Below are 144,179 nucleotides of genomic sequence, written 5' to 3'. Positions count from 1 at the left end.
GTGAAACCATTGAACCAAGGTTTATGTTCAGATTGTTATTCATCATCATATCACCTCTGATCATGTTCCATATGATGTCTCGTGAGTATTTCGTTTAGTTCTTGAGGACATGGGTGAAGTCTAAATGTTAGTAGTGAATTATGGTTGAGTAATATTCAATGTTATGATATTTAAGTTGTGGTGTTATTCTTCTAGTGGTGTCATGTGAACGTCGACTACATGATACTTCACCTTTATGGGCCTAGGGGAATACATCTTGTACTCGTTTGCCAATTGCGGGGTTGCCGGAGTGACAGAAACCTAAACCCCCGTTGGTATATCGATGCAGGAGGGCTATCAGGATCTCGAGTTTAATTTGTGGTTAGATTTATCTTAATTACTTTCTTGTATTTGCGGATGCTTGCAAGGGGTATAATCACAAGTATGTATTAGTCCTAGGAAGGGCGGTGCATTAGCATAGGTTCACCCACACAACACTTATCAAAACAATGAAGATTAATCAGCTGTATGAAGCGAAAGCACTAGACTAAATTCCCGTGTGTCCTCAAGAACGTTTGGTCATTATAAGTAAACAAACCGGCTTGTCCTTTGTGCTAAAAAGGATTGGGCCACTCGCTGCAATTATTTCTCTCGCATTTTACTTACTCGTACTTTATTCATCTGCTATATCAAAACCCCCTGAATACTTGTCTGTGAGCATTTACAGTGAATCCTTCATCGAAACTGCTTGTCAACACCTTCTGCTCCTCGTTGGGTTCGACACTCTTATTTATCGAAAGTACTACGATACACCCCCTATACTTGTGGGTCATCAAGACTATTTTCTGGCGCCGTTGCCGGGGAGTGAAGCGCTATTGGTAAGTGGAATTGGTAAGGAAAACCTTTACTGTTTGTGCTGATTTTATTTCTGCCTGCTGCTATAAGTCATTATGGAGAGATCTTCTCTTGAATTTCTATTTGGGAAATCTACTACTACTGCAACGGTAGTGGATGAGGCGCCAGGTGAGGAAGTAATACCATATAAAATACCTATGAAAATTATTGAACGTGTTATGGATAACCGCTATGAAGGGGATGGAACTGTCCATCCTGGTGATCATTTACTGTTTTTACATGAATTATGCGGGTTATTCAAATGTCCAGGTATTGCTATGGATGAAGTTAGAAATAAACTATTCTCTATATCGCTGTCGGGTAAAGCGGCGCATTGGTATAAATTGCTGAAGAATGGTGATTCTCTTGATTGGGAGGACATTGTGCCCTTATTTTATTCTAAATTCTATCCTCCAAGTGAAATTCACAGAGATCGGAACCGCATATATAATTTCTGGCCTCATGATGGAGAGAGTATTGCCCAAGCATGGGGGAGATTGAAGTCTTTAATGCTCAAATGCCCCATTCATGAGCTTCCTGGTAATATTATTATTGATAATTTCTATGCAAGACTTTCTTTTCAAGACAAGACCTTCTTTGGATACTTCTTGTTCTGGATCATTTACACGCAACAAAGAAGAGTTTAAAAGGGACCTTCTTAATCGGATTCAGGAGAATACTGAAGGATGGGAGAACGACAAAGATAGAGAGTCAGGTATAAATTATGATTATAAATGCATTGAAGCTTTTATGGATACTGATAAATTTCGTAATCTGAGTGCTACTTATGGTCTTGATTCTCAAGTTGTTGCAAATCTTTATAGAGCTTTTGCCTCTCATTATGAATTGCCTAAGAAGAATTTTGATAAGTATCATGAACCGTATAAAGATAAAATTGATTCATCTATAAACAAATGTGTTGTAATTGAAACTGTTGATCATGTTATTCCTGAAGCTTACATTGAAAAAACTCCTTTCCCTGCTAAAATGAAGGAGTACTCTGTTATAAATAGTGCGGTTAATAAAAGTGAAAAGAAACCTATAGAACCTGAAGAGCAAATAAAAGTTGAACCTGCTATTGCAATAGTTTAAGATCTTGTGACTGAAAATGTGGAAGATGGTCATATTATTTTCTGTGAAGATGCTTCTAATATTGTTTCGCATCCTAATAAGTCTAGAAAAACTAGTGTTCCTATGCTATCTATTAGAATCGGTGATCATTGTTATTATGGTTTATGTGATATTGGTGCAAGTATTAGTGCTATTCCTTATGAGCTTTACAAGGAGATTATGCACGAAATTGGTTCTTGTGAACTTGAAGATATTGATGTGGTTATTCGGCTGGCTAATAGAGAAAATATCTCTCCAATTGGTATTGTTCGAGATGTGGAAGTTTTATGTGGTAAGATTAAATATCCTGCTGACTTTTTGGTACTTGGTTATGCTGCTAGTAAGTATTGTCCTATCATTTTTGGTAGACCTTTTTTAAATACTTGTGGAGCTGTTATAGATTGCAAGAAGGAGAAAATTTTGACTAAATTTGCTGGTGAGTCTTATGAGTTTAATTTCTCTAAATTTGCCAAAACCCCTTATAAAGCTGATTCGCCTAATAATGATTTTAGAGTTGAACAGTGTGCGTCTATTGCTCTTGCTCCTAATAATCCTTTACAGGAACATTTGGAGAATAGTGAGAGCGAAGTCTTTAGGGAAGAAAGAAATGAGCTTGATGAAATTTTCCTTCGTCAACCTATTCTTAAACATGACTTGCCAGTTGAAGATTTAGGTACAACACCACCACCAAAGGAAGATCCTGTTTTCGATTTAAAACCATTGCCTGATAATCTTAAATATGCTCATATTGATGATAAGAAAATATATCCTGTTATTATTAGTTCTAAGCTTTCAGAGATTGAGGAAGAAAGGTTATTGGAAATATTGAAGAAACACCGAGGAGCTATTGGCTACACTCTTGATGATTTGAAGGGGATTTCTCCCTCTATTTGCCAACATGCTATTAATATGGAAGATGATGCAAAGCCTGTTGTTGAACATCAGCGTCGTCTAATTCCGAAGATGAAGGATGTGGTAAGGAATGAGGTATTAAAACTTCTTGAAGCAGGTATTATATATCCTATTGCTGATAGTAGATGGGTTAGTCCTGTGCATTGTATTCCTAAGAAAGGAGGAATGACTGTTGTACCTAATGATAATGATGAGCTCATCCCTCAAAGAGTAGTTGTAGGGTATAGAATGTGCACTGATTATCGAAAAGTTAATAAGGTTACTAAGAAAGATCATTACCCTTTACCCTTTATCGAAATGTTAGAAAGGTTGTCTAAAAACACTCATTTTTGCTTTCTTGATGGTTATTCTGGGTTTTCACAAATTGCTGTTAAAACTAAATATCAAGAGAAAACCACTTTCACTTGTCCTTATGGAACTTATGCTTATAGACGTATGCATTTTGGTTTATGTAATGCTCCTGCTACTTTTCAAAGATGCATGTCTGCTATTTTTCATGGCTTTTGCGAGAGTATTGTAGAGGTATTCATGGATGATTTTTTTGTCTATGGGAATTTTTTTGATAATTGCTTGCGAAACCTCGATAAAGTTTTGCAGAGATGTGAAGAAACTAACCTTGTTCTCAATTGGGAGAAATGTCACTTTATGGTTAATGAAGGAATTGTATTGGGACATAAAATTTCCGAGAGAGGTATTGAAGTTGATAGAGCTAAAGTTGAAGCAATTGAGAAGATGCCCTATCTGAGGGATGTTAAAGGTATTCGTAGTATTCTCGGTCATGCTGGGTTTTATAGGAGATTTATTAAAGATTTCTCCAAGATTTCAAAGCCTCTTACTAATCTTTTTCAAAAAGATGTACCTTTTGTTTCTGAACAAAATTATGATTCCATATTCATGTAAAGCAACTCTGATTGCCTTTTCGTAAAATAAAAGAACCGACCATAGTTCTGCTAAATAGGGTAAGCCGAAAGGATTTCTGTTAAATGGGCAACTACCGTCACAAATGACAAAGTGGGGAGCAAAATGTGGTATTTAGAAAAAGACGGAAGGAAGCCTTGAATTCGACAAAAAAGTGGAATTTTGAATTCGATAAAAAAGGCGGAAACTTTCAACCGAGTAATTTGGCTACGAAGTCTCAAAATCTAAATTAGAAATCTCAAATGAATTAGGATGGAATTTGCTAGTTCTCATCTTCTCATTTAGCTGAGAACTAGGTTTGTGCTCAGTTAAGTTCTACTTCGTTTGATTGGCATCATGATTCGTGCATATAAGTTGTAATTGATTTTTTTCCAGTTGCAAGTGAAGTTGCAACTGAGAATTTTTCAGTTGCAAGTGGAAATGCAAACCATTAAATTTATTTATAATTCATGCTAATTTAACAATTTTATCTAATTTAAAAGAAAGTTAGTTTTCAAACTGAAAAATAGTCACACCCAATTAGGATACAGGCGGCCGGGTTCACCATGCATCTAAATAATGGCAGCTGCTCTTGCGGCACGTGTTTTTTTTTTGAGAGATGCGGCACGTGTTGTGCTCACCTATGCTAGCCAATGTACCATCTCTCCGCGTCACGTATTTATTTTGTGATGATGCATTGTTTGCATCATTGACACGTTGCTCAGCTCGGAAATGAAACACAAATTCATGAAATCATGGTCAGTCTCTCTCGGGCATACGGTGACGTGACGTGCGTGATTAGCTGCTTTCCTGGTCAGCCGGGCCAGCAGCCACCGGCGCCGGCGCAACGCGGACATTCACCCAGTACAAGTTGATGATGGTCCATATACGTCGTGCAAGCGTCATGCTGAAGTTTGATGTACTCCACGTCTCCACCATACTAGTAGTAGTAGTTAATTATCGTTAGTGCTCTGCTAATCTATCATAATCTCTAGGACGAGAGAATTGGAGGAACCACAAACTATTGTTGTCGTACTTGCATAATCAATTTAGGGAATCTCCGCATTTTGAAACCAAAAATATTCGTTTTGCTTCGTTTGCATCAAATCGCGGATATAAAATTGGTTGTATTCTCTCTTAGACTACCCACAATGGGAGTATCATGCATCTTATGCATGCAAAAATCTGATGTGGCAGTGCAATTAAAGATGAGAGAGAGAATTATAGTAGTATCATAGGTAGATACTATATCATAGCACGTAGTACTAGAAAACTTAATGGCAAATACATCTTGTACATAGATTTACATTGAGATTCTATAAATCAATTAATAGAAGAAGACTACGATACTAGTACATGATATTATGCATTGTGGATATAGTAACATGTAGTAGTATCATACACATGATATTTCTATATGATACTATGCATTGTGACTAGTCTTAGGCTGCTCATAGTGGAGAAATAACTTAGTCTGCTAACATATGTCATGTTACTAGTCTAAGTTACCATCTCCATAGTGAGTAGTAATTTAGATGCGGTTTCATGCAATATGTTATTAATTATGTTGTACGTAGTCTCATATTGCTTTGGGATGTGTGATGTTATGGTAACATAGCTAGTTACCACCTCACTCTCTTTCTTCTTTTATTGTCATGTCATGTCACCAAAATGCCTTGACATGTGTGATGTTACCACCTATGTTATCCCCACTATGAGAGCAAGAACAACAGAAGAGTAAGCACTTGACTATATGTTTTTGACATGTCATCTATAGTCTACTTGTAGTCAGCCCATACAATAGTTAGATACAAGTATGAACTACTTTATATGCATATAGCCCACCTTGCAATCTCACAAAGTGCATAGGAGCACGCGCTGCAGCTGGCTATTATCTTGTAGCCCGCTCCTCTTCTCTCTCCACTTCTCACTCATCCAACTCAGCAAAACTATATTATTTAAGTCTTATAGCCTGCTGACTGTACATTATTGTACTTGCTCTGAGCATTCTTAACTATTTGGGTCGGGGACAGATCTATCGAGCAGATGCATTTATTTTATCCCCGCCGTCCTAGATGCCGCAGTGATTAATATCAGTGCCCACGCCCTACCACTTCTTGCGCACTGACTTTGGTTTTCACACACGCATGCCCGGCTATTTTCCGCCATGGCCATTGCTATAAGAGTTCGCTGTTGTCGGAGTGGAAAGGCAAACCCTAACTGATCAAGGCATCCATGGCAGACCGCAACGCTAACTGGGCCATGATCAGATAGATGTGTGATAGAGCTTTCGGGACGACGCCGACGTGGCGGCGATCACCATCAAGGAGGCATTCGAGGCGTAGAAATCACCGAGGCCCGTGAGGAGCGGTTCGAGCCATACGTCGAGAGGATGGGGGAGAGGCAGAGGATGCGATGCTAGGGGCCCTAGCCGAGGAACAAGCGGAGCAAAGGCGGGCGGAGAGGGGGCGGTCCAGGCGGACTTTGTGGCAACGACTCAGATGATCGCCGAGGCATCTGCGTTCTGCGCAGTGGCCGAGGCCAACCTGGCTTAGGCCCAAAAAAATGTTGGCTGGGGCGTGTTTGGCGCTATCGGAAGTGCATGCGGAACAGGCGAGGATTGCAGTGCATGAGCAGCCCACGGATGACGCTTGGGAGGACGACGACGGTGACACATCCGATGTTGTCGGTGTACTGGATTTGGGGGTACGATGGCCCACCTGCTACTGCTCACTTGATACTGGACCCAAGCGACGGTCGATCTACAACGGCAAACAGAAATCCCGCACAAGGTGTTTGCGCCTCACGAGGAGAAGACCCTCGCGAGGAGAACAACACTTAGCAGTTTCGACAGCAGAAGAAACCCCTCGCGAGGCCTCCCTTGCGAGGAATTGGCCAGGAGCGTTCCTGAAGCTCGGTGGGGTGCCAAGGTGAAAGGCACAGAAGAAGATGAGGATGCTGACAGAAGCAATGATGAGCGCCTCGGCTAGCGCAACAGCCACACCTCCACCCCGAAGAAGAAGGAGCCTTCTGGCACGCCCCTGCATAAAGTGGCCCGTCAGTTGCGGCTTTACACAGAAGCCGCATTGGACGGTGTAGCGCGGCAGGGGAGGACGTCAATGGAACCCAACCACTCTCATGGACCGGCGCTTTATCACCATGGACCAAGTCCATTGGTACTAGTAGGTGGAAAGCTGTCCCACTCCTTGGGCACAGCTATGGCAACCCCTCTCCCACTCTTTCTTGGAGAGGAGGACCGACACCTCTATAAAAGGGAGGACAGCTGCACTGTATAAGGGGATGGGCTTTTCTTTCTCTCTAGCGAAGGTTTAGGAGATCGCATCTGGATCAAAGGTTTAAACCCTCCTGGACCTCGCGAGCCTTCGCAAGAAATGTATACAAGGCAGGAGTAGGGATGTTACCTCCTCATGAGGGCGCCAAACCTGGGTAGATCGTTGTGTCTCTCTCTATCGTTTTTGCTCGCTTGTGCGCTCGTCGTGCCGTCGTCACCAACGTCTTCGTGAGCTTGGGAACCGTGTGTTTAGCCCCTAGAGTTCAACACCTTCGTTGGGTTCCTCGTGAGTACCCGTGTTCCTTGGGACACGAATCTTCGACATATGTGAACGACGAGCAGCGGGCTATGATCAAGTTGTTCAACACCGCCCAACGTGAAGAGGTTGCTCGGCAGCTTATGGTTGCCGATCGACAAGCCGTCACCGACATGAGGGCTGCCAGGCGCAATGCCGCCCAAGGGTCCCTTGATGCGTCCTACTGCACAGTGTGCGAGGCAGCAGTGGAGGTGAGGCACAACCACCAGCCGTGAGGACCGGGAGATCCGGGAGATGGAACAGGCCGTCGCAGCGATGGTGCATGCGGCAGAGGTAGTGGCGAGGATCAGGCTTGCTACGATGCCAACATGGAGGCAACACTACTGCCAGAGAGAGCCCGTTGGGACGCTAACATAGCAGATGACCAGGCGCACGTGATGTGGGAGGACGGTCGTCGTTACCACGACAAGCAGGGGATCATGTCCGCGAACATTACGAGCACCACCATGACGAGATGGAGCACCGTCGCGCGCAACATAAGCACGAGGCTTGGGGCTCGCGTCGAGCACATGATGATGTTGGCCCCTCCAGCGATGCACGAGGCTTAAATACTATGAAAAATATGAAGTGTGTTTGATTGTAGCAAAAGAATTTTTTCTTAAGATATGACCTAATGTTTTTTTCATAAGATTTACACTATAAAATTCCTACATGATTATTCTTATACGATATGTTGCAATAAATTGAACAAACTATGTAGGACTTTTTTATAGGATTTAAATTCTACATGATTTCTATACAAATAGTAAATCAAAAGAAACTGTAAGTGAGCCTGGATCGCTTTGCAAGCAGCTCCCGTCATCATCACATCACCTAATCCCCTTGCTGGATTCCTGTTGCTTTCCCCTCGTAAATATTTCCAGGACAGGGATGTATATATGCTTTTCCTTTTTGTGGCAGCATAAGACGTAGTAGCGACGCAATGTGCACGCAGGCAACTCAACCAGCTGACCTGATATTTGCGCAGTGTCCAGGTTATTTCTTCACCAAGCCACACTCATTTTTAATTAGCAGACATGTTGAAGGTAGTGGACAGGATCATTAGGCAGCTTTGAATCAGTTTGAGGTACTACTACTACTTACGACTTGGCAGCCTCGACTTTTGATCTATAAATACAGGGGCCTCACTGTCTTGTCCCATCACCAGCCATACCAACACAAGAAGTAGAACAATTTAGAAACACAAATCAAGGCCGGCAAAGAGAGCTCTGCAGCAATGGCGACCAAGATCTACATCGTGTAATGCTCCGCCTCTGCTCAATCTTCCTCCTCTCCTCTCAGCTAGCACAGTACGTGATCTGATTCCTTCTGTTCATTCTTCCCTCCGCAGGTACTACTCCACCTATGGGCACGTCGCGACGCTGGCGGAGGAGATCAAGAAGGGCGCCGACACCGTCGACGACGTCGAGGTCACCATCTGGCGGGTGCCGGAGACGCTGTCGGAGGAGGTGCTGGGGAAGATGTACGCTGCGCCCAAGCGTGAGGACCACCCCGTCATCACGGCAAGCCAGCTAGCCGAGGCCGACGGCATCCTGTTCGGCTTCCCCACGCGGTTCGGCATGATGGCGGCGCAGATGAAGGCCTTCTTCGACAGCACCGGCGGCCTCTGGCAGTCCGGTGCCCTTGCCGGCAAGCCCGCGGGCGTCTTCTTCGCCACGGGCACCCAGGGCGGCGGCCAGGAGACCACGGCTCTCACGGCCGTCACGCAGCTCACGCACCACGGCATGCTGTTCGTGCCGGTCGGCTACACGCACGGCGCCGGCATGTTCGCCATGGACGAGGTCAAGGGCGGCAGCCCGTACGGTGCCGGCACCTTCGCCGGCGCAGACGGCAGCAGGCTGCCCAGCGAAGCTGAGCTCGCCTTGGCGGCGCATCAGGGGAAGTACTTCGCCGGCATTGCCAAGAAGCTCAAGGCCTAATCACCAGCTGTCCCATGATTCATAGCACCAATTTACACAGCAATTGGTACGATCCAGATCCGGTTCTGTTACTCAGTACTCACACATCATATCCACTGGAGCAAGATTTAGACAGTTGTATAACAATAAAACTGTACTGCATTTACTTTCTCGATTGGAAAAATAATACTGCATTTATTAGCATTGACTTTGACCTATCGAGAGAGGCTTGATCCTCAATTTTTTAACAGCCCGAAGAAAGCGTTTGCTAGTTCGGGCTCGTGGAGGCACGCTCCACCGCGTTGTTGGCCCAGTAGAGTTGTTTAACCGGTTTAAACGATGCAAAAAAAAATGACAGTGTGTCAGTACGTTTGGTTACTTGGGTGGTATTTGGTGGGTTTTGAAATGATTCTAGGTTTACTGCTATCAGTTAATCAATAAAGTTCTCTGAATTCGTAAAAAAAAGTTCTAGGTTAAGTGTTTGGTTGGGGTTCATGCAATTTCCCAAACTTTTTAGACCCGCTATTCGGTTATACACGAAAGAAGACATCTTTTTTCACTTTATACTCTCTACGTACCACCGTGCGAGCTGCCAAATGAGTCCAAAAGAAAACAATAACTCTGAATATGGAATTATACTACTAGTGAAAATTTTCCAATAGGCACGAAATTGGTTGTGTCCTCCCCTCGTCTGTTTGGGTCGGGGGGGGGGGGGGGGTGTGATACGCGTAAAGCACACGTCCGTTGGGAACCCCAAGTGGAAGGTATGATGCGTATAGAAGAAGTTTTTCTCAGTAAGAAACCAAGGTTTATCGAACCAGTAGGAGCCAAGAAGCACGTTGAAGGTTCATGGTGACGGAGTGTAGTGCGGCGCAACACCAGGGATTCCGGCGCCAACGTGGAACCTGCACAACACAATCAAAGTACTTTGCCCCAACGTAACAGTGATGTTGTCAATCTCACCGGCTTGCTGTAAACAAAGGATTAGATGTATAGTGTGGAAGATGATGTTTGTTTGCGAAGAACAGTAAAGAACAAATGCAGTAGATTGTATTTCAGATGTAAAGAATGGACCGGTGTCCACAGTTCACTAGTGGTGTCTCTCCCATAAGATAAATAGCATGTTGGGTGAACAAATTACAGTTGGGCAATTGACAAATAAAGAAGGCATAACAATGAACATACATATATCATGATGAGTACTATGAGATTTAATCAGAGCATTACGACAAAGTACATAGACCGCTATCCAGCATGCATCTATGCCTAAAAAGTCCACTTTCAGGTTATCATCCGAACCCCTTCCGGTATTAAGTTGCAAGCAACAGACAATTGCATTAAGTATGGTGCGTAATGTAATCAACACAAATATCCTTAGACAAAGCATCGATGTTTTATCCCTAGTGGCAACAGCACATCCACAACCTTAGAACTTGCTGTCACTGTCCCAGATTCAATGGAGGCATGAACCCACTATCGAGCATAAATACTCCCTCTTGGAGTTACAAGTATCAACTTGGCCAGAGCCTCTACTAGCAACGGAGAGCATGCAAGAACATAAACAACATATATGATAGATTCATAATCAACTTGACATAGTATTCAATATTCATCGGATCCCAACAAACACAACATGTAGCATTACAAATAGATGATCTTGATCATGATAGGCAGCTCACAAGATCTAACATGACAGCACAAGGAGGAGAAGATGACAATCTAGCTACTGCTATGGACCCATAGTTCAGGGGTGAACTACTCACACATCGATCCGGAGGCGATCATGGCGATGAAGAGCCCTCCGGGAGATGATTCCCCTCTCCGGCAGGGTACCGGAGGCGATCTCCTGAATCCCCCGAGATGGGATTGACGGCGGCTGCGTCTCTGGAAGGTTTTCCGTATCGTGGCTCTCGGTACAGAGGGTTTCGCGACGAAGGCTTTAAGTAGGCGGAAGGGCGGGTCAGGGGCGTCACGAGGGACCCACACGCTAGGGCCGCGCGGGCCCAAGCCTGGCCGTGCCGCCCTAGTGTGGCGTCGCCTCGTGGCCCCACTTCGTATCTCCCTCGGTCTTCTGGAAGCTTCGTGGAAAAATAAGCCCCTGGGCGTTGATTTCGTCCAATTCCGAGAATATTTCCTTTGTAGGATTTCTGAAACCAAAAACAGCAGTAAAACAAAGAATCGGCTCTTCGGCATCTCGTCAATAGGTTAGTGCCGGAAAATGCATAATAATGACATATAATGTGTATAAAACATGTGAGTATCATCATAAAAGTAGCATGGAACATAAGAAATTATAGATACGTTTGAGACGTATCAAGCATCCCCAAGCTTAGTTCCTACTCGCCCTCGAGTAGGTAAACGATAACAAAGATAATTTCTGAAGTGACATGCTATCATAATCTTGATCAATACTATTGTAAAGCACATGAGATGAATGCAGCGATTCGAAGCAATGATGAAGACAATGAGTAAACAAATGAATCATATAGCAAAGACTTTTCATGAATAGTACTTTCAAGACAAGCATCAATAAGACTTGCATAACAGTTAACTCATAAGCAATAAGTTCTTAGTAGAAAGCTTTGAAACAACACAAAGGAAGATATAAGTTTCAGCGGTTGCTTTCAACTTCAACATGTATATCTCATGGATAATTGTCAACACAAAGTAATATAACAAGTGCAATAGGTAAACATGTAAGAATCAATGCACACAGTTGACAAGTGTTTGCTTCTAAGATAGAAGGAAGTAGGTAAACTGACTCAACATAAAGTAAAAGAATGGCCCTTCGCAGAGGGAAGCATGGATTACTATTTTTGTGCTAGAGCTTTTCATTTTGAAAACATAGAAACAATTTTGTCAACGGTAGTAATAAATCATATGTGTTATGTATAAGATATCCTATAAGTTGCAAGCCTCATGCATAGAATACTAATAGTGCCCGCACCTTGTCCTAATTAGCTTGGATTAACACGGATTATCATTGCATAACGTATGTTTCAACCAAGTGTCACAAAGGGGTACCTCTATGCCGCCTGTACAAGGGTCTAAGGAGAAGGTTCGCATTGGATTTCTCGCTTTTGATCATTCTCAACTTAGACACCCATACCGGGACAACATAGACAACAGATAATGGACTCCTCTTTTAATGCTTAAGCATTCAACAACAGGTAATATTCTCATAAGAGATTGAGGTTTTCTGTCCAAACTGAAACTTCCACCATGATTCATGGCTTTAGTTAGCGGCCCAATGTTCTTCTCTAACAATATGCATACTCAAACCATTTGATCATGAAAATCGCCCTTACTTCAGACAAGACGAACATGCCTAGCAACTCACATGATATTCAACAAAGGTAAAAGTTGATGGCGTCCCCAGAAACATGGTTACCGCTCAACAAGCAACTTATTAAGAAATAAGATACATAAGTACATATTCTTCACCACAATAGTTTTTAAGGCTATTTTCCCATGAGCTATATATTGCAAAGGCAAAGAATAGAAGTTTAAGGTAGCACTCAAGTAATGTACTTTGGAATGGCAGAGAAATACCATGTGGTAGGTAGGTATGGTGGACACAAATGGCATGGATTTTGGCTCAAGGATTTGGATGCACGAGAAGAATCCCTCTCAATACAAGGCTAGGCTAGCAAGGTTGTTTGAAGCAAACTCAAGTATGAAATGGTGCAGCAAGACTCACATATGAACATATTGTAAGCATTATAAGACTTTACATCGTCTCCTTGTTGTTCAAACACCTTAACCAGAAAATATCTAGACTTAGAGAGACCAATCATGCAAACCAAATTTTAACAAGCTCTATGTAGTTCTTCATTAATAGGTGCAAAGTACATGATGCAAGAGCTTAAACATGATCTATATGAGCACAACAATTGCCAAGTATCAAATTATTCAAGACATTATACCATTTACCACATGTGGCATTTTCCGTTTCCAACCATATATCAATGAACGAGGTAGTTCAACCTTCGCAATGAACATTAAGAATAAAGCTAAGAACACATGTGTTCATATGCAACAGCGGAGCGTGTCTCTCTCCCACATAAAGAATGCTAGGATCCGATTTTATTCAAACAAAAACAAAAACAAATGCAAACAGACGCTCCAAGTAAAGCACATAAGATGTGACTGAATAAAAATATAGTTTCACTAGAGGTGACCTGATAAGTTGTCGATGAAGAAGGGGATGCCTTGGGCATCCCCAAGCTTAGATGCTTGAGTCTTCTTAAAATATGTAGGGATGAACCACGGGGGCATCCCCAAGCTTAGACTTTTCACTCTTCTTGATCATATTGTATCATCCTCCTCTCTTGACCCTTGAAAACTTCCTCCACACCAAACTCGAAACAAACTCATTAGAGGGTTAGTGCATAATTAAAAATTCATATATTCAGAGGTGACATAATCATTCTTAACACTTCTGAACATTGCACAAAGCTACTGAAAGTTAATGGAACAAAGAAATCCATCAAACATAGCAAAACAGGCAATGCGAAATAAAAGGCAGAATCTATCAAAACAGAACAGTCCGTAAAGACGAATTTTCCAGGAGCACTTAACTTGCTCAGATGAAAATGCTCAAATTTAATGAAAGTTGCGTACATATCTGAGGATCACGCACGTAAATTGGCAGATTTTTCTGAGTTACCTACAGAGAATCCTGCCCAAATTCGTGACAGCAAGAAATCTGTTTTTGCGCAGTAATCCAAATCTAGTATTGACTTTACTATCAAAGACTTTACTTGGCACAACAATGCAATAAAATAAAGATAAGGAGAGGTTGCTACAGTAGTAACAACTTCCAAGACTCAAATATAAAACAAAAGTATTGTAGTAAAATGATGGGTTGTCTCCCATAAGCGCTTTTCTTTAACGCCTTTCAGCTAGGCGCAGAAAGTGTGAATCAAGTATTATCAAGAGATGAAGCATCGACATCATAATTTGTTCTAATAATAGAATCATAAGGTAACTTCATTCTCTCTCTAGGGAAGTGTTCCATACCTTTCTTGAGAGGAAATTGATATTTAATATTACCTTCCTTCGTATCAATGGTAGCACCAACAGTTCGAAGAAAAGGTCTTCCCAATATAATAGGACAAGATGCATTGCATTCAATATCCAAGACAACAAAATCAATGGGGACAAGGTTATTATTAACCATAATACGAACATTATCAATCCTCCCCAAAGGTTTCTTTATAGCATTATCAGCAAGATTAACATCCAAATAACAATTTTTCAATGGTGGCAAGTCAAGCATATCATAGATTTTCTTAGGCATAACAGAAATACTTGCACCAAGATCACATAAAGCATTACAATCAAAATCATTGACCCTCATCTTAATGATGGGATCCCAACCATCTTCTAACTTCCTAGGAATAGAAGTTTCAAGTTTTAGTTTCTCTTCTCTAGCTTTTATGAGAGCATTTGTAATATGTTTTGCAAAGGCCAAATTTATAGCACTAGCATTAGGACTTCTAGCAAGTTTTTGTAAGAACTTTATAACTTCAGAGATGTGACAATCATCAAAATCTAAACCATTATGATCTACAGCAATGGGATCATTGTCCCCAATGTTGGAAAAAAATTCAGCAGTTTTATCACAAGCAGTTTCAGCAGTTTTAGCAATTTCAGGTAATTTTGCACGCTTTGCACTAGGAGTAGAAACATTGCCAACACCAATTATTTTACCATTGATAGCAGTAGGTGTAGCAACATGTAAAGCATTATCATTACTAGTGGTGGTAATAGTCCAAACTTTAGCTACATTATCTTTAGCAAGTTTTTCATTTTCTTCTCTTTCCCACCTAGCATGCAATTCAGCCATCAATCTTATATTCTCATTAATTCTAACTTGGATGGCATTTGCTGTAGTAACAATCTTATTATCATTATCCTTATTAGGCATAACTTTCAATTTTAAAAGATCAACATCAGAGGCAAGTCTATCAACCTTGGAAGTAAGAATATCAATTTTATCAAGCTTTTCCTCAACAGATTTGTTAAAAGCAGTTTGTGTACTAATAAATTCTTTAAGCATGGCTTCAAGACCAGGGGGTACACTCCTATTATTGTTGTAAGAATTCCCATAAGAATTACCATAACCATTACCATTAGCAGAAGGATATGGCCTATAGTTGTTACCAGAATTATTCCTATAAGCATTGTTGTTGAAATTATTATTTTTAATGAAGTTCACATCAACATTTTCTTCTTGAGCAACCAATGAAGCTAACGGAACATTATTAGGATCAACATTAGATCTACCATTCACAAGCATAGACATAATCACATCAATCTTATCACTCAAGGAGGAGGTTTCTTCGACAGAATTTACCTTCTTACCTTGGGGAGCTCTTTCCGTGTGCCATTCAGAGTAATTTATCATCATATCATCAAGAAGCTTTGTTGCCGCCCCCAAAGTGATGGACATAAAAGTACCTCCAGCAGCTGAATCCAATAGGTTCCGCGAAGAAAAATTCAATCCTGCATAGAAGGTTTGGATGATCATCCAAGTAGTCAGTCCATGGGTTGGGCAATTCTTTACCAAAGATTTCATTCTCTCCCATGCTTGAGCAACATGTTCATTATCCAATTGCTTAAAATTCATTATGCTACTTCTCGAAGATATAATTTTAGCAGGAGGATAATATCTATCAATAAAAGCATCTTTACATTTAGTCCATGAATCAATACTATTCTTAGGCAAAGATAGCAACCAATCTTTAGCTCTTCCTCTTAATGAGAAAGGAAACAATTTTAATTTTATAATGTCACCATCTACATCCTTATACTTTTGCATTTCACATAGTTCAACAAAATTGTTAAGATGGGCAGCAGCATCATCAGAACTAACACCAGAAAATTGCTCTCTCATAACAAGATTCAATAAAGCAGGTTTAATTTCAAAGAATTCTGCTGTAGTAGCAAGTGGAGCAATAGGTGTGCATAGGAAATCATTATTATTAGTGTTTGTGAAGTCACACAACTTAGTGTTTTCAGGAGTATTCATTTTAGCAATGGTAAATAAAGCAAACTAGATAAAGTAAATGCAAGTAACTAATTTTTTTGTGTTTTGTTTTTGTTTTAGTGCAGCAAACAAAGTAGTAAATAAAGTAAAGTAAAGCAAGACAAAAACAAAGTAAAGAGATTGGAAGTGGGAGACTCCCCTTGCAGCGTGTCTTGATCTCCCCGGCAACGGCGCCAGAAATTTAGCTTGATACGCGTAAAGCACACGTCCGTTGGGAACCCCAAGTGGAAGGTATGATGTGTATAGAAGCAAGTTTTCCTCAGTAAGAAACCAAGGTTTATCGAACCAGTAGGAGCCAAGAACCACGTTGAAGGTTGATGGTGACGGAGTGTAGTGCGGCGCAACACCAGGGATTCCGGCGCCAACGTGGAACCTGCACAACACAATCAAAGTACTTTGCCCCAACGTAACAGTGAGGTTGTCAATCTCACCGGCTTGCTGTAAACAAAGGATTAGATGTATAGTGTGGAAGATGATGTTTGTTTGCGAAGAACAGTAAAGAACAATTGCAGTTGATTGTATTTCAGATGTAAAGAATGGACCGGGGTCCACAGTTCACTAGTGGTGTCTCTCCCATAAGATAAATAGCATGTTGGGTGAACAAATTACAGTTGGGCAATTGACAAATAAAGAAGGCATAACAATGCACATACATATATCATGATGAGTACTATGAGATTTAATCAGGGCATTACGACAAAGTACATAGACCGCTATCCAGCATGCATCTATGCCTAAAAAGTCCACTTTCAAGTTATCATCCGAACCCCTTCCGGTATTAAGTTGCAAGCAACAGACAATTGCATTAAGTATGTGTAGGGATTCGTTGCATAGAAAACAAAAAATTTCCTATCGCGAGAACGCAATCCAAGCCAAGATGCAATCTAGAAGACGGGAGCAACGAGGAGATGATTTAGACTCGCCCTTGAAGATTTCCAAAGCCTACAAGATGAGGCTCTTGTTGCTGCGGTAGACGATCACTTGCCGCTTGCAAAAGCGCGTAGAAGATCTTGATCACGGTGCCACGATCGGGCAGCACCTCCGTACTCGGTCACACGTTCGGTGTTGATGAAGACGACGTCCTTCTCCCCATTCCAGCGGGCAGCGGAAGTAGTAGCTCCTCCTTGAATCCGGCAGCACGACGGCGTGGTGGCGGTGGCGATGGAGAACTCCGGCGGAGCTTCGCTAAGCGTTGCGGGAGAGGTGGAGGAGGTGGGGCGGCTAGGGTTTGGGAGAGGGGGTGGCCGGCCTCAAGGGGTGCGGCCAGCTTGTGGCTTTTGTGGTGGCCGGCCCCCTCCCCTATGCCCCTCATTATATAGGTGGATCCCCAAGTGTTGGACTACAAGTCTTCGAATAAGACCCCAACACAAGAACCTTCCATGTCGTAGGGAAACCTACCCAAGGTGGGACTCCCACCTCAAGTGGGATTTCCCCCTTCCATGTGGGGGGGTGGCCGGCCCCCTTGGTGGAGTCCACCTTGGACTCCCCCCTCTAGGGTTGGCCGGCCATGGGGAGGTGGAGTCCCTCCGGGACTCTTCCTTCCTTAGTGATTTCTTCCGGACTTTTCTAGAACCTTCTAGAACCTTCCATAAATGCACCGGATCATTTTCAAACTTATAAAATGACTTCCTATATATGAATCTTATTCTCCGGACCATTCTGGAACTCCTCGTGATGTCTGATACGTCTCCGACGTATCGATAATTTCTTATGTTCCATGCCACATTATTGATGTTATCTACATGTTTTATGCACACTTTATGTCATATTCGTGCATTTTCTGGAACTAACCTATTAACAAGATGCCGAAGTGCCAGATGCTGTTTTCTGCTGTTTTTGGTTTCAGAAATCCTAGTAACGAAATATTCTCGGAATTGGACGAAATCAACGCCCAGGGTCCTATTTTGCCACGAAGCTTCCAGAAGACCGAAGAGGAGACGAAGTGGGGCCACGAGGTGGCCACACCCTAGGGCGGCGCGGCCCCCCCTTGGCCGCGCGGCCCTGTGGTGTGGGCCCCTCGTGCCGCCTCCTGACCTGCCCTTCCGCCTACTTAAAGCCTCCGTCGCGAAACCCCCAGTACCGAGAGCCACGATACGGAAAACCTTCCAGAGACGCCGCCGCCGCCGATCCCATCTCGGGGGATCCAGGAGATCGCCTCCGGCACCCTACCGGAGAGGGGATTCATCTCCCGGAGGACTCTACGCCGCCATGGTCGCCTCCGGAGTGATGAGTGAGTAGTCTACCCCTGGACTATGGGTCCATGGCAGTAGCTAGATGGTTGTCTTCTCCCCATTGTGCTTCATTGTCGGATCTTGTGAGCTGCCTAACATGATCAAGATCATCTATCTGTAATTCTATATGTTGCGTTTGTTGGGATCCGATGAATAGAGAATACTTGTTATGTTGATTATCAAAGTTATGTCTATGTGTTGTTTATGATCTTGCATGCTCTCCGTTACTAGTAGATGCTCTGGCCAAGTAGATGCTTGTAACTCCAAGAGGGAGTATTTATGCTCGATAGTGGGTTCATGCCTCCATTGATATCTGGGACAGTGACAGAAAGTTCTAAGGTTGTGGATGTGCTGTTGACAAGGTATCAACTTGTCAATGCCTATGGATTGTAGGCTAGGGTTTAGTTGGAAGTAGAGGGTAAGTAGATCTCGAAGGTTTCAGCCGAAAAGTACTCGACGATTATGAAAACTAGGGTTTGTAGACAATGATTCGATCCTTTCTTCGTCCCTCGACTCCCCCTTTATATAGGAGGTGGAGCCGAGGGATTCGTGCTATACAAGTTACAGAGTCCGGGACGGTTTCTAACTCATCCCGCCAGATTACAAATAACACTTCCTATTACAACTCTTGACTTTCCTTGATATATCTTGGGCTCCCGAATCTTCTTATTCTTCGGGTAGTGGGCCTTCAGTAAACCCCGGGTACTATCTTCGGCAGGCCCATTTGGGATGCCTATGTCAGTAGCCCCCGAGATTTTGCTTGAATCGTAGAATCAGGGAAAATCTCCACTGTTTATTTTGATTCGAAAGCTTCAACTTTTTTATATTTCTTCACATAAAATTCTATATTGTACAGGGATAATGGTAGTTGGGGCTAGTTCATCTGACGGATCAGGTACTAGTTAACTGCTCTAGTGGCAATCCGCAAAAACCTACTTCAAGATCACGTCCCTGGACATGATCTCGGGATACTGGTGTAAACTTCGACAGGTGCCGCTTAAGGTCTTACCATTCTGTCGAGTCCCAGTCAAATTTATCGGGTACCTAACGCGTCCGTTAGGATTTTTCTTCGTATCTGTTGATACGGATAAAGGTAGCAGAGCGCAGTCTTTGGCGATGCCACGCCCGTGCGAAACGGATCTGGGTCTTACCTTCGCAAATTTGCGGCATTCAGAAATTGATCGCAACTTCGGCGTTCTGAGAATATATTGTCGAGTGCTTTTCCGGCTGTTGGAATGGCACATTTTATCGAGTCAATTTTGACTTATATTGTTCTCCCGATGGGAGTATATGTAGAGTTAATTATAACTCGAAATATACTCTCTTGCTTTTCTATTTTTCCTTTGTTAATTTCATCGGGCACGCGAACAGCGTTCCCGATGGGAGTAGCCCCCGAGGCTACAACCAAGAACTTGTGCTTGGTTGTAGGCTCAACATTTTAGTCCACCTTGTCGCTATATTGTCATTTTTTTCCCAATATGATCTCTTTCTTCTTCTTTTTTTATCTCTCGGGTGCGCGAACAGCGCTCCCGATGGGAGTAGCTCCCGAGGCTACAGCCAAGGACTTGTGCTTGGTTGTAGGCTCCCGCAATTTCTATATTGCCATACTCGAAATTTTACTTTTTGTCGAAGTAGCCCCCGAGCATTTGGGCAAAAACTTGTATTTGATCAAAGGCTCCCGAAGTATTTAATAATTCTCCCTATCGCCAATCTTCTTTTATTTTCCTTGTCGACATGCTTCCCTTAACCAAATTTACTTCATCCCTGTTGAATAGTCATGATTTTTCTGCCCTGTGGGTCCATTGCTTCCACCACGTTGACACGTCGTGCAAGTGGGGGACACACGTCCTCCGCTTTTTCTGGCGCACGTACGGTAACGCCTATCTCAGTAAAAATACCTTTTTACCCTTGTATCTAGGAGATCTTTTTTCACCACACGATTTCTTCATCCAACGGCGCACTGCTTCACCCGATTCTTATATAAACCTTTCTTCAACCTCCGTTCATCCCCTCGCTTGCGCCGCTCATCTCTTCCTCTTCGCAAAAGCTTCCCCTGCGCCCAACTCTCTCTGATCATCCGCACTCACGAGCATTGCTCTGCCCATTGCCGTTGATGCCACCGCGCACGCGACTCACTCGCCACAGTACTCCGGAATCCTAGATGGCCGCCGAGGATCTTGAGTGGGAGAGATCTAAAATCTCCAACCAGGACATCAACATGCTGAAGAGGCTTGGCCTCATGAAGAAGGAAGACGCCATCCGCTTTCCCAGCGAAGAAAGCTACCCCAAGCCTCCAATGGAGTACCGGGTTAGTTTTGTTGATCACCTTATCCGTGGTCTTTCGACCCCAATTCACGATTTCCTCCGCGGCCTTCTTTTCGTTTATGGGATTCAACTGCACTAGTTGACCCCCAATTCCATCCTTCACATTTCTATTTTCATCACACTTTGCGAATGCTTCCTCGGAATCCCTCCCAATTGGGCTCTGTGGAAACGCATTTTCTGCCTCCGCCGCAATGGCTCCCACAACGTCACTTATAACATAGGTGGCGTTGTTATCTGTGTTCGTACTGATGTCGATTATTTCGACGTCAAATTTCCTGATTCTGTCCAAGGATGGCGCAAAAAGTGGCTCTACATTCACGAAGAAAGCACCAACTCCGTTGAACACAACATAGTTCCTTTCGACGGAAGTGCCAGAATTCAGCGCCGCCGCTCCTGGGATGCCGAAGCTTCTGAGGAAGAGAAAAAGGCGACAGAGGCACTCATGTCTCGTATTCATCAGCTTCAAAACACTCGAGGCAAAGAGCTGTCTGGTGTTCAAATCACTGCCTACTTCCTTAGGATTAGAGTGCAGCCTCTTCAGGCTCGCAAAAATCCCCTTTGGACGTACTCTGGCAAAAACGATGCCAACAGAATCTCCAACGATCTTTCTGTAAAGGACTTGGAGAAATTGGTTCGAAGAGTTTCTCGACTAGCCAAGAAGGATCCTATTCCCTCCTCTTGTCGAGTAGAACCATACAGTGCTTCCAATCCTCTTCCCGAGGTATTTTGTCTTCTCGAGTTTTTGTCTTGTTCTAAACTTTTCCTTGCATCTCATTGTATTGGTATCTCGCTAATTTTCTTTTGTCGCTATTTTCTTGCAGAACCATCCTACTATGTCTTCCCTTCCTCCTCTTCCTGAGGATGGAGAAGTCGAAGAACAGGCCATCGTTGCCGAAGATACGCAAGGTTCTTCTATTCCTGAAAGTGAAGTCGCGGGTTCTCACAAATCTGCGGCTTCTCACGAAAAAGAAGTTGAGTCTGAAGCCAGTGAGTCGACGCAATCCCTTCCTCCTGCTGTTTCTCCAAGGAACAAAAGGAAAAGGACTGATGCCGAGGATTCTGGCACCTCTAAGGCTGAAGAAGTTGTTCCTTCTCATCCGAAGGTAGCTTACGATCCTTATGTTGAATCCCTCGTCAGCTCGTAAGTCGTCTTTATTTCTCCCTTTTTTCTTTTTTCCTTTTTTTTTTTTTTTTTTTTTTACTCGAAATATTTATCTTGTCTTGCTTTTTATGCTGCCGATTTTTTGATCAACAGTGATGACGAGGAAGAAGTACCAACTACTGACGTGGCTCCTCGGACAAGTACGTCACGTACTGTACTTGCTTCCGACACGCTAGTTGAAGGAGAAGAAACCTCGCCTCCTCAACAAAACGTCGTCACCACTACTCCACCATCAAGCCCCCTTGCTCCTTCACCAAAAAGGACAAGGGTTGAAAAGATTGTTGAACCTGCCCCTCAGTTGGGCAGTTCGTCGACTCTGCTCTTAGATGATGTAAGCTTGTCGACATCTATATTTTCCTTATTTTGTTTTTTCACACCTTTTCTCTTTTTCATGCCGATGTTTCTCTTGCTGTGTTCACCTTGAACAGCCTATGATCAAAGATCTTCTCCGCATCGGTTCCCAATTTATTGGATACCGTGAATATGCTAATAGAGTCGAAGGTAACGACTTTTATACTTGCTGTTTTTCCTTGATTTTTTACTCCTGTTGCTTTTCGCGATTTTGATCTTTCTTCTCTCTCTTTTCCATATCTCGACAGAGAAACTTGCAGAGGCCAACGAACGCGCCAACGCACTTGCTCGAAAACTTGAGCAAAGTGAGGCGGCTCGCAAGAAAGCCGAACTCGCTGCTAGCAAAGCCAAGGCCGAAGCTGATGAAGCCAAGGCGAAAGCTGCTGGTGTCGAGGAACTGCAGAAAAAACTTGAGGATGCTACAGCTGCCTTGGATGAGCACAAAGCTGCGCAAGCTTCTCGTGAAGAAGGAATCCTCAAGCGCCTGAAAACTCAGAGTCGCCGCACTTTCAGTAATTTTGCTGATCCCTTCTATTTTTATGAGAATCGTTGTTTCTTGTCTTTTCACTAATGCTTTGTTTCCTTGACAGCCCAAACAAACCAGGATTTTGATCTGACGAATCCTGTCAATGACCCTGTCCTTGACGCACTTTCCTATCTGGAGCTTCATGGATCCGAGATTCGTGAAGGTGTGTCGAATGCTAGCGCAGTGTTGTCGGCATTGTTCCCCTACTTCTTCCCGAAGAAAGAGGAGCCTGCGACTTTCCTCAACCTTGCCAAGATGTTCAATACACCGGAAGACCTTGGACTGAAGATGCGCCAAGAAAATATGAAGGTTGCCGTTGAGAACACTGTCGCGTTGGTTGCTGACAGTCGACAGACTATTGACTGGATGAAAGTTGGCAACACCGAGCAGATAGAGCAATCAAGATGGAGGTCGTTGATTAAGGCAGCCAAGCCCAACACGAAGAAGATCTTGGCCTATCTCGGGATCAAGCCAGCGTCGACTCCTAGCTCATCAAGGCCGGAGGTCTAGTTGCATGCCTCTTTATTTTTCGTTCTATGTTTCTTTTGCTCTTGTCGCCAAAGTAGCCATTTGGCGACACGTACTTCCTTAGCTCCACTGTAATGCCTTTGTAATTATTCTGAGAGATCAATGAAAACTCTATCTTTGCTTTTTGTTTGATGTTGTCTTGTTTAAATTTCAGTTGATATTTGATAACTATACTCCATCTTCCGCTCCTTCCGATGTTTCGCCTTCTTCTTCTCGCGCGAGGGGAACTTTTGCTGATACTGCACCTGTCGACGATACCTTGTCGCAAGAACTGGATGAGCTTCGACAGCAGCTTCAGTATGCGAAGAAGCAAACACTTGTGATGATGGAGCAATCTCGTAAGTCATCTGAAGCCGAAAAAGTTACTCTTCAGCAAGCTCGCGAGGCCGTGGCTGCTAAGGAAATTGCTGCTTCCGAGGCTGAAAAGGCAACCACTCGAGAGAATTTCATGCTCAAATTAATGAATGAAGCCAGTGCAGATATGTCGGGTATGCTTGCTTCATCCTCCGATATCTTTCATCCTCATGCTATGTCTCTTAAAGGTTTTCCCCTTCGTTGTTTTGATAGGTTCCTTTACTGATGCTGCTGCCGAGGAAGAGAGGGTAAATGCTAGGACGAACCTCCTTGTTAACCTTTCCCTGGACCATGGTTCTTTGTTTTGGGCTACCCCAGAGAGGACCCGACAAATTGTCAGATTCCAAGATCGCACCTCTCAAACTCGCGATTTCCTTGACTTCTGTACCAAGACCTTGTCCATGGTTTACAACTCCATGTTTCCTCGGAACGTCCAACCAAAAACTCTCCCTGAATTGATGGAAAGATTCAAGGATGCTCGCAGTATCCATGATTTTGTCAAAGCTCAACTGGTAGCTGGTGCCAGATTTGCTCTTATCATGCTCCAGATCTGCCACTCAAATCTTGACCTTACCCAAGTTGTCGCAAAAGTTCATCAAAAGGTACAACGTCGAAGAGTTGGTGTTGATAGGATTAACACGAAGGTTACGCCTATAGCCGAAGAAATGATTGAGGACCTTCTTCGGATGGACGCCGACTTTTTTGCCGATGGCCATTATGCCGATTTTCTTGGTGCTGCTCCTGAAGAAAACAGAGTTACTCTTGATGACATATTGAATCAAGACTAGTTATTTTCCTCTTGTAGATACTTCTTCTTTGTAATCCATGACTATATTGTAAAGCAATCATTATATTTCTCTGTTCGTCTAGCCCCTGAGTGTTTCGGTGACTCTTTACTGTATTTATATATTTGCGAGGTTTTGAACCAAGGCATTTATATATTTATGGCGAATATGAGCCCCCGAGCTTCTTTATTGAGTACTATTTTGTACTGACTCACGAGGTATTTTAATACCAAGGCAAGGTTTTTTCTTTTTTGATGGACTATATTGAAATTCGTCGGAGCGAAGACTTTGAACATGTCGATAAAGAGAAAGGTATATTGACACTATCTTTATTATATTGCAGCACCGTGAGCCCGCCTCATTAAAAACCTTCTCCGGCCCCACTCGGTGCCCCGAAAAAGGAAAAGAGTGCGTCTGAAAACTCGCGGGCGTTTCAGTATATTGAAGTTTTACAAGGACTATATTTCGACTCTAGGCGTAGAACCGCCTGAGTTGCGCCACGTTCCAGGGGTTTGGCTCCTCCACCCCTGTCTTCTTGTCCTTTATCCTGTATGCTCCTCCTCCGATTACTTCCGTGACAATGTAAGGGCCAAGCCATGGTGACTCGAGTTTTTCATGACTTTTTTGCGTGAGCCGAAGAACTAGGTCTCCCACCTGAAAAGATCTTGGCCGCAAACGTCGACTGTGGTAATTCTTCAAGTCCTGTTGGTATTTGGTTACCCGAGACAATACTTCGTCTCGGGCTTCATCAAGTGCGTCCACGTCGTCTTCTAGCGCTTTTCTCGACATTTCTTCGTCATATTCGACGACACGTGGAGAGTTGTGCTCTATCTCGATTGGTAGTACTGCTTCTGCTCCATGAACCAAGAAAAACGGAGTTTCCTGTGTTGCTGTGTTTGGTGTTGTTCGGATGCTCCACAACACACTTGGTAGTTCTTCTGGCCAGGTATGTCGAGCTTTTTCCAGTGGTCCTAACAAGCGTTTCTTGATGCCATTGCAGATTATACCATTGGCTTTCTCGACTTGCCCATTGGTTTGAGGATGTGCAACTGACGCAAAGTGCAACTTGATACCCACCTCTTCGCAATAATCTTTGAATTCGTGGGATGTGAAGTTACTGCCGTTGTCTGTGACGATGCTGTGGGGCACTCCAAATCTGAAAACGAGGCCTTTTATGAATTTTACTGCGGATGCTCCGTCTGGTGAATTTATCGGCTTTGCTTCTATCCACTTTGTAAATTTATCGACAGCTACTAGCATATACTCCTTTCCTCCTGGCCAGGATTTGTGTAACTTGCCTACCATATCAAGTCCCCATTGAGCAAAGGGCCATGACAATGGTATTGGTGCTAGCTCTGCTGCTGGAGAGTGAGGTTTTGCGGCGAACCTTTGACACGCGTCGCAAGTTCTTACTATGTCCTTGGCGTCCTCGATTGCTGTCAACCAGTAGAATCCTGCCCGAAAGACCTTGGCTGCAATAGCTCGACTACTCGCGTGGTGGCCACATATTCCTTCGTGTACGTCCTTCAGAGTTATTCTTCCTTCTTCGGGTGTAACACACCTTTGCAAGACGCCTGAAATACTTCGCTTATACAATTCTCCTTTGACCACCGTGAAAGCTTTGGAGCGTCGAATTACTCGTCTTGCCTCAACTGGATCATCGGGTATTTCTTTCCTGAGGATGTATGATATGTACGGCTGCATCCACGGTATCTGTATCACCATGACCAGGTCCTGATCTTCTTCTTCTTCCTCTTGCTTTTCCTTGGTAGCCCCCGAGGGTTTCTTTTCCTTCTTTTTTGATTTTGTTGATTTGGTGGACCTCTCCGTTATCTCTTCCCAGAATACACCTGGCGGGACTGCAAGGCATTGCGACCCGATGTTTGCAAGAACGTCGGCTTCGTCGTTGCTCAATCTGCTAATATGATTTACTTCGCATCCATCGAACAACTTCTCGAGCTCGTTGTACACCTCCTTGTACGCCATCATGCTATCATTGACTGCGTCACATTGGTTCATAACTTGCTGAGCCACCAACTGTGAGTCGCCAAAGATTTTTAGTCGAGTTGCACCGCAGGCTTTCGCCATCTTCATCCCGTGTATGAGAGCCTCATATTCTGCTTCATTGTTAGATGCGTTAGGGAACGTCATCCGAAGGATGTACTTTAACTTGTCGCCTTCAGGTGATATGAGTACTACTCCTGCGCCAGCTCCTTCTAGTCTTTTGGACCCGTCAAAGTTCATGGTCCAAGTTCTCGACAAATCTGGAGGTCCTGTATTTTGCAACTCCATCCACTCTGCGATGAAGTCCGGCAGTATTTGCGACTTTATTGCTTTTCTTTTTTCATACGTGATGTCCCGAGGAAAGTTCTATTCCCCAAAGGGAGACACGACCCGTAGCTTCTGGGTTGTTCAAGATATTTGACAAGGGAGCTTCGTTGACCACTATGATCGGATGTGCCGAAAAATAGTGGCGCAATTTTCGTCTTTGTCGTGAACACTCCATATGCTATCTTTTGGTGCGAGGATACCTTTGTTTTGAGGGCGATAAAACTTCGCTAACGAAGTCTCGTGGCCTCTGCACGCCGTGGAGTTTTCCTTCTTCTTCCCTTTCAACAACTAGCACCGTGCTCACCACTTGGGGCGTGGCTGCGATATACAGCAGGAGAGGTTCCCTTTCTTTTGGCGCCACCAAAATTGGTGGTGTCGAGATTGTGCGCTTCAAATCCTCGAAAGCTCGTCGGCTTCTTCGTTCCACCGGAATTTATCTCCTTGCTTTATCAAAGCGTAAAATGGTAACGCTTTTCACCCAGCCTAGCGACGAATCTGCTCAAAGCTGCGACTCGCCCGATTAGCTGTTGTATTTCTTTCAACTTTGTTGGCTTCCTCATTGTTACGATAGCTTGTATTTTATCGGGATTTGCTTCGATCCCTCTTGCTGAAACTAGAAACCCCGAAGTTCTCCTGTTTGGGACGCCTTGAAAGAACACTTCGTCGGGTTCGGTTTGAGGCGGAACTTATCAAGGTTGTCGAAGGTTTCCTTGAGATCCTCGATCAGCGTTGCCCCCTTTTTGATGTTATGACGACATCATCAATGTATACTTGCACGTTCTTCCCGATCTGTGTCGCCAAACACTTCGCATCATCCTCGATATGTTGCTCCAGCATATTTTAAACCAAAGGGCATTGTTCTGTAGCAAAACACGCCGTAAGGTGTAATAAACGCGGTCTTTACTTCATCTTCTTCTTTCAATCTGATCTGGTTATAACCAGAATATGCATCCAGGAAGGAAAGACGTTCACATCCAGCCGTGGAGTCGATAATTTGATCGATCCTCGGGAGGGGAAAGTGATCCTTTGGACAATGTTTATTGAGACACGTAAAGTCGACGCACATGCTAAGGACCTTAGTGTTTTTATTCGGCACAAGAACAGGATTTGCTACCCATGTGGCTTCGTGAATATCTCTTTTATAAAACCAGCTTCTTGTAGTCGATTGATTTCTCGACAGCATGGCTTTGCGGTTTGGTTCAAAACGCCGCAAAGGTTGTTTGATTGGTCTCGCTAGTGGATCCAAGTTTAGGTGGTGCTCGGCAAGTTCCCTGGTACTCCTGGCATGTCACCTGGACACCATGCGAAGATTTTCCAGTGCTCACGGAGGAACTCGACAAGCGCTTTCCTATGCGATATCCATGTCGTTTGCGATAGATGTCGTCTTTTTCGGGTCTGTCGGGTGAATCTGCACCTCTTTTGAATTTTTCTCGGTACTGAAAGTTGATTCTTTGTTTGGCCTTCCAACGTCTGGCAGTACGTCGTAATCAGTCATGCTTTTTGACGCCAAGTACTCAGCTTGCATCCCGAAAGTTTCTGACAGCCGGTGAAAATCCTTGTCGCATTTATCGGCTAAGGCAAAGCTTCCTTTGACTGTGATTGGTCCCTTTGGCCCAGGCAACCTCCACAACAGGTATGTATAGTGTGGCACCGCCATAAATCTAGCATATGCTGGTCGTCCCAACAGAGCGTGGTACTGCGACGGAAAATCCACGACTTCAAATTCGAGCCTCTCGATTCTATAATTTTCTCGGGTCCCAAACTGAACGTCGAGATTGATCTTTCCCAATGGATAACTTGGTTTCTCCGGTGTGATGCCGTGGAACCTTGTGTCTGTTGGTTTCAAGTTTGCTAAGGATATGTTCATCTTCCTCAATGTATCTGCATACATAAGGTTCAAGCTGCTGCCGCCGTCTATGAACACTCGAGAGACATCAAATCCCGCGATAATCGCCGGCGAGAATAAGTGCTGACTGCCCTGGTCGAGGAACTTGCTGCGGATGATCTGCTATTGTGAAGCCGATATCTTGTCCTGACCAATTAAGGTACTCAACTGTTGGTGGAGGCATTTTCTCTGCCATAAACACCTGTCGTGAGATTACTTTCTGAGCTCTATTGGACGGCCTTCCCTTCTGAATCATCGACACTGCTCCATTGGAGTTAGGATCAACATAAGGTGGTGGTGCAGGTGCTGCCGCTATTCTGAGCTGATGCCGATTGTCGTCTGTGATCGCGGGAGGAGGCGGCAAGTGAATCTCGCTTCTAGGTTCTCGAGGATTTCTCTGTGCTGCCCGCGCGTTAGCGTTTTCTGCGTACCGCAACATTGCCTGAAAATTTCGACAGTCTTTCTGCAAGTGCCCTGACTGTCTTTTACCGTTGCTGTCGAGGAAAAAGTGCATCTGCCACGGTCCATTCATCATCTCTTCAGGGGACACGAAGGGTCTTGGGAACCTAGGCCCGCTATTTTGCCTGCTGCGTGAATCATCCCTGTTATCGCCTCGCTGTTCATTGCTTCTCTGGTAATCATCTCTGTTGCTTCCTCCTGTATTTGTCCGAAAACCTGCCGAAATTTGTCCTGGAGCGTCATAGTTCTGCACGCCGAGGAAATCTTCGCCTCGGTTGATAGTTTCGACCACGGTCCTCCTCGGGCGACCTGTGCCGTTTGTTGTGGACAGCGTCTTCTCCATCTGCCCATTTATTTGCTATCTCCATTAACGCGGATACTGTCTTTGGATTGGTCCTTCCCAAATCCTCGACAAAATCTCCACGCCTGACTCCTGCGACAAACGCATCTATTGCTCTCTCGTCAGATATATTTTCTGCCGAGTTTTTGATGATATTCCACCTTTGGATGTACTTTCTCATTGGCTCATCTGGCTTTTGTCGATATGCTCTCAACTCCTCTAACGACGCGGGTTTTTTGCACGTGGATCTGAAGTTCTTGACGAACACGTCCTCGAAACTTTCCCAGCTGTCGATAGATCCTGGAGTGAGTTTCTTTATCCACGATCGTGCGGCTCCACTCAAATGCACCTGAATGCTTTGCATGGCTGTTGCCCTGGTTCCTCCCGTGAGCTTCACTGTCTCCAGATAGTCGACTAGCCAATCCTCTGGATCTTGAAGGCCGTCGAACTTTTTGAAATTATCGGGTAGCTTGAATCCTGAGGGGACTCGAGTTTTTCGGACTCTCCTCGTGAAGCATGGCAAGCCGCACATATCTTCGTCGTTAAGCTCCGGAGATTGCCGATGATCCCTTCTGCTTTGTCGTGCTCTGTCGACTCTTGCTTGTGCTGCCGTATCTCTTGCTCCACTTGGTCCTTCAGGGGCTGCCGCCGTTGCTGCTGCAGGTCGTGGACTATTTTGCCTTGCTGTTCCTTCGGGAGGCGTTGTAACGAACGCTGTCCCCATAGCTCCAACTCCTGCTATCGCCATATTGTATAGTGTTTCCCTTGGATCACCTGGAGGTGGTTTAGACGCGAGGATAAAAGCTTGTGTCGCCATATACCCAGCTTCTGGTGTCTTAGGGATAATGTTTCCTCTTGTGTCTATCGACATAAAGGACATGTCGAGGTTTTGAACCAAGTGCTCTCTTTCTGCTTCGGGTATGTGTTGTAACCTTGATCTTCCTCTGTTCCGAGCCTCCCTGTGGCTATCACCCGAAGTTCTAGATTGTCGACTTAGATCTGCCCTTCTCCTGCTGGATGCAGAAGCTGCTTCCTTTCTCCTGTTCAACTCAGCTGTCTGTTTTTCCAATTCCCTCGCAGCTCGTGCGAGCCTATATTGATATGCTTGCAATTCCTCTGGTGTGGCCGTGGTAGCCATTGGTTCTGTACCGTTCATAGCTCTCGCGGCTCTGTCCCACGCTGCTTGTGAAAGTTGAACTCTATCTCGCGGCTCTGGCCCGACGTATTTGTTGCCCAGGCCTTGTCGCAGATTGGAGGGATCGACGTATGGATTTCCCAGACTGTCGAAAGCCTCAGATGTCTCCTCTTGATCTTCAATGGCGCAAATCTGATGATACTTTGTACTCAGATCTACGTTGGGTTTGGTGACATCATCGTTGAGATTGATGAAGACCTTGCCTACTGTGATAGATTTGTCGATGAAGTCATAGCTGTCGACATTGCTTGAGCCATCGCTTATATATGAGTCCGCAGATGACTCAAACGACATGTCGTTGAAGATCTTGGCGAGTTTCTCTCTTGTTCTGGTGCTGATGTAGCGTGTCGCCGAGGTTTCTTCTTCTCCTGACTCGGTTGACGACGCATAGCTTGAAAAATCGGAATCGACCTTCGACGATCCCGACGAAATCGGAACCTCGACACGATACGATCATTCCTTCTCGACGCGAAAGTGAAACCTTCCGAACGTCATCTCCATGGGCTCCGCCAGATACGCATATGCATCCAAACGGGAGGGTGGGTGAGGAACAAAATCGACAAGACCAGCAGCGATCTGTTTACCTCGATCCATTGTGTTGCTTGCAGTTGATGATGTCGAAGATCTTGAACGTGCCATCGAGATCAGATCCTTACGCCTCTAATTCCCACAGACGGCGCCAATTGACAAGGTATCAACTTGTCAATGCCTATGGATTGTAGGCTAGGGTTTAGTTGGAAGTAGAGGGTAAGTAGATCTCGAAGGTTTCAGCCGAAAAGTACTCGACGATTATGAAAACTAGGGTTTGTAGACAATGATTCGATCCTTTCTTCGTCCCTCGACTCCCCCTTTATATAGGAGGTGGAGCCGAGGGATTCGTGCTATACAAGTTACAGAGTCCGGGACGGTTTCTAACTCATCCCGCCAGATTACAAATAACACTTCCTATTACAACTCTTGACTTTCCTTGATATATCTTGGGCTCCCGAATCTTCTTATTCTTCGGGTAGTGGGCCTTCAGTAAACCCCGGGTACTATCTTCGGCAGGCCCATTTGGGATGCCTATGTCAGCTGTTGCCACTAGGGATAAAACATTGGTGCTATGTTCAAGGATGTAGTTACTGATTACATTACGCGCAATACTTAATGCAATTGTCTGTTGTTAGCAACTTAATACTGGAGGGGGCTCGGATGATAACCTGAAGGTGGACTTTTTAGGCATAGATGCATGCTGGATGGCGGTCTATGTACTTTGTCGTAATGCCCAATTAAATCTCACTATACTCATCATAATATGTATGTGCATGGTCATGCCCTCTTTATTTGTCAATTGCCCAACTGTAATTTGTTCACCCAACATGCTGTTTATCTTATGGGAGAGACACCTCTAGTGAACTGTGGACCCCGGTCCAATTCTCTATACTGAAATATAATCTCTTGCCAATCTTTGTTCTCTTGTTTTCTGCAAACAATCATCTTCCACACAATACGGTTAATCCTTTGTTACAGCAAGCCGGTGAGATTGACAACCTCACTGTTTCGTTGGGGCAAAGTACTTTGGTTGTGTTGTGCAGGTTCCACGTTGGCGCCGGAATCCCTGGTGTTGCGCCGCACTACATCCCGCCGCCATCAACCTTCAACGTGCTTCTTGGCTCCTCCTGGTTCGATAAACCTTGGTTTCTTTCTGAGGGAAAACTTGCTGCTGTGCGCATCATACCTTCCTCTTGGGGTTCCCAACGAACGTGTGAGTTACACGCCATCAATGTCCGGGATCCCATCCGAGACTTCGAACAATACTTCAAACTCCATTCCATATTCAAGTTCTACTAATACAACATCAAACCTTAAGTGTGTCACCCTACGGTTCGCGAACTATGTAGACATGGTTGAGAACTCTCTCCGACCAATAACCAATAGCGGTATCTGGAGATCCATAATGGCTCCCACATATTCAATGATGACTTAGTGATCGAATGAACCATTCACAAACGATACCAATTCCCTTTACACGCGATATTTTACTTGTCCGAGGTTTGATCATCGGTATCACTCTATACCTTGTTCAACCTCGTCTCCTGACAAGTACTCTTTACTCGTACCGTGGTATGTGGTCTCTTATGAACTTATTCATATGCTTGCAAGACATTAGACGACATTCCACCGAGAGGGCCCAGAGTATATCTATCCGTCATCGGAATGGACAAATCCCACTGTTGATCCATATGACTCAACTCATACTTTCCGGATACTTAATCCCACCTTTATAACCACCCATTTACGCAGTGGCGTTTGATGTAATCAAAGTACCTTTCCAGTATAAGTGATTTACATGATCTCATGGTCATAAGGACTAGGTAACTATGTATTGAAAGCTTATAGCAAACAACTTAATGACGTGATCTTATGCTACGCTTAATTGGGTGTGTCCATTACATCATTCATATAATGATATAACCTTGTTATTAATAACATCCACTGTTCATGACTATGAAACTAATCATCTATTAATCAACAAGCTAGTTAAGAGGCTTACTAGGGACTCATTGTTTGTTTACATAACACACATGTATCAATGTTTCGGTTAATACAATTATAGCATGGTATATAAACATTTATCATAAACATAAAGATATATAATAACCACTTTTATTATTGCCTCTTGGGCATATCTCCAACAGTATGGTGCGTAATGTAATCAACACAAATATCCTTAGACAAAGCATCGATGTTTTATCCCTAGTGGCAACAGCACATCCACAACCTTAGAACTTTCACCTTTGTCCTGCATTCAATGGAGGCATGAACCCACTATCGAGCATAAATACACCCTCTTGGAGTTACAAGTATCAACTTGGCCAGAGCCTCTACTAGCAACAGAGAGCATGCAAGAACATAAACAACATATATGATAGATTGATAATCAACTTAACATAGTATTCAATATTCATCGGATCCCAACAAACACAGCATGTAGCATTACAAATAGATGATCTTGATCATGATAGGCAGCTCACAAGATCTAACATGATAGCACAAGGAGGAGAAGACGACCATCTAGCTACTGCTATGGACCCATAGTCCAGGGGTGAACTACTCACACATCGATCCGGAGGCGATCATGGCGATGAAGAGCCCTCCGGGAGATGATTCCCCTCTCTGGCAGGATGCCGGAGGCGATCTCCTGAATCCCCGAGATGGGATTGGCGGCGGCTGCGTCTGTGGAAGGTTTTCCGTATCGTGGCTCTCGGTACAGAGGGTTTCGCGACGAAGGCTTTAAGTAGGCGGAAGGGCAGGTCAGGGGGCGTCACGAGGGACCCACACGCTAGGGCCGCGCGGGCCCAAGCCTGGCCACGCCGCCCTAGTGTGGCGTCGCCTCGTGGCCCCACTTCGTATCTCCCTCGGTCTTCTGGAAGCTTCGTGGAAAAATAAGCCCCTGGGCGTTGATTTCGTCCAATTCCGAGAATATTTCCTTTGTAGGATTTCTGAAACCAAAAACAGCAGAAAACAGCAACTGGCTCTTCGGCATCTCGTCAATAGGTTAGTGCCGGAAAATGCATATTAATGACATATAATGTGTATAAAACATGTGAGTATCATCATAAAAGTAGCATGGAACATAAGAAATTATAGATACGTTTGAGACGTATCAGGGGGTTAGGCAACCCAGCGACCCGACGCACTCCACGCAGGTCATTTCTTTACCCCTTGCTTTAACCAAATTGGCCAATATATGAATGAAAGAGGCCACAAGAACTCAATATAGTACTAATAATCACCAGTAATTAGGCTATCACGTAGTTCATACGCAATATTATGAAATAAAGGTACAAACTGTCATAGGGACTACATAAATTAAAGACATATATGTGATCACGCTTCGCAATGGATGATCATTCGCCTCTTCTCAAACCATGCAAGGTTTTCTGGGTCCATGGTGAAGTCGACGAACATGATCAGGTTCACATCGGCGAGCAATTTGGCCTCAGCCTCAATGACTTGGATTTCAAGGGCTCTCTTTGTGAGGTCGATGAAGCTAGCACACGTGGCCTCTTTCTCCCGGCGTCGCTTCCCATACCTCTTGTCAAGTGCATCCTCCATCTCGGCCATTAGCCCCTTAAAGGTCTCGGTCGATGCAAGTGCGGAAGCATCACGCTTGAGATCACCGGTGCCCACCTAGAAATTTTAGATGATCAATCACTGTTGTTCACCCTTAAAAAATATAATCCGGTCAACATAGCTTATCCACATAACTACATGCAACGACACCAAGGGAGTGTTTGGTAGCCTAGGCCGATTTGGGGGCTCTGTGGGTCTTAGCCCACTCGGAACGAGCTTCGGACCACTTTTGTCGATTTGTTGGTACCATGGGTTGCATCACTAAGGCCAAAAAGACCCCAGTGACTGGTTTCCTACAACCTAGTGAAAGGATCGTATGCCGCACCTAGAGGGGGGGTGAATAGGTGCTAACCAATTTTTAGTTCTTTTTCATTTTAGGCTTGACACAAAGGTAAATTCTCTAGATATGCAACTAAGTGAATTTACCTATATGACAAGGTTATCAACTAAGCAAGATATAGCTACGCAATATATAGGAGATAGAATGGGATAGAGGTAACCGAGAGTGCAGCACGCGATGACACGGAGATGATTCCCGTAGTTCCCTTCCTTTGCAAGAAGGTACGTCTACGTTTGGAGGAGTGTGGTTGCTACGCAAGCCAAACCAACAGCCACGAAGGCTTCACTCAGATCTCCTGTGAGCAACGCCACGAAGGCCTAGCCCACTTCCACTAAGGGATTTCCTCGAGGCGGAAACCGGGCCTTTACAAGGTTCTTGGGGCACACATCCACAACCGAATTGGAGGCTCCCAAATCTGTAACAATACAACAATCAACAACAACACATCAACACAAATCAACTAGGGAACCAAATAGGAACACTAGCATGAGATCCCTCAAACAAATGAGGGGGAAATGAAAATCGCTTCGGTGAGGATGTAGATCGGTGGCTTCTCCTTCGAATCTCCAAAGATCAAGAGCTTTGGTTGGGGGAGGAAGGAGATCTTGCAAATCTTGTGTTTCTTGAGGTGGCTCTAATGGAGGTGAAGCTTGGCAGATTTCTTGTGCAATGATTGAGCAAAGGGGAAAGGAAGAAGAAGAGGGGTATAAATACCCCTCCCCAAAATCCAGCCGTTGAGCCTTCCGGGGGGCCGGATAACCCGGCCTAAGTTAGGGCCGGATAATCCCCCCCCCCCCCCCCCCCCCGGATAATCCGGCCTCCTGGTACAAAACCAGGACAATGTCCGGGCAATTGTCCGGCCCCTATACTGAGCTGCTTTCCCTCATGTCCTTAGCCGTTTTCGAGGGGGCCGGATATTCTTGAAATGTCCGGCCCGGATAATCCGGCCCTTGGACAAAACCGGGACAATATCCGGGCAATTGTCCGGCCCCTATACTGAGCTGCTTTCCCTCAAGTCCTTAGCCGAAATTCTGGGGGCCGGATATTTTGGAAATATCCGGCCCGGATTATCCGGCCTGATGAACTTTTTGCTGATTCTTTTTGACAGCACTGACCACATCCAACACACATACAAATGTATCTATATAATCCCTGTACCACTTAAACAACCATTAGTGTATCACATACATTGACATCAAACACTCAAAACATAATATGAGAGATGTTCTTTCAATCTCCCCCTTTTTGGTGTTTGATGACAATATACGGATTTGCAAGAGAATTACTATAGAGGCAAGCATGATGGCAAAAACATAGAGGCACTCCCCCTACATGTGTGCATATAAGTAATTTTTATTTGAATACAAATACACAACACATAGGAGCGAGGTGCCTCAACACAAGAGGTATCCATCATGAGTTCTAACAAGAGACATATACAAATATGAAGTTGAGATAGGATGCAAGAAATCATACCCATGTGTAGATATAAGATACGGAGATATAGCATCACACATAATATAATAGCCTTGATCTCAACATATAGAAATCCGAAAACCATAACAATGTCTCACACCACATAGCACATAGTTTTAAACGAACACAACCAAAGCAAATAGTTCAAATAAGATGGAACACAAGCAATAAAGAAATGATAAACGCATATGCTTGTGCCCAAACCATGCAAATCCCCGAGAGAGTTCCTAATAGAACACTTCTCCCCCTTTGGCATCGAAACGCCAAAAAGGGGACAAGCGCGATGCTACTCGCCCCATGGGGATCACTCGGAGGCATCTTCATCATCGGACTCGTGCGCCTCTTCTTCTTCTTCTTCTTCTTCTTCTTCATCAGTGTCAGGTGCATCCGGAGAGCGGCGAGTGAGGCTGGACCTTTGAATGCAACTATCAAGATCACTCCACGGAACCTGTGCAGAATACCACCCACTGTAACCTGGGTGAACTGGAGGCTGAGGAGGGGGTCCTTGCTCACCACTGAGCTTGTGCAGAATAACCGCCTGAGTATGCTTAATATCAGCACGCTCCCGGCTGGCCGCAAAGTTCTCCTTATGGATCTCAATGTTCATGCAAAGGATGTAACGCTGAAACCAACTGAGCCTGTTCACTTGTTTCTTCATAGCAGGGAGGTCAGGATGGCGAGCAGGAGCAAATCCACTAGAACGAGCATCACCCATGAAGGAGTCAGGTGGAGGTACAGCAGAAGAGACAGGCTTAAGCTTGTAGGCCTTCTTGATAGAGTGCTTCATCAAAGGGTACCCGCTCAAGTCTTCACCACTCACGCCCGCAGTGTTGTTGATGAGGAGCTGGATGTAAGGCGCATAAGGTATAGTGGTGCGAGAGACCATGGCATCATGAATCTCATGGAAGATGAAGTCCATGACATCAATAGTGTAGTTACGTTCCTCATTCTCATCACGAGCACACCGAAAGCTGAGGTACATGAGACCCACAAGAGTTCCCCGGATTGCATCATTGTTACCACCACTAGGAGCGATGGTGGACCGAAAGAACCTGAGTAACTGACCATAGATGGTAAGCAGCCCCTTGGTCTCTCCCACTTTTCCAGCAGATGTATAGAGATCAAATAGTGCATTCTTATCTGCCCTCTGAGGTCCATGGAGACGACGGCCTCCTTCTGCAGGAACTCCAAGAATAGCAGCAAAACGGCGCAAGGTGGCACTACAGTGAGTGGAGCCAGACATCCATTCCATAGTACGGTCCTCATCTTTCTTGATGGCCAACGTAGCAAAGAACTGCTTCACCAACTCTGGACTATAGTCACATTGAATCTTCATCAAATCCTTCAAGCCCATCCTACCAGTCACCCAGATGGCATCCTCAAAGTGATTGTTGACTGCCAGAACGTCCACATCGATAGCTTGCATGGGACATACTTTCTTCATGGGCTCATAGATATCCTTATAGATGAACTCCTGTTCCATGCACCAGTATTTTCTGCCCTCTGTCTCTTCATCCCTTGGGAGGTCTTCATACCAGTTCTTCATGCGGATAGCAGAATAAGAAATAGGGTCCATGGTCTTGTAGTTTTCCCTTGACGCCTTGTTCTTGTGCCTAGATGAGGTTGACTTGCGAGGAGCGTTGGACGCGAACTCATCACTTGACCGGTCAGCCCTTGGGCGTCTCCGAGCACCCCGAGAAGTACGACCTGTGAATAGCAAAGATGGATAGCAAAGAGAAGATAATGCTCATAAGTCATGTATGATACAGTAATGCACTCTAGAAACATACTATAAGCTGGTACAAGTCTAAAACAAGATAGATTGAATCAAAACTGCAGTGGCGATGAAGCTCCAGGCCGGATAATCCGGTGCCCCAAGGGGGCGGATAATCCGGCCAGATCGGATAATCCGGTCCTTGCGGGGGCCGGATAATCCGGCCCTGCAAATCTAGCAGATTTTGCAATCAACAACTTGTCTAAGAACAGATCGGCCTTATAGCATGCAAGAGGAGTACACTACAAACGATTTGGAACAACTAGACACCAAATCCACCAAGAAAATAGCACACATAAATCACAACACCTAGGGTTAGGGATTGTGATTCATACCCGCATCCATTGCGAAAGCCGCTTGGAGGAAAAGGTAGCTAGGAGGGAGGAGCACCCGATCCACCCAAAAACTCCGGGAGGGAGTGGACGGGGCGACTCCGGCGAGGAGGAGAGGCTCCGGCGACCTTGAGAGGAGAGAGAGGAGAGAGAGGCGCGCGGGGGGTGGTCTGAACCGTTTGCCCCCCGCGGCCTCGTCCTCAACCCTTTCAAGATCTGCCCAGGCCGGATAATCCGGCCCAAGTTTAGGGCGGATAATCCGGCCGGGCCGGATTTTCCGGGTCGCCTGGGGGCCGGATTATCCGGTGTTCTGGAAAATTTCAGAACACCGTCAATCCCGCCTATCTTTAGTTGGTTATTTGTGTACCCATATGTGGTGCAATAAACTATCACCTCACATATAAGATGCATATTTACCAATAAGATGGGGCAACCTAGATCATCCGACCGAGAAACCTCAAACTCCAAGTTTTTTTTATCAAACATGACAAATGAGCAAGATGGAAATGGCTTATAGATGAGTGTTGGCTTAGGTTTAGAAGACTCAAACTGTTAATGGTACATGATTACTCAAGTTTGCAAGATATGAGCAAATAAGGCCAAACTAGAGTGATTTCCCATAAGAACATGGAGATGTCAAATAAAAGGCGATAAGATCCAAATAACTCCAACTCTTCACAAGGAAGAGTGTGGTGGCCTAGGCCACCATATAAGAGTGTTGTGACATGGCACCGCGAAGATATATCTTGGGTCCAAGCCACTACTCATCATTGAAGCTCACATATCAACATATGATATTAAGAGAATGATTTCTTAATGTTGGCATTATGGGGGGAGGGATAGCTCAATAATTTAAACCGCACTCCCCCTATTTCCATGCCCACACCTAAACCAAATAAAGTTTTGAGACAAAGGTGTGTTTGCAAGATGGTCAAGCTATACTCCTTGAATCAATGATATTTAGCTCATTCCTCAAATAAGAGAACCTTGCTTCATCAAGAGGCTTCGTGAATATATCGGCAAGTTGATCTTTGGTAGGAACATAGATAAGCTCAATATCACCACGGGCAACATGATCCCTTATGAAATGATTCCGGATCTCAATATGCTTCGTTCTTGAATGTTGCACCGGATTATAGGCAATCTTGATGGCACTTTCATTGTCACATAATAGAGGCACTTTGTCACAAATGACACTGTATTCCTTTAAAGTTTGCCTCATCCATAACAATTGAGTGCATCCACTTGCGGCGGCAACATATTCGGCTTCGGCGGTGGAGAGAGATATGCAATTTTGCTTCTTAGAAGACCAACACACCAAGGACCTACCAAGGAATTGGCAAGCCCCGGAAGTTGATTTCCTATCATCCTTGTCACCCGCCCAATCCGCATCGGTATATCCATTGAGAATAAAACTTGAGCCTTTGGGGTACCAAATACCATATCTTGGGGTATCAACCAAATATCGAAAGATTCTTTTGAGAGCCATCATGTGGCTCTCCTTAGGAGAAGCTTGATACCTTGCACACACACCAACACTCAACACTATGTCCGGTCTAGATGCACAAAAGTAAAGCAAGGATCCAATCATGGAGCGATATACCTTTTGATCCACCTCTTTACCATTGGGATCTAGTGCAAGATGACATTTGGTAACCATAGGAGTGGCCACACCCTTCAACTCGGTCATCTTGAACCTCTTGAGCATGTCTTGGAGATATTTTGCTTGATTGATGAAGGTTCCTTCTCTCAATTGCTTGATCTCAAAACCAAGGAAGAACTTCATCTCTCCCATCATAGACATCTCAAACCTATCGGTCATAAGCTTTGAAAATTCATCATTGAAAGCTTTGTTAGTAGAGCCAAAGATAATATCATCAACATATAATTGGCAAACGAAAAGCTCCCCATTGACCCTCTTAGTAAAAAGAGTGGGATCGATTAGCCCAACATCAAACCCACGGTCTACCAACAATTCTTTAAGGTGCTCGTACCAAGCTCTAGGAGCTTGTTTGAGACCATAAAGTGCTTTATCAAGCTTGTAGACATGGTTAGGAAAGTTGAGATCCTCAAACCCCGGGGGTTGCTTAACATAAACCTCTTCATGAAAAGGACCATTAAGAAATGCACTTTTCACATCCATTTGTTGTAACTTAAAGTTATGATGCGATGCATAAGCAAGAAGGATACGGATGGACTCAAGGCGAGCCACGGGAGCATAGGTTTCTCCAAAGTCAATTCCCTCAACTTGAGAGAACCCTTGAGCCACCAATTTTGCCTTGTTCCTCACAACATTTCCAAACTCATCTTGCTTGTTCTTGAAAATCCATTTAGTGCCTATAACATTGCGGCACTCCTTTGTCTTCTTTACTAAGGTCCACACTTTGTTGCGCTTGAAGTTGTTGAGTTCCTCGTGCATAGCTTCCAACCAATCCGAATCTTCAAGGGCTTCAAATACTTTCTTGGGTTCCACTAAGGAGATATAAGCATGATGATTGCTAAAGTTAGCCAATTTCCTTCTTGTGGAAACTTTTGCCCTTACATCACCAAGAACCTTGTCATGTGTGTGTCCAAGACGCTCAAGTTGCCTTTCTCTTCTTGCTAGTCGACGGGTCTCGATCTCCTCCTTGGTTCTTCTTGGCCTTGGAGGTGTCACTTGATCAACTTGATCATTTGGGTCCCCGTCTTGACCTTCAACTTGAGCAACTTCAATTTCTTGAGAGTGCTCAACCTCACGTGCTTGATCTTGGACATCATTTGGTGCGGAGTGAATATCAAATGGATACTCATCGGAGCCATCATGAATTCTTGGTTGATCTTGTCCTTGATCTTGTTCATGAGAGGGAGGGTTTTCTTCTTGTTCTTGGGTTGGTGCATCATTAGCTTCAAGAGATGGGGTTTGTTGATGTTGAGAGGATGAGGGCTCCACCGTGGTCGAGCATAGTTCTTCCCGAGATGCCACACCGTGTCCCTCAATGGGGCGGAAAAATCCCACACCCATTCTTACTATGGCATCTTGAGGTATTTCATCACCTGCACATACATCAACTTGCCCCACTTGGGAGCCATCATTTTCTTCGAACTTCACACTACAAGATTCAATGATAATCCCGGAGGATACATCAAAGACTCTATAAGTGTGAGATTCGGCACTGTAACCAACAAATATACCCTCCAAAGCTTTAGGAGCGAATTTAGACAAACGAACTCCTTTGATTTTGTAGAAACACTTACAACCAAACACCTTGAAGTATGAGATATTGGGCTTGTTGCCGGTGAGTATTTCATATGGAGTCTTGTTCAATCCCTTGCGGAGATAGAGCCGGTTAGAAGAGTGGCAAGAGGTGGAGATGGCTTCGGCCCAAAAGTTATAGCGGGATTTATACTCCGCCATCATAGATCTTGCCATATCCATAAGAGTCCGGTTCTTCCTCTCCGCAACACCATTTTGTTGAGGGGTGTAAGCAGCGGAATATTGATGACGTATCCCCTCATCACTAAGAAAATTATTGAGTGTATAGTTCTTGAACTCGGAGCCGTTGTCACTTCTTATTGCCATAATGAGGAGGTTGTGTTGGAGTTGCACCTCGGTAGCAAAGTCAATGAATATTTGTTGAGTCTCATCTTTTGTCTTGAGAAAGTAGACCCAAGTGTATCTTGAGTAATCATCAACAATCACCAAGCAATGTTTCTTCGCACCAAGACTTGCATGAGCAACGGGACAAAAGAGATCCACATGAAGGAGCTCCAAGATCCTCTTGGAAGAGATGATAGTCTTGCTTGGATGCGGAGAGTCATGCATTTTTCCTTCAACACAAGCCCTACAAACACGATCTTTGGCAAAAGAAACATTTTCCATTAGTCCCACAATATGGTTCCCCTTGTGAAGACTTTGCAAAGTTCTCATGTTGACATGGGCTAGGCGGCGATGCCACAACCAACCCACATCCACCTTTCCGAATAGGCACATCGCACTTGAAGTGGTGGTCCCCGAAAAGTCCACCACATACAAGTTATGTTCGCGATACCCAACGAAAGCGACTTTTAGAGTCTTGCTCCACAAGAGGACCACAATATCATTATCAATAAAGACGGCGAAACCCATCTTGCCAAGGGCGGAAATGGAAAGCAAATTGTAACCAAGGGTTTTGACAAGCATGACATCCACAAGAGTAATGTTGTGTGCAACCACAACCTTGCCAAAACCCAATACCTCGGATGTAGAATTATCGCCAAAGGAGACGGTGATATCATTTATATTGGGCCTCAACTCCTTGATGAGGTTCTTGCCGCCGGTCATATGACTTGTACATCCACTATCAAGTACCCATTTTGAACCTTCGGCGGCATAGTCCTACATGAGATCAATTCTTGGATTTAGGTACCCATTTCTCAATGGGTCCTCTTTTGTTAGCAACAAGGGTCTTTGGGACCCAAATAGACCAAGCAACATAACCATCATATGGGCCAACATATTTAGCATAAACATCACCATAATAATCTTTAAATAAAACATAGTGAGGGTTAGCATTTCCCGCATCATCATCATTAATGGTTTTGCCCTTAGGGGCTTCACCATTAGTGATATCTTTCTTCTTCTCTTGTGCGGGCTTGGCCTTTTGCTTGTTTGCCTTCTTTGCCTTGGCCCCATAACCAAGGCCCTCCTTCCCATTGTTTGATCTTTGCTTACTCAAGAGATCATCCAAAGAAAGTTTACTTTGGGGAGAGGAGGCCTTAGCAAGTTCATCCTTCAACCTAGCATTTTCCTCAATAACATTTGCATGATCACATGAAGGGGTAGAGGAACTAGGCACATCATATGAAGCAAGCCTAATTTGAAGTTGCTCATTTGACTTGGATAGGAGAGTGTATTCACTCTTCAAAGCTTTGTGAGCTTTGTCTAGTTCATCTAGATCCTTCACAAGTTTCTCATGATCAACCCCAAATTGGGCCTTTTCCTTTTTAACCACTTTATTCTTAGCCCTAGCAAGATCTCTAGCTTTAGTGAGCTTGTTAATTTTATCTTGAGGCTCTTCAATATTTTCTAGCCTCTCTTCAAGAGAAGCTATGGTTTCTTGACTTTTCTCAAGAGCATTTTTAAGAGCATGGATTTCAAGAGAGTCTTCTCTCTCTATTTGACCCTTTTTCTCAAGAGTATGATTTTGTTGAGCTATACGAGCCATGAGATTTGAAACATGCTTTTTAGTGTTACCTTGTAGGCTGAGAATGAATTCATCAAACTCTAGCATTTCTTGTTTCACTTTTAGACTAGCATCATCAACCCCTAGATCACTAGATATGTTAGGCATAGAGAGGCTAGGAGATGATACCTCGGAGGATTTAGCCATGAGACAACTTTCTTCCTCCACATGAATGACCTCATTGGGGGATTCACTTGGTGATGAAGAGTTGGTGGAGAGGGAGGCAAGAGCGACCAACCCATTAGAGGTTGCATCTTTTTCATCATCAACATCATCATCTCCGGAGGTATATTCTTCTTGAGTTGATAGCACAATAGATGTGTCCAAGGAGGACCTTGCCATGAAGCAATGTGCATTCTTGATATGAGGATTCTCATTGGGGGACTCAAAGAGAGATGAAGAGGGAATGTTGGTAGTGGCAATGGCGGCCACTTCCTTTGAGCTTTCTTCTCCTTCATCACCACTAGAACTTTCAACTTCATCGGAAGAATATTCTTCCCTTGTTACTAGCACAACTCTTGAGGGCCTCTTGCCCTTCTTGGTCTTGTTGTTGTAGAATTTCTTGTTGGAGGCTTTTGAATATTTGCCCTTTGTGTCTTTGCTCTTGTCCTTGGGAATGAGCCTTCCATTATGAAGCTCTCTATTCTCATAGGGGCATTCGACAATGAAGTGGCGCTTGTCATCACAATTGTAGCATGATCTTGTCTTAGGACCAAAGTTAGTGAACCCACTTTTGTGGTTTCTCTTGATGTTGTCTTCCTTGGCCTTGGAGGGATCAACCCAAAAGGACTTTGCATGGAAGGCCATGTGATCATGATAGTGGCATTCCAAATCTTCCGGATAGGACATACTCCAAGATGCCCTATATTGTTCTTGAGGGTACACTTCTTCTACGGGGTTGACCATCAAGGCAAGATTGTTCCCTTTTGACATACCAATGGCACGATTGCGAGAATCATGAGAGTTTTGCTCGAGCACCTTGAGGGCTTGCATCTCGTGCATGGCATCTTGAGATGAGAGAGAGGAATAGCATTCTCTCCCAACAAGGGTCTTGACATCAATGGGTACAAACGGCATCATGCATTCAATGTACTTCTCCTTGATCCAAGAGTCATTGATGTGGGTGGCACCAATAAGCCGGAAGGCATCGGCAACGATGAGAAGTCTTCCATACATGACTTGATGATCTTCATCCTGTAGCCTCATGAATCCTTCGGCTTGATTCCGAAGAGCATTATAATTGTTCCTTCTCGTGCTCTCACTTCCAATGCAACTAGCGGCCAAACCTTCCCAAGCTTCCTTGGCGGTGGTGTAGTTCCGAACACGAGGCAAATCCTTTGTCCCCACACTAGTTTGAATCATGTGCAAGGCGGTGTTGTTGAGTTGACTATCAACCGCTTCTCTTCTAGTCAACTTGTCGGGGTTGTAGGGATTGAATCCTTCCAAGATGATTCTCCAAAGTTCATTGGAGGCACTGCAAACATGAGAGCGAAACTCAAATTGCCAAGTATCGAAATTCTCAACGGAAAACTTAGGTGGGTCGCCTCGAATGTTCAAATGAGGATGGGGAACCGGTATATCGGGAGATAGAAAAGGTGGAGCTACTCGATTGTAGCTCTCACCTCCACTAGTTCCCGTAGGAGATGCATTGGGAGATTTGATAGTGTTTAAGTTACCACCTTCCACGGGTTTGGTAGAGGAGGGTAATGCCGAAGCACCTCCCTCTTCTAACACACCCGTGTCCTTTACCTCTACGGTGGAAGCCTGATGTCTACGCCCCCTCCTTTTCCTGTAGACAGTGTTGGGCCTCCAAGAGCAGAGGTTTGTAGAACAGCAGCAAGTTTTCCCTTAAGTGGATCACCCAAGGTTTATCGAACTCAGGGAGGAAGAGGTCAAAGATATTCCTCTCATGCAACCCTGCAACCACAAAGCAAGAAGTCTCTTGTGTCCCCAACACACCTAATAGGTGCACTAGTTCGGCGAAGAGATAGTGAAATACAGGTGGTATGAATATATATGAGCAGTGGCAACGGCACCAGAAAGTGCTTTGCCCAGGACAGTAAACAAGCAGTAGTAACGCAAAGAGTAGTAACGCAAAGAAACAAGAAACAAGCAGCGATAGCAGTATTTAGGAACAAGGCCTAGGGATTAGACTTTCACTAGTGGACACTCTCAATTTTGATCACATAACAGAATAGATAAATGCATACTCTACACTCTCTTGTTGGATGATGAACACATTGCGTAGGATTACACGAACCCTCAATGCCGGAGTTAACAAGCTCCACAATTCAATGTTCATATTTAAATAACCTTAGAGTGGATGAAAGATCAATACGACTAAACCAAGTACTAACGTAGCATGCACACTGTCACCTTCATGCTAAGGAAGGAGGAATAGATCCCATCAATACCATCATAGCAATAGTTAACTTCATAATCTACAAGAGATCATAATCATAGCATACGCCAAGTACTAACACGGATGCACACACTGTCACCATTACACCGTGCAGGAGGAATAAAACTACTTTAATAACATTGCTAGAGTAGCACATAGATAAATTGTGATACAAAACACATTGCAATCATAAAGGGATATAAATAAGCACTTCACTATGCCATTCATAACAGTGAATAAGTATTCTGTGAAATATAGCCTAAGAGACCCACACGGTGCACACACTGTCACCTTTACACACGTGGGACAAGGAGTCTCCGGAGATCACATAAGTAAAATTCACTTGACTAGCATAACGACATCTAGATTACAAGCATCATCATATGAATCTCAATCATGTAAGGCAGCTCATGAGATTATTGTATTGAAGTACATAGGAGAGAGATGAACCACATAGCTACCGGTACAGCCCCGAGCCTCGATGGAGAACTACTCCCTCCTCATGGGAGACAGCAGCGGTGATGGAGATGGCGGTGGTGTCGATGGAGGAGCCTTCCGGGGGCACTTCCCCGTCCCGGCGGCGTGCCGGAACAGAGACTCCTGTCCCCCAGATCTTGGCTTCGCGATGGCGGCGGCTCTGGAAGGTTTTCTCTGGTTTCGTCGAACGTATCAGGGTTTTCGCGACGGAGGCTTTAAATAGGCGGAGAGGCGGCGTCAGAGGGTCGAAGGGGTGCCCACACTATAGGGGGGCGCGGGCCCCCCCTGGCCGCGCCGGCCTAGGGTTTGGTGGGCCTGTGCCCCTCCTCTGGCGGTTCTCGTGTGTTCTGGATGCTTCCGGGCAAAATAGGAACCTGGGCGTTGATTTCGTCCAATTCCGAGAATATTTCGTTACTAGGATTTCTAAAACCAAAAACAGCAGAAAACAGCAACTGGCACTTCGGCATCTTGTTAATAGGTTAGTTCCAGAAAATGCACGAATATGACATAAAGTGTGCATAAAACATGTAGATAATATCAATAATGTGGCATGGAACACAAGAAATTATCGATACGTCGGAGACGTATCAGCATCCCCAAGCTTAGTTTCTGCTCGTCCCGAGCAGGTAAACGATAAACAAAGATAATGTCTGGAGTGACATGCCATCATAAACTTGATCATATTGTAAACATATGTAATGAATGCAGCAATCCAAGACAATGGTAATGACATGAGTAAACAACTGAATCATAAAGCAAAGACTTTTCATGAATAGTACTTCGAGACAAGCATCAATAAGTCTTGCATAAAAGTTAACTCATAAAGCAATAATTCAAAGTAAAGGCATTGAAGCAACACAATGGAAGATTAAGTTTCAGCGGTTGCTTTCAACTTGTAACATGTATATCTCATGGATAATTGTCAATGCAAAGCAATATAACAAATGCAATATGCAAATATGTAGGAATCAATGCACAGTTCACACAAGTGTTTGCTTCTTGAGGTGGAGAGAAATAGGTGAACTGACTCAACAATGAAAGTAAAAGAATGGTCCTCGATAGAGGAAAAGCATCGATTGCTATATTTGTGCTAGAGCTTTGATTTTGAAAACATGAAACAATTTTGTCAACGGTAGTAATAAAGCATATGTATCATGTAAATTATATCTTACAAGTTGCAAGCCTCATGCATAGTATACTAATAGTGCCCGCACCTTGTCCTAATTAGCTTGGACTACCGGATCATCGCAATGCACATGTTTTAACCAAGTGTCACAAAGGGGTACCTCTATGCTGCCTGTACAAAGGTCTAAGGAGAAAGCTCGCATTGGATTTCTCGCTATTGATTATTCTCAACTTAGACATCCATACCGGGACAACATAGACAACAGATAATGGACTCCTCTTTTATGCATAAGCATGTAACAACAATTATTATTCTCATATGAGATTGAGGATATTGTCCAAAATTGAAACTTCCACCATGGATCATGGCTTTAGTTAGCGGCCCAATGTTCTTCTCTAACAATATGCATGCTTAACCATAAGGTGGTAGATCTCCCTTACTTCAGACAAGACGAACATGCATAGCAACTCACATGATATTCAACAAAGAATAGTTGATGGCGTCCCCATAAACATGGTTATCGCACAACAAGCAACTTAATAAGAGATAAAGTGCATAAGTACATATTCAATACCACAATAGTTTTTAAGCTATTTGTCCCATGAGCTATATATTGTAAAGGTGAAGAATGGAAATTTAAAGGTAGCACTCAAGCAATTTACTTTGGAATGGCGGAGAAATACCATGTAGTAGGTAGGTATGGTGGACACAAATGGCATAGTGGTTGGCTCAAGGATTTTGGATGCATGAGAAGTAATCCCTCTCGATACAAGGTTTAGGCTAGCAAGGCTATTTGAAACAAACACAAGGATGAACCGGTGCAGCAAAACGCACATAAAAGACATATTGAAAACATTATAAGACTTTACACCGTCTTCCTTGTTGTTCAAACTCAATACTAGAAATTATCTAGACCTTAGAGAGACCAAATATGCAAACCAAATTTTAGCAAGCTCTATGTATTTCTTCATTAATGGGTGCAAAGTATATGATGCAAGAGCTTAAACATGAGCACAACAATTGCCAAGTATCACATTATCCAAGACATTTTAGCAAATTACTACATGTATCATTTTCCAATTCCAACCATATAACAATTTAACGAAGAAGAAACTTCGCCATGAATACTATGAGTAGAGCCTAAGGACATATTTGTCCATATGCAACAGCGGAGCGTGTCTCTCTCCCACACAAGCATGATGTAATCCAATTTATTCAAACACAAACAAAAAAAATAAAAGCATACATACGCTCCAAGTAAAGCACATAAGATGTGACCGAATAAAAATATAGTTTCAGGGGAGGAACCTGATAATGTTGTCGATGAAGAAGGGGATGCCTTGGGCATCCCCAAGCTTAGACGCTTGAGTCTTCTTGAAATATGCAGGGGTGAACCACCGGGGCATCCCCAAGCTTAGAGCTTTCACTCTTCTTGATCATAGTATATCATCCTCCTCTCTTGACCCTTGAAAACTTCCTTCACACCAAACTTCTCATAAACTTCATTAGAGGGGTTAGTACATAATCAAAAACTCACATGTTCAGAGGTGACACAATCATTCTTAACACTTCTGGACATTGCTCAAAGCTACTGGAAGGTAATGGAACAAAGAAATCCACCCAACACAGCGAAATAAGCAATGCGAAATAAAAGGCAGAATCTGTCAAAACAGAACAGTCCGTAAAGACGAATTTTTAATAAATACTTCCGTTGCTCAGATCAGAAAACTCAAAACTAATGAAAGTTGCATACATATCTGAGGAACACGCACGTAAATTGGCATATTTTTCTGAGTTACCTACAGAGAAAACAGCCCAGATTCGTGACAGATAGAAATCTGTTTCTGCGCAGAAATCCAAATCTAGTATCAACCTTCGATTAGAGGCTTCACTTGGCACAACAAAACACAAAACTAGGATAAGGAGAGGTTGCTACAGTAGTAAACAACTTCCAAGACACAAATATAAAACAAAGTACTGTAGCAAAATAACACATGGGTTATCTCCCAAGAAGTTCTTTTCTTTATAGCCATTAAGATGGGCTCAGCAGTTTTAATGATGCACTCGCAAGAAATAGTATTTGAAGCAAAAGAGAGCATCAAGAGGCAAATTCAAAACAACTTTAAGCCTAACATGCTTCCTATGAAAAGGAATCTTGTAAATAAACAAGTTCAAGAAGCATAATGCAACAAGCATAGAAAGATAAAACAAGTGTAGCTTCAAAAATTTCAGCACATAGAGAGGTGTTTTAGTAACATGAAAATTTCTACAACCATATTTTCCTCTCTCATAATAACTTTCAGAGGCATCATGAACAAATTCAACGATGTAACTATCACATAAAGCATTCTTATTCACATGCATAAAAGTATCATTACTCTCCACATAAGCATAATCAATTTTATTAGTGGGAGCAAATTCAACAAAGTAGCTATCATTATTATTCTCATCATCAAATATAGGAGGCATAGTATAATCACAATAACATTCACTCTCCATAGTAGGTGGCACCAAAAGACCACTATCATTATAATCATTATAAATAGGAGGCAAAGTATCATCAAAGAAAATTTTCTCCTCAATTCTTGGGGGACTAAAAAGATCATGAAAACCAGCTTCCCCAAGCTTAGAACTTTCTATATCATTATCAACAATGGTGTTCAAAGCGTTCATACTAATATTACTACCAGCATGCAAATAAGATTCCATAGGTTTTTTAATTTTCGCATCAAACAATCCATGTTTTAAATCAGGAAATAGCATAAGAAGCTCATTCTTGTCCATTATGCCAAACTAGTGTAAACAAGAAACAAAAAGATGCAATTGCAGGATCTAAAGGAAATAGCTTCGAGTACTTACAATGCGCCAGAAAATAGCTTGGTAGCCGAGATCCGGAGTGTGAGTACCTTTTACCTTTCCTCCCCGGCAACGGCGCCAGAAAATAGCTTGATGTCTACGCACCCTCCTTTTCCTGTAGACAGTGTTGGGCCTCCAAGAGCAGAGGTTTGTAGAACAGCAGCAAGTTTTCCCTTAAGTGGATCACCCAAGGTTTATCGAACTCAGGGATGAAGAGGTCAAAGATATTCCTCTCATGCAACCCTGCAACCACAAAGAAAGAAGTCTCTTGTGTCCCCAACACACCTAATAGGTGCACTAGTTCGGCGAAGAGATAGTGAAATACATGTGGTATGAATATATATGAGCAGTGGCAACGGCACCAGAAAGTGCTTTGCCCAGGACAGTAAACAAGCAGTAGTAACGCAGCAGTAGTAACGCAGTAAAACAGTAAACAAGCAGCGATAGCAGTATTTAGGAACAAGGCCTAGGGATTAGACTTTCACTAGTGGACACTCTCAACTTTGATCACATAACAGAATAGATAAATGCATACTCTACACTCTCTTGTTGGATGATGAACACATTGCATAGGATTACACGAACCCTCAATGCCGGAGTTAACAAGCTCCACAATTCAATGTTCATATTTAAATAACCTTAGAGTGCATGAAAGATCAATACGACTAAACCAAGTACTAACGTAGCATGGACACTGTCACCTTCATGCTAAGGAAGGAGGAATAGATCCCATCAATACCATCATAGCAATAGTTAACTTCATAATCTACAAGAGATCATAATCATAGCATACGCCAAGTACTAACACGGATGCACACACTGTCACCATTACACCGTGCAGGAGGAATAAAACTACTTTAATAACATTGCTAGAGTAGCACATAGATAAATTGTGATACAAAACACATTGCAATCATAAAGGGATATAAATAAGCACTTCACTATGCCATTCATAACAGTGAATAAGTATTCTGTGAAATATAGCCTAAGAGACCCACACGGTGCACACACTGTCACCTTTACACACGTGGGACAAGGAGTCTCCGGAGATCACATAAGTAAAATTCACTTGACTAGCATAACGACATCTAGATTACAAGCATCATCATATGAATCTCAATCATGTAAGGCAGCTCATGAGATTATTGTATTGAAGTACATAAGAGAGAGATGAACCACATAGCTACCGGTACAGCCCCGAGCCTCGATGGAGAACTACTCCCTCCTCATGGGAGACAGCAGCGGTGATGGAGATGGCGGTGGTGTCGATGGAGGAGCCTTCCGGGGGCACTTCCCCGTACCGGCGGCGTGCCGGAACAGAGACTCCTGTCCCCCAGATCTTGGCTTCGCGATGGCGGCGGCTCTGGAAGGTTTTCTCTGGTTTCGTCGAACGTATCAGGGTTTTCGCGACGGAGGCTTTAAATAGGCGGAGAGGCGGCGTCAGAGGGTCGAAGGGGTGCCCACACTATAGGTGGGCGCGGGCCCCCCTGGCCGCGCCGGCCTAGGGTTTGGTGGGCCTGTGCCCCTCCTCTGGCGGTTCTCGCGTGTTCTGGATGCTTCCGGGCAAAATAGGAACCTGGGCGTTGATTTCGTCCAATTCCGAGAATATTTCGTTACTAGGATTTCTGAAACCAAAAACAGCAACTGGCACTTCGACATCTTGTTAATAGGTTAGTTCCAGAAAATGCACGAATATGACATAAAGTGTGCATAAAACATGTAGATAACATCAATAATGTGGCATGGAACACAAGAAATTATCGATACGTCGGAGACGTATCAAAGCCCTAGGAAGGACCGGAGTCAAAAGCTTGGAAATCATTTTTCTCATGCTTTCCATTTGAGCATCCATGGAGGATCTCAACGAATTGATGTCCTCCATGGTGACCATCTTAGCGGCCTCTTCCGTAGGCCCATCGTCCGGCATACTCTTAGGCGGTTAAGCCCGAAATAAGAGCCGAGGCTCTGATACCAATTGAAAGGATCGTATGCCGCACCTAGAGGGGGGGGGGTGAATAGGTGCTAACCAATTTTTAGTTCTTTTTCAATTTAGGCTTGACACAAAGGTAAATTCTCTAGATATGCAACTAAGTGAATTTACCTATATGACAAGGTTATCAACTAAGCAAGATATAGCTACGCAATATATAGGAGATAGAATGGGATAGAGGTAACCGAGAGTGGAGCACGCGATGACACGGAGATGATTCCCGTAGTTCCCTTCCTTTGCAAGAAGGTACGTCTACATTTGGAGGAGTGTGGTTGCTACGCAAGCCAAACCAACAGCCACGAAGGCTTCACTCAGATCTCCTGTGAGCAACGCCACGAAGGCCTATCCCACTTCCACTAAGGGATTTCCTCGAGGCGGAAACCGGGCCTTTACAAGGTTCTTGGGGCACACATCCACAGCCGAATTGGAGGCTCCCAAATCTGTAACAATACAACAATCAACAACAACACATCAACACAAATCAACTAGGGAACCAAATAGGAACACTAGCATGAGATCCCTCAAACAAATGAGGGGGAAATGAAAATCGCTTCGGTGAGGATGTAGATCGGTGGCTTCTCCTTCGAATCTCCAAAGATCAAGAGCTTTGGTTGGGGGAGGAAGGAGATCTTGCAAATCTTGTGTTTCTTGAGGTGGCTCTAATGGAGGTGAAGCTTGGCAGATTTCTTGTGCAATGATTGAGCAAAGGGGAAAGGAAGAAGAAGAGGGGTATAAATACCCCTCCCCAAAATCCAGCCGTTGAGCCTTCCGGGGGGCCGGATAATCCGGCCTAAGTTAGGGCCAGATAATCCCCCCCCCCCCGGATAATCCGGCCTCCTGGTACAAAACCAGGACAATGTCCGGGCAATTGTCCGGACCCTATACTGAGCTGCTTTCCCTCATGTCCTTAGCCATTTTCGAGGGGGCCGGATATTCTTGAAATGTCCGGCCTGGATAATCCGGCCCTTGGACAAAACCGGGACAATATCCGGGCAATTGTCCGGCCCCTATACTGAGCTGCTTTCCCTCAAGTCCTTAGCCGAAATTCTGGGGGCCGGATATTTTGGAAATATCCGGCCCGGATTATCCGGCCTGATGAACTTTTTGCTGATTCTTTTTGACAGCACTGACCACATCCAACACACATACAAATGTATCTATATAATCCCTGTACCACTTAAACAACCATTAGTGTATCACATACATTGACATCAAACACTCAAAACATACACTAGTAGGAAAAGCCTCATCAGTGGCGCACGAAAATAGGCTTCCGTGGTGCACGGGAGGTGCGCCACAGAAACGTCGCCACAAAAATAAGGTTTCTGTGGCGCATCTGGCAGTACGCCACAGAATTAAGGTTTCTGTGGCGCACTGCGTCCGGTGCGCCACAGAAATAAGTAGTTCTGTGGCGCATGTGGTGTCGCTGCGCCACAGAAATAGGTGCGCCACAGAATTATGTTTTGGTGCGCCACAGAACAATCTACAGGTATACTCGATTTTGTGCTCCCTGGTGTATTATACTGGTTTTATACACCGTATACAGGTTATATACTGATATAATATAGATAGATATAATATGGACATATATAATCATCACATCATCATCACATTACTTAGAGCCCGATCGAGTTATACATATAGCTCCATACAACTCATAATCCATGCAAATTAAGAAAGTTCTCATCATCTCTAGATACAAACGAAGTGACACCGGCCGCCGCCTACACTAGGATGAAATAGAGTACCGCCGCGATGATGGTGAGCAAGAGCGAGAGCACAAGGAAGGTCTTCATCTTGCTCTTGTTCGCTTGGTGCGCCCTCCACTTGGCAACCGCCTCATGTCTAGTCGGGTACCCTTTGTAGCAGTTGCCGCTGAACTTGTGCACCTGTTTCTTGCACTCCTCCCACTCCTCGTACACTCCTGGAACCCGCCCCTCGAACACGACGTAGTACGTCATCTCTATGGACACAAGGCATATTAGTATATAACGCAATGGAAAGAGTTAGAGGGTTCACATGCATACATATTCACAAGAATTAAAGCAAGGAAATAATAATAAACCTAAAAGAAATATAGCATCGGTATCACATAAGTAATATGGTTCAACGATAACGACTACAATAGTAATTGAAGTCCAACAACAACGACCACCGTTTCGAGCAAATTAAGCAAGTTTAGTTTACAACACGGTACAAATTGTCCATCGATTCAAAGTAATGCTAGGCACACCGGCCTCGGTCAACGAGACGTCTTCTTGAGCGGCTCCAGGAACGGCTTGTACAAGTCCTTCGTCGTCCACGTCCTTCCATCACCCTGCCTATGTAGGCGTTCTTCGATATCCCTCTTAGATAACGCTCTGGCTGCGTGTAAGAGCCCCGATCCGTTGGATACATCTTGTAAGATAATTTCCGAGAGCTTTACTTGGATGCGATGGAAGTCTTCTCTAAGATCATCATCACTGATTTCCCCCGACATTTTAATGGGGTCTCGCTTACTAGGTGGCAGAGACATCATCTCTGCATCCTCGACAAACCCTTTAAGGTGATGGAGGACATAGAAGGCCTCCTTAATGCTGCCAGCTGGCTGCTTGATACAAGGGAAGTCGATCACGTGCTTGAACCCGATCTTTTTAGTGTCCGGCCTGATATATTGCCCATTCTTGTCGAAGGTGCCTCCATTTTTGGAGTAGCCAAGGATAGCCTCATCGAGAACACCCCTTATTCTCTTGTAGTCTTTCTTCGTCGTCGTACTCGACGAGTCGAAATACTGGGCTAGTGACCACTTTGGATCTAGGATGATGAGTGTGCAGTATTTGTCCCTGCTCAACACATGCAATTGAAATGGAATGTTGGAAATGATCGGCAATGGAAGAAATATATAAGAAAGCATAAGTTACGATGGCCGTGAGCGGATGTGTACTTACTCGGGAAAGACAGGCAGAAGAATGGTGTTGCTCTCTTTGTGCATGAGCATGAAGTTCTGGAGGTACCGCACCACCTTGGTCCGTGTCCTTGAGCCGTCCTGGAGCTGGCTATCGCGCATGTAGTAGGGATCCGCTACCGCGATGTGGCGGGGTCTCTCTCTGTTGATCTTCATCTGAAGATTGATCGCGTATAGGCGGACCAAGTTATAGTCGAGCCATTTCGAGTGAAATAGATTGAAGACGTCCTCGAACGCTATGAAGAAGATATCCGCGGGGTCTTCATTGACGAAGTTCTGGTCGGACGGCACCTTGACCGAGAACACCGGGTAATTTGGATCCTTTTCTTTAAGAAGGACGCTCTCTTGATAATGAATAGAGTGCTGCAAAGGGAGCATTTGTCCACTTGCGAGGTGTTCCATGTCCGGAGGCAGTATAGGTTTACCAGCTTCATGACACCGGGGCAAGCCATCCGGTGTAGGTGGTACCATGTCGTCGGCCCGGATCCTCTTAGGAGCAGGCTGGCTCGAAGATGCGCCCTTCTTGGCTCCTCTCTTCCTTCCCTTCTTCACCTCGACCTGCGGGGGTGCTTGTGGTGCTGATGGTGGTGCTTCGGGTGCTGGTGGTGCTTCTGAGGTTGCTGGGGTTGATTTGGGTGGCTCCCCGATGATCGTCTTACGCAGCGTGTTAGGGCTGAAAACGGTAGCAGGCTTGACTTGAGCTGGATTGCCAGCCTCCGGAGGAGTGTCTTGAGAAAGACCCATGAAGACCAGGCGCTGCTTCGTGACTGTAGGGGGACGACTAAGTTGATCGCCGTGTGTGCGGAAGGCTTGTTCATCCATAGGAGGCATGTACATATCTTGGCTGCAGGCGCCAGTGTTGATGTAGGCATCGATGTCATCATCATCATCTACATCGTTGCCATCAAGTGGCGCCATGTCCTGGACCTTAGGTGGTGGCCGTTGCGATGTCGCCGCTTGGCGTACCGTGCGTCTAGTAGACGGTCGTTGCGGTAGTGCTCCCAACAACTGTTTGTGGTGTCTGGTGGTGACGGCGATCGTCGGTTCCTTCCGGGTGGCGGCGGCGACCGCCGGTTCCTTCAGGGTAGTGGGGGGGGCGACCGCCGTTTCCTTAAGGGTGTCGTCGGCGCTGGCGATCTTGGGCCGGATGATAGGGGAGGTGGCGCCGGTGCTTTTCTTACCACTCGGAAGACCCCCCCCCCAGACGAATCTGGTTCTTCGGCCATGTCATAAGCCATGAGGTGCAATCCCCAAGGGGCAAAACGTCGCCTTCGTCTGTGCCCGGAGGTTGAAAGGGGGATGGCGTAGCGGTACTCCGGCACTACCATTACCAACTTGACCTTCGCCACGTCTTCCGCCAATGTAGCGCCGTGCATAACGCGGGAAGCCATGACATAGCCGCTAGCAACTTCCACCAACTTGCCGCCGGGCTCCACCGTTTGCAGAAGTATGCATTGTTCATCCTGAGTCAGGGGCGCCATGTTGGGCATCGTGAGATGGCAGTCACGAAAGGCATATATAGTTAAAGAAGATGACGCGAAGGAGTAACTAATGAGTTTACCTCCTTGATGGCGTCGATCTCGGCTACTGTCGATACAAGGGCGGCGGTTGGGGGCGTCGATGCGACCAGTTGGAGCTGCGGCAGCGGTTGGAGCTGCGGCGTCGGGTGGAGCGGCGGCGTCTGGTGGAGCCCCGACGCCGGCGTCGGGTGGAGCGGCACCGTCGGCGACATGTGGAAGCTTGAGTTGCTGCCGCTGATGCTGGGCACATGTATCGGCCCCACTTGACCTCCCGCATTCCAAGCAGCTAACCCCTCCATCAACCCAGGGGGGATGATCTGCCGGATCTTCTCGTCCAATAACTTGTTCATCATCTCCGTGTTCTCCACAGGCTTTTCGGCCACCAGCTTCTCTAGTGACTCCACCTTCTTCTTCAGCTCCTGAACCTCGGATTTATCCTTAGCCGACGACCTCCTCTCCAGCTTTCTCGTCTTGGCATCCGATCCGTAGTACTCGGATAGCTTCATACTTGTGCCAAAGCCGGACACACGGCCACCCGACGTCGGTGGCTTGTCTAGCTCCCTCTCCTTGTATTTGTTCATCGCCCTGTTGAAAGGCGTGTCCCACGGTTCCGTCGACCCCTGGGACGACGGGCCAGCCTTCGTCAACTCTTCATCCTTCAGACAAAGGAACTTAAGGTTAGCCCATTTGGCTTCATTGCCTAATAAGATGAGCGAAATAATATAGAACTATCCTTACCAGGTACTTCTCGAAATCCCTCACGTCTTCGTGATCCGTAATAAATTCCCCCGTCTCCCAGTCTAAGTAGTAGCGGGACCGGACAAAGTTCCTAGCCTGTTCATCCTGGATTTTGTGCCAGGGGTTTTCTTTCCCGTACGTACCATCTCGGCATCCTCCTTGTCCCAAGTGGGCTGTTTTCCTCGGTAACCGCCGCTTCCGCAATGGTGGGTCCCTAAGTTCAAATCCCGCATTTTCTTCCCCTGCGGTCCATTTTTTAACAAATATTACTCTCTAAGTAAGACTTGAATGCATTAAAGTCTTCTAAGGAGAGCGACGGGTCTTTGCTACTTATCCTCTCCCAGCTTTCACCGGCCTCGATCTTTCTCTTCAGCCGGTTCTTCCAGCTGCTCAAGGCGGTGCTCATCTTCGTGAGAGCTAAAGAGTCCACCTTCTTATTGAACGGCTCCGGGAACGTGTATCGTTGGTGAAGCTTCAGGAGGAGGGATTGGGCGATAGCCTCGTTCTCCTTGCTTCTGAGGTCCTGAGTTAGGATCGGCACGATTTCACGGACGATGCACCCTAGTTGCATGTCGTACCCTTTGGCAACCCACGAAGGCTCCATCAGTAGGCCACTTTCGGAGACTACCGTGACAGCATCGGTGACGTTGGCGAGCACTTGCGGCCTCCGATCCCTCCTTGGCCTCCTCGCCGTCCTCTTCTTCTTACCCTCCTGAGGGTTGCCGCCGCTATCACCTTCCGTGCGGTTGGCCGCGTTCTCTTCACCGGTCGTCTCTTCACCGGTCTGGGCGGCGTCGTCCCAGGTATCGTCATCGTCGCCGGTGTCGGCGGCGGCCCCCCGGCCCTCTCCCTCGGAGGCGGCGTCCCGGCCCTCTCCCTCGGAGGCGGCGTCCCGGCCCTCTCCCTCGGAGGCGGCGTCCCGGCCCTCTTCCTCATCGCCGGGCGACTCGGCGGCGGCCTTCCGGGGTTGCTCGTAGCCCTCCCAGAAGTCCTTGTTGGCCTCTCTCGCTTCTTCGTTCTGGCTCCTGGGCTTAGAAGTGTTGCCCGACATGTTTATTTGCACTTCATTAAAAAGAGGCAACAAGTTAGTACAAAAGTCAACGAAAAAATTCGGCATGACTTTTGCTAATTTTTCTACGTAGGAGTGCCCATTTCTCAACCGAAACGGAAGTTAATCAACGCTTCGGGAGAAATGGGCAACTCAATGAAATCCCTGCCAAAATATCCACCATATATCGACCATACAAACTTTCCCATCTACAATACATCAAACAAAAGCCAACATAAACCTGGAGCAACTATTTCAGCATATTTTTTTAACCTGGAGCAGTACAACAACAATGACTTTCTTAACCTGGAGCATCTACCACCTGGAGCACTACCACCTGGAGCACTACACAATCTGGAGCACTACACAACCTGGAGCACTACAAAAACCAGAGTACATTAAAGCTAGCACTTCAAACCAGAGAACTGCACTTCAAGTTTTTAGCTAACATTAATTCATTATATATGGGCAGTACCATTGGTACAGCATATAGAGAACACTGCACAAAAGCATATACAAGATAATGAGCATGAGCATGAGCATGATCATTTCATAAATGAATTCAAATAGTAGCATTTCATGTACTAGTAGCATTATAGAGCATAAACAAGCATACAAGCTTATAGAGCAAGCCAACCAGTAGCTACTGCCAACATGTGACTTCAAATGAAAATGCTATTATTCCAGATATAATTAAATAGCAGAAGCTTGAGCATCATATGGAAATGCTAGTGACTTCAAACGAAAATGCTATTACTCATAAATATACATTACAAAAGGCAGTAGCTAGTGACTTAAATTTTTTATAAATTCAAAGAGAATTATACCAATAGCTAATCAAATTTTAGTAGATAATTACTTAAATTTAAAAAGGCAGTATAGAGCAAGCCAACCAGTAGCTACTGCCAACATTTGAGCATGAGCATCATTTAACCTTACATTACATACATTATTTCCTACCATCTGCATAGAAGCATTACATAAACCCTTTTATTCATCATTGCATGGAAGCATTACATCAACCCTTACATTACATAATTATTCAGACAACCTAGGACACACTAAAACTAGATGGCTGAAACTACAACTAACTACAACAAACTAGGATACCAAATCTTCGATTTTTTTCATGCGCTTCCTCAGCCAGCACAAGATAACTCCAGCTTTAACCTTTTCTTCAAGATTTGGTTCTACATAGTAGGGCAACACCTCTGTGGGTCCTCCTTCCCTCAACTGATGCTTATACTTTTTCAGTTTGATCATGCCCTTAGGTCTGGATTTTGGAACTGGGAGAACTTGTGTAGTGTATGTGAACACACCTAGCTGGTTCAAGCCATCTCGTCGCTTCTTCTTCCCCGAACTCGGCAGCAGAAGCTTCCCTCTCTTGCACACTTCTCCTACGATACACTAGCAACTCCTTGTCTGCCCTACCCATAGAAGAAGTCTTGGAAAGAGTGGCATCCCTAGAGCCAGAGGCACCAAGGGAGCCAGTGCTCCTCCTCTTTGCACTCCAGGACAGGTTGTCCATGTTTGGTGTGGTTTTCAGGTTCACTACACTAGGAATTTATATAGGATGGAGGGCATGCACAGAGGGTATGAGAACACAAGCTGAACAGTTGTGTTACATAGGACAATGCCATCAGTTTCTTATTTTGAATTGTGATGTCAATCCACAAGAGGGAATATTCTCCAAAATGGGTGAGAGACAAGCCATTGGGAATATTCCCCAAAATGGGTCAGGAGAGCCTGTCCATTCTTGCTAGGCAGAGGCATTTTTGGTTCAGAGGAATATTCTTGCTAGGGCAGAGGTGGCCAGAGGTGAATTAACCCAAACATTTTCATTTTCTAAACCTAGGCAGTAGCATTTCATTTTATTAACAAATCCTAGGCAGTAGCATTTCATTTTATTAACCCAAGCATTTTCTTTTTCTAAACCTAAATTTTCTACTGCCAACAAAATAGCAAGAACTTTATTAGCTCTAGTTCAAGCAATGAATTAAAAAAAACAGCAACCAATGAATTAAAAAAAATAGCAAGCAATAAAAAACATATTGCAGTATCATTTCATCATTAGCTTGTTCATTTTTTCATTTGTATTAAAAACATATTGCATTGTATTAAAAAACCATCTATGCATTTAATCATGTATTTAATCAGTGGTCATATGTGAACTAAAACCATCTATTTAATCAGTGGCCAAAGGTGAACTAAAACCATCTATGCATTCTTATCTTGCAACCAGGAAGCATGAGCATGATCATTTCATAAATGAATTCAAAACATAAAATGGCAGCAGGAGACACAAGTGATTCACTAGCACATGCAACACACACATGATCACTAACTCTCACCCTAATTCTGTTCTTACTAAATGACAAGATTAATATCTACATTTCTCTGCCAATTCGAAAACCTAAATCACATTCAAAACATTACCTAGCAGTAGTAAATTTGTATCTACATTCACTAACTACATTCAAAACCTAAATCAACCAATTCACTAACTACATTCACTAACCAATTTGTATCTGCCAATTCACTAACTACATTCAATCAGACGATTACATGGACAAATTCCAAGTTGCGAGCAAGAAGGAAATCGAGCAGGACGCTCGCGGTGGCAGGATTGGGGATGGGCACGGGGCAGTGAGGAGGGGGACAAGGGAGTGGGGACAGGGGAGAGGGGCTCTCACCGAATGGCGGCGGCGCAGGGTTGCGGTGGCGGCGGCGTTGTCCTCCTCCTCCTCTGCGGTGGAGGCTCGGGCTCGCGCGTCCCTGCTCGGCGGCGGTGTGGCGGTCCTCCTCCTCCTCGATCTGCGGCGGCGGCTCGGGCTCGGGCGTCCTGCTCGGCGGTGGCGTGGCGGTCCTCCTCCTCCTCGGCGGCGGTGGCGTGGCGGTCCTCCTCCTCCTCGGCGGCGCTAGGCGGTGGTGGTGGTTGCGAGAGCAGAGTGGTGGGCGCTAGGGTTGGCTCATCGGGGAAGAACTGTTTCTGAGTGGGGAAGAAAGAAACGAGTCGATTATTTCACCAAGTGTCTAAATTCTGTGGCGCACCACCAATACATGCGCTACAGAACTAAGCATTCTATGGCGCATCAGCTTAGACATGCGCCACAGAATTCCTTAATTCTGTGGCGCACCCAAAGGGTCATGCACCACAGAATTTAGACACTTAGCAAAACAAAACGGGTTACTGCTGTGTCCTGACAGATACTTAGCACTAGCCTAGTGGTTAAGGCCAATGTTAGCCCATTAGTAGCCAGGTTCAAACCCTGGCTGCCACACAATTTTTCTTCCTTTTTTTCATCTTTTAGTTACATTTCAATAAATAACACAACATTATTTAGTAATTAGTAGGGAATTATAAATTACTTGTCTCATACAAACATGTTCTTGTTTCTCTCACACACACATGCATGTACTTGTCTAACACACACACTCACACACATGTGATAGACCAAAAAAAGATCTTCTTCGTCCCGGCTCCGAGCTCTAGCGTCTCTTCACAATCTTCTTGCCCTTTCGGTTGTTGGCGGTTGAATACTTTATGCCGGCCACCTTGAGATTTCTTCGCGTGAACGGACAACCTTTAGAGGGTAGGGAGGTCTTCCTTCTTACTTTACTAGTAGTAGGCATGTCGAAGTGCCTGTCGAATTCCTCCTCCATCTTCGGGTCACCGTTCTTGTCCAAGTCTTCCTCGTTGGCGTCTCCTTGCATTCCTATGATGCTCCTCTTGCCCCTCCTCACGACAACACGGCTAGGCCTCGACGGATCGGTGATGAAGAAGCATTGGTCAACTTGGCTACCGAGTTCCCATGGCCCATTTTTCGCGGATGCGTTCTTCGATTTTGCATCGGGTATAACCATGGTTGTGAAATATCGGCCTTCTTTTTCGACCTTCTTGGCCCATCTCACACGAAACATTGGCACCGTCTCTCCACAGTAATTGAGCTCCCATATCTCCTCGATCCTTCCAAAAAATCTTTCCTTGACATTAGTCTCGTCATCGGCGTATGACAGCATAGTTACTCCTGAGTTTTGATTTTCACTATTTCTATCCTTTTCCTCGGTGTAGAATCAGAATCGTTGATGTCGTACTCGATAGGTCCTTACGTTATGCGCAGGTCCCTGTGATAAGGTGTATATGAGTTTTTCATTTTCGGTAGAAGGCCTTTTTCTCTGTGCTTCAACCAGTTGAGTTTGCTTGAACCAACGCGTGAAGCTGGAGTTGTGCTTTTTGGTTACGTCTCCCATCTTCCTCGGCCGGCCCATATCGATGTAATTCTGCTCGACCATGCTTTTGTGCTCTTGCACGAAAGGTTCGATCAGTTTTAAGTGTTGTAGCGCGACCCGGTGAGCCCTGTCAAAGTCGTCGCGTCGATTTTCAATGCCGACATGGACTGAGCGGTAGCCCTCGCGGTGATCGACTCCAGCGAGCCTCCCGAGGTGCGTCCTGGGGGTAGAACAACATGATCCTCGTCGTCCTCGGTGCTTAGATAATTCGCGTAAGGAGATGCACTCGTAGGTTAGAAACCCCTTGGCCATGCTTGCGTGCCGGACGGGCCCTATTGCGAACGTATCCTTTCATGACACCGTTACGCCTTTCGAAAGGCATCATGTTGTGGAGGAACGTTGGGCCGAGCTGCTTGATGTCTTCAACGACATGGAGAAGGAGATGGACGCATATATCACGTAATGCAAAGTGAAGTAAATCTCGAGCTCACATAGTATCACCACAATCTCATCCTGTAGCATCTTGAGCTGCCTCACGCCGATCGACTTCCTGGTGATAACGTCAAAAAAGTTGCAAAGGCCAAACAGCGTATCACGGACGTGCTCGTCCATTATGCCTCGGATCGCAACGGGAAGTATCTGCGTCATTACCACGTGGCAATCGTGAGACTTCATCCCGGTGAACCTCTTCTTCGCTACGTCCAGATATCTGCTTATATTCCCCGAGTAACCGTGAGGAACTTTCACTCCTAGGAGGCACCTGAAAAACTGCTCGAGCTCCTCCGAACTCGTTGTGAAGCAGGCAGCGGGAAGCTGCACCGCGTTCTTCTTAGCCCTTTTGCGGAGACGTTGAGTCCCTTCCGTCTGATCATCATCATCATCATCATCGTCAGTATCGGGGGCTTGAAGATCTTTCCTGATGCCAAAATGTTTAAGATCGTATCTTGCTTTCGGTCCATCCTTGGACTTTTTTGAGTTGCAAAGAGTGCCAAGCAGACTCTCGGTAACGTTCTTCGTAATGTGCATGACATCGAGGCTGTGGGGCGTGTGGAGGACCTTCCAGTACTCCAAGTCGTGGAAAACAGACCTCACTTTCCATACACCGAGCAGCGGCTCTGGCTTCGGTCGCTTCTTTCCCGGCGCTGGGCACTCCTTCCAATTTTTCGAAGATCATCGATTTCTGCGCCGCTCCTCGGGCGTGGGGGTCCATCGGGCTCATCTTTACCATTGAACAGATCACCGCGTTTTCTCCACGGGTGATCCAAGCGAAGCCACCTTCGAGCACCTGGGTAGACGGTTTTCGAGGACCCGGGATCCCTTGGTAGTTGTAGATGCGGGGTATCGTCCATGCACTTCACACAGCCGTTGAATCCGTGGCCGACCAGGCAGATACATATGCGTAACCAGGATAGTCCGTGACCGTCGTGATCAACGCGGCTCTCATATCGAAATAAGTTCTAGTGTAGGCGTCCCACGTACGGGGTGGCGTCTTCCACAACGTCTCTAACTCCTCTTTCAGCAGCCCGAGATACAAATGCATGTCGACACCTGGTTGTTTCGGCCCCTGAATGAGAATACTCAGGTGTATGTACCTTTGCTTGGTGCACAGCCACGGGGGTAGGTTGTAAGGCCATACAAACACATGCCAGGTGCTATGCGTGCTACTCTGGTTGCCAAACGGATTGAGTCCATCGGTGCTCATACCCAGCCTGATGTTCCTTGCGTCGCCCCCGAACCTAGGGAAGGCGATGTCCAATGCTTGCCACTGTCCAACGTCTGAAGGGTGTGTCAGCATATAGCCCATCTCCGCATCTTCTTCGGGCTTCTGCCTTTCCGCGTGCCATTGCATGAGCTTTGCTTCCTTAGGGTCCACGAAATACCGCTGCAGACGGGGAGTGATAGGAAAGTACCATACCACTTTTCGAGGTACCTTCTTGTTCCCAACCTTGTACCGTCCGTGGCCACACACCGGACATGTGGTTCTGTCCTTGTACTCGCACCTATAAATCACACAATCATTAATGCAGGCGTGGTATTTTTCGTGCGGTAGGTCAAGGGGACACACGACTTTCTTGGCCTCCTCGGTACTACTTGGCAATGTGTTCCCCTCCGGGAGACGATCGTGCCAGAATTTTAAGTTCTTCTTTGAAGCCGGAATCGGTCCACTTGTTCTGCGTCTTCATCTGCAGGTAATCAAGCGTTACATGCAAGCGCGTATCCTGCGGACGACACCCAGGAAAGATCGGAGTCATCCCGTCTTTCTCCATTTGCGACAGCTTGGCTCTCTCTCTAGCTGCAACTCTATCGTTGCTCGTCTCCTGGAGGAGAAGATCTTGAACATGAGAGTCCCGCAAGGCCGGAATTAGCGGGGTCGCGCCGAAATCTTCTTCTTCATCATGATGATGTTCTCCGCCGGCATCTTCTTCTTCATGATGATCTTCTCCGCCGACTTCTTCTTCATGATGATAGTCCCCGTCGGCATGATGATAGTCTTCTTCATGATGATAGTCATCTCGCTCGACATGGTCTTCATGCGCACCATTTGATGGGGCCGGCCGCGCCTGGTTGTCTTGCATGAAACCGCGCCTCGGCGAGTGCTCCTCCGGTTGTCCGAATCGTGGTTGATCCAGTGCTCGAGTTTGCATGATCGACACGGACATCTTATCTGGCGCCTATTGTTCCGAATCATGTCCTCCTTCGTGTCTATCTTGTATCTAGAGATTCGAGCGGAACTCATCGAGAGGACCATGCTTGCCTGCAAATGGTATACATAGAACAGGAAATTAGAACCGCACCAAATGCACACACATGCATGGGCCGTACCTCTCCTCAAGGTATTACATGGAGCGGAAAAATTCGGCATGACCTCTCCTCAAAGTAGGACATATGGGTAGTGCAAAATTTGCCGAAACGGAAATGAATCAACATTTCGGCAAACATCCATGCACCACACCGGCACACACACAAGCGCTTCACCTGCAACAAGCATCCATACACACGACGGCCACAGAAGATCTACAAGCATATGCATGTCTCCTCCAAGCATATGTATGTCTCCTCCAACTACTCACCTTCTAGATTCGATACCGAGACGAGACCGCGATCAATGAGTTCGAGAGGAGGAGAGAGTATGGAGAGCCTTCTCCTCAACTCCAATTAAGTATCAACCAAAGTAAGTGCAATAAATACCCAAGCAAGTGAAAAGTAGAGTCAAAATGGTATGAGAGAAGGGGGGGACGAGCTAGATGGAGGAAGAAGAATGGCTTGTGTAGTGTGGTAGGTGGGAGGTTGGCTCACTTTTGTATATCTGGTTCGCTAATTCTGTGGCGCACCTAAAACAATGCACCACAGAATACCTTATTTCTGTGGCGCACGAGGCAAACTGCGCCACATAATAGCTTATTTTTGTGGCGCACTGTTGCAGTGCGCCACAGAATAGCTTATTTTTGTGGCGCACTGTCGCCGTGCGTCACAGAATAGCTTATTTTTGTGGCGCACTGCGGTACGTGCGCCATAGAAATAGTAAAACCAATGATTGGGGGTGTCAGCTTGCGGGGCCCACCAAGTTTTTGTGGCGCACGGTTCTCTGGTGTGCCACAAAATTAAGCTATTTTTGTGGCGCACCACAAGGTGCGCCACAAAACAAATTTCTGTGGCGCATTTTTCGAGGTGCGCCACAGAACTAAGCTCCGCCTGTAAGGGTTTTCCTACTAGTGATAATATGAGAGATGTTCTTTCACCTAGCCCAAATGACCTTGGCGGTGCAATGTTGGATGTTTGGTACCTTCCATGCAATGATTACGATAACCTCTTCCTCTCTACTGGTGACTTTGCCATACTATCACCACCATCACACACGATTCATCGGTTCATAAGCGAAGTCACTAGCTAGTACGATTGGCACTTCATAAGCATAGTTTTACCCTTAGCTACTACGAATGACAATTCATAATCATAGTCCCTAGCTACTACGAATATGGGTTTAGCATGTAGTTTCTTCTTCTAAGATGGTGGTGTTACCTTTGTCTAGCCACATTGCATTTGCACACTTTAGCCTCTTGTTCTTCCAGGCTCTATTATTGCCTTGATCGACACCATGGTCGGTCTCAACTTCATCAGGCACAACAGTTTCTGGAAAGTAGTTATCTTTGCCCCAAGCTAAGATTCAATTGTGAATAATGCAGCAAGCAAGTACCAACTTGACTTGAGCCTCTAAGTGTGGTAGGGTTTCTGGTCAAGGACCTTAAACATGTTCTTGCAAGCAGCAAAAACTCTCTCGATGGTGACTCTAAGGCTTGACTATCTCAAGTTCAACAACTCTTTGACATGCTGGCATATTCCTTGCACTGAAATCGTTGAGATAATACCTTGTTTTTCTGAAGGGGTAGAATCCCAGGTAGGCATGCATATCCAACATCCCCTGTGTAGAACTTACCTTCGGGGATGTTCAACTCACCATACATAGACAAGATGTTAGCTAGTGTGTAGGTGAACTTCCCAGCCAGCTAGCGTGTAGGTGAACTTTAGATCAAAATCCACGTCTACTAGCATATTCTAGCTGGTGTAGTGCTTGCTACCCTTGAATGTTGAAGAATGATCCTTGGGCATCCTTGTTGTCACATGATTTTCATCGATAGCCCTAATACAATCATGTGAAGCAACAAAGAGTTAGTCATATTTCTGACCATAGCACTTGTATGATGAAATGAATGAACATAATTAGTGCTCACCCTGAAATATGGTCGCCATATGTAGCTGTTCTTGATCTTGGAAGGTGTGTTGTTTGATGGAGGCTTGATTATTTCACCTTATAGCTCTCCAACTACAAACAACATATGATGGAAGTAGCGAGAAATAGTCTTCATTGATCGCCGGAATGTGCTACAAATCACTCTAAACCTCTATTTGTGACCCAGAACATGAAGAAACATGGATACTTGCTCTTACATGGAGGGGTGGATGATCAGGGAATCCTCCCTCCCTGGATGTTTTGATAAGTGCATAGGAAGGTGCTCTTCTCATTCAAAGCATCTGGCTAGCCACTACTACATTTGTTCAAATATAAGTGTCTCATTGTTTCCTTGAAACACTTATTTTTTTAACGAAGGAGTACGTCGGTGCAATTGTATATGTAGTTCAAATTTACTATCCTCCAGTAATATTGGATTATAGGTGGTACGAAAAAAGTCAGCACGCCTAAGGGCCTGATTGGTTGCTCACATCAAAATTTTCCCATATCTGCTTTTGGCACGGTGGATACCGTATGAGGTGAAACAAAGGCTGGGCCTGATTGTGCACTACTCGGATGCCAACAATTTTTTGTCGTGCAGTTTTGGCCGAGTGATTGGTTGGCAACAATGGACGCTATGTTGGCTGAAGGGAGAAGAAGTGGTTGTTTGGTTATGTGCTAAGCAGGGATGCTATTACCTCCCTCTTCAAAAGGGTGATCTTACCCCTACCTAGTTGTTACGAAGCCATTAGCAAGCAGTAAAGAAAACGCACATAATTATCTAACTACACAACCTTTAATCGCCATCGTCAGGGCTTAGAAAGACGCCCTGAGCAAAAGCAGTTCCAAGGAGCTATAATCCCGTGGAACCCCTTGATCAAAAGCAAGGAAGTTCCAGGGCAACATAAGCCCTAGAAATCCTTGATCAAACACTAGTCATTTTCTTGTACCCATAAGTTGTGAAGCACCACTACAACTACAGATAGACGGAATGAACATATATATAAAAGGGTCGCCGCCTAGCCGTGACCGGGGCAGGTGTAGAGCTTGGCGGTGGAGTAGTCCTCCTTGTAGATGATCATCTTCAAGGCGAAGGCCTGCAGCTTGAACTCCACGACATCGCTGTAGTGGAGGTCGTACTTGTAGACCACCTGCGCCCAGTTCTGGCCGATGAAGACCTGCCCACCATGGTGGGTGACCTGCACCCACTCGTCGCAGAACCGATAGGCAGACAAGGGCACACTACGAGGCAGTGGGATGATGACCCACTCGCAGAGCACATCCTGGAACCATGGCGGGGCGACGAGCAAATGGAGGTCTTCCGTGTTGAGCCGGATGTAGAACCTCCGCAGCATGAGGCCCCTGGCAATGTGCCCCAGCTTAGGCTGGCGGCCGACGGTGGGAGGTGGCATGAGCACAGCCTCCACCTTCCCTGGCACCACCGGCTTCAGAGCGCTCATCCACCGATTGAGGACGAGGTTGTCTTGGTAGCATGGTGGAGGGAACCACCCTCTGCCGACCGTGTGGCACTCCAGCTTCACGACCTAGGGAGATAAGATACCTGGTGTAAATGCCATGATCAACATGTATGCCATTGCCATTGTGTTCATCAGCTTGTTGGCAACCAATGAGATCCTAGATGTACACTGGCATTGAATTCGCAGTGTAGCATTTCATTTTCAGATGCACAAAATCGGTGGCAGACCAAGCTGGCCCAAACAGTTTCCGTCTCTTGTCCTCTGCCCGTGCCCGGTCGACCCAGCGTCGGATTTCCTCTCTTTGGGTCTTCCGGCCCCATTATCCTCTCTCCTAGCGCGAGGATCTCCCGCTGCAGGAACTCCTCCCGACCTCTCTCTCTCTCTCACTCCCACCATGCTGCTGCTCCAATGCTCCCCACGCCTCCTCCTCTGCCGCCAATGCTTCGCACCGCACCACCCCTTCCCCTCCGCGCCCTTGCCCCTCCCCGGCCGCCTCTCCACCGCCCTCCGTGCCGGGCCGGAACTGCAGCCGCCGCCGGCTGTTTCCGCGCCACCCCCCCTGGATACCATCGACGACGGCCCCGTGGAGCTCAGCGGGCCAACGCTTTTCTCCGTCGACGACAACCCAACCCCGCTGCAGGTCGCCACGAGCGTCCTGCTCACCGGCGCCATCTCCGTCTTCCTCTTCCGCTCCCTCCGCCGCCGCGCTCGCCGCGCCAAGGAGCTCGTAATCCTCCTTCCTTCCAACCTCCTGCTGCCACTCTCCACTCGAACTCACCAGCTTACATTCTTACGCCTCTAGTGGTGTGGTTGATTGGGGCATGCAGCGGGTGCGGTCCGGCGGGGTGGCGAAGCCCAAGAACCTGAGCGAGGAGGCCCTGGAGGCGCTGCGGATGGTGAGCACCACGCCCGTGGAAACCGATAAGCAGCCGTCTCCCGTGCAGGCGCTGCTCGGCGGGATTGCGGCTGGGGTCATCGCGCTCTTCCTCTACAAGTTCGCCACCACCATCGAGGCCTCGCTCAACCGCCAGACCATCTCCGACAATTTCTCGGTCAGTTCACCTCAATTTGGTCTTTGTTTCTTGTAATACCTACTCTGAGTGCTGGCATTGGCGATTTCAGTTTGGGAAGTTAGGTTATGTATACTGAGCACCATAGCAGTACTGTTGAGTAGATAAGTTAACCAGCTGCTGATCGAGTTCTTCACACAAGTTCAGTTTCGTCAGATACCTACCCTGAGTGCTGGCATTGGCGATTTCAGTTTTGGAATTTAGGTTATATATATTGAGCACCATAGCAGTACTGGTTAGAGTAGATAAGTTAACCAGCTGCTGATCAAGTTCTTCACACAAGTTCAGTTTCGTCAGATAAGTTCAGAGTTATGTGATATCTGTTAGTTCTCAATTTCACCAGTTAGTTTTTTCTTAAGTTGGCAAATAAACCGTGCTGTGACTTAATCGTTGTTTCCGTTGTTAGTTAGAGTAGATCGTCGAGATGATTAGTAGAGTATGTAAACATACACCAGACATTGGCTCTAGGTGCAACAAAATCAATGTAATCTTCATCCAAACTTTCATTCTGTCAGTACCAGAACATCTCTAGCACATCCCCAGTAATAAACCAGGAAACTCCGGCCGTTTTCCGGCTTTGGCCTATTTTCGTACCCCGAAGAAATCTCGGAAAATGGGCTGGCCCGGAAAAATTTATCGGTTGTAGGTTCGGTAAAAGTGCTCAAACCCTTAAAGTAGCCGACTTTTACAGTTTTGGTCTAACAAATCATCGAAAAAAAACTTGACTGAACCGTAATTTTTTTAAGGGGCACTGTGAATCCACACTCGTATCATGTTGTAATGTAATTTTCCCTTTTATGATACTCCCTCTGTTCCACAAAACAAGGATATGAATTTGGTTAAAAGTCAATGTGGTCTAAGTTCCATTCGCAAAAAAAAAAGTGGTCTAAGTTTGACCATGAATATCTATGATATCAAATCAAAATCATAGATCCACCACACAATATATTTTCACAGTGTATTTACAGAACATTGTACCAACCAACAACCAAACAACCAAGCCTTTCAGTCCCAAACAAGTTGGGGTAGGCTAGAGTTGAAACCCATAAAATCATCGAAGCCAAACCCATAAGACCTCGAAGCCAAACCCATAAGTTGGGGTAGGCTAGTGTATTTACAGAACATTGTAAATGTTGATATTTTCTTGTATATATTTGGTCAAACTTAGCAGCTTTGACATTTTGCCAAATTTAAAGGCATTGTTTTATGAAACTGAGGTAGTACACAATGTTGTAATTGCCAAATAGAGCAATCAATTAATCATCTCAAAGTTGGACAACTACTTAAGATCTTCTTGCAAGGAAATATCAAACTCATGTTCCTGTAAGAATAAACTATGCAAATTTGTATTTTTTTGTAATTATTACCTCATCTTCCACCTATTTTAACCAATGGTTGATTCCCTAGAAAATATCGAGTTTTATTTTTGTTTCTATTCCGACAAATGCAAAGGAGTTTGTGTTTTAATAGTGGAATGGAAAAAAAAACACAAACAAAGAGTGGAAGTTGTCCCTTCAAATTTAGGTCATATAGATTATTCCTTTCGATTTCTTTTTACCCTTGATTATTACACTTGGCTAGCTGAATATTCTTATTATGTTAGTATGGGACCAACAAAATAAATCCAACTGTGTGGCACATTAGTATCCACACAAACCCATACCCACAAAATAAGAAAATTGGAGTTAGATGAAGAACCAAAGCAACTTATGAAATAGCAAAAATGTAAATATGACATATTTTGCAAACCTCTGAACAAGATGGGGGAAATCGTGGAGAGATAGCTGCACTGTTTGGGAAGTTAGTTTTGTTAGAGGGGGAAAATTACATCACCACTCACCACCAACTCCAATACTGATTTTTTTTTCCGATAAGAACTCCAATACTGATATAGGATAAGTAACATAAAGATGAAGATGAAGATTTCATGGAAGCCTGGATTCATTTCTGATATCACTCTTACTAAGTACAAAGTAAAGGGGCCTCATCTTCTGAAGTTGACATCATGGATTGAGTCCCTAGTGTAATTTGGTACATGTAAATATTTAGGTCTCCCTTTGTAAATATTCTTCCTTATTAATAAATTTTGCGGTGGGGAGTTTTCCAACGGTCCAGCTTCAAAAAAAAAGATGAAGATTTCATGCTCCACATGCAGTCCAGTTCATTAGATATTTTATTAGGCCTTTGAAAATGTTAAGTATAATGAGCCTTATGTGTTCATACAACAGTGGTTTAGGGAAGCTCGTCTCTGTGATCAGTAAAACAATTTTAAAAAAGGAGTATTTTCCTTTTTATCGCAGGAAAACATCAATTAGCGTTGTAATATTTGCATTACACATAAGCAGTCTTTAGGTGTCAAGCCCCATGAGAAAATATAAATCTATAGTTGAAAGAAATGAATCATTATAATTAATTTAGTGGATAATTACATGCATTAAGTAAGATGGCAACCGTATTCATTATCTTCCATTGGGAGCAACACACAAACCGTGTGAGGCTAGTCATAGTGGTTAAAATCATATGTTAGTATCATGCATATGTTACTAGTATGTGATATTAACTCTATAATGCATGATATCATGTAGTATAACATTGTATTCTCATTATATTTATTGATTTGTATAATCTCAATTACAAAAATGATGTACAAGATCTGTTTCACATTAATTTATCTCGTAACATGCGCTATGAAACCGTATCCACCTATGTTACTCTAATCATCTCTCTCTTCCTTAATTAGTTGCCGCATCAAATTTTTGCGCGGCCAGGTTGTGTGATACTGGCTAAGATACCGTCACTATGGCTAGCTGAGAGAAAATCAGAATGCTCATTATTGATCCAAATGTAGTAAAATGTGTTTTTGTGTTCTCAATAACTAGCCACTGCCCACACCTTGTCTAATGGAAATTCGTTTTTTATTTATCTTCAGGTTCGTCAGATAACAGTGACAATAAGGTGCACACGATTCCATCAGTTTTCTGTTTGTTCTCTGTATTCTAGTATCATCCTTTAGTTTTTTAGGATTATTTTCATCCCTTAGTTAGTCTAATTAAATGAAACCTACCTTTTCTCTGCAGAACAATTATAAATGGGCTGTGCTACCTAGCAACTTTTGTGTTCGGAATCAACGGGGTGGGATTGATACTATACTCCCTGCAGCTTACATTTAATTCTATCATGGACGACGACCCCAGCAGCTCTCCTGTAGCGAAAGTGAGCGAGCAGTCCACAGGTTCCACAAGTGACAGAGAATCAGACAGTAGTGACTTGAAGGAGACCTCAGAGAATAGTAAAAACTCAACAGAGTAGATGAAGCCATGCAATGCAAATGGCAAAGTTGAAGAGTACATAAAATTGGACAATCCTTGTGACTTTTTGAGCATTACTTCTCTGCAAATATGCACAAATGAAGTTCCAACTAGGCTAATAGTAGAATGTGATCAACATTTGTTATGAGATCGCAGAGGTTGTTCTTCAATGAATTATCGACCTTTCTGATTGATATCGACCCAGAAATTTTGTCAAAAACTCTTCCTGTACACTATACAAGGCGGTTAACCTACAATCTCCTCACTGCAGTGTGATCATCTAAGATGCTTTTGCTACATGTACCAAGTACAAATTCAGAGTTGATACCTAGTAATATACTATCTAAGTAACCATCACATGAATGCTAATGTTGCAATCATACAAACGTCTGGCAGACTGGACTGGAGACTGGAGTGCTCAGCATTAAGGTAAAAACTCTTTTATGGCCCAACTGAATTCCAAATGAGCACTATCAATGCTAGTACTCTCTCTGTCCTAAATAACCCTTTGTTCTAGGTTTGGTCAAATTCAATCTTTGTAAAGTTTTACTAGGTACTCCCTTCGTGAGACGTTTAAGAAACATGCCGACCAAGTGAAAATCAAGCAAATCATAAATATGGGAAAGTACCAAAAATGAGCCCATCTCCTTATAGTACTCATTCATGTTAGGGGACAAATCGTCGCCTCATGGACTGTTTTATATCTTCTCATGTGATAATGTGATTACTTCCCAACAATAAATGATACTCCTCTAGTCGGTTCCACCGGGTGAATTCATAAAAAGAGAACTCAACACAAACAAACTTTACCCTCTTCGACTTAGTGAGACCGTGACTCGATAAATCTAACGACATTGGTATTCCAATCTTTCCAATCAAAATATGCATTTGAGTCTTGCTTTCTCACGAGCATGGGAGCATGCAACTTGATCCTTGCTACATTATCTCTTTCATCTATATAACGACAATCATGACGAAGACCACGATCACCATATACAATGGCACATAACAACATCATAGTCATCAAACTCATTACGATGACCACGAGCAGTGCATTCATATGGGTCAAAGTTACGTCTAAGAGGGCCATAGCATCGCCCATGAACACGTCCTCCTTGCTACACTCCATGAGCAGCAATATCATTCTCATGAGCATCCGTATCGGCATAGACCGCTCCCTAGCTAGCGATTTCCAATGTAGTTGTCGATTTTATCTTCAAAAGCACTATTGGCAGCAGCTCTCAGAGAATTCTCATTACCAACTTCACTATGTTGGTCAATAAGGTTTTGTCATGGTAAAACCCATCACCACCTTCTGGAATACTCACAATAATAATCATCTACATGCTGGAAGCATGTTATTCCGTAGTTGTTTCAGTTCAACACGTTGACCCCGAACATCTTTTCTACATGATTTAATCCCGAACACCCGATCAAAATCCTGCAATGTTAGTATGGTTGAAAGTGGAACGTGAAACTTTGTGGAATAATTGTCCCAACCTCGTCCGTTACTCACCAAAGTTCTTATGTGTTCACATCAGATTGTGATTATTGTGTCGGATGTGTAGAACGATTGAAAGATATGCACCAAAATATCTAGCTTCGGTTTCTAACGGAGCTTCACGGGATAAACAAAAAAGGGACTTCTACTCAAATAAAATTGATGCAACCAAGAAACACTATATAGAACCACTAGGTCTTTCTGGCAGTATTTGAAAAGTGAACATCACACATGTAGCTCTTGAAATTTTATAACAAAGTTGGAACTATTGGTCCTGCTCAATAATTCACTTTCAATTATTTTTGCCATCCTATTTTTATTTTTATCCTTTTCCTATTTATATCCTTTTAAGCACCACGATTAGATGTGAGAACAACTATAAAGATGAACTCGGTGCAAGGTAAGAAGATGAAATGACACACAATAATTGTAAGCACAAGGTTTCAAGACCAAACATATATAGGAAACAAACATCATGAACTGTTAGATCCAAAGGGAGGATATGAAGATAAATATGAGAACATATCTTATTGTACAAGCAAAAGCTTCGATACCAGGACCTGATGGAGGTGTCCTTGTCTAAGGCCGGATCGGTCTTCACAATGTATGAGATCATATCGAGGGATGATAACTAGTTGCAAGGATTCGGGATATTAGCTTTTAGCTGACAAGGCTGGATGTGGCCCGTACAATGGGGAAGTGGATCCAAAGCTGCAAAAACATTAACCCGATGTCTGAACAGTAATAGTACCAAAACGAGAGACTAACCCACACAAAAAGCTGAAAACATGCATGGAGCATGAATTAGCGGAGCCAAAAGGCTTCTTATCTCGATTTTTAGTGAACTCACAAGAGCATTGGTGGTAATGGTTTATCGTAGTCTTACTGCATAATATTGTAGCTATATAGTTTGATAAATGTCTCAAAAAGGACACGAGAGATGTTTTTTATAACTAGGCACACCCCCCTTAGGTGATGTGAAAAGTTTTCATACTAACTCAATATTTGATCGCATGCTTCCTTTGGGGAATATAAGCACCGTAGGAGCTTCACACAATCTCGGTCAGCCTCTAACAACCTAGCCACATCATACCAAAATAGTCATCACTTTGCCTGCACGCCATGAAATGATGTCGTAAAGTAAACTTGAAGGAGATTCTAGTCATATGCCCCATTGTCACATTGCTCTTCGAGGATGGTGGTGACACAATAGAAGATCAGAAGAAAATGTGGAAGCATTAGATTCACTCAAACTCATTTAGCCAACTTTGTTTCTTCACTAGTTCAAAGGTTGTCGGCTTCCATTGACATGTCACCTAAGTTCAGTCAATACAAAATAAGATAAATCATAGCCATATTATCAAACTTGGAGGCTAAACTCAAGCTAGCGTTCAACCAACCACTTATTTGCTTGGCATGACTTGTAATCTGCTCGATAATGGTTGGGAACGTATCGATGAAGTGATGTAAAGCTAGTGACAACACGGGAAGGGGGAATGGAGCTGGGATGGAGGTTGGGGGGAGGTAGTAGAGAGAGCAAGCCATGAACTTAGTTGTGGCAGATACGTGTTCAATTGGATGGGACGAAAGACTATTTCTCCCGCTTCACTCTCGTCTCCCTCCTTAGTCCTCACCGAACCTTGTGCCCCGGCAAGCTTGGTCGAGTCAAAACTATTAATGTATCCTTTGATCCATAAGATAGTGAAATTATAGGAATAGAAAAGGCACAGGATTAGGATGTCACGCCTAGTTAAATTCTATAAGAAGATGAGTTCTATTTGATTACGTCAAAGAAATTTTTCATGGTAGGACCTCATATTTTTTCTATAGGATATGTTCCTATAAATCAAACAACTAGTATAGGAAAAAATCTCCTAAAATCTAAGTAATACATAATTCCTATACAAAGCCTATAAATCAAAGGAACCATAAATGGTAGGGTTCTCACTTCCCCACGGGCCTGCCGATGTTCTAAGCACCCTGGTGCCCTATGATACAATCAACCAAACATGTTATCTTGTATCTGGCGAGCCTGGTTGGGCATCGTGCAAAGTGCAAACTAGCAAAGGAATTCGTAAAGTATTCTCTCGAGAATGCCGTAGCCAATGTGCAGCCCAACAAACGAAGATACACATGGTCGTGTTGGGTTGGATCGCTGCTCAAGGCTGCAAGAGAAAAATAAAAAGGAAAAAAGCGTGGCAAACTGACAATGCGAATGGCACGGCATCTGGGCTGCTGTCTCCGGGATATTCTCGGCATTTCTTCGTTCCCGTCCAACCTTCCCCAAATCAAACGCAACGCAAACCGAATGTGACCTCTCCCCCCCTCCCTCCCTCCCTCCCACTCCCGTCCACCTCCACCGGATCAGGGAAGCAGTTGCCTGCCACACCACCCCGCCCCACCGCCTCTCTCTCCCATTCCCGCCGCCGGTCGCCGTGCCCGTCGGCCTCCCATCCCAGGTGCGCATCCGTCCTCCCCTTATCCTGTCCCCTCCCAAGTACCCGTCCCATCTCCTGCTCCTCACGAACGCATCATTGTTCCGTCTTGCATTGCGCTAACTTCTTTGTATGCAATCTTGCTGCGACTCCACTCGCTCATCCTCCTCCTTGCCCATGCACGCGTGCACACGCCACGCCGGTAAAATTTATCAACCGCTCATGGATGCGACGGGCCAAAGATTGGCGTCATGTTCCCGTGCCCTTTCCTTCATGTCGCCTGCACCGCTCTGCCGCCGAGTCGAGATAGGGGAGATGCCCCCGGCTGCATGTTTGCAATTTCCTGTCGAGTCAGTCCAATGCCATGCTTGCTAGTAGTTTAATTCTATCCTGTGGATTAACGGCATGCTCATACCTTTTTCTAGTCTAGAGATAAAGAGAAGGCGTGACGCAATTTAAGAATCCTTTAATCCGAATGAATCTGCATCGAGCAATCGTATCACTTTATTTATTCAGCACCTGGGATTTTACTGTCTCTTCGCATTTCGACTTTTGGGTAAAATATGCACTAGGTTAATCTGTTACCTTCCACTGCGAATCGACTCTGGATTGTTTTTTAGCAACTATCAATACTTGTTAATCGAGTTGTTCATGAACTACCCAAATGCATAATATCGACCGCTAGTATTGGTTCCTGACTACAGGCACACTGTACTGCTCTGGAAAATTTGACGTGCTATTTGGCATCGCACATTGTCCACCTGTACTAAGTTCTTGCTTATGGCATATGAGTTACCCAAATGCATAATATCGACCGCTAGCATTGGTTCTTCACTACTGGCACGGTAACCTGCTATTGAAAATTTGATCTGCTATCTGGCATTGCACATTGTCCATCTGTACTAAGTTCTTGCTTATGGGCTATGGCATATGGGGTTCTCGGATTGGATGGATACTTTGTCGTTATTAGTATAAAACTTAAGTGGCTACCACTTGGAAAAAAATAAAAAATTAACCATCACAACTGTGGTATTGTTTCTCTTCAAAACTGTGACCACACCATGAGCAATCATGTAATTTGGCGTTCCTATATCCATGCTTCAACTCCTTTTTCCCCTGAAATCTGACAGCATGTACTACAGGCAGAGCATCGATTTATCTTGAAGCTGCAGACTCGAAGGAACACATCTCGTGCATCTCGCTCAGCATTTCTCCGATAAAAGTAGCTGTATTAATCAAAGCAACATTCTTGGATGGGTTCAAACAAGCAGAGTGGTAGCCCACTATTGGGAACCCTCAAGATGGAGAGGGTTCGAACGATCCTCACACATACATATCCATATCCTCATGAACACTCGAGGCATATCATGACAGCAGTGATAATTGGATGCCTCTTTTTCATCTCATCTGACAATATGCATACTCTGATACATAAACTGGACAGCAACATCAAATGGTGGTCCATGTATGTTTGCTTAATTGGTTTCTTCTATTTCTTTTCATCTCCATTCCTAGGAAGAACAATTCAGCCGAGTTACTCAAATTTCAACCGATGGTATGTATTCATATTCAGACTCCTTAGAACTCAATATTATTGCAGCAAATAATCTCTACGTAGTTACAAAATTATGTTGTTAGGAGAACTGAATTATCAACTATATTGCACAACTGTAGGTATGTCGCTTGGATTTGCTTCGCATCCTTGTATCATCTCCCGAGCTTCCAATCAATGGGGGTTGATATGCGCATGAACCTTTCACTTTTTTTGACGATATATTTCTCTTCTGTCCTTTTCATCATTGCCTTTCACATCATATTTATTGGTCTCTGGTACATTGGTTTGGTTGCCCGCATGGCAGGCACAAGGCCAGGAATATGGACCATTGTACAGAACTGCACTGTACGTTCACTAGAAAACTACTTTCATTTTTTTTCCCTATATTTCTTCTGTGAAGATTAATTTTAAATTTCTTCCAGGTCATCAGTATTGCTTGCTGTGTATTCTACAGTCATTGCGGGAATCTTGCTGTGCACAAAAGCGAATCCTTTGGCAAGAGTTCGGATCCAAGTTTGCTTGCTTTTCTTAAAAATGAAAATGGAACCACATGGATATCAAATTTTCTCTTCATGAATGAATTAAAGGATCAGATATGTACTTCTTGGTTTGCGCCAGTTGGATCTGCAAGTGATTACCCTCTTCTGTCTAAATGGGTTATATATGGGGAGGTAACGCTGTTTTTTCTTAAATTCATCTACTTTTGTTTGGGCAACATCCAAGCTCCACCTCTCTGATCATTTTATTCTCCAGTTAGTTTGCAGTGGATCCTGTGCTGGCCCATCGGATGAAATATCTCCTCTTTACTCACTGTGGGCTACATTTATTGGCCTTTACATTGCCAACTTTGTTGTGGAGAGATCAACTGGGTACGTGCTAATTGTTTTACGCAGTGCCTATTTTATTTTAATTTTGTTCTCTTGTAAATACTAGACCCGATCGTTTCTTATTGTCTACTGCAAATACTTCAGATGGGCTCTTACTCACTTGTCACCAGTATCGGAGGAAGAGAAGCTGAAAAAACATATGAAACCAGATTTCCTAGATATGGTACCTTGGTATTCAGGGTAGAGTCCTCTAACCTCCAGTTAGTTTGATTCCAGATGAGACCAGTGCATTACTGAAAACGTCTGACTTCTTCAACTTTACATTATGTAGGACATCGGCTGATTTATTCAAGACAGCGTTTGACCTTATGGTCTCTGTAACTCTTTTTGTTGGGCGATTTGATATGCGCATGATGCAGGTAAGGGGTGCCTGGTGTGGGATTAATTACCATTCAATATATAATTTTCACTATGGACCTAAGTTGCTCTATATCACGATGCTGGGTTATCCTCCCCGTCAGTGGCGGAGCTTAGCCCAACTACAGGGGAGGGGGGGCAAATGGGCTGAAATGCCCAGCCTAACCCTATTTTTTCCAAATCTGGGGGGCAAATGACCCAATTGCATGGTCTTCCTTTGAGAAAAGCCCATGGGCTGGGGGGCCGGCGGCTCCCCCTGTTCAAGCGCATTCTGCCTCTATGCACATGTGAACATGTGTATGTTCAAACATAATGACTGCATTTTTTGAGCATTTCTATGTTGTGTTGTAGGCTGCAATGAAAAGTACTACAAATGAGGCTCAGAATGACGACCTGCTGTATGACTACTTCAATGAAAGAGAAGACCTTTGGTTTGACTTTGTCGCAGACACTGGTGATGGTGGAAATTCATCATACACAGTTGCCCGACTGCTAGCTCAACCGTCCATTCAGACTGTTGTTGGCGGTTCTATGCATACTCTTCCCCGTGGAAATTTGCTTGTTATTGGTGGAGATCTTGCGTAAGATTGCACCATGTTTAATTAGATTTGACTATTTTGTTCAGTCAATTTATCTCTTCGTATCTGGAAATCATCTAGCTCTTGTCTATTATTTAGCCAGTATAGTCACATCATTGATTGCATCGTAATACTATGGAACTTATTTAGTCACCGATTTTCTAGTTGAATGCTGGAAGATCTATCTAGGCGATTAACTGATTGATTGAGTTTCTTTAATAATTTTGGAATGCAGTATTAATATTTTTGGGTTTCTGCTAGTTAAATCCATAATATCAACTTGTCTTACCCTGTTTAGTTTAAATATGCAAACTTCCTGACGTATGTTTCGGAAAAGAGAAGAATATTAGTCTTGTTAGTCTCCACCATGTAAGTTGTGTTTCAGAAAATTTATTCTTTTCTGCCATTTAAATATATGTAGGTATCCAAACCCTTCGTCATTTACATATGAGAGACGCTTCTTCGGTCCTTTTGAGTATGCTATGCAGCCTCCGTGTTGGTATAAGGCTGAACATATAGCTGTGGACAAGCCTGAGATTCCTCCGGGCATATCAAAGATGAAAGAATATGATGGACCCCAATGTTTCATAATTCCAGGGAACCATGGTATGTCCTCTGCACTAGGAGCATCTCCAATAGATGATGCAAAACAGGGCACCCAAAACAGGTGCCCTCTGATTTTTACATCACCAAAAAGTGGCTTTTACATCAGCAACTCACTGCTGGTCGAGTCGTAGGTCGAGTCGTAGGGACAGAGGCAGATGCCGTCTTCTCCAACGTCGTAGCATCTGCGTACGGGGCTGCAGGCGACCGGCTGGACAGCGGAAGGCCGGCTGCCGAAACAGATCGGTGGTCAGCGAGGTGGCGCGGGTAGCACCTGCGTGTGTACCCCGTGGGTGCGGAAGTCGTCGGAAGTGAGGCGGAGGTGCGGCAGAGCTCATTGCCACTCCCAAATCGGCATGCGCCGCTGTCCAATTCAGATCGGAGCCGTGGTGGCCGCGGCCATTGGATGCGGCGGAGAAGACCAGCGGAAGGGCGGAGAGGACCGGCGGGAAGGGGGGGAGGGGGGTGCGGCGGATCTCATCGGCGTTGATTGGAGGCTGCGGCAATGGATTTGTTGCCAGCGGCGGGTCAAGGAAGGAGGACGAGCGGCGGAGAAGGGAGAGAACTTTCAGCGTGGTAGTTGGGCACTCGCGTGCGGCAGAAATTTGTTTTGCATCACCTGCTTGATGATGTATATTTACATCACCTGGGGCAAAAATATAAGGCTGCCCTAAAAAACAATTACATCACCTGTTGGAGAGGGTTCTTTGGGCTCAGGTGATGTAAAAGTTAGTTTTTACATCACCTCACCTATTATACATCATCTATTGGAGATGCTCTAATATAATACTTTGTTATTCAAAGTACTTCTCATTTTACTTCCTCTCCTGTGGGCTATATGTGTTCGTAAGAAAGACAATACATGATTTTTTCTGAAGAGTTCCTTTCTTTGGTTTTCTTACCTTCTATAACAGATTGGTTCGATGGGCTTAACACCTTTATGAGATATATATGTCACAAAAGCTGGTTAGGTGGATGGTTTCTGCCGCAGAAGAAGAGTTACTTTGCCTTGCAGCTTCCGAAAGGTTGGTGGATATTTGGTCTTGATCTAGCTCTTCATGGTGACATTGATGTATACCAGTTCAAGTTCTTCGCAGAAATTTGTCGGGATAAGGTGCATTTCTTCTTCTCCTGGCTTATCCTTCTGTTTTAAACTGGATTTTGTATTATTTCTGTTTCCCATGTTCCAATACCAAGTAATTTTATTGCTTCAACCATGTAGCTGACTAATACTAGGATGGCTAGTAAATACCGGAAGAAATATGCTGACAAATATCTTCTGAAGCCTGGTGGGCTGGGGAAATCCTGGAATCCTCACTCTCTTTGGATGCTGTACATGATATATACTATAGTAGGCCCTAATGTACAGGCCATAGCCCAACATCTTGTTTTGTAGATATAGCCCTTTCTCCTGTATAGGTGGTAATATTTCCACGCTCATTACTTGTTATCATTTTATTTGGTTGGTTCCTTATTAGTGATTTATTAATCATTTTTTCTGTAAATATTTTATTTAATATTTGAATCTCTTGGGAGTTGGAGACAAATTATCATTTCCAGATTTAATTGATCTGCTACATTTCTAAAGTTATGCAGGTTGGAGAGAACGACTCTGTGATTATTGTGACACACGAGCCAAACTGGCTCCTCGATTGGTATTGGAAGGAGACTACAGGCAAGAATGTCTCGCATTTGGTTCAGGATTACCTGAATGGAAGATGCAAACTTCGCATGGCAGGGGATTTGCATCATTTTATGAGGCATTCTGCTACACGATCAGATAAACCTAGTTTTGTGCAACACTTGCTTGTCAATGGATGTGGTGGTGCTTTCCTGCATCCAACCCATGTTTTCAAAAACTTTGAAAGGTTCTCTGGTACTACCTACGAATGCAAGGCTGCGTATCCATCCTACAATGAATCTAGTGGGGTATGTAGCTCCCTAATTTAATGGAATCTCTAGCATATTTATCTTATTGTGCAATAAAGATCTTATTAACTGTACATATAGATTGCACTGGGCAACATATTGAAGTTCCGCAAGAAGAATTGGCAGTTTGACATAATTGGTGGTTTTATTTACTTCATACTGGTCTTTTCAATGTTCCCACAGGTCAGTTATATGTATTCCATAAGGTGTACTTTTCCCCTCTGCATATCTTCATTTTGGTAATGAAGTATTCCACCTTTAATGACTTCTAACTACTATTTAAAATTTCCCACTTCTGAAAAATGCCAACATTTTGACCACCTATTTATTACATGGAAAGTCAAACAGACCAATGTTACATTATTCTACTCAGCTTGGTGACACTAAGCAGAGATGTTCATCCTTCCATATCTAGGATATTCTATGATGCTATATCAAGATTATAATGTTGATATAAACCTAACTCTTGACGCTATTTCTGTTTTTTCCAGTGTAATCTTGTTCACATCTTAAATGAAGAAACATGGTCTGGGCGTCTACTAAGCTTCTCAAATACAATATGGAGTGCTTTGCTCTATATTTTTGAACACTCTTATGTCTCTTCAGTAGGAAGTCTAACTTTGTTGATGGCATCGTATTCATTCGTACCATCCAAACTCACACGGAAAAAAAGAGCTATTATCGGTGGCTTGCATGTTTTGGCTCATTTGACTGCAGCTCTACTTTTAATGTTGCTCATGGAGTTGGGCATTGAAGTATGTATACGGAATCATTTGTTGGCAACTTCAGGTATGCTATCACATATTGTACTCCTAACCACAATGCTAAGGTTAAAGTTCTTATTATCTGTCAAGATAGAACATGCTCTTGTTGTTATATCCCTTTTGAAATGTAAAAGGTACCTTATGCAGTCATTTGAACTTGGGGTGTGTTCATTTTATGATTTCAAACTGGATAAGATTGTCAAAATTGAATATAATATCCTTCAGAGCATCAAATTAGTTTGAAGTGTCTAGAGGAAATCGAGAATTCAGTTGCAGATAGATAATCCACGCGGATGTGTCTGTGATGACATATCTTAGGGGGATTATGTGACGGAACTATGATGTGCATGTCCTTGATAATTGTCACCACCTTGCACTGTTGGCTCTAAGCTCTACCTGTAAAAGTTCTAGTTAAGTTTATGTGGCCGGGCTCCTATTGTTTCTTAAGAGGTTTTGCTTACTTCCTGTTCCTTCACCCAAGAAAAGCGGTTTCTTTTTTGTCAAAAACCTGTTTTCTGTCATAGGTTACAAACCTGTTTTCTGTCATAGGTTATCACCCTCTATATGACTGGTATCGATCAATGGAAAGTGAGCATTTCCCAGATCCAACTGGTCTTCGTGCTCGTTTGGAACAATGGACACTTGGACTATACCCGGCATGTATAAAATACCTTATGTCAGCCTTTGACGTCCCTGAGGTGATAAGACTCTTTCCGAAAATATTTTACTATCCCAGTGTACATGCATTGCATTCTTGAACAAATGGATTTGTTAGTTGTTTCATTTCATTTATGGAACTTTGTGTATGAAGCCTACACATTACCTGGAATTTTTCTTTTACATCCACTTTATGTAGATTCCCCTAATCAGATAAATTTGTGTTACATTTTTTTTCACAGGTCATGGCTGTGACAAGGATCAACATTTGCAAGAATGGGATGATGTCTCTTTCTCGGAGTGTTCTGGTCATGTACTACACTTCTGTATTTATCTATTTCTGGATTTTCTCAACTCCAGTTGTTTCCCTCATATTTGGTAGTTACCTATACATATGCATCAACTGGTTCCACATACACTTTGATGAAGCCTTCTCGTCTTTGCGAATCGCAAACTACAAATCATTCACAAGGTTCCACATCCAGAAGGATGGTGATCTGGAAATATTTACACTTGCAGTTGACAAGGTAACATCAATATATTCAACATCCTCCCTTTCTTCTCATTTGTTCAGATCGGCATTGCATTGAATGGCATCAGTCCATCATAAACACTTAAACACGCTGAATCTGGTGAACAGGTCCCAAAGGATTGGAAGTTGGATCCCAAGTGGGAGGCGGAGGAAAGAGGGCCTCATCAGCTCAGCCATCAGCGGAGGTACCCTAGCAAGTGGCGGTCAGCCTCATCTCCAGACCCTGTCAGGTCAGTGCGGGTCGTCGACCATTTCACCATTGCAAGAACAGTAACCTCGGATCCCAAGACCTTTTGCTGATTCCATACATCACCGCTGGCGAAGGAATTAGCAATTGGCTTGTGCAGATTGTTAGCTGGCGAAGGAATTAGCAATTGGCTTGTGCAGATTGTTAGTTCCCATTGCAGATCCAGCTGACTTAGGTTGACGTAGCTTATCCATGCTAACTTCCTCTCCAACTCCAACATTGGAAAGCATATAGGAGAGATGTACTTTTAAGTTAACTGGTGATACAGAAAGGATCGGATCCGTAGGATGGATTTTTGGCTGGTTATATTCGGAGTGCATGCTCTATAATCGGATGATAGTGGAAGATGGCGCTTTCATTTCTCGTATGAGAAACATACTTTGGATGTAAATTTCGCTGAAACTGAGTGTAATGCTCACTGTTTTTGGTGGAAAGAAACGAGTATAGCGAGTCCTGGAAACAACATGCGTGCTTCGTTATTTGGGTGCCACTGGTTCCTACTTATTTGCAAATTCGTTTGAAACATGCACAGCTTCCCATTGTCTGGAGACAGAGTCTGTCTTTTCTTTTTCTACTTTCGGAAGACATATCATTTGCGGCATATTGCTTTGCTCATTCAACGAGCAAGCTGGAATCGAGCGGTATGTGTCTGAAACAAATGTGCCGGCCCACGTCGCTTTCCCTTCAGGCGGGGCGTGCGATCCGCACCGCTAACAAGCGGTGTATAGGTGGCCATCACCTATTTCGAACCGTCCCCAGCAGCCTACAAGGGCAGCTGCGGCCGCCATGGAATCCATGGGCATCAGCGGCGGACGGCCGCCTTCTCTACGTGGGGCCCCGGGGCCGAGCATGGCCATGGCTCCCCCGCCGGGGTTCAGCCTCCCGTTTTACTCTTAGGCTCCGCGCCGCCGGGGTTTGGTGCTCGTGGTGCTTCCTCTTGCATGCCCGCGCCGCCGGGGATAGGTGCTGCTGGTGCTTCCTTTTTCACACCCGCGTCGCCAGGATTTGGCGCTCCTGGTGCTTCGTCCTCTTTGGCGGGGCAGTCGGCAACACCTGCTAGATCGACCCATGTGCGAGTTATGGGTTTTTTTTCTCTTCTTCGTTGAAGTTGCTGTTAATCATTGCTGTGAAGATCTGAACATGAGTACTGACTTGTGCGACTTTAAATTTGCATCAAATTGAACTTGATCTACCAGTAGGACGTACTTACGATACTAGTACTCATTACGGCTCACAATTGTATGAGAAGATGTAGTAGGACATCTTATCCTAGTTAGTATGATCTTGTTGCATTCCGTTGTTTTCTGGGATTTTGTTGGCATACATTGCATGGTTTTGCTACGAATTTAGAGCAACAACTAGTTCAACATCTAGGACATGTCATGATTATATACTTGTCTTGCATTTTACTTGTACAATTTTTGATCATCTGTCCTTGGCAAAGGAATCGAAGCAGCCACGTTGTGCAGGAGGTCCATCATCCCACCTGAGGGCTTCACTGACTACATCCAGTCATATGAAGGTGGTGCTCAGGCCGGTGGTTCTGCGTCTCCAACAGCTTGTGGACGAGATGGAGTCCAGGCTTGCCGCCGTCCGTGCTCTGAGGACTGGCCACCACACCGTGGAGGACGAGCCTCACCGCTTCTACGTGTAGATCAGTGCCTCCGACCTCCTTGCGTTGCAGGTCCCTCCCAGGATGAAGCTGATCCTGGTGAGGAGCCTGCTGATACAGAATGCATGGTTACCTACTGTGTCTAGATGCAGCTGGTCGAGGGTGATCTCTTCTTCTTCAAAGGGTGGAGGGAGTTGGCTAGGAAGATCAACCTCTAGATCGGTGACATCAACAAGAAGAAGGGATTTAGGATCAAGCTCTTTAGGGCTATCACCAGCACCCAGGAGCAAATCACCTGCACATAGCTTGGGGAGCCAATCCATGACTGATGAAGACGTTATTCTATGGCCTAGTCTTATGTATAGTTGTCAGTACTAGTAGTAGTGTTATGATGTCAAGAACCTCTATGTTTGTGATCTCAATGTGAAGAACATAGTCCTTTTGAATCCAGGGGTGTGTATCCCTGAGGTTGGTACCTATGCTAGTATAATGCCTGAGTGTTGCTCATGTATGCATCTTTATCCGGTGCTCATATGTTGCTTCTGTGTTTATAGTATGCATCTTTATATGATGTTCATATGTGGTAGCCTATGTGTTGATCACAAGGCATGGTATCCTCACAAAATTTGGAAGTGGCTAGTGTGCACACAAACAGAAGAGGGCAAAGCCCAAGTTGCAGCGAAGGGAAATCCAGGCAACCAAACCGGCTGCCATTTTAGTCCACTACATGCATCACAGCCTACCAAACGAAGTGTATATATTGGCAGATCTCGTATTCATCTGGCCAAGCTCAACTCAGCACTGCCGAACCCATACGCGAATTACATTTTTTCGATAAAGGGAATATATTAATATCAAAAGATACCAATTACATTCAGCCTCTGCAATAACGCCCCATCGCAGCCCAGCCCAGTCGGTCCAGCCCGGTCCGGAATTCCCGGGCTAAGCCTGACCTGACCATGCCTCCGGGCCGGACCTGATTTTTTGGCCTGATGGTTGGGCCGGGCCGGGCTTGGGCCGTGATTTTGTGCGATTTAGTGAAGCGGCCCGGCCCGAGGCCTGAGACCCGATGGGCTTTCTCTACAATGGGCCGGGCTTGGGCCAGTTTTTTGGCCTGATGGTCGGGCCGGGCCGGGCCAAGGCCAAGATTTCCCGCGTCGGGCTTTGGTCGGCCTGACCCGAGGCCTGGCCCGGCCCGAGAAATGCTCAGGTATATCCTAGTGGCTGTACGGATGCGCGAATTACATGCAGCTTGCCTGGAAACAAAGGGTAAATGTCACCATTGACCATTCTCGGTAGAAACAAACTGCGTAGAGTCCTGGGAACACCATGATTCATTACTTGGGTGTCACTGCAGTGATTCTTACATCTTCACAAAGTTATTCGACAGAATTTCGAAAGTTTGCAAACCTGTAGCTTCTCCAATCCTAAAGCGTGGAGGTCTTGATCATTTGTGGCATGTAGCTTTGCTTATCGAAGGAGCAAGCATCTCAACATTCAGCTATAAAACAGGCTCCATCGATCTGCTAAAGCCAATCAAAGTTATTCGAGGCCTGACTCGCCTGAGATAGTCAAGTAGAAGTAGATACACTGAGGTAATCATGGCGCAGCAAAGCGGGAACGATCTGAAACCTCTGTTGGAGAAGCTGCTCCAGGCGTTCGACGACGAGGACGACCGGGATCTGCTTCACAGGACAGAACTCGACCACATCTTCCGCATCCTCAGGGCGAACAAGGACAAGATCACCTCGCGGCCACCGGACGTTGAGAAGAAGGAGGAGCTGCCCGAGCTGCTGCGCAAGATCGACGAAGCGCTGCAGCAATGCAAGGCACGGTCCAAGCAGCCGCAGCAGTCTGACAACGCCAAGAGCAAGAAGATGACGCTGCCGTCGGTGAGCGACTGCAACCCTTTCAAGTCCCGATCGCTGGACTTCTCCGTCGAGCCCTTGCTGCAGCAGACCATCACCATCCTCGGTGACGCTCCTTCTACCTCTGCTCCTGCTGCTGATCATGATGCAGCTGGTGAAGACACGGTGCTCTACGAGTGGACGACGAGCTACGTGGACGAGGACCGCATATACGGCTGGGCCAACGAGGCGGACAAGGTGGTCGACGCCCTCGTCGGCCCCCAAGAGGAGGAGGGCAAAGAGGATCAATTGCTTTTCAGGGCGGCAGGAGCAGAATTGTAATTCTCAACTGAATTGCATTGTGAGTGGAGTCTGTTACAAATAGAGAGATACAGAGAGGATGCACGATGTGCTAGAGATCCGGATTACAAGGAGCACTATCTCTAGGCAGTACAACGGTATTACAACGTGACATATTTGAATCGTTCAACAGCCCCCCGCAGTTGGAACGACGCTCTCGGCGACGTTTAAACTGGAACGAAAATCTTGAAATACCGTAGTTGGCAGCCCTTTGGTGAAAATGTCGGCGAACTGGGAGCTGGTTGGCACATGAAGAACACGAGCTTCTCCTAAGGCAACACGGTCACGGACAAAATGGAGATCAATCTCAACATGTTTCGTCCGTTGATGCTGCACAGGGTTAGAGGACAGATACATTGCACTGGCATTGTCACAATATACCACAGTTGCCTTTGTAGGAGTATGATGTAGTTCCTGAAGGAGTTGCCGTATCCAGCAAGATTCAGCAATACAGTTAGCCACGGCCCTGTACTCAGCTTCGGCACTTGACCTTGAGACCGTAGGCTGCCGTCGAGAGGACCAAGACACCAAGTTGGAACCCAGAAACACACAGAACCCAGAAGTTGATTTCCTTGTGTCAGGGCAACCGGCCCAATCAGCATCAGAGTATGCAATAAGCTCATGGATGGCCGACTTGTGAAACTGGAGACCATAGTGGGAGGTTCCTTTGATGTAGCGCATGATCCGTTTGATCAAATTATAGTGAGCATCCCGGGGATCATGCATGAATAAGCACACTTGTTGAACGGCATATGATATGTCCGGGCGGGTGAGAGTGAGGTATTGTAAGGCACCGGCTAGACTCCGATAAAGGGTGGCATCCGGGAATTTGCAACCTTGTTGGGAGGAGAGTTTGTTTTTGGTGTCGATGGGTGTGGAGATGGGATTGCAGTCTAGCATTTTGGCTCGGTCTAAAATCTCTAATGCATATTGTTGTTGGGAAAGAAACAAGCCAGCACTAGTGCGATGAACATTGATGCCAAGAAAATGATGAATGTCACCTAAATCACTCATAGAAAACTCATTTTTAAGTGATGAGATGATGGAGTGAAGAAGGGTGGTGGTGTTGGCGGTGAGGATGATATCATCGACATACAATAGCAAATATGCAGTGGAGGAGCCATGATGTAAAATAAACAAGGAGGAATCACATTTAGAAGCAACAAACCCGAGAGAGGTGATAAATGTGGTGAATCTATGAAACCAAGTGTGAGGTGCTTGTTTGAGGCCATATAGTGATTTATGGAGTTTGCAAACATGGGTAGGAGAAGAGGAGTCGAGAAAGCCGGAGGGTTGCTCACAATATACCGTTTCATGCAAGTGTCCATGGAGGAATGCGTTCTTCACATCCAGTTGATGTATGGGCCATGACTGAGAGGCTGCAAGACTGAGGACCACACGGATGGTAGCTGGCTTGACCACAGGGCTGAATGTCTCAGTGTATTCCACACCATGCTGCTGAGTAAATCCACGGACCACCCACCGTGCCTTGTAGCGAGCAAGAGAGCCGTCAGGATTGAACTTGTGGCGAAAAATCCACTTGCCGGTCACCACATTAACACCTGCAGGACGAGGAACTAGAAACCACGTGTCATTCCGTATTAGGGCATTATATTCATCAAGCATAGCATTGTGCCAATTGGGGTCTTTAAGAGCGGATTTATATGTGGCGGGAAGTGGAGAAATAGTGGTAGAAGAAGAGAGGGCAAAGTTTTTGTTGGGCATGATAAAACCTCGTTTGGCTCGGGTGACCATTGGGTGGGGATTTTGGGGTGGATGTACCGGTTGTGCTTTGGGCGGGAGAGTGGTGGGACGTGGCGAGTTGTGATTTGGCTGGGTTGGCTGTCCAGGGGACAGATTGGGAGAATCTGGCGCAGGTGGGATGGGCGCGACAGGCGAGGGGGAAGGCGACGCGGCAGTCGAGGGGGAAGCGGTCGGAGCAGCGGGGGCAGGCGATGATTGGTGCGGAGATGGGATGGTGGGCTGGGCTGTCGTGGTAGTGCGCTGAGCAGGGGCAGACCCGTGGGTGGGTGGTGGGCCAGCGAGGACAGGTGGAGGCGGAAGGATGGCCGGGCTGGACGAGGTTGTCGGTGGAGGGATCCCGAGGGGGATACGGTGGCCAGGAGGTGCAGAGCTGGGATTTTTTGTGGCTGGAGTGCTGCAATCTGTAGAAAAATAAGGAAATTGTGACTCATCAAAGATGACATGTCTAGAAATTATAATTCTGCGCGATGATAAGTCGAAACAGCGATATCCTTTGTGTTCACGCGGGTAGCCTAGAAATACGCATTTGGTGGAACGTGGGGCGAGTTTGTGGGTGGAGGTGGCATATAGGTTGGGGTAACATAAACATCCAAAAATACGGAGATGATCATAGGATGGGTGGACACCGTAGAGGCGGAAGTGCGGCGTGTCATGAGAGATGGAGCGAGATGGGCGCAGGTTGAGAAGATGAGTGGCGGTGTGGAGGGCTTCCACCCAAAAGGGTGGTGGGAGGTTGGCTTGGAGTAGGAGGGTGCGGATAATGTCGTTGGTGGTGCGGATGAGATCGCCCGAGGTGATGGAGTAGACGGCGTGTGTAGGTGTCTTGGTGCCGAAGAAGGGGTAGAGGTCGCCGTCACTATTGGAGCGGAGGAGGAGGGTCTTGGTGGCTAGGTCCTTCACGGAAAAACCAAACGGATCAAATTCAATGGATACATAGTTATCACGGGTAAATTGGCGGACATAAATCAAATTCTTGACAATGTGAGGAGAAACAAGAACATTTTGCAAGAGGAGGGGAAGGGAGGAGATGCGGACGGAACCAGTGCCAATGATAGGAAGTTTAGACCCATTGCCAACAACAATATACTGAGAATTATGTCCTAATAAGGGATGAGTGGTGGTTAAGTTACCCGTCTTACCAGTGACGTGCGATGATGCCCCGGAGTCCATGATCCATTCAGGTTGGTGCGGCTGCTGCGGCATGTTGCTCATGGCGGCGTGAACCAGGGCGGCGTGGTCGAAGGAGTACGGAGGCAGAGGGTAGGGCGAGGCAGGGTGCTGCATGGGGTACGCCTACGTGGGATGCTGCAGGGCGCCAGAGTGGATGGCGGGGTACACCTGAGATGCAGGGCCGGGCCGGGCGCCGAGGACACTTGAGGAGTTCGGTGCTGTCCAGGACGGGTGCGGCGTGGGGAAGGGAGCGCCCATAGGCGCGAAGTAACCCATCCACGCAGGTTGCGAGGTGCTACCGGTGAGCCCCCCGTAGTCGTGGCCACGACCAATGGAGAGAGGTGAGCCGCGGCTGCCGCCAGGGCCTCCGTGCCCGCTGGTGCCATGGTCACCGCCTGGGCGGAAACCGGGGATCGGGTTGCGGCCGCGATAGTTGGGACTGACCCCGGGGATGGAGTGACGAGCAGGGCCACGGCTGGCACCAGCATGGCCGGTGGAACCGCCGGTGTGGTTGCTTTGGCCGCCAGCACGGTCACCGCCGTGGGCAGCGAAGACTTGAGCGCCGTTGTCGGAGGAGATCTCGGCGAGCTGGAGGCGGGAGCAGGCGTCGGCGAACGACGGCAGGTCCAGCTTCATGATCTCGGCCTGCATCTTGTATTGTTCGCCGAGGCCCTCAACAAACTGAAGGGCCAGGTCCGATCGTCCACGGGGCGCCCGATGGCGTCCAAGTCATCAGCAATGGCCTGTAGCTTGCTGGCGTAGGTCGAGATGGACATGTCGCCGCGAGGTGTGGTGCGGAGTGCCTTGCTGAGGAAAAGATACCTCGAGGTTTGGTTGTGGTAGAAGAATCGATGCAGGCGAGTCCACGTGCCGCACGCCGTCGCGTCGGACCCTTGGACGAGGCGGAGCAGATCGTCAGTGAGGGTGGCCATAAACCACAAACTGATGTGGATGTCGACGGCGCGCCAACTGCCGTCGGGATCGCGAGGGGCAGCGCCCTCGGTCACATGATCCATCACCTGGTACATGGTGAGCAGGAGGCGAAAGATCTGACGCCACTTGGAGAAATTCGCGCCGGCGGGGTTGACCTGAAATTTGATGTAGTCCTGGATGTGGACGTTAAGGATGGGATGGGAGAAGGAGGTGGCTGGGTGGGCTACGGGGAGTGGATGGATTGCGCCGGTGAGAGGGATCTCCGGCAGGTTGTCGGCGAGGCCGTCGAGGTTTAGGGAGTCGCCAAATTGGGGAGTGGGAGGGGCTCGGGGCATTGTTGAGTTGGTTGGCCGGTTTTGGAGAGGGGTTTGGGGATCGGAGTCGAGGGGGTTGATGGTGGTGGAGAGGGTAGAGAGGGTGGCTGGCATGGTGGCCGCCGAAGAGGAAGAAGGTAGGGTTCCGGCCATGGGGAGGTCGAGCGCTGCGCTCTGATACCAAGCAGAATTGTAATTCTCACCTGAATTGCATTGTGAGTGGAGTCTGTTACAAATAGAGAGATACAGAGAGGATGCACGATGTGCTAGAGATCCGGATTACAAGGAGCACTATCTCTAGGCAGTACAACGGTATTACAACGTGACATACTTGAATCGTTCAACAGCAGGCATCACGGGGATCCACGGCAGCGGCAAGACGGCGCTGGCGCAGAAGGTGTTCGTCCACGACAGGATCAAGGACGCCTTCCCTCTCCGGCTCTGGGTCTGCGTCGGCCCGCCGGACCACGAGGACAGGTTCAACCTCCTCTACCGGATGCTCGACAACCTTGGCCTCGACACCGCCAAGGTCGAGGCCATCGTCGACAATGCCGACGTCGTCAAGGCAGCTGCTGGAGACAAGGACAAAAACAAGATCGGTGTGCTACTCTTCATCCTGTACGTGACGCTGTACAAGACGGGGTACCTCATCGTGTTCGACGACATCAGGGCGTACGATGGCAGCGACGGATGGTACAGCAACCTGACGCTACAGCCACCTAAGAAGGGCGAGTGGTACGAGCGGCTCGCCTACGGCCTGCCCAAGGCGAGGAAGAGCGCGGTGCTCGTCACCTGTCGCAGTGAGGACGATGCCAGGACCATGGTGCGCACCGGTCGCGTGTTCCGCCCACCAGGGCTCGGCGTCGCCGAGGGATGGAAGCTTTTCGAGCGGGAGTACAAAGAGGCCAAGAAAAAGAGCAAGAAGAAGAAGGAAGAGAAAGAGAAAGACAAGGACGAGAAGGAGGAGAAGAAAGAGGAAGACGAGATTTACAAGGAGCTGGAACAGATAAAGGAGCAGATCGTCGGCAAGTGCCTAGGCCTGCCGGTGGCCATCGTCCAGGCGGCCAAGGGCTTCGCCTTGATGGAGCACAAACCCGACGATCCACCGAAGGCGGAGGATAAAGCTCTCCCTGATGAGACTGTGCCTAGCAAGACCGAGCCTGCAACTCGGGCTACGGAGGCTAATCAGCCTGTTCATTAAGAGACTCTGCGTGATTCTTGCTGTAGTTTTTGTTTTTTTACTGTCGACTGTGCTTTTTCTCGGGCCCTTGGTTTACTATGGAGTTTTTTTTTTCTTCTTTTGTTCACCGCTTGATTACGGAGTTTGCATTTGTTTCTGTTAGTTGTATTTTTTTTGCAGTGAGATTGTGTAATGTTTGTTTGACCAACCATACATAGGCTTCTCCTAATTTGATTTTCTCAGCCACCAAAGATTTGAACTAGCAATTCTTCGAAGTTCTCTCATAACATGCAATTCAGACATTGAGTAACTTTGGGGGAAAAAAGTTTTGGTAATTCCAAGTTGCATGAAACTTTCATACATCTAGGTCACCTAAAAACCGCGTACCGATTAGACCATTCACACTATGGTCTAGAAACAGTATAATGCCTGAGTGTTGCTCATGTATGCATCTTTATCCGGTGCTCATATGCTGCTTCTGTGTTTATAGTATGCATCTTTATATGATGTTCATATGTGGTAGCCTATGTGTTGATCACAAGGTTGTTTGACCTCTAGGATCGTCTAGGTGTAGATCATGGCCGGGTAGGAGAGGGGTACTGTCAGTTTACCTTCTCCATTAGAGGTGGAGCTCGCCGATCTGGACATGGCGGCGACGGCGACGGCGTGAGGTCGAGCGAGAGGTGGCGGCGGAGCTTCCCGTCGGCACTGTGCGAACCGTAATCGGTGGGTGTGTTGGTGGGGCGAGTGGCACTCCGGTCAACCTCGTGATCTGTGCCACCGCCCCCACCACTGTATATATAGCACAGGCGACAGGGGCCCACCAACCAGATGCGGTTGGGCGCCCCCGATCAGGGCGCGGACGAGGTCAAGGGTCCGAGTTCGAGCCGTTGGGCTCGGACGCGAGGAGATCATCCTAACATTCTCCCCCTTGATCTCAACTTTTCTTTTAACTTAATACTTTCATTTTATTCGTTTCATTTTAGATCAGTCCATAGGGCATGTTTCATCGTCACAGCTCTATTGCCGATAGAATCAGACAGCCACAATACACTTCTCTGTTTTGAAACAAATTCTTTTACTTTTTGGGCCTCTTATGATCCAGGATAGGTAAGACTTTCCCTTAAACCCATGCCGGCTACGTGCTCCTTGAGCACGCTGGGTGGTAAGCCTTTCGTTAGCGGATCCGCAAGCATATCTTTTGTCCTTATATGCTCGAGACTTATTGTTTGATCCTGGACCTTGTGTTTCACAACATAATACTTAACCTCAATCGGTTTCGTAGCTGTACTCGACTTGTTGTTGTGAGCATAAAATACTGCAGGCTCATTGTCGCAGTACATCTTTAGTGGTTTGTTAATACAATCTACCACTTTCAAGTTGGGTATAAATTACTTTAACCATAATGCCTGCCCCGTGGCTTCATAACATGGTATAAATTCTGCATACATCGTGGATGATACAACTATCGTCTGTTTGGAGCTTCTCCACGAAATAGCTCCCCCTGCAAGGGTGAATACATATCCAGATGTGAATTTTCTATCATCTTTATCCCCCGCAAAATCTGCATCTGAATACCCTCTTATTTCTAGGAAATCAGATATTCTGTATGTTAACATGTAAATATTTGTGCCTTTCACATAACGCAATTCCTTCTTTACCATTTTCCAGTGTTCAAAACCTAGATTTTCTTGATATCTACCGAGTACTCCGGTGATAAAAGCTAAGTCATGGCGAGTGCACACTTGTGCATACTGTAGGCTTCCAATAGCCGAAGCATATGGAACCGCTTTCATTTGATCGAGCTCGTATTGATTTTGGGGACTTTGATGTTTCCCAAAACTGTCGCCCTTGACTATAGGGGCAGGTGTGGCACTGCACTTATGCATATTATACTTACTTAGAATCTTTTCTAAATAAGCCTTTTGCGATAGTCCTAATACTCCATTGTTTCTATCTCGGTGAATTTCTATGCCAAAAACATATGACGCTTCACCAAGATATTTCATATCAAAATTTGAGGACAAGAACTTCTTTGTCTCTTGCAGTAGAGTAACATCACTGTTGGCAAGCAGAATATCATCCACATACAAGATTAGGAAAATATATTTCCCACTTTTAAACTTTGCATAAACACAATTTTCCTCAATATTTTCTTTAAATCCAAATCTCTTGATTGTTTCATTAAACTTTAGATACCACTGTCTAGAGGCTTGCTTTAATCCATAAATGGATTTCTTTAGGTGGCATCCCATTTCTTCCTTGCCTTCCATGATAAAACCCTTGGGTTGTTTCATGTAGACATTTTCTTCTAAATCCCCGTTTAGAAATGCCGTCTTTACATCCATTTGATGCAACTTTAAATCAAAATGTCCAACTAGTGCCATGATGATTCTGAAGGAATCCTTACATGAGACCGGAGAAAATGTCTCATTGTAATCTATCCATTCTCTTTGTGTAAATCCTTTTGCCTCTAGAGGTGGATGTTGTTGCTCCCTTTCATGCTCAACAAATGGTTCATTCGGCTCCTGACGGACAGGTTCCGAATTTTCACTCATCGTTGTCATGGGTGGAGTTACAACAGGCGCTTGCACCACAATCGCAGGGATCGTCGGTACAGGTGCACATGGTAGCGCAAAAAATGGCTCCTGAGTCATCGGATTAGGTGCATGCACCCTCTTCTCCTCAAGATCAATTTTTCGAGCTACCATGCTCCCCCTCATCATTTCGTCCTCTAAGAAGACACCATGTCTCGTTTCCACAAACTTTGTGTATTTCTCTGGGCAGTAGAAACGATAACCTTTTGACTTTTCAGGATAGCCAATAAAATGGCAGCTGACTGTTTTGGTATCTAACTTTGCGATGTTTGGATTAAATACTTTGGCCTCAGCAGGGCTCCCCCACACTTTCAGGTGGTTTAGAGAAGGCACTCTCCCTGTCCATAGCTCATACGGCGTTTTGGGCACCGATTTGCTTGGTACTCTGTTTAGAATGTGAATATCGTTTTTTAACGCCTCAATCCACAATCCCAATGGTAGGATGGAATAGCTCATCATACTGCGCACCATATCCATAAGGGTACGGTTGCGCCTTTCAGCTACCCCATTCTGCTGAGGTTCGCCCGACATCGAGTACTAGGCGACTATTTCAATCTCCTGTAGGAACCTTGCAAAAAGTCCAGGGAGTTGGCCATATGGAGTATGTCGACCGTAGTACTCCCCTCCACGATCAAACCTGACTATCTTTATTCTTTTATCATGCTGATTTTCAACTTCAGCTTTTAATATTTTGAATTTATCCAACACTTCTGTTCTTTCTTTTATTGGATAAATATAACCATAACGGGAGTAATCATCCGTGAATGCTACGAACGAATCATAGCCATCCACACTTTTCACAGGAAATGGTCCACATATATCGGTGTGAATTATTTATAGTGTTGCTGTGCTTCGATTTGCAACCTTTTTAATTTGCTTTACAAATTTTCTTTTAATGCAATCGATGCACTGTTCTATGTCTGAGAATTCTAATGGAGGAAGAATATCATTTTTAACGAGTCTTTCTATTCCCCCCCTCGAAATATGGCCTAAGCGACAGTGCCATAATTTCGATGATTCATCAGTTCTTTTTCTTTTCTTTTGTTCTTTGTCCGATGATACGTCTCCGACGTATCGATATTTATGCATTTTCCGGCGCTAACCTATTAACGAGATGCCGAAGAGCCAGTTGCTGTTTTCTGCTGTTTTTGGTTTCAGAAATCCTAGTAAGGAAATATTCTCGGAATTGGACGAAATCAACGCCCAGGGGCCTATTTTTCCACGAAGCTTCCAGAAGACCGAAGATGATACGAAGTGGGGCCACGAGCTGGCGACACACTAGGGCAGCGTGGCCCAAGCCCTGGCCGCGCCGGCCTAGCGTGTGGGGCCCTCGTGTGGCCCCCTGACCTGCCCTTCCGCCTACATATAGTCTTCGTCGCGAAACCCCCAGTACCGAGAGCCACGATACGGAAAACCTTCCAGAGACGCCGCCGCCGCCAATCCCATCTCGGGGGATTCAGGAGATCGCCTCCGGCACCCTGCCGGAGAGGGGAATCATCTCCCGGAGGACTCTTCACCGCCATGGTCGCCTCCGGAGTGATGAGTGAGTAGTTCACCCCTGGACTATGGGTCCATAGCAGTAGCTAGATGGTTGTCTTCTCCTTATGTGCTTCATTGTCGGGTCTTGTGAGCTGCCTAACATGATCAAGATCATCTATCTGTAATGCTATATGTTGTGTTTGTTGGGATCCGATGGATAGAGAATACTATGTTATGTTGATTATCAATCTATTACCTATGTGTTGTTTATGATCTTGCATGCTCTCCGTTATTAGTAGAGGCTCTGGCCAAGTTTTTACTCTTAACTCCAAGAGGGAGTATTTATGCTCGATAGTGGGTTCATGCCTCCATTAAATCTGGGACAGTGACAAAAAGTTCTAAGGTTGTGGATGTGCTGTTGCCACTAGGGATAAAACATTGATGCTATGTCCGAGGATGTAGTTATTGATTACATTACGCACCATACTTAATGCAATTGTCTGTTGTTTGCAACTTAATACTGGAAGGGGTTCGGATGATAACCTGAAGGTGGACTTTTTAGGCATAGATGCATGCTGGATAGCGGTCTATGTACTTTGTCGTAATGCCCAATTAAATCTCACAATACTCATCATATCATGTATGTGCATTGTCATGCCCTCTCTATTTGTCAATTGCCCAACTGTAATTTGTTCACCCAACATGCTATTTATCTTATGGGAGAGACACCACTAGTGAACTGTGGACCCCGGTCCTATTCTTTTACATCGAATACAATCTACTGCAATACTTGTTATACTGTTTTCTGCAAATAATCATCATCCACACTATACATCTAATCCTTTGTTACAGCAAGCCGGTGAGATTGACAACCTCACTGTTTCGTTGGGGCAAAGTACTTTGGTTGTGTTGTGCAGGTTCCACGTTGGCGCCGGAATCCCTGGTGTTGCGCCGCACTACATCTCGCCGCCATCAACCTTCAACGTGCTTCTTGGCTCCTACTGGTTCGATAAACCTTGGTTTCTTACTGAGGGAAAACTTGCCGCTGTACGCATCACACCTTCCTCTTGGGGTTCCCAACGGTCGCGTGCTGTACGCGTATCATCCGACGCGGACAACATTCTTTCACTCACATTACACACAGATAACACCCACATAAGCATTATTACAACATATGGCACACTTGCCATGTCCTTCCTGTCCATGTGTACTTTTCTGTCACCAGTTGCTTCAGCAGCTGGGTCGCACATATCTTTGAAGAACCAGTGAACTGGCTCTTTATTCTTTCAAGATACTCCCTTACGGAAGCACACTCTGCAATTGAGCTCACAATAGCGTTCTCAATTGTATTCTTTATAAATGGCACTTAGCCACCTTTTATACTGCCATGCATCATCATCATCATCATCCTTGTCATTTCTGACTGGATCTTTTGGTCTGACCCGCTGTTGGGAACCCACTCCACCTCAGCACAAATCGACCTTCTTTTCTCTATTCAGTGTAGTTGTCACCTTCGAGGGTTGGAACATCCTTGATGCAGCTCATCAAGTAGTACCCTCCTTTAAACCATAATGAAATGAGATCATAACAACAATTGCATGCAATAATCGAACGTTGGTCAAAATTAGAACATACAACTGTTTGTGCAATTAAAACTATATCACCGTTGGGCAGAAAATAGAGATAAATGCACACCTTATTGCAACAAAACATGATCATGTCATTAATAACGTTTGGTCCAAAAATAACATAATCATAATTGTCACAATAATCACTTTAATTATTTCTTTCAAATTTTGATTATCCCTTTTGCATTTTTTTTTCAAAATTAAAATGCAACTTTAACTGTTTGCAGCGGAAACTTTGAATTCATTAAACTTTAAAACTTTCAGAAGCATCTCTCTTACTTTTTAATTTCCTAAAACAAATATCTCGTTGGTTCAATTTGCTCGGAAAAAACTTGACAAAAAATGCTTCTTTTACTATTGCAGCGGAAACTTTAACTTTTCAGACGCATTACTGTTACTTTATTTCCTAAAACAAATATCTCGTTGGTTCAATTTGCTTCGGAAAAAACTTGACAAAATTTGGCCAAAAAACAGTCCAAAAAAAAGCCTAAACTGTAAAACTGTGCAGGCCTAAAGAAGCTCCCGCGGCCCACAGCCCACGTGAGCAACTTTTGTCTGTGCGCCCTCTCCGCGAGGCTCTCCCGCGCCTCTGTGTAGCGGCGAGGAGGCAGCGGCGCTGCCCAGCAGCTGCTCGCGCGAGCACGCAGCAGTGTGCCGGCGTCGCTCTGCCCTTCCTCTCTTTTACCTTTCTGTCTTTTTTCTTTCTCTGCTCATCCTCCACCCAAAAACGATGGCCTCCAGGGGAGAAGAAGCAGCAGCTGGCACCCTTCTGGCCCTTTTGCCGTCGCGTGCGTGCACCCGAGGGTGGACGCACCGGCGTCAAACGGCTCAGTGGTGGTGCCCTACACTTTGCCGGCGCCATTAGAGTAGCAGTAGCCGGTGACTGTCGGGGTGGCGGCTTGGTGGCCCTACTGCCCCTGTACTTTCTCGCCGGCGAGCCCAAGGACCCGGCCTTTAAGAATCTTTCTTTTCCCTTTTCAATCTAGGGTTTCTGTGCGGTGACGAATTAGGATCTGCTTTTTCTTTTTCTTACTGTCCCGAGCGCAAGATCTACAACTCTAACGGCTCTGATACCAATGTTTGACCTCTAGGATCGTCTAGGTGTAGATCATGGCCGGGTAGGAGAGGGGTACTGTCAGTTTACCTTCTCCATTAGAGGTGGAGCTCGCCGATCTGGACATGGCGGCGACGGCGACGGCGTGAGGTCGAGCGAGAGGTGGCGGCGGAGCTTCCCGTCGGCACTGTGCGAACCCTAATTGGTGGGTGTGTTGGTGGGGCGAGTGGCACTCCGGTCAACCTCGTGATCTGTGCCACCGCCCCCACCACTGTATATATAGCACAGGCGACAGGGGCCCACCAACCAGATGCGGTTGGGCGCCCCCGATCAGGGCGCGGACGAGGTCAAGGGTCCAAATTCGAGCCGTTGGGCTCGGACGCGAGAAGATCATCCTAACAAAGGCATGGTATCCTCACAAAATTTGGAAGTGGTGAATGTATACTGCTAGTGTGCACACAAACAGAAAGGGCAAAGCCCAAGTTGCAGCGAAGGGAAATCCAGGCAACCAAACGGGCTGCCATTTTAGTCCACTACATGCATCACAGCCTACCAAACGAACTGTAGATATTGGCAGCTCTCGTATTCATCTGGCCATGCTCAACTCAGCACTGCTTAACCCATGTGCGAATTACATTTTTTTTCGATAAAGGAGATATATTAATATCAAAAGATACTAACTACGTTCAGCCTTTGCAACAACGCCCCACCGCAGCCCGGCCAGGCCCAAAATTCCCGGGCCAAGCCCGACCCGACCATGCCTCCGGGCCGGGCCTGGGCCTGTTTTTTGGCCTGATGGTTGGGCCGGGCCAGGCTTGGGCCGTGATTTTGTGCAATTTAGTGAAGCGCCCCGAGGCCGGATGGGCTTTCTCTACGATGGGCCGGGCTTGGGCCATTTTTTTGGCCCGATGGTCGGGCCGGGCCTGGGCCAAGATTTCCCGCGTCGGGCTTTGGTCAGCCTGGCCCGAGAAATGCTCAGGTATACCCTAGTGGCTGTACGGATGAGCGAATTACATGCAGTCACCATTGACCATTCTCGGTAGAAACAAACTGCATAGAGTCCTGGGAACACCATGATTCATTACTTGGGTGCCACTGCAGTGATTCTTACATCTTCACAAAGTTATTCGACAGAATTTCGAAAGTTTGCAAACCTGTAGCTTCTCCAATCCTAAAGTGTGGAGGTCTTATCATTTGTGGCATCTAGCTTTGCTTATCGAAGGAGGAAGCATCTCAGCATTCAGCTATAAAACAGGCTCCATCGATCTGCTAAAGCCAATCAAAGTTATTCGAGGCCTGACTCGCCTGAGATAGTCAAGTAGAAGTAGATACACTGAGGTAATCATGGCGCAGCAAAGCGGGAACGATCTGAAACCTCTGTTGGAGAAGCTGCTCCAGGCGTTCGACGACGAGGACGACCGGGATCTGCTTCACAGGACGGAACTCGACCACATCTTCCGCATCCTCAGGGCGAACAAGGACAAGATCACCTCGCGGCCACCGGACGTTGAGAAGAAGGAGGAGCTGCCCGAGCTACTGCGCAAGATCGACGAAGCGCTGCAGCAATGCAAGGCACGGTCCAAGCAGCCGCAGCAGTCTGACAACGCCAAGAGCAAGAAGATGACGCTGCCGTCGGTGAGCGACTGCAACCCTTTCAAGTCCCGATCGCCGGACTTCTCCGTCGAGCCCTTGCTGCAGCAGACCATCACCATCCTCGGTGACGCTCCTTCTACCTCTGCTCCTGCTTCTAATCATGATGCAGCTGGTGAGGACACGGTGCTCTACGAGTGGACGACGAGCTACGTGGACGAGGACCGCATATACGGCTGGGCCGACGAGGCGGACAAGGTGGTCGACGCCCTCGTCGGCCCCCAAGAGGAGGAGGGCAAAGAGGATCAATTGCTTTTCAGGGCGGCAGGCATCACGGGGATCCACGGCAGCGGCAAGACGGCGCTGGCACAGAAGGTGTTCGTCCACGACAGGATCAAGGACGCCTTCCCTCTCCGGCTCTGGGTCTGCGTCGGCCCGCCGGACCACGAGGACAGGTTCAACCTCCTCTACCGGATGCTCGACAACCTCGGCCTCGACACCGCCAAGGTCGAGGCCATCGTCGACAATGCCGACGTCGTCAAGGCAGCTGCTGGAGACAAGGACAAAAACAAGATCGGTGTGCTACTCTTCATCCTGTACGTGACGCTGTACAAGACGGGGTACCTCATCGTGTTCGATACCATCAGGGCGTACGATGGCAGCGACGGATGGTACAGCAACCTGACGCTACAGCCACCTAAGATGGGCGAGTGGTACGAGCGGCTCGCCTACGGCCTGCCCAAGGCGAGGAAGAGCGCGGTGCTCGTCACCTGTCGCAGTGAGGACGATGCCAGGACCATGGTGCGCACCGGCCGCGTGTTCCGCCCACCAGGGCTCGGCGTCGCCGAGGGATGGAAGCTTTTCGAGCGGGAGTACAAAGAGGCCAAGAAAAAGAGCAAGAAGGAGAAGGAAGAGAAAGAGAAAGACAAGGACGAGAAGGAGGAGAAGAAAGAGGAAGACGAGATTTACAAGGAGCTGAAACAGATAAAGGAGCAGATCGTCGGCAAGTGCCTAGGCCTGCCGGTGGCCATCGTCCAGGCGGCCAAGGGCTTCGCCTTGATGGAGCACAAACCCGACGATCCACCGAAGGCGGAGGATAAAGCTCTCCCTGATGAGACTGTGCCTAGCAAGACCGAGCCTGCAACTCGGGCTACGGAGGCTAATCAGCCTGTTCATTAAGAGACTCTGCGTGATTCTTGCTGTAGTTTTTGTTTTTTTACTGTCGACTGTGCTTTTTCTCGGGCCCTTGGTTTACTATGGAGTTTTTTTTTTCTTCTTTTGTTCACCGCTTGATTACGGAGTTTGCATTTGTTTTTTTTTAGTTGTATTTTTTTTGCAGTGAGATTGTGTAATGTTTGTTTGACCAACCATGCAGAGGCTTCTCCTAATTTGATTTTCTCAGCCACCAAAGATTTGAACTAGCAATTCTTTGAAGTTCTCTCATAACATACAATTCAGACATTGAGTAACTTTGGGGGGAAAAAGTTTTGGTAATTCCAAGTTGCATGAAACTTTCATACATCTAGGTCGCCTAAAAACCGCGTACCGATTAGACCATTCACACTATGGTCTAGAAACAGTTCCAAAGGTTCTCTCCTGTCGGTCCAATACACCACACAGTTTTTTTTTTTTTTTGAGGATGACGGGGGAAATCCCCACCACTTGTTATTTCGTTACCCGAAAATGGCTACACAACCGGTCTATATGTACATCATGAGGAAATACGGGGGGGGGGGGGGGGGGGGGCACAGGGGGAGTGGTAACATCGAGCGCATCATTACATATGAGAGGGGATGAAAGACCTACGTTGTCGAGCGGTGCTCGGTCAGCGACCTTGTACCGCCACCGCGAAAGTGTCCTTCTAAGCACGGACCTTGACGTAGAGGCTTTGCCGTTGAAGACCAAGTCATTCCGAGCCTTCCAGATGGCCCTGAGTATCACCGTGATGCCGGCGCGCCACACATCAGCGTGGACGGGGAGAGGTGCCTGAAGGTCCCAGAATGAGAACCGCCCAGCCGGGATTGGGACATCCAGCCCAAATCACCGCCGAAAAGGGGTAGTCGAAGAACATGTGTCTGCCACTCTCGACCGACGGGCAGGCCTCGTACACATCCGAGGGCGCACAACTCTTGAAGAAGAGGTTGGCACGCGTGCTCAGACGGTCAATGTCGGCGAGGTAGGCGGAGATCTTCAACTTCGTAGGGAGGCGCAAGGCCCAGGATCTGCTAGACAAAATGTCAAAGGGTGCGCCGGCGAGAGCATACGCTATGCCTCGTGGGAGCTGAAGCGTGGAGCCAAGGGGGAGTCCATGCGGCGTTGGTCATGTCCGGCCTAAAGCGTGGTGTTGTGGACGAGCTGGAGGACGAGGGGGAGCTCCGCCTCCACAGCCGCAGTGAGGCAGGGCTGCAAGTCGAGGCCGAGGGTGGCCACAACACAGCGAACCGCTTCGCTAGCGGTTCCCCATGCATCCACATGTCGTGCCAGAAGGAGGTGGAGCAGCCGGACACCACCGTCACCCTCATCATGGCGTGGTAGAGTAGGAGGCACTCTGCGACTATCCGCTCGAGGAACGAGGGGGGGAGAAGTCCCCTAAATCACGATTTGTATGTGAAAAGAACCAGATCTTCCAAGGAAGGGCGTTACAATGGTGTAGTTTGTGAATGAAGTTAAGCAGCATGCACATGTTCTGTCGGTGGAGATCCTTAATACCGAAACCACCCCCTGCTTAGACAACAAAGCTTTATCCCAATCAATTAAACAACGAGCACCAGAACAGGAGTCCTTCCCGGTCCAAAAGAAAGCACGGCGCATTCTATCAATACTTTCTAGCACACCGAGCAAATACGAGCACATATAGTAGGTTGCGAGAGTATTGAGAACCGCATTACACAGAACAAGCCTACCCCCCCCCCCCCACGAGGACACCTGACAGAGAGATGACGATCGAAGGAGAGAATGAGGGGAGAAAAAGCCGAGGCAAGGAGTTTTGTGAGAGAGAGGACCCGAGATAGGGCTAGGGGAAGGAGGAGATGTTGCACCCAAGCACATTAGGCATGGCACCGGCAGAGCCGGGAGAGGCGTGCATTAGAATGAAGCAGGACTTCTGGAAGTTGATGGCAAGGCCCGTAGCAGCCGTGAAATCCTCAAGCACCTTCTTGAGGCAAGCGGCTGCACCGGGGTCGGCCCTGCAAAGAATGAGGGTGTCGTCCGCATACCGGAGGACCGGAAGGGGGGTGTTATGGGAGAGAGAGTGGGCGAGGGAACCCTCGTTCTAGGCAACCCTGATCAGGCGCTGCAAAACATCAGCCACGATGAATAACAGGTAGGGGGAGAGGGGATCCCCTTGCAGCAGGCCATTCCTGCAACGGATCCAATGCACCACATAGGTGAAAAAATAATTTTGTTTTCTGGTAACCATCATTAGATACCGTTAGGCAAAAAAGGACCAAAGTTTGGTTCGTTCTATGATGTAATTACAACCAATATATAGGTATTTTAGTTGTAATAAAACATCTTAGAATAGATGGAGTACAAGAGAAGAAAATGTTAGAATTTAGCCTTAGACCTTATCCCATAGCTCAATATAAATTTTGAATTTCTCTTAGCTCATTAATGCATGGCAAGTTTAGTTTCATGTTGCTATTTGGAAGAGAGTTGGGGTGGTTTATAAGGTAAGCTCTTCTACTTCTATTAAGGTGTGAGAAGAGAAAAGACTCTCGTGCACTCTTCCGCCAATGTCGCTGCTCAGGTTGCACATATGTGATTCTCCTCTCTTTGTCAGATCTTGATGAAGTTTCTAGTTATAGCGTTTGGAGTTGATCGATTTATGTTGTGTTCAGATGCAATATGTCCGTCTACTATGTTAGTATGCATGATTAGTTGTTGTAAAATAGTAGTGGTTGATGTCTATAAAACTAGATTCTCGTAAAATATGTTGATGAAATATGAAATTTTGTCAAATATTTTCCCGGTTTATAATCTAAGCGTTAACCCACATGTAACAAGATATAAGATTTCTTTGAAAATTTCAAATGTATTAGATTTAGAAGATCTATATATATATAGATATATTATATGTGGAACAATCTGAAAGGACGAGATGTCGCCTAGAGGGGGGGTTAATAGGCGTTTAAAAACTTCTTACGTATTTGTCTTGTAAGAATGCGGAATTAAACTAATGTTTAGTTTACAAGCACAAACCCTAAATATGTTAAGCTCAACTAAGTGTAACAATAACAACTAGAGCTAAGCAAGATAGGCACAAGATATATGTAGCACAAGTGATAGCAAGATATATGTACTTCAAGCACGATGGCTATCACAAGGAAAGAGAGCTCGGGTATAGAAATAACCGAGGCACGCGGAGACGAGGATGTATTCCCGTGTTCCCTTCCTTTGCAAGAAGGTACATCACGTTTGGAGGAGTGGAGGTCCCATGAAGGATTCTCCAACACCATGAAGGCTCACCCTATTCTCCGAGCCACACCCACGAAGGATAATGGCCCTTTCCTTATGGTTAGCCTTTCCTCCACTCCGGAGATGGCAAGCTCCACAACCACTTCACAAGCTCCACGAAGGAGAAGCCCGGGCCTCTTCACAATCTTCCTTGAAGAGATCACCGGAGCACCAACCGTCAAGCCAACTAGGAGGTCTCCCTCCAAGAGTTAAAAGCTCACGGTCTCTCACTCGAACTAATCGTGGTGGAGAGCTCAACACTATGCAATGATGCAAGGCAAGAACACTAGAGGTGTTCGAGTCCTTCACACTCAAATCTCACCCAAGCAACAAATGCTAGGATGAGATTAGAGAGGAAGAACAATGGGGAAAGTCAACAAAAGACTCCAAGATTTAGATCCAATGGGTTCCCCTCACTTAGAGGAGAAATTGATTGGTGGGGATTGTAGATCTAGATCTCCTCTCTCAAATCCTCAAGAATGGGCAAGAATCATGGGAGGAATCAAGAGGGGAAGCAAGTTCTTCAAATAGCAACAATGGAGGAGAAGAATGGGAAGAACTAACTCAGATCAAGGTGGAAGAAAGCTATTTATAGATAAGGAGGAGAAATAATCGTTGGGGAGAAAAAGACACAAAAAAACGCAAAGGAAAACGGCCCAGCCAGCGCACAGGCCGGCCGGACAGGCCGGCGTGCAGCCCGGCCGAGCCGGGGCCCAGGCAGGATGGGTGAGTTGGCCACGCGGGGGCGAATGGGCCAGGGGAGGCGGCCCAGCTGGGGTAGCGCCCGGTCGGGCCGGGGGACTTGCCGGGCGGGCCGGTGGCCGCCGAATCCTGGGCCAGACCCAGGCCGGACGGCCCACTGGAGGCGACCCGGCTGGCACAGGTGCCAGAGCAGGCGCAGACCGGGTGGGCCGGTGGCTGGGCCGGCCAGGTTGATCGGTGGCTGGCCCCTTCCCTCCATTTTTCTTTTTTATTTCGCTTTTTTCCTTTTCTTTAATAATAAATGCTCCCGAACTCCAATTTGAATGAAACCAATTTTGTTTGGAAGATAACAACAAATGCTATCCTATAGAAAGTAAAAACACAAGAATCTGTAGGAGGGGATTTTATCATGAATATAAAAGGTGGAACCTTATATCATGAATAACCGGTAAAATCACTCAACCTTGAAAACGTCGTAGAAGAGTCATACGAGATCCGTTTTCGATGAACTTGGGCTTGTTGTAAAGCTACCAACAAGCTCAATAACCTATCACAGAGAAACACCAAGAATCAATAGGGATTGAGCTCCCTAAGACGATGTGATCAAGTTACCCAACCGAAAGCCCCTCTTGATAGTGCGGCTATCTATCCTATAATCCGGTCTCCCAACAACCACCTTGAGACCGGTAAAAGGAAAACCTAGTCAAGGCCATACCTTTTCCTTGCGCATCCCGCTTGATCTTGATGATAGCTCTTCAAGCTCCACTCAAGCCGGAATGCCTTACTTGATCATCGTTACTTTGTGAAGACTCACAAATGCTCCCCCATACACTATGATGGGAAATCTCTATTGTTGTACATATTTACATGTCCATTATCATCAAATGGATGGCAAGCTTCAAGCATATGATCCTCTCGAGATGCTCAACTTGAACTTTCCAAACTCAACCTTGATGACGATCACCACTTGTCGTCATCCTTTCATGGGCTATATGAGATCTCACTTTTTATGCATGCCCATGCATGCCCATGGAAAGATACCATGTGACCTCACGTGGCACATTCTTCATGATTCATGTGTTGACCAAACTTGAATCTATTCTTCACTCTTTGTATTGGTCAACCTTGTATCTTCTCATGCACTATCATACTATCTTGATCGATGATCTTGATGCCAATACACAAGGTGTATCTTTATCTTCATGGCATCCATACTTGAATCCAACACATGGAATACAAGTAGTACCGATGGAATATTCCTTCATATAAACTCAATGAAAACATTAGTCCATAGGGGTTGTCATTAATTACCAAAACCACACATAGGGGCAATATACCCTTACAATCTCCCCCATTTTGGTAATTGATGACAACCACAATAAGAGGGTTTATATAATGAATATTAGAAACAAGTATGCAAATTATCCGAGAATAGGTTGTATACAAGAGGTTGTATTTGATATGGTCAAGTAACACGAAGCTGCTAGTCCATATCAAAACCAACTCTTCTCACACAACTACAACTAATGCAAGGGATGTGAGTAGAACCAACATATATAGAGCAAACTCCCCCACAATGTATGTGTTGGATATATGCCCAAGATGCAATAATAAATTAGTTGTTGTTATATCTTAGCGTTCATGATAAATGTTTACATCCCATGCTATAATTGTATTAACCGAAACATTGATACATGTGTGTTATGTAAACAACAAGGAGTCCCTAGTAAGCCTCTTGTATAACTAGCTTCTTGATTACTAGATGATCATAGTTTCGTGATCATGAACATTGGATGTTGTTAATAACAAGGTTATGTCATTGGATGAATGATATAATGGACATACACCCATATAAGCGTAGCATGAGATCAAGTCATTAAGTTCAACTTGCTATAAGCTTTCGATACATAGTTACCTAGTCCTTCGACCATGAGATCATGTGAATCACTTGCACCGGAAGGGTACTTTGATTACATCAAACGCCATTGCGTAAATGGGTGGTTATAAAGATGGGATTAAGTATTCGGAAAGTATGAGTTGAGGAATAAGGATCAAGAGTGGGATTTGTCCATCCCGATGACGGATAGATATACTCTGGGCCCTCTCGGTGGAATGTCGTCTAATTAGCTTGCAAGCATGTGACTAGGTCACAAGAGATGACATACCACGGTACAAGTAAAGAGTACTTGTCGGTAACGAGGTCGAACTAGGTATGGAGATACCGATGATCAAACCTCGGACAAGTAAAGTATCGCGTGACAAAGGGAATTCGTATCGTATGTAAATGATTCGATCGATCACTAATTTATCGCCGAATGTGTGGGAGCCATTATGGATCTCCAGATCCCGCTATTGGTTATTGGTCGGAGAGGAGTCTCGACCATGTCTGCATAGTTCACGAACCGTAGGGTGACGCGCTTAAGGTTCGATGTCGCATAAGTAGATTCGGAATATGAGATGGAGATGAAGTTTGTTCGAAGTCTCGGATGGGATCCAGGACATCACGAGGAGGTCCGGAATGGTCTGGAGAATAAGATTCATATATGGGAAGTCATTTTCAGGGTTACCGGAAAAGTTCAGGATTTTTCGGTATTGTACCGGAGGTTCTAGAAGGTTCCGGAGGGTACCATAGTGGGCCAGGCACACCAGCCCCCCAAGGCCCATGTGGTTGGATCAAGTGGATAAGATCAAATCTCTTCAAAATAGGGACTTAACTTGGGGGGGGGGGGGGGGAGTTGCCCCCCTTGTTTTGGCCGACCCTAGGGCTTGGAGGAGGGGCCAAAGCAGCCCCCCACACCTATATAAGAGGAAGGGGAGGGCTGGGGTGCAACACAATATCCCCCCAAGCCCTAGCCGCCCCTCTCTCCCTCCTCCTTCTTCCTGCGCAGGCTTGGCGAAGCCCTGCAGGAATTTCTCCTCCACCTCCACCACCACACCATCGTGCTGCTGGGATTCCGAGGGGATCTACCACCTCCGCTGCCAGTTGGAACGGGGAGAGGACGGGCTTCATCGACACCGTATGCACGACCGAGTACGGAAGTGCTGCCGGATTGCAGCACGGGACGATCGACTACATCAACAGCGAGATCTAATCTCGTAAGTTTAGGAATCATCGAGGGTTAGTCTCACATACATCTAATTTCTTCGATCTTTGTAGATTAGATCTTGCTTCTTCCTAGATTGGATCTTGGTTTTTGTTCATGTTCATGGTAGAAAATTTGTGTTTTCCATGCAACCAACCCATCAGTATGCACGTGTGATGAATATGAATTCATTGCATACATTGTCAAGATTAGCCTTCGGGACAGTTTCCACTACATATATGCAACCATGCAAGACATATAAATATGGAATGCATGAGAGGCAAAACACTTAAGCACAAACCAAACTTAAGTATAAAGCCATTCCCTTAAACCCTCTAAACTTCTCCTCCATTGGCATCAAGTGCCAAAATGGGTGAAAAATTTAGAAAGCCAACATAATGTGAGTTCCTCCCCAAGGTGTGCACTTCTCATAGTTTGAGTGGAATCAAATGCACATATCCAATGATGAATACTTGAAGGAAGTCAAACTATATTGAGGATCAAAAGATTGCATAAAGATAACATGGTGAAGTAAGCTTCAACAAATAAAGCAAGCAATCAAAGATCCAATTGGACAAACAGAGATATCATGATAAGAGAGATATAGTGCTCTAAATAAAATAAGGAAGCTCCCCAAGGTTCGTGCATAATTTATAATGTTTGCATTTGAATACAATATGCACAAACATGGAATCCTTACTCCCTCTATATCATTTAGAACACAACCAAGATAAAGATAATATGCTTATCAAGAACAACTTGAGTCCAACAATTACGAGATATGAGTGCATGGAGAAAAAAAATAAACCAAGCACTCATAAATCTTCTTTACCAACACCACTAAAATCAAAAGAATAAGAAGATGGTCAGCAAAGAACAGGGATATCAAGATGATGGATTAATGCTCTCATGTATATACATTTCTAAAGTGTACAAGATGATCCATAAAGAAACATGCACACACAAAAGGTTAATAAAATAAATAAGACATGATATCAAAGATGAAGTCATAAAGTATACCAAAGGATGTTTGCTTGAAAGCATATATAGCCTATTGCTCCAATTTTCACTTATGGTATATGAATGAGCTTCAACCAAGAAAATCTCAAAAACATCACAACTAACAATAAGGGAAGTAAAGCAGTTGGAATGTTTTGAGGAAGGCAACAAGTATCACAAATACAGACTTATTTCGCAATTTCATCAATATTGCACATAAGAGCTCTTTGAGGAATTGATATGCAATAAATTGCTAGAGGGCATATTTGGGATAGGTGAATCATAAACATGATATATATATATATATATATATATATATATTCCTATCATATGCATCTTCTCAAATTACTCAAATGTACAATAAGAAGTTTTCTTTAAAAAGGATTTTTGAAGAACCTCAAAATTTTCGAAATAAAGAATTCCATGCCAAGATGAAACCTACAAGAGGATGAATGCTATATGAGTATGCATGAATAAGATACTTGTTACCGAGATACCAATGGCATGATGTAGTAGATAAGAGTTCATCGATCATCCAAGTCTTGAATCCAATTCTCATATGGTGAAAACACCTTCCTTATAGATGAGACAAGCCTCCATTGCATCTCCAATGTACCTAAAAAAACATTCAAGTACATCTTGGTCCCCAAACTTATTGGGTCCAAAATGATTAGACTAACCACAATATATATGATACACTCCATATCAATATGTGCATATTTATAGATGAAATTTGAATTTCATGCACATATTAGCCATTTAGGATTTGATGGAGTATACCCTATATAATGGATCAAGGAAAGCAAACATGCTACAAATATAAACAAATTACATATAAGCATGCGCAAAGACTTTAAAGATCCAAGAAAGATACAGTTTGGACAAAACACCAAATGAATTCAAGAAAGCATAAAGATGTGCCCAAACAAATTTGTTGTCCAAATTATATTAAAGAAGCAAATCACAAAAGATTTGTTCAACAAAGTTCAACAAATGAACTAAGTAGAAAACATTAAGCATAAAAGATGAATAAAGCCACACATGCTCAACGATTTATCTCATTCGAGCAAATAAAATATGTAAGAAGGAATGAGATAACACACTCCCAAAAGAGCAAGGTTCGAACAAATAAACCAAACCCTCTACACTTTTCACAATGGCACAATGTACCGCAAAGAAAAGGTTTGTCTTCCAAAAACAAACACTTGATAAGAATCAAGACATTTTATCGAAAGATTTTTCAAACAGGCAAGGAATACACATGGGAGCTACAAAGATTTCTTGGAAATAGAATAAGGCAATAAGAAACAATCCAAGGTGAAGATGATCCATAAATTCAACCACATACAGGGTTATCAATTGTAACAGACAATGAGAATATTGGAATTAACTTCCAGTGGTATATTTCGAGATCAGCTTCACAAGATGCATATGGTTAAAGATATGAAATAAGAACCATGCATAAATAGAGATTCTCAATATATCCAATCATGCAATAAATTGATTATAATAACTTGGAGAAAACGTTCCCCACATAAGATGTATAGATATGTCTTTGAGAGAACCGTACCAAGAATCTCTTACTCAAACAAGAACCCATAAGATGAGCAATAAAGGCCTTTTTTAATAAAAGTGGAGCTTGTTTGACAACCATGCCACCTAGGAACAAGATAATTAAGAGTATCAACTCTAAGTGGCATAATCTCATATGTTCACATTTTCTAGGCTTGTGATATGTACACAACATATTACTCCCCCATAATGTGATAAAACATTTCTTCTAATCAAGAGGCAATTAAAATTCTACTAGAGATGATTAATGGACATTTAGAATTTGAATTTCTCATGAGTATGGCACACCACATAGTGACTAGATAATCTTGAAATATCAATACTAAGTGGTGGTACCCATGTACACAAATTTTAAAGAAAGAGAGATGCACAAGGCATATCACTCCCCCAAAATGGGATGTTCCATTAATCACTCAAAGAGAGCCAAATAAGATGTCATCAAGATGCATTAGGCTCAAAACAACACACAAGTATATGATGAGTCAAACAAACATACTTGAATACACAAGATAGGCAAGTAACTTACAATAAATATGAAGAGTTGAAGTATAAGTTACCGCAAAGAGAAACATTGGATATAAGATATCAATGATAATCCTTATGACATGGCTTAATAAAAATATAATATATGAAGATCCCTTAATTCTTCATGAAGTAGCCAAGTCCCCAATTCCCTCCACATACACCTATTGATCAAGTTTGAGCTTGTTGGTCCCCAACCAAGTTGGGTCCTAAGAGGTTAGTCACAATAGGCTTGGAAGCCCAAATGGTTCTTTTCTTGAAACCACTTTGAGTTCCAACAAACTTGGCAAACACATTGCCACCCTTATCCTTCCCAAGAGATTAATCATTATCAACAATGACAGGGTTAGATAAGGTACCACTTAAACATGAAGAGGCAAGGTGCCCCTTCTCACGACATAAGTAGCAAGTGTTCCCTTTTTTATTCTTCATTGATTTCTTCACTTGGGGAACTTTAGCTTGATTCTCCTTGGGAAATGGCCTATCTTCAACTTGAGGTCGAGCTTGACCTTGAGCTTGAGCTTGACCTTGACCTTGTGGCTGTTTCCCTTGTTGCTTCTCACTTAAGTGCTTCTTCTTCTTCTTCAATGGGCATGATCTAACATGATGCCCTTCAACCTTGCACTTGAAGCAAACAATCTTGGCCGAATCCTTGACTTTGTATTGGCCCTTCTTCTTGTTGCTCTTGCTCTTGCTCTTGGACATGTTCTTGTTATTGGAGTTGAATCCAAGTCCACTCTTGTCATTGGGGATTGTTGCATACTCAACATCTTGTCAAGTACGGATTTCCCTTCATGACGCTTTTCCAAGTCTTTCTTCAAAGAAAGGACTTGGGCCTCGAGCTCTTTTATTTCCTCTACATGGTTAGTAGAAATACAAGTACTAGAGGAAGTAGAAGCTTCATTGTTAGAGCAACAAGGCAAAGCAAGTAATCCAACACAAGGTGTATCACTAGTTTGACTATATGGGTTACTAGGACTAGCACATGGCTGTAGGATAACGTTGCATAGAAAACAAAAATTTTCCTACCGCGAACACGCAATCCAAGCCAAGATGCAATCTAGAAGACGGTAGCAACGAGGGGGTATCGAGTCTCACCCTTGAAGAGATTCCAAAGCCTACAAGATGAGGCTCTTGTTGCTGCGGTAGACGATCACTTGCCGCTTGCAAAAGCGCGTAGAAGATCTTGATCACGATCGGTTCCGGCGCCACGAACGGGCAGCACCTCCGTACTCGGTCACACGTTCGGTTGTTGATGAAGACGACGTCCACCTCCCCGTTCCAGCGGGCAGCGGAAGTAGTAGCTCCTCTTGAATCCGACAGCACGACGGCGTGGTGTCAGTGGCGGTGTAGAAGTCCGGCGGAGCTTCGCTAAGCTATGCGGGCAATATGGAGGAGAGGAGCTTGGCTAGGGTTTGGGAGGGGTGGCCGGCCACTCTATGGGGGGCGGCCAGCTTATGGTCTTGGGGTGGCCGGCCCCCTCCCTTGGCCCCTCATTATATAGGTGGATCCCAAGTATTGGTGTCCAAGTCTTCGAATAAGACCCGAAACCAAAACCTTCCATAGGAGGGGGCAAACCTAGCCCAACTAGGACTCCCACCCAAAGGTGGGATTCCCACCTCCCATGTGGGGGGTGGCCGGCCCCCTATGGTGGAGTCCACTTGGGACTCCACCCCCACTAGGGCTGGCCGGCCATGGAGGTGGAGTCCCTTGTGGACTCCACCTTCCTTGGTGGTTTCTTCCGGACTTTTCTAGAACCTTCTAGAACCTTCCATAGAACCTTCCGCGACATTTTATTTCACATAAAATGACATCCTATATATGAATCTTATTCTCCGACCATTCGGAACTCCTCGTGATGTCCGGGATCTCATCCGGACTCCGAACAAATATTCCAACTCCATTCCATATTCAAGAACTACCATTTCAACATCCAACTTTAAGTGTGTCACCCTACGGTTCGAGAACTATGCGGACATGGTTGAGTACTTACTCCGACCAATAACCAATAGCGGGATCTGGAGATCCATAATGGCTCCCACATATTCAACGATGACTTTAGTGATCGAATGAACCATTCACATACATTACCAATTCCCTTTGTCTCACGATATTTTACTTGTCCGAGGTTTGATCTTCGGTATCACTCTATACCTTGTTCAACCTCGTCTCCTGACAAGTACTCTTTACTCGTACCGTGGTATGTGGTCTCTTATGAACTCTTTCATATGCTTGCAAGACATTAGACGACATTCCACCGAGAGGGCCCAGAGTATATCTATCCGTCATCGGGATGGACAAATCCCACAGTTGATCCATATGCCTCAACTCATACTTTCCGGATACTTAATCCCACCTTTATAGCCACCCATTTACGCAGTGGTGTTTGGTGTAATCAAAGTACCTTTCCGGTATAAGTGATTTACATGATCTCATGGTCATAAGGACTAGGTAACTATGTATCGAAAGCTTATAGCAAATAACTTAATGACGAGATCTTATGCTACGCTTAATTGGGTGTGTCCATTATATCATTCACACAATGACATAACCTTGTTATTAATAACATCCAATGTTCATGATTATGAAACTAATCATCCATTAATCAACAAGCTAGTTTAAGAGGCATACTAGGGACTTCTTGTTTGTCTACATATCACACATGTACTAATGTTTCGGTTAATACAATTCTAGCATGATATATAAACATTTATCATAAACATAAAGATATAAATAATAACCACTTTATTATTGCCTCTAGGGCATATCTCCTTCAGTCTCCCACTTGCACTAGAGTCAATAATCTAGTTTACATTTGTAAAGATATAACACCTTGGCCTTCTCGGTGCTTTATCATGTATTGCTCACGGGAGAGGTTTTTAGTCATCGGATCTCGACACGCTCGTAAACGTATGTATTTTGTAATTCATTTGCGTCTCAACGCATCACTCATTTCCAAATGAGCTGGCATTAAATATGTTTGATCTTCTGGTGGAACCTTAATTCCGCTGTCTGAAATATGTCACTAATATTGTCACACACAATATAGCTTCAAAGTTCTGACTCTGTCGGAACTACACCAAGTTCTCAAAGAACCTCTTGACTTAACATCCTTTGTCATTGTCAAAACAATGACATACTCTGCCTTCTTTTGTAGAATCCGTCACCATATTTAGAACCCTTCTAAATCTAGCATAGACAACTTCTAGCTCATTGTGCTACCTTTTAAACAACACTTCGTCTAATTTGAGATTGAATTTATATTTTATATGTGATAAAACCAATATCGGTGTAACACCTTACATCGATTTGTTTGTCATTTCTTCATACAAAAATATATATATATATCCTTAGTTCTTCTAAAGTACTCAAGGATATTCTTACTTTGTCATTCAATGATCATCATATGAATCATTCTGGTATATGCTCATAACACTTTATAGCACATGATATCTGATTGTGTACATATTATTCGTGATCTATAATCACTCATGTGTTTTTAATCATTGAGTGTCAGATACACTCAAGTCTTGTTAAACCTTCACATGACAAGAACATTTTCTTAATATTTCTATATTGAACTACTTCAATATCCATCATATGCACTTTGACTTAAACTTATTTATGTGTTTCAATCTATCTTCATAGATCTTGACACTAAATTTGTTTCAGTCCATATCCTTTCATTGAAGTTAATTCTCAATGAAACCTTTTAATCAAGTATATAATTACATCATTTATAACCAACTATATGTCACCTACATAAAGTATTATAAATGTGTCTTAGCGCTCCCACTTAATTTCTTGCAAATGCAAGCCTCTTCATTGTTTCTGATGAAATCAAAAACTCTTTGACTATTTCATCTAGTGAAGATTCAAACTCCGCTATACTTACTTCATCAAATTGAAGTTTGTATACCTATCTAGTATTCCACGGATCAGCAAAACTCTTGGTTGTATCTTGTATACACCTTTAATACACACTTCTGATAAGTAATGTATTTTGCCATCCTACTAACATATCTCATAAAGGAAATATGTAGTGATTACTAGAATAATCCATATAGACTTTAAGCATTGCTACGGAAGATCTAATCTTGTCGTAGTCAACTCTTTGAACTTTGTCGTAAACAACTTTTCGACAAGTTAAGCTTCTTCAAGGATATTTCATCCAAGTCCATCAATTTTATAGATCTATTTTCTTTCAAAAAGTATTCATCTATCTTGGATTTCATGGCGTATGGCCATTTTAACGAAGTCAGGGCCCATCATAACTTCTTTGTTTTGTAGTTGGTTTATCATTGTTCAAAATCAATCCTTTGTCCACAAATCATTTATTTGATCACAAAGTAAACCATACCTACAAGGTTCAATATGTACTTCGATCTCCATGGCTAAAACACTTTGTAGTCATGGGAGCCATGATCGTTGTGGCCGCTTTCGAAACCAATTCCGATGCTGCGCTACTCGATCATTATGCTCGTGTTCATAAACCTTATCAAAATATATTGTCCTCCCACTCAAATACTTCACTAGAAACAATTTCTGAAATAAGAAACATTGACAAACACTTTTTTTTTCTTTGTCTCGTGGGAAGAATTCCCAATCAAATCTCTCGGGATAACCAACAAAGACATTCATCCGATTTTGGTTGACTATTAGGGTTTATACCCATGCCATAACTTGTATGGTGTCATTTCAACGGATCATGATGATGCTCTATTCAAAGTGTAAAAGCGGTAGTCACTAAAGCATAATCCACAAAAATATAATGGCATCAATATTTTATCTCATCATTGATCCAACAAAGTTTGGATATATCTCTTGGATACTTCATCATCACTATGATACTCCAAGAAACGTAAGTTGTAGAACAATTTCATAACTCTCTTAGATGTTCGCTAAAACTCGTAATTCAAATATTTCCACCATGATCCAATCATAGATATTTGATTTCTATTACGATGATTTCCACTTCATGCTGAAATTTATTTGAATCCTATTCAAATGTTTCAAACTTTTCCTTATTGAATATATCCACATATATACTCAATTCATTGTTTGAAAGTTTTCATGAAGTAGAAGAATCTTCCGCACACAACTATGCCCAAGACCCACCTATCTCATTATGTATTTTTTCACTAAGTTAGTTGCCCGTTCAACTCTTCGGCCTATGAACGGTATTTTAGTCATTACCTTTTAGAAAAGATTTTGCAAGTGCCAAACGATTCAACAAATCGAATGACTCCAAAAATCCATTTGCATGGAGTTCCTTCATGCGATCCTTTCTAACATGACCTAAATTGCGGTTCCACAAATAAGTGGAATTCAAATCATTTGCCTTATGGCATTTTTAGCGTCGTTGTTATGTATGTGTGTTTCACCATTTAAGATTTATAATAACTTATCCATCATACATGGAGTAATGTCATAATTTGAACAACTCATTGTTTTCATTTGACCAGAGCAAAAACAATTTATTAAGCTCTTTATTATAAATTCTAAGGGCTAGATAGAATGCCAACGACGAACATAATAACACTTTATTTTTGTTCCAGCGAACATTCTTATCATATTCCTTGTCAGTCACTTAGGCCATTGTATTCTTGAATTGCGTTGTTTTGTATGACACTTCATACCAACCAATATGGTATTAATACCCAAGAATTTCATTGTGTGACTTAACTAGGAATACAACCATAACATGTATATCATTTATATACACCTGAGCTAGACTTTCTAGTCTTTTCTTTTCTGTTGCCAAAATATCTTTTGCGCTTTCTCTTTTAGCTTTCCTCATTATTCAGAAAAACATTTCAACATCAATAACTTCTAGGTTTGTTGGTCAAATACCAATAACCTTGAGGTTCTTACTTTGAAGTTGATCATCATATGACAAGTGTTCTAGATTTCACATATTAGTAACTATGATGAAAAATTTCACTCATAATTTTATCCATCAATTCATGACAACTTTTTGAGACCATGTCTGTACATGCTAGGCTCATAAAGTTTAACCTTAGTATTCGCATGTGCAAATCAGGCTTGCACCCATTGTAAGCACACGTAGAATCTATAACACCCGATCATCACGTGATGCTTCAAACGACGAGTCTTAGCAACGGTGCATACTAAGGATGATAACTTCATGGATATGCGAATATCATTAGTGCCCCAATAGCTGGAGGATTGTGACGCTCTTGCGTCTTCAACCTTCATACATTCCCATAAAACTTATGAGTTTATGTAGTCTCACCAAATTATATTCTATCATCTTGCAATAAGGTCTTAGATATCACATATATCTCATACCTTGATTATTTCTGAAAACTAAATTTTCAGCTCCTTATTTTTCAAACATATTTGAACTTTCAAGTTTCATGGAGACAAGATAACTTTAGGTACTAATTGAAACCATAGCTCTTTGAATCAACAATGTGAGGTTTACTAAAAGTTTGCAATAGGACTTAATCAATTCTTGATTCTTTAACAATACGGTACCAATCCGTAAAGTTTCTTGTCGATTTTAACAAGTATTTCTATCTCAATAACAAGACTAGCGCATAGTAGTAAACGGATGCCAATACTACAAAATTAATTCAAAATACTACTCAGACTATGTTTATGATAATTAGTTCATGTTTTAATCTAATTACTAATGAACTCCCACTTAATACAACATCCCTCATAGTTGTTAAGTGGTACACGATCCAAATCCACTACACCAAAACCGATCATCACGTGAGATGATGTAGCTTCAATGGTGAACATCAACATGTTGATCATATCATCCATATGACTCGTGTTCAACCTTTCGGTTTCCGTTGTCCCGAGGCCATGTCTGTACATGCTAGGCTCGTCAAGCAAACCCAAGTATTCCCGCGTGTGCAACATGGCTTACACCCGTTGTATGTCAAGTTTATCACACCCGATCATCACGAGATGCTTCAAAACGTCGAACAATGCAACGGTGCATACGAGGGAAGAACACTTTATTATCTTGATATTAATGTGAGGGATCATCTTATAATGCTACCGTCGCGATCTAAGCAAAATAAGATGCATAAAAGGATTAACATCACATGCAGTTCATATGTGATATGATATGGCCCTTTTGTCTTTGCGCCTTTGATCTTCATCTCCAAAGCACGGATATGATCTCCATCATCTTCGGGCATGATCTCCATCATCGTCGGTGTAGCGTCAAGGTTCATGGTGCCGTCTTCATGGTTGTTCACCTCATGTAGCAACTATAACAACTACTTTGAAATACTACTCAACATGAAAATTAAAGACAACCATAAGGCTCTGCCGGTTGCCACAATACAATAATGATCATCTCATACATATTCATCATCATATCATGGCCATATCACATCACCAAACCCTGCAAAAACAAGTTAGACGTCTCTAATTTGGTTTGCATATTTTACGTGGTTTAGGGTTTTCAGAGAGATCTAATCTACCTACGAACATGAACCACAACGTTGATACTAATGTTTTCAATAGAAGAGTAAATTGAATCTTCACTATAGTAGGAGAGACAGACACCCGCAAAGCCTCTTATGCAATACAAGTTGCATGTCAAACGAGGAACAAGTCTCATGAACGCGGTCATGTAAAGTTAGTCCGAGCCGCTTCATCCCACTATGCCACAAAGATGCAAAGTACTCAAACTAAAGATAACAAGAGCATCAACGCCCACAAACCATTGTGTTCTACTCGTGCAACCATCTATGCATAGATACGGCTCTGATACCACTGTAGGATAACGTTGCATAGAAAACAAAAATTTTCCTACCGCGAACACGCAATCCAAGCCAAGATGCAATCTAGAAGACGGTAGCAACGAGGGGGTATCGAGTCTCACCCTTGAAGAGATTCCAAAGCCTACAAGATGAGGCTCTTGTTGCTGCGGTAGACGATCACTTGCCGCTTGCAAAAGCGCGTAGAAGATCTTGATCACGATCGGTTCCGGCGCCACGAACGGGCAGCACCTCCGTACTCGGTCACACGTTCGGTTGTTGATGAAGACGACGTCCACCTCCCCGTTCCAGCGGGCAGCGGAAGTAGTAGCTCCTCTTGAATCCGACAAAGACGACGGCGTGGTGTCGATGGCGGTGTAGAAGTCCGGCGGAGCTTCGCTAAGCTATGCGGGCAATATGGAGGAGAGGAGCTTGGCTAGGGTTTGGGAGGGGTGGCCGGCCACTCTATGGGGCGGCCAGCTTATGGTCTTGGGGTGGCCGGCCCCCTCCCTTGGCCCCTCATTATATAGGTGGATCCCAAGTATTGGTGTCCAAGTCTTCGAATAAGACCCGAAACCAAAACCTTCCATAGGAGGGGGCAAACCTAGCCCAACTAGGACTCCCACCCAAAGGTGGGATTCCCACCTCCCATGTGGGGGTGGTCGGCCCCCTATGGTGGAGTCCACTTGGGACTCCACCCCCACTAGGGCTGGTCGGCCATGGAGGTGGAGTCCCTTGTGGACTCCACCTTCCTTGGTGGTTTCTTCCGGACTTTTCTAGAACCTTCTAGAACCTTCCATAGAACCTTCCGCGACATTTTATTTCACATAAAATGACATCCTATATATGAATCTTATTCTCCGGACCATTCCGGAACTCCTCGTGATGTCCGGGATCTCATCCGGGACTCCGAACAAATATTCCAACTCCATTCCATATTCAAGAACTACCATTTCAACATCCAACTTTAAGTGTGTCACCCTACGGTTCGAGAACTATGCGGACATGGTTGAGTACTTACTCCGACCAATAACCAATAGCGGGATCTGGAGATCCATAATGGCTCCCACATATTCAACGATGACTTTAGTGATCGAATGAACCATTCACATACATTACCAATTCCCTTTGTCTCACGATATTTTACTTGTCCGAGGTTTGATCTTCGGTATCACTCTATACCTTGTTCAACCTCGTCTCCTGACAAGTACTCTTTACTCGTACCGTGGTATGTGGTCTCTTATGAACTCTTTCATATGCTTGCAAGACATTAGACGACATTCCACCGAGAGGGCCCAGAGTATATCTATCCGTCATCGGGATGGACAAATCCCACTGTTGATCCATATGCCTCAACTCATACTTTCCGGATACTTAATCCCACCTTTATAGCCACCCATTTACGCAGTGGTGTTTGGTGTAATCAAAGTACCTTTCCGGTATAAGTGATTTACATGATCTCATGGTCATAAGGACTAGGTAACTATGTATCGAAAGCTTATAGCAAATAACTTAATGACGAGATCTTATGCTACGCTTAATTGGGTGTGTCCATTATATCATTCACACAATGACATAACCTTGTTATTAATAACATCCAATGTTCATGATTATGAAACTAATCATCCATTAATCAACAAGCTAGTTTAAGAGGCATACTAGGGACTTCTTGTTTGTCTACATATCACACATGTACTAATGTTTCGGTTAATACAATTCTAGCATGATATATAAACATTTATCATAAACATAAAGATATAAATAATAACCACTTTATTATTGCCTCTAGGGCATATCTCCTTCAATGGCAAAATAGCATTTTGAGTGCTAATGTCCACATGAGGCTCACAAGATACTACTTTAGTGATAATTTCCTCATGAGCTAACTTTAGCCCATAATTGGAAATTAGAAGATCAACATGAGAGCTTGAGAGCTTTTTATTACTTTCTTCCAATTCCCTATAATTGCTAGTTAGCAACTCAAGTTGAGCCCTTACCTCAACATTCTCCTCTAAGGTAGATGCTTCACAAGAAGTAGAGTTAGAAGCACAAGCATCATCAATAGATTTTTCATTTTCAAGCTCATAGGATTCAATTTTTTGTGTGAGCATAAAATTAGTATGCTTCTCATCTTTTAGCTCTTGCTTGAGGAGATTGAATCTCATTCTCCCATTTTCAACATGGGACTCCAACTCCTCTATGGTTTCCTTGTATTTATTCATGGTTTCCATAGAGTGTTCGAGACTAGCACGAGCTTCTTTATTACCACAAAGAGAAGCATATACAATCCCCATCTCATGCACCAAAGCATTATATTCTTCATCATTATCATCATCATCACTCTCCTCATTAGAGGATGTGTTAGGAGTCAAAGTAGGAGATACCTTTGATCCATTTGCCATAAGGCATATGTGCATACCGGAGGATGAAGATGAAGATATTCTTGAATCCCCATTTGAAATCATGTCTTGATCCATAGAGTGTTCGGTTTCCTTTACATTGTTAGTCAACAAACCACTAGAGGAAATAGAAGCATTTTGATTATGGCAACAAGACAAGGCATGCATATCATCATGGGATTTATGTAGGGAGTTTATACATGATATGCAAGGACCATCAACACTAGCATGTAAGACCTTTTTGATGCTAGATGTGTCTAGGTCCAAATATGAAATATTGCAATGGGATAGAGATGAAGGATCACAAATAGTGAGCACAATATCAACATTACAATTTCCATCACCACTCACCATGTCATTACCTTGTGTCTTGCAACACGTTGATGAAGTGGAAGAAGATGATAAATCATCACGGCCGGAGGTGGAAGCAACTTGGAGCGCTTCATGATGTGAAGGGGAAGAGAGCTCCTTGGAGACACCACCGACCAAATGAGAAATGGATCTACCAAACATTTCTTTAAGCTTCAGAAGGAGAAATGAGCTCCTTGGTGTTAATATTTGTGGAATACCCGTGGAGGAATTGGAGGAAAGTAAGCTTCAGAAGGAGAAATCATATGAAGATGAAGTGGAGGAGGATTCAGAGAACGATGAGGTTTGAAGGTTTTCAAAGGAATAATAGTTTTTTATTTAGATTCGATAAGGAAACTCGGTTTAGGAAGTTCAGTTTTGAAGTTTAGTTTGAACCTTACTTTTATTTGATCCTTTCATATGAATTCATCGTTGCGTTTATGGCTTGTTCTTTGCTGGAATATCAGAGGGATAAATGGGGAAGAAAAACATAATGCTTTAAGAACACATATAGACTCCTCTGGCTGCTCAATAATTTGCTTACAAGAAACTAAAAGAGAACACTTTGAACATTCATACATTAGAAAATTCTGTCCGAGAAGATTTGATAAATTTGCATATTTTCCATCGATGGGAAACTCTGGTGGAATAATTATTATCTGGAATAGTTCAGTTTTTGAGGGAGAGGTTATTGATAATCGATCTTGGGCAACCACTGTCAAATTTCACTCAACTCAATCGAATAACACTTGGTATCTATTAAATATTTATGGCCCATGTACTGGCGATGCAAGGACTGAATTTATTCAATGGCTATATAATTTACAAATACCAAATAATGAAGATTGGCTGTTAATTGTAGACTTCAACTTCTACAGATCACCTAATGATAGAAATAGAGAGGGAGGTAATATAGATGATATGTTTACTTTCAATGATTTCATTAGGGCACAAAATCTTGTTGATTTACCTCTTCATGGGGCAACATACACATGGAGTAATATGCAGAGTACACCTTTACTTGAGAGGCTAGACTGGTTCTTCACCTCTAATAATTGGACTACAACTTTCCCAAATACAAAAGTCACAGCAATGTCTAGGCCAGTATCTGATCATATTCCATGTCTAATCTCAATAGAATCAAGAATACCAAAAAGTAAGTTATTTCGTTTTGAGAACTTTTGGACACAACACCCAGGATTTAAGGAGATTGTAAGTAATGCATGGCAAATACCAGTTAATAAGTCGAATTCAGTTCAGATCCTCAATGACAAACTTACAAATGTAAGAGTAGCCCTTCAGAAATGGAGTAAATCTTTGTCTAAGCTATCCCTATTAATTGAAAAGTGCCAAGCTGTCCTGCTGCAAATTGATGACCTAGAACAGTTGAGAAGTCTATCTATTCCAGAATGGAACTTCAGATTAATTCTTAAAGCTCACATTGTGAGACTACAGTCATACAAACAACAGTACTGGAAAAAGAGATGTACAGAAAGATGGATTAAATATGGCGATGAGAACACAAATTTTTTTCACAGGATAGCAACTGAGAGACACAGGAAAAACACAATTGCAACAATTACACTATCTGATGGCTCAATTGTGCAAGATCATGAAGGGAAAGCACAAGCTCTTTTCCTGGCATATAAGAAGAGGTTGGGAATTTCAGCCCCACATCAAATGAAATTTAATCTCAGTGAGTTATTCAGTCCACTACAGGGATTGCACTGTATCTCTGTACCTTTCTCTAAGGAAGAAATTGACAATGCAGTAAAGAAAATGCCCATTGACAAAGCACCCGGACCTGATGGTTTTAATGGTTGTTTTATTAAAACATGTTGGGAGATTATAGCCCCTGCCTTTTATGAACTACTACAAGATTTTGCAGAAGGGAAAGTGTTGCTTTATGAGATTAATAATTCACTAATCACTCTTATACCAAAGAAGGTATCACCAACAGGAGTAAACGATTACAGACCCATATCTCTATTAAATTCCTGTTTGAAGCTTCTCACCAAATTAATAGCTGACAGACTTCAAGAATGGATTATGAAATTAGTGCACCCAAATCAATATGGTTTTATTAAAGGGAAAACAATACAAGACTGCTTAGCATGGGCTTTTGAATTTTTACATCAGTGTCAGACATCAAAAAGGGAAATAATTATATTGAAACTTGACTTTGAAAAGGCCTTTGACATGATGGAGCATGATACAATTCTAAAAATCTTATCTCACATGGGTTTTGATGAAACATGGTTAAAATGGATAAAGTGTATTCTGGACTCAGGGTATTCGTCCATTTTACTCAATGGAGTTCCTGGCACTACTTTTCACTGTAAAAGGGGTGTGAGGCAAGGGGATCCACTCTCACCATTATTATTTGTGGCTGGAGCAGAATTATTACAAAAAGTGATTAATAAAGAGTATCAAAGTGACAGACTTAAGCTACCTATACCATGTGGGGGGCATTTCCCAATTATTCAATATGCGGATGACACAATATTGGTTATGCAAGCGTGTGAAACTCAATTGGTACATCTCAAAAATATTCTGGTAGATTATGCTACATCCACTGGACTGAAGATTAATTTTCATAAATCAAACCTTGTGCCAATAAACATTACTGCACAGAGAGCAAAGGACTTAGCAGATATCTTTGGTTGCACAGTAGCTCAAATGCCATTTACATATCTCGGATTACCCATGGGAACAACAAAACCAACTGTCACAGATTTATTACCATTAGTGGACAGAATTGAAAGGAAAGTTACTACTGCTACTATTCTCATGTCTTATGCAGGAAAGCTGGCCTACGTCAATGCAATTTTGTCTTCAATTGCAATGTATACAATGTGCTCAATAGAAATAAATCCTAAGACAATGGAACAAATTGAGAAAATAAGAAGAAGGTGTTTATGGGAAAAGAAAACAGATGATGGTTCAGATAAATGCTTTTCTCTTGCGGCCTGGGAGATGGTTTGTAAACCAAAAAATAAAGGTGGGTTGGGTATAATTCATATGAAGACACAAAATCAAGCTTTATTGCTAAAATACCTAGACAAATTTTACAACAAAAAAGATCTTCAATGGGTAAATCTTATCTGGAATACATACTATCAAAATTCCATACCACATGCTACTGATAGTTGTGGCTCCTTTTGGTGGAGATCGATTATGAAGTTATCCCCGGTTTTCAGAGGGGTAGCGGAATGTTCAGTTGGAAAAGGAAATACAGTTCTACTATGGAAGGATAACTGGTCTCATGGAATTATGCAGAATAATTATCCATGTCTATTTTCATATGCTATGGATGAAGATATTTCTATTGCGGAGTTCAACGATTCAACATATCTTTTAGATCTTTTCCATCTTCCTATTTCGCCTGAAGCTCTTAATGAATGGGAACAATTGCAAGCAGTGGTGAATGACGATGCACAGGACATTCTGGAAAATGATAAATGGAGATATAAGTGGGGAGATAAATTTACAGCTAAAAAGTACTATAATTACTGCTTCCGAAATATAACACCCCCAGCCCCGTTCTTATGGATTTGGAAAGCGAAAATTTGGCCTAAACTTAAATTTTTTGCCTGGCTCTTATTGGCGGACAGACTTAACACAAGGAATATGCTCAAGCGTCGGCACATTAATATTGGAAATATTTTCACATGCCCTTTATGTAATGCAGGCGAAGAGGAGACAGTGGAGCATTTATTCTTTAAGTGCTCTTTCAGTTTAACTTGTTGGACTAGGTTAAATATCGTTTGGCCTGTAGAGAATAATATAATGGAGATCATTACACAAGCTAGATCTATGCACCACGGCCCGTTATTTTTTGAGAAGTTCATCATTGGTGCATGGGGAATTTGGAAAGAGAGAAATAGCTTAATCTTTAGAGATATCAGACCAACTAGAGCTTCTTGGAGAGGAAGAGTTTGTGCAGATTTGCTTTTACTCAGGTTCAAGGTACCTGAAACCTTGGCAGAACACATTTTAGATCTTATAGACACAATTTAATTTTTTGTTTTTCTGTCTCATGTAAAGGGTGCTTGCACCAACTCTGTAAATATCGGTGGTAATGAATGAATTATCACAGTAGGAGCCTCTCCTACTGTGCTTTGTGTCAAAAAACATTTCTTTAAGCTTGATCCACATCTCATGAGACGACTTTCGCTTTATATATATCAAGAACCTACGAAAATCTGGTCTCATGGAGGAAAAGAGCTCATTAGATACTTGAGCTTCAAGATGTAAGTTTTTCTCATCCTCTAAAGATGGATTTTGAGAATCCATCGGAGGAGAAAAACCTACATCTAGAAATTGCTCAATATTTGGACACAAGGTCCGGAGATTACAAAGCAAGCAATTTCACCACAAAAGATAATTTGTGCCATCAAAGATAATTGTGTCATTGTGCACTAAATTATTAGCCGACATCTTTACTCTCAAGGCGGTGAAGCCTTAAACAAGGAGAGACCTTGCTCTGATACCAGTTGAAAGGACGAGATGTCGCCTAGGGGGGTGAATAGGCGTTTAAAAACTTCTTAGAAGTCGTTTGGAAGCCAGGTTTTCATTTCATTTGTAGCATTTTGAAATGAATACATGTATTCATTTCATTTACATTGTAATTCTAGAAATGGACACTTGTTTGGTTGCCACAGAAATTGTAAATGACAGTAGAATTCACTATTGAATTTGTTTGGTTGCCACAGGAATTGTGAATGACAGGTTTCAGCTCGGAATTGTGATTACACATGGCATCATTTTGCTGGATTTCCTAAATGAAATGATGGTCCAATTCTGTGGCAACCAAACAGCCCACCTATGGAATTTTAAAATGAATTCCAGAATTCCAGGCTCAAATGATGGATACCAAACGACCTCTTACAGATTTGTCTTGTAAGAATGCGGAATTAAACTAATATTTAGTTTACAAGCACAAACCCTAAATATGTTAAGCTCAACTAAGTGTAACAATAACAACTAGAGCTAAGCAAGATAGGCACATGATATATGTAGCACCAGTGATAGAAAGATATATGTACTTCAAGCACGATGTCTATCACAAGAAAAGAGAGCTCGGGTATAGAAATAACCGAGGCACGCGGAGACGAGGATGTATTCCCGTGTTCTCTTCCTTTGCAAGAAGGTACGTCACGTTTGGAGGAGTGGAGATCCCACGAAGGATTCCCCAACGCCACGAAGGCTCACCCTATTCTCCGAGCCACACCCACGAAGGATAATGGCCCTTTCCTTATGGTTAGCTTTTCCTCCACTCCGGAGATGGCAAGCTCCACAACCACTTCACAAGCTCCACGAATGAGAAGCTCGGGCCTCCTCACAATCTTTCTTGAAGAAATCAGCAGAGCACCAACCGCCAAGCCAACTAGGAGGTCTCCCTCCAAGAGGAACAAGCTCACGGTCTCTCACTCGAACTAATCGTGGTGGAGAGCTCAACACTATGCAATGATGCAAAACAAGAACACTAGAGGTGTTCGAGTCCTTCACACTCAAATCCCACCCAAGCAACAAATGCTAGGATGAGATTAGAGAGGAAGAACAATGGGGAAAGTCAACAAAATACTCCAAGATCTAGATCCAATGGGTTCCCCTCACTTAGAGGAGAAATTGATTGGTGGGGATTATAGATCTAGATCTCCTCTCTCAAATCCTCAAGAATGGGCAAGAATCATGGGAGGAATCAAGAGGGGAAGCAAGTTCTTCAAATAGCAACAATGGAGGAGAAGAATGGGAAGAACTAACTCAGCTCAAGGTGGAAGAAAGCTATTTATAGCTAAGGAGGAGAAATAACCATTGGGGAGAAAAATACACAAAAAACGCACAGGAAAAACGGCCCAGCCGACGCACAGGCCGGCCGACCGGAGCAGCAGTCGGACAGGCCGGCGTGCAGCCCGGCCGAGCCGAGGCACAGGCCAGATGGGTGAGCTGGCCGCGCGGGGGCGAATGGGCCAGGGGAGGCGGCCTAGCTGGGGCAGCGCCCGGTCAGGCCGGGACTTGCGGGGCGGGCCGGTGGCCGCCGGATTTTGGGCCGGACCCAGGCCGGACGGCCCACTGGAGGCGACCCGGCTGGCACAAGCGCCAGAGCCGGCGCAGACCGGGTGGGCTGGTGGCTGGGCCGGTTAGGCCGGTCGGTGGCTGGGCCCTTCCCTCCCTTTTTCTTTTTATTTCGCTTTTTTCCTTTTCTTTAATAACAAATGCTCCCAAACTCCAAATTGAATGAAACCAATTTTGTTTGGAAGATAACAACAACTGTTATCCTATAGAAAGTGAAAACACAATAATCTGTAGGAGGGGATTTTATCATGAATATAAAAGGTAGAACCTTATATCATGAATAACCGGTAAAATCACCTAACCTTGAAAACGTGATAGAAGAGTCATACGAGATCTGTTTTCGATGAACTTGGGCTTGTTGTAAAGCTAGCAACAAGCTCAAGAACCTCTAACAGAGAAACACCAAGAAGCAATACGGATATGAAAAGTATGCAAAGGATTGAGCTCCCTAAGACGATGTGATCAAGTTACCCAACCGAAAGCCCCTCTTGATAGTGCGGCTATCTATCCTATAATCCGGTCTCCCAACAACCACCTTGAGACCGGTAAAAGGAAAACCTAGTCAAGGCCATACCTTTGCCTTGCGCATCCCGCTTGATCTTGATGATAGCTCTTCAAGCTCCACTCAAGCCGGAATGCCTTACTTGATCATCGTTACTTTGTGAAGACTCACAAATGCTCCCCCATACACTATGATGGGAAAGCTCTATTGTTGTACATCTTCACATTTCCATTATCATCAAATGTACGGCAAGCTTCAAGCATATGATCCTCTCGAGATGCTCAACTTGAACTTGCCCAACTCAACCTTGATGACGATCACCACTTGCCGTCATCCTCTCATGGTCTATATGAGATCTCACTTTTGATGCATGCCCATGCATGCCCATGGAAAGATACCATGTGAATTCACATGGCACATTCTTCATGCTTCATGTGTTGACCAAACTTGAATCTATTCTTCACTCTTTGTATTGGTCAACCTTGTATCTTCTCATGCACTATCATACTATCTTGATCCATGATCTTGATGCCAATACACAAGGTGTATCTTTATCTTCATGGCATCCATACTTGAATCCAACACATGGAATACAAGTAGTACCTATGGAATATTCCTTGATATAAACTCAATGAAAACATTAGTCCATAGGGGTTGTCATTAGTTACCAAAACCACACATAGAGGCAATATACCCATACACAATCTTTAGACAATTGCATGCATGATGTCATGTCTGAAGAACCTTATATAATTAGTTGGACTCTAAGAAAAAGTCTAGCGAATTCTCAGTTAAATCCCGTTGTGCATATGTTATCACTCTTCAAGTTGTTTTCCTTGACAAGACGATCTTGAGGATGAAAGCCCCACTGAAGATCGACTTTTTGTCTACTTCATAAAAAACGAGGACAATAGGAGAGGAGCCATGTGTCAATATAAGATACTCCATCGGATCCGAAAAAATGTCGAATGGGTGATTTTACAAAATAAACCTCATGTTTTTTTACTCGTCAACCCACACTTCCCATCGTTAGTATGGGCGAGTCTCCTTCCTCCCCCTCACCAAATCCTCCTCCAGACCTTCCCCGCCGCAGCGTCGCTTATGTTTGTGCACCCTATCCCTCCAAAGGGGGGCATCCTCCATGTTCGCGGCACCAGCGCCCAGGGACAACCACACGCAGACCTGCCCGACAAGATCCACATGATTTTCTTTGTGTCGCGCACCCCTGCCGAGCGCAATGCCTGCTCCCTCACCTGCGCGCGCTATGATGGGATACGCCATGCCGACTCTCTTTGCGTGGTTCACCACGCTTGCGCTCCGCGCGTGGCTCAGGCGCCGACAGGCTCAAGCTCAGGGGTCTCAAGCATCTTCCAGACTTCGAGCTCAGGTCCATCGCCAGATCTTCAGGTAGAAGACAGGCTCATTCGGAGAGGAGAGATGGCGTTGCGCTTCATTTTTCTAAATCAGAAGGTGTTGATTGTAAAACTTAATTTTACTATGCCTTCCGACACTTTTTTAGGATCGGACGGAGTAGAATCGCTCCTTTGCTAAGAATTCCGAAAAATTTCTCCCGGCGAAATTCAAACTCCATTTGTTAGGGAGCGTCACTACCTGCCACTAGGCTATTACTGCCATGTTCTCTTTTTTTTCAACTTAATGATTAATAATAGGATTCTTACTAAAGATAATGGGGTAAAGAGAGGCTCAAAATAGGAAAAGTATGTCCATTTTGTGGGATAAGGAAAACATTGATCGTATATCTTTTTGTCACATGTCACAATATCTATGGAGCATGACAGGGAGTGTTCTAGTAAGTCATGGATCCTTGTAGTATAACAAAGAACGAAAACCTCTCGCCGACGAGGGGCCGCGGTCAACTACGCCTCCAAGTCCCCAAGGCCACCGAAGGTGGAGCGGACCGGTGGCGTCGCCAGCAAGGGGACATAACCCCATTATCACCTCAACGAACGCATCTGTCATGCTTGATGATCATACTAATGTGACTTTGACTCTTGGATGCTTGGTCGGTTTTGTAAAAATGAGAGGCGCAAAAGCTTCTTCGAGTTGTAGCTAAAAATGTTTGAATTTCCGCATGGTTGGGCTCTTGGGAGTAGGAGGCTCTGTGAAGGTTGATGATTTGTCTTTCCACCTGCAACTAAGATGGTAAAATTCGGTGTGCTTCTATTTAAGTTTAATTACTTCTACTTTTGACTCGATGAGAGGTTTTGCTTTACTAGTTTTTCTTATGATCATCTCATTGGTGAAATTGTGTCTTTGTGGAATTTGTTTGTTGTTTTGTTGAAATGTTGTAATTTAGAGTCCAATTTATTCAATAAGAACTATGGTTGTATAGAGTGTAGACCCTTTAATAAAAAAAAGGAAATGTTGTGACACAAAGTTTACAGATGTCACTGAAAAATATCACAAAAACTTGTGAAACACCATTGAACGAAAAAAGTGACTAACTTTTGCAAAATGTAAGCCTAAGCCAAATGAGCTTCAACAAATCTGCTATGATATTAACTTTATAAATGTGTCCAAAATATATCATAAATTTTTTGAAACGCCTTTGAATAAAAAAAGCATCTGAATTATTACAAAAAGAATTAGCCGCGTGCGCTTTAACATTTCGTCTGAAATATGAATAGTAGTAGAAATGATTGGCATGGGGTCATATTCCAGAAAGAAAAAAAATAGTTTTTTTTCGAAAATTTCAATTAAGGGCCCAACCGGGTTCGAACCGGTGACCTATTGATCTGCAGTCAATTGCTCTACCACTGAGCTATGGACCCTTTGATATAAACAAATCAATTTTGTTATTCATTATCTGAAACAGTTCAAAGTTAACCTGAAACACACAACGATCATATAGTAAAAGAAACTCGGGCAGTACACAGTACGTTTGAATAGCAGAAACCGATCGGGAAAGGGGAAAAAACAGAGCAATGGTTACTGGTCACGGACGATGAGCTTGGCCTTGGCGTCTCCCTCGTGGATCCGGTACATGTCGCCGAGGCCCATATGCGCCATGAGGAACCAGACCATGGTGATGAGCTCGCCGCCGCGGCTGAGCTGCCGGACGTGCGTGCTCCCACGGCACTTGCCCGCCGCGTACGTGAGCATCTCCCCCCACACATTGGCCACCACCTCCCACATGAGGTCCTCTCCCAGATCCCTCAGCGCCTTGGCCAGGATCACGCCGTCGAACAGCACCGACTTACACCTATCTCCCTTCACCGCCGACGGCTCCTCTGTCGTGTTCACTTTCAGCAGCATCCTCCGCGCGTCGGTGTGGTCGGGGTCCCACGCGGCCGCCGACGCGAAGAACCGCTTCGCCTCCGCGCACGTGTCGCGATAGCGGAGCAGCCCGATGCCCGCCGTCGCCGACAGCATCTCCGGCTGCTTGATCAGCAGGTACAGCATGTATTCCGACAAGGTCTCGGCTATCAGCTTCATTTCGTTCGCCTTCGCCGTCTCCGTCGGCACGGTGGGCACGAACGGTTGGCAGCACAGGTCCGTCGCGATGTGCCACAGCAGCAGGGAGTCGTCGAACTCTTTCTTCACGGCGTTCACGCTGCCCTTAAGTACGGCGAGCTTATCATTCACCTTCTTTTCTATCACCGCGTCATGCTCGTCGTTGCCTGCGGCTTCTCGTGTCGATTGCTTCAGTTTCTCCTTGATCCGATCGCCAAGATGCTCGAGAACTCCCTCGCCGCGGCAGGCGCACGCCTTTTTAATGGCTTCGTAATTCACGTCTTCTTCTCCATTGGCTTTGACGGCCCTCGCCTTGAGCCCATTAAACACGAATTCGAGGAGGGGGCCCTTCTGGCTGTCGCCCTGACCCTGCCGGCAGGAGATGGGCTCCCGCCGGATGAAGAAGAAGTCGTCGAAGATCTCCCTCACGCGCAGCGTCTCGGCGACCCTGGCGAGCGCCCGAACCACCAGCGGCCCGCCGAGGCGGCGCCGAAGGACTCCAACGGAAGTGGGGGTGTCCGGCTTGCCCAGGCAGTAGCTGACGAGGTTCAGCTGCGATGTCCTCTCCGACCACCGCCGCAGCTGGGGGCGCACGTTCCTGACGGCGGTCGCGAGCCACGCCAGCCGCCTCGTCTTCTCGAGGAGGACGAGCATCCGGTGGGAGGAGAGGAGCATGGCGAGCGCGGCCGCGTCGAGCGCCAGGCCTCCGAGGAGCAGCGCGTAGGTGATGGCGACGTCGACCCGCAGGATGCCGCCCTTGTCGCCGTGGAAGAAGAAGATGAGCAGGGAGGAGACGAGGCAGGCGGAGGCGACGAAGCGGAGGACGCAGCCGGCCTTGCTGTGTGCGACGGGCGCCTTGGTGTACACCATGTCGTAGATGAAGTTGAGCTCCACCTCGATGACCTGGAACGCCCTGGCCGGCGTGTTGGTGACGTCGGCGCGCCCGAGGAAGTAGGCCTGGCTGATCTTGCGCTCCTTGTAGCTGAGGATGAGGTTGACGAAGAGGCGGCGGAAGATGAGGAAGAAGTCGTACGCCTGCGCCTCCAGGGTGGTGCTCCTCTCCAGCAGGCGCGTGGCCTCGCCTTGCTCCAGGGCGGCCAGGGCTTTCTTGGCCTCGCTATCGGCGCCGGAGATGACGATCGCGACGTCCAGCCCGGCCTGCTCCTTGGCGTCGTACTCGGTCATGAGCTTGGCGTAGTTTGGGCCCGGGTCAGGGGGGTCGAGGATGTTCTCGCGGAAGCCGTCGACGCTGCCGGAGTAGAGCGAGTAGGTGCGCTCGCCGTACTTGATGATGCCGACGACGAACATGAGGACGGTGGCGGGGATCATGGGGTTGCCCTTGAGGGAGCAGAAGAAGATGACGGAGGCGGAGAAGAGCTCGAAGAGGAGGCCGATGAGGTGGCGGAGCCACAGCTCGTTGTCCTCGAGGGAGTAGGCGGTGATGGTGTCAGGGCCGCCGAGGTGGAGCAGCAGGAACGGCGTCCAGAAGGCGAAGATGATGGGGCTGCTGCTACCGTCGGCGTTTGAGACGGCAGCGGAGGGTCCGCGCTTGAGGCCGACGGCGTGAAGCTGGGAGATGCTGGAGGAGGAGCTGGACTTGCCGCCGATGTTGCCCATGTTGTTGAGGAGGAGGCCGAGGGCGAGGTCGGCGACCCAGTCGGCGAGGAGGTAGCATGACCAGACGAGGAAGCGGGGCACCGGCGAGGAGGAGCGCTTGCGGACGGGGCCGACGAAGATGAGGATCATCTGGAGGAAGAGGCTGAGCAGCACCGCCACGCGGATCTCCCAGTTGCTGTCATCCTGCGGGATCGGAGGCGTGAATCCTCCCATCGCCGCCGGCCTGCCGCCGCCGTTGGAGCTGAGGCTACCTAGTTAGCTATGCACGTACGTGGTGTCTGTCTGGGTGCATGCATATGCACCGACGGGTCTTAAACCATAGGGTAGAGTAAAACTCGCCATGCATAGTCTTCTTAAAATAGGAATGCAAATGGTATGATCAGATCATCGAATAAATCCTTTCCTTCTTTGGAGAGAAAAGAAATCAAAAGAAAAGGAGAAAGAGTGAAAGTATGTGATAATTAATCCACCTGCACAAAGGCAAACTCACATGAGCTGGTGTCTGTGTCAAGACAACCAAAGCAGCGGAACGAGTATGCAACAAGATTTAGTGCTGCTACCGGCCAACAATGGAACTCTCCACAGAAACAAAGAAAAGCAAGATTAGCAGCATGCGTCGTACTACGTTAGGTTGGAACCACATCACACGCATCCTGGCATGCATGAATTGCAGTGGTGTCTGTGCCAAGAGTCAAGACTCGAGATATAACCAAAGCAAAAACCAAGTGATTCTAGTCATTGATCTCTCTAGCTGGTAATCAGTTGGGTTATGGATGCAAACCACAACGGCATTTGTTTTGAGGTAAATGCAGGCTTAATTAACAAAGCAAGCAAGCAAGCTCCATCTGCAGAAAGAAAAAAGGAAGAGCTAGCTAGCGATTCGATGAGCATATATACGTCGTCTCGGGTAGGATAGCATCTTCACATTGGAACAAAAGCAATTGAATCAGATCATCTTCATAGCTTTTGTTTTGCTGGCCAAACTTATTGCGAACGTTGTCATTTCGTCACCATTTGGAGTTTGCACGCTTGGAATGATGCCTAAGAGCATCTCTAGCAGGTCCTCCATATTGGCCCACATATGACAAGTTAGGCCAATATTAGGTTTTGGCCTTTCTTTTTTTTGGCCAGGCCACACACCGTATCGGTGGTCTGGCCCGGATAAATTTTCCAGGCCGTATCCCAAACCTGTAGTGTCGTTGCCTATTCGATGATACCTCGGAGGAGGGATCCTCACGAGGGGGAGAAGAAGTAGGGGTCATAGGGCGGAGTGCACTCGGGACGGTGGTACGCGATTTACCCAGCTTCGGATCACCTGTACGATGGCAAGGCCTACTGCTGCTTGTCTGGAATTATCTGGGCGCTTTCGTGTTGTTACAATGAGTTGTGGTTGTGCCTCTAGGTGACGAGGGATCACCTCGCCAATGCCTACGTATTGTAGACTTGGGTTTCGGGAGAGAGCGACGATGGAGATTCCGGGAGCGAGATTAGGCACACGACGTACCCAGCTTCGGGTCCCCTCGGTGGAGGATCCCTACGTGCTGCTAGCAATCTAGTATATGATCATAAGTATGTTTACACGGTGCCGCCATAGGCGGAGCTATGTTATCTATCTGTCTTCCCCCCTATCGGGTGTCCTGGCTGGCTTTATATATGCAACCAACCTAGGGTTTTACAAGAGTCCTAGTCAACTACTTCTTCGGATTGCCTTGCTGGGCCTTCTCCATATTGGGCCGAGCCGATCCAGGTATATTAATAATGGGTACCCGAAGGGTATACCCATGTCAGTAGCCCCCGAGTGTCTAGCGAAGTCGAAGACTTGCGTAGAGACTCCAAGCATAATCATCTCCGAAGTCGAAGAAATACAAGGCGAGGTCATTGATCCAGAAAATACATCAGGTCAATGTCGTAGACCATGTGTAGCGTAGATGATGTTGACGATTCTCGAAGTTATTTTTCTATCGGGTGCGCCCAGCGCTCCCGATGGGAGTAGCCCCCGAGTCTATGGGCAAGTGCTTGCACTTGGGCATAGACTCAAGTTGTACTACTCGATGAAGAACTTGACTATATTTCTAGGTGCAGCCCCTCTTTTATCGACTCCTGTTGGAAGAATTAATAAATTCCAGCGCTCCCGATGGGAGTAGGCTCTACTAGAGTCGCAGAGTCGAGTTGAGTCTACAAACATTTATATATTTACCTGCAAGACAAAAACACAAAAACTCGGGTCGAGTAAACTATTTTGCTATCTTGTCTTATTTTGATACACATTTTTCTTCATGAAGCCGAAGCTTTGGGTAAACAACTTTGCTATTGTTTTTCATTTATTTCGAGTGCACGGAAACACTATAGTTTTCTCGACTTCTATATTGCACGGGGATATTGGTAAATAGGGCTGGTTCATCCGAAAGCTCGGGTACCAGTTAATGCACTTGTGGCAATCCGTATAAACCTACTTCAAACTCGCGTCCCCGGACACGGAATCAGGATGCTGGCGTAATTCGACATGTGCCGCTTAAGGTCTTACCAGATGCCGAATTCCAGTCATGTTTTATCGGGTACCTAACGCGTCCGTTAGGATTTTTCTTCGTATCCGTTGATACGGAAAAAAGTAGCAAAGCGCCGTCAGAGGCGGTGCCATGCCGCGCAGGACAGATCCTGGGGACTTACCTTCGCAAAGTATTGCAGCATTGGAGATTAATTCGCGACTGAGGCGCTCTGAGAATATATTGTCGAGTGCCTTTTGTTCGGTTAATGGAATGCTCTATTTCTTCAGGTTGAACCGTTTTTTCGGGTTGCTAACTTTTGTCGAATAGGATCTTGAAGCTCCTTTTGTATTGACTTGCTATATTGGTTTCATTTCTTCGGGTGCGCGACCAGCGCTCCCGACGGGAGTAGCCCCCGAGGCTACAGCTGAGTGTTTGCACTTGGGTGTAGGCTCAACTTTCTTTGTCGACTTTCTTGAAGTATGCTTTTCATCAAATATGCAACTGAAATAAATGACGAGTATATGGACTCGAAGATTTTTCCCTTCTCTTTTTTTTTGTTTGTCGGGTTCCTCCTTGAAGATATTTTCTTCAAGTTCCTCCTTGAGTAAAATTTCTTCGGATTCTCCTTGAGGAAAATTCTTCGTCGGGTTCCTCCTTGAAAAAAATTCTTCGAGTTCCTCCTTGAGAATAATTTCTTCGGGTTCCTCGCTGAAGAAGATTTTGTCGGGTTCCTTCCTGAAGAAGATTTCGTCGAGTTCTCTTTTGAAGACAGTTTCGCCATGTTCCTCCTTTAAGATTTTTTTTGTAGACACGGTTTTTCTTTGGTCAACCTGAGATGTATAGTGAAGAAGTATGGTGCAGCCCCCCGAGTGTCGGGTACGGTGAAAGTAAATGATAATCAACTTTATATAAAAAAAAGGAACACTTAGCTTATTGGACACGACGGAGTCGGTGCGATGAAGTCTTCGAGTGCGGAGAAGAAGTCGAGCCAAAGTAGAAACCACCAAATAGCGAAAATAAATGCCGCCAAATTGTTTGATGAAGAAATAGCCGAGCCCCCCAGCGCTGCTGGGGTGATGTCATTATTGTTGCTTAGACGCCGTGTCACAGTTGTTACTCGGGGCAAAGTCGTTGTCGAGCCCCCGAGTATTATCCGTGACGCCGAAAGAAGGTCATTAAAGATGAAATACTGAAAATGATTCCGAGATGAAGTACTTGAGATGAATCCATATTAAAGATTACACCATCAAATATGAATCATATATATTAAAGATGAATCCGTCGATATCATAGAAGATGAATCCATTGACCCGAAGAAAATAGTTCCAGTAATAACCATAGAAGATGAATCCATTGACCCGGAAACGCATCGAATAATATTGTATAAGTAATAACACAAAGAAAACAAATCCAGTAATCCGAAGAGAATAAATCCACTGAGCCGAAGAAGATAAATCCACTAAATCGAAGAAAATAATTCCACTGAGCTGAAGAAAATAATTTCACTGAACCGGAGGAAAATAATTCCACTGAGCCGGAGAAGATATATCCAGAGCCGAAAAAAGAATTTCACCAAGTAACCGAATATATTTGCGGTAACGAAGTAATGGTGCAGCCCCAGTGTTAGGTGAATTTGCTCTAACATTATAATGGCCCAGCCCCCGAGTATTCCGGTGTGACGAAAGTAAATAACAATTGACTCTCGGAAGAGGAACACTTAGCTCTTTTTTTATCGGCTACGGTGGAGCCAACGTGGAAGCAAATCATGTGGCGGACACAGTCGATGTAGTCCGCGGCGCCTGGCCGGAAGTAGTCGATGAAGAGGACGCAATCGATGTGGTGGATCCGACACGGGTGAGCACCCGAATATGTCGTGTCCGCGACAGGCGATCCCCCAAGTACGACTAGTGCATGATTGCGGTCGACCGGGAAGAGTAGTCGAAGCTTTGTTTCAATCTGCAATTATATTGTAGTGCACAAATTTGCGCGCAAATAATAGTACGACTCAAAATATATTTAGCGAAATAAGCTTTACGTAACTAGAAATATAGCACCTGGTAATCTTCATGTCGAATGATGTGTTCGTGACGAAGCGTGGCGCAGACGAAGAGCAACGTTTGGTTGGAAGAAGTCGACGGATCATTATTTCTCCTTGCATGCACGACAGTAATTTTTCTTAATTCCTTTCTCGTACGAAGCTTGAATTCTTTGTATCTCCTAGATGCGTCTGCTTGATGTGTCCTCTCATTCGAGTAACGTGGGGTTCCTTGGAATTTGTGTGACTTGATTGTGCCTTGATCGCACAGTTTGTTTGGCCAGCCCCGTGTGCGACTTAATTTTGGCATGCATGGGTCGTACTTCATTAATTCATTGTGCATGTGCATGCACACGTATAAAGGCCTGTGGTATGCAACTTCATCTCAGCAGCTTCTCCTTTTTCTTTCTTTCCTTGTTGGAACGATCGTCTGCTTTTGCCGTAGTTGGCTTGGCCTCAGCTTCTTCCTTCTACATGACCGAGTCTAGCATAAACTCAGCTGATTGGTACGGGTCACGAAACTTGCGGTGTGTATTGATCAATCTGGTCTGGACTGGCCCGCTGGTTACGCGAGGTGACCTACCGAAACAAGTATTGCAGCGGCTGCCGAACATTACCGCCGTGATGTGATCTGCTACTCGCGCGTTGATTAGGCTCGGTGGAGTTTTCTTCCGGAAACTTGTACGATTTGGTGCTGCGCTCTTGGACGGGAACTTTTGTAACCGCGAAAGCATACATGCAAGATGCAACCGTCTCATTGATGAGAATACGGCGGCTGCTGCCAAGATTTCGACGATGTGGCCGTTTTCCCAACGTGACCTGGATGTTGAGGGCGGCTCAGTTAGCTAGATGCAATCTGACCAAGGTAGTTGACGATGGATCTCGCCCGGATTACAAAATCCAGCCGTCGCAGTTCCCACAGACGGCGCCAATTGACGAGGGATCACCTCGCCAATGCCTACGTATTGTAGACTTGGGTTTCGGGAGAGAGCGACGATGGAGATTCCGGGAGCGAGATTAGGCACACGACGTACCCAGCTTCGGGTCCCCTCGGTGGAGGATCCCTACGTGCTGCTAGCAATCTAGTATATGATCATAAGTATGTTTACACGGTGCATCCATAGATGGAGCTATGTTATCTATCTGTCTCCCCCCCCCCCTATCGGGTGTCCTGGCTGGCTTTATATATGCAACCAGCCTAGGGTTTTACAAGAGTCCTAGTCAACTACTTCTTCGGGTTGCCTTGCTGGGCCTTCTCCATATTGGGCCGAGCCGATCCAGGTATACTAATAATGGGTACCCGAAGGGTATACCCATGTCACTAGGGTTCCCGGGATCCAGCTTATAAAGGCGCTCGGATCTAGGGTTTACATGGAGAGTCCTAGCCGGATTACAGGTTGCTTAACTACGGCAAAATGTCTTGTCGTGTACGTCAAGGATCCGCCTTCCATCTACGTCGTATTGGATCCAGGTCCCTCATGGGCCTTCACGGATCCGGCTTCATCCGAAGGTCGGTTGGGATCCGGCTCCCTAATCCTGGGCTGGACTTCATCCTTCATGATCAACAGCAACTAGGCCGCCCGATGGGCCACATGCCACATCACCGTCTATGGGCCATCCGGGCTTGCCGGATCTAGGCACTGTCGATGGTACACCCATGAAGTATACCCACAACACGTAGGCAGCCGCTATATATGGTGTTCGGCGGCCGCAGATGGGGGTCGAACCCCATCCGTCTATCCGCCCATTCCGCTCCCGCCGACGCGCAATCCAAACGCCATCGTGTCCGGCGGGGGTCGAGGAGGCCGCGGCGGAGGGAGGGTGGGCGGCGCTAGATCCGCCCCCGCGCACAAGGTCACCACCGAGGAGCTCGAGCACCAACGTCGGGCCTCCGACGCGACCCGCATATGCGGGTCGTACCACTGGCTCTACCATGGGCTGAAGCTGCCGCGCACGTTCGCGCGGCGCGAGTCAGAGTACTACCTCAAACTAGAGGCGTCGAGGTCACAGGATCCGCCCCCGCGCCGCTTGAGCTCCTGCGACCTGGAGGCATCGATCTCCAGCGCGTCTCGTCGCCTCACCGAGGGGTCGAGCTCAAGCACCCCGCCACCAGACGCCACGGTTCGACCCCGCCGAGTACGCGGAGGACGACAACATCCCGCCCTCGCTGCGAAGCTCGAGATGGCTGCCCCGCGCTGATGGCTAGCGACTTTGTCCCCGACATAGCCCTGGGCACGGTGATCGTTGTTGGGGGAGAACACCCGCCACGACGCCGAGAAGAAGGCGGAGTGGCTACGCAAGCAGGAGGTGCAAGACGCCTGCTGTCGAGGGTGCTCCTCGTCAATGCCCTCCGATAGAGGCTTAGGGTTGATGGAATCTTGCAAGCTGACACGAGACATCGGTTCACAGAAAAGCGGAGAGAGCAATTTACCTAGGTTCGGGGCCCTCGATGAGGTAAAACCCTTACGTCATGCCTGTCTGTTCTTGATTATGATGATAATGGGTTACAATGGGGTGCCGAATAGTTCGGCTGAGATCTCGTCGAGATGGCTAATCGCTAAGGTGGCCTAGCTCTAAGCTTTTGCTGGCTAAGATTGCTAAGATTGATCGT

General features: G+C 45.0%; 6 protein-coding genes and 1 non-coding gene across 8 annotated transcripts; 5 read left to right on the top strand and 2 right to left on the bottom strand.

The window, feature by feature from the left end:
- Positions 1-8,354: 8,354 nt before the first annotated feature.
- LOC127334174 (quinone-oxidoreductase QR2) lies at positions 8,355-9,502 on the top strand. The gene is made up of 2 exons (XM_051360592.2): positions 8,355-8,639; positions 8,731-9,502. Exons 1-2 carry the CDS (start codon positions 8,617-8,619, stop codon positions 9,317-9,319), a joined length of 612 nt encoding a protein of 203 aa, XP_051216552.1. The 5' UTR covers positions 8,355-8,616; the 3' UTR covers positions 9,320-9,502.
- A 60,417-nt stretch (positions 9,503-69,919) lies between these two features.
- LOC127334172 (uncharacterized) lies at positions 69,920-74,198 on the top strand. The gene is made up of 4 exons (XM_051360591.2): positions 69,920-70,327; positions 70,428-70,652; positions 73,600-73,625; positions 73,748-74,198. Exons 1-4 carry the CDS (start codon positions 69,995-69,997, stop codon positions 73,977-73,979), a joined length of 816 nt encoding a protein of 271 aa, XP_051216551.1. The 5' UTR covers positions 69,920-69,994; the 3' UTR covers positions 73,980-74,198.
- Positions 74,199-77,814: 3,616 nt separating this feature from the next.
- On the top strand, positions 77,815-86,486 carry LOC127334171 (uncharacterized). 2 transcript variants are annotated; one of them, XM_051360590.2, is made up of 16 exons: positions 77,815-77,938; positions 79,061-79,469; positions 79,589-79,814; positions 79,892-80,140; positions 80,223-80,338; positions 80,441-80,536; positions 80,628-80,715; positions 81,065-81,294; positions 81,713-81,897; positions 82,809-83,008; positions 83,491-83,823; positions 83,905-84,006; positions 84,315-84,612; positions 85,137-85,285; positions 85,487-85,771; positions 85,885-86,486. In XM_051360590.2, exons 2-16 carry the CDS (start codon positions 79,168-79,170, stop codon positions 86,074-86,076), a joined length of 3,051 nt encoding a protein of 1,016 aa, XP_051216550.1. In that variant the 5' UTR covers positions 77,815-77,938; positions 79,061-79,167; the 3' UTR covers positions 86,077-86,486. The 2 variants fall into 2 exon arrangements, with proteins under 2 accessions (XP_051216550.1, XP_051216549.1); XM_051360589.2 differs by having other exon boundaries at positions 79,057-79,469.
- A 2,674-nt stretch (positions 86,487-89,160) lies between these two features.
- LOC127334170 (uncharacterized) lies at positions 89,161-95,347 on the top strand. The gene is made up of 2 exons (XM_051360588.2): positions 89,161-89,802; positions 94,366-95,347. Exons 1-2 carry the CDS (start codon positions 89,237-89,239, stop codon positions 95,222-95,224), a joined length of 1,425 nt encoding a protein of 474 aa, XP_051216548.1. The 5' UTR covers positions 89,161-89,236; the 3' UTR covers positions 95,225-95,347.
- Positions 95,348-103,255: 7,908 nt separating this feature from the next.
- On the top strand, positions 103,256-104,921 carry LOC127334169 (uncharacterized). The gene has a single exon (XM_051360587.2). The coding sequence runs from the start codon at positions 103,306-103,308 to the stop codon at positions 104,728-104,730; it is 1,425 nt and encodes a 474-aa protein (XP_051216547.1). The 5' UTR covers positions 103,256-103,305; the 3' UTR covers positions 104,731-104,921.
- Positions 104,922-134,676: 29,755 nt separating this feature from the next.
- Positions 134,677-134,748, bottom strand: TRNAC-GCA (transfer RNA cysteine (anticodon GCA)). Its single transcript has one exon. It is a non-coding gene; the product is annotated as a tRNA-Cys (tRNA).
- An 8-nt stretch (positions 134,749-134,756) lies between these two features.
- On the bottom strand, positions 134,757-137,358 carry LOC139836106 (uncharacterized). Its single transcript, XM_071826397.1, has one exon. It carries the CDS (start codon positions 137,258-137,260, stop codon positions 134,906-134,908), a length of 2,355 nt encoding a protein of 784 aa, XP_071682498.1. The 5' UTR covers positions 137,261-137,358; the 3' UTR covers positions 134,757-134,905.
- Between the last annotated feature and the right edge of the window lie 6,821 nt (positions 137,359-144,179).

This window comes from Lolium perenne, chromosome 2, assembly GCF_019359855.2.
Source record: "Lolium perenne isolate Kyuss_39 chromosome 2, Kyuss_2.0, whole genome shotgun sequence".
Taxonomy (NCBI): domain Eukaryota; kingdom Viridiplantae; phylum Streptophyta; class Magnoliopsida; order Poales; family Poaceae; genus Lolium; species Lolium perenne.
This window is presented reverse-complemented; position numbering and strand designations above follow the sequence as displayed.

What these genes read in the sequence shown, in the direction of transcription:
- LOC127334174 (XM_051360592.2), top strand. Translation starts at nt 8,617, where the DNA reads ATGGCGACCAAGATCTACATCGT. An exon ending in GCGACCAAGATCTACATCGT is followed by an intron (nt 8,640 to 8,730) that starts GTAATGCTCCGC and finishes TTCCCTCCGCAG; the next exon opens with GTACTACTCCACCTATGGGC.
- LOC127334172 (XM_051360591.2), top strand. Translation starts at nt 69,995, where the DNA reads ATGCTGCTGCTCCAATGCTCCCCACGCCTCCTCCTCTGCCGCCAATGC. An exon ending in CCATCTCCGACAATTTCTCG is followed by an intron (nt 70,653 to 73,599) that starts GTCAGTTCACCT and finishes ATTTATCTTCAG; the next exon opens with GTTCGTCAGATAACAGTGAC. An exon ending in CAGATAACAGTGACAATAAG is followed by an intron (nt 73,626 to 73,747) that starts GTGCACACGATT and finishes TTTTCTCTGCAG; the next exon opens with AACAATTATAAATGGGCTGT.
- LOC127334171 (XM_051360590.2), top strand. Translation starts at nt 79,168, where the DNA reads ATGGGTTCAAACAAGCAGAGTGGTAGCCCACTATTGGGAACCCTCAAG. An exon ending in AATGGGTTATATATGGGGAG is followed by an intron (nt 80,141 to 80,222) that starts GTAACGCTGTTT and finishes TTTATTCTCCAG; the next exon opens with TTAGTTTGCAGTGGATCCTG. An exon ending in TTACACTTGCAGTTGACAAG is followed by an intron (nt 85,772 to 85,884) that starts GTAACATCAATA and finishes TCTGGTGAACAG; the next exon opens with GTCCCAAAGGATTGGAAGTT.
- LOC127334170 (XM_051360588.2), top strand. Translation starts at nt 89,237, where the DNA reads ATGGCGCAGCAAAGCGGGAACGATCTGAAACCTCTGTTGGAGAAGCTG. An exon ending in GAGGATCAATTGCTTTTCAG is followed by an intron (nt 89,803 to 94,365) that starts GGCGGCAGGAGC and finishes CTTGAATCGTTC; the next exon opens with AACAGCAGGCATCACGGGGA.
- LOC127334169 (XM_051360587.2), top strand. Translation starts at nt 103,306, where the DNA reads ATGGCGCAGCAAAGCGGGAACGATCTGAAACCTCTGTTGGAGAAGCTG.
- LOC139836106 (XM_071826397.1), bottom strand. Translation starts at nt 137,260, where the DNA reads ATGGGAGGATTCACGCCTCCGATCCCGCAGGATGACAGCAACTGGGAG.